This window comes from Arabidopsis lyrata (genome assembly GCF_000004255.2).
Source record: "Arabidopsis lyrata subsp. lyrata unplaced genomic scaffold ARALYscaffold_2, whole genome shotgun sequence".
Taxonomy (NCBI): Eukaryota; Viridiplantae; Streptophyta; class Magnoliopsida; order Brassicales; family Brassicaceae; genus Arabidopsis; species Arabidopsis lyrata.
Window position 1 is genome coordinate 7,871,851 of NW_003302554.1, and position 137,875 is coordinate 8,009,725.

General features: G+C 34.9%; 9 protein-coding genes, 3 long non-coding RNA genes and 1 pseudogene across 15 annotated transcripts; 6 read left to right on the forward strand and 7 right to left on the reverse strand.

The window, feature by feature from the left end:
• Positions 1-19,833: 19,833 nt before the first annotated feature.
• On the forward strand, positions 19,834-22,807 carry LOC110230931. Its single transcript, XM_021035245.1, has 5 exons — positions 19,834-20,873; positions 21,434-21,566; positions 21,652-21,939; positions 22,019-22,237; positions 22,327-22,807. Exons 1-5 carry the CDS (start codon positions 20,203-20,205, stop codon positions 22,648-22,650), a joined length of 1,635 nt encoding a protein of 544 aa, XP_020890904.1. The 5' UTR covers positions 19,834-20,202; the 3' UTR covers positions 22,651-22,807.
• Positions 22,808-38,217: 15,410 nt separating this feature from the next.
• Positions 38,218-45,199, reverse strand: LOC9322854 (GPCR-type G protein 1). 2 transcript variants are annotated; one of them, XM_021035254.1, is made up of 14 exons: positions 45,008-45,199; positions 44,597-44,899; positions 44,014-44,114; positions 43,362-43,469; positions 42,746-42,866; positions 42,154-42,283; positions 41,572-41,650; positions 40,881-40,969; positions 40,593-40,685; positions 39,909-39,935; positions 39,718-39,804; positions 39,334-39,405; positions 38,833-38,963; positions 38,218-38,635 (listed from the first exon to the last, which is right to left on the reverse strand). In XM_021035254.1, the coding sequence occupies exons 2-14, from the start codon at positions 44,809-44,811 to the stop codon at positions 38,482-38,484; spliced, it is 1,407 nt and encodes a 468-aa protein (XP_020890913.1). In that variant the 5' UTR covers positions 44,812-44,899; positions 45,008-45,199; the 3' UTR covers positions 38,218-38,481. The 2 variants fall into 2 exon arrangements, with proteins under 2 accessions (XP_020890913.1, XP_020890911.1); XM_021035252.1 differs by lacking the exon at positions 45,008-45,199 and having other exon boundaries at positions 44,597-44,971.
• Positions 45,200-47,001: 1,802 nt separating this feature from the next.
• Positions 47,002-49,195, forward strand: LOC9324364. Its single transcript, XR_002334061.1, has 3 exons — positions 47,002-47,396; positions 47,495-48,498; positions 48,588-49,195. It is a non-coding gene; the product is annotated as an uncharacterized LOC9324364 (long non-coding RNA).
• A 9,393-nt stretch (positions 49,196-58,588) lies between these two features.
• Positions 58,589-59,063, forward strand: LOC110230961. Its single transcript, XR_002334055.1, has 3 exons — positions 58,589-58,755; positions 58,836-58,920; positions 59,007-59,063. It is a non-coding gene; the product is annotated as an uncharacterized LOC110230961 (long non-coding RNA).
• A 1,951-nt stretch (positions 59,064-61,014) lies between these two features.
• On the forward strand, positions 61,015-62,495 carry LOC9322856. Its single transcript, XM_002886744.2, has 2 exons — positions 61,015-61,255; positions 62,200-62,495. The coding sequence occupies exons 1-2, from the start codon at positions 61,125-61,127 to the stop codon at positions 62,318-62,320; spliced, it is 252 nt and encodes an 83-aa protein (XP_002886790.1). The 5' UTR covers positions 61,015-61,124; the 3' UTR covers positions 62,321-62,495.
• Positions 62,496-72,752: 10,257 nt separating this feature from the next.
• LOC110230927 (putative WEB family protein At1g65010, chloroplastic) lies at positions 72,753-77,845 on the forward strand. Its single transcript, XM_021035218.1, has 3 exons — positions 72,753-73,067; positions 73,424-73,619; positions 73,750-77,845. Exons 1-3 carry the CDS (start codon positions 73,051-73,053, stop codon positions 77,581-77,583), a joined length of 4,047 nt encoding a protein of 1,348 aa, XP_020890877.1. The 5' UTR covers positions 72,753-73,050; the 3' UTR covers positions 77,584-77,845.
• A 62-nt stretch (positions 77,846-77,907) lies between these two features.
• Positions 77,908-80,222, reverse strand: LOC9322857. Its single transcript, XM_002888255.2, has 6 exons — positions 80,005-80,222; positions 79,699-79,915; positions 79,006-79,121; positions 78,644-78,823; positions 78,370-78,512; positions 77,908-78,269 (listed from the first exon to the last, which is right to left on the reverse strand). Exons 1-6 carry the CDS (start codon positions 80,124-80,126, stop codon positions 78,088-78,090), a joined length of 960 nt encoding a protein of 319 aa, XP_002888301.1. The 5' UTR covers positions 80,127-80,222; the 3' UTR covers positions 77,908-78,087.
• An 11,979-nt stretch (positions 80,223-92,201) lies between these two features.
• LOC9322858 (p21-activated protein kinase-interacting protein 1-like) lies at positions 92,202-94,220 on the forward strand. Its single transcript, XM_002886746.2, has 3 exons — positions 92,202-92,992; positions 93,601-93,898; positions 93,999-94,220. Exons 1-3 carry the CDS (start codon positions 92,324-92,326, stop codon positions 94,067-94,069), a joined length of 1,038 nt encoding a protein of 345 aa, XP_002886792.1. The 5' UTR covers positions 92,202-92,323; the 3' UTR covers positions 94,070-94,220.
• A 54-nt stretch (positions 94,221-94,274) lies between these two features.
• LOC9322859 lies at positions 94,275-95,275 on the reverse strand. Its single transcript, XM_002888256.2, has 2 exons — positions 95,073-95,275; positions 94,275-94,798 (listed from the first exon to the last, which is right to left on the reverse strand). Exon 2 carries the CDS (start codon positions 94,759-94,761, stop codon positions 94,486-94,488), a length of 276 nt encoding a protein of 91 aa, XP_002888302.1. The 5' UTR covers positions 94,762-94,798; positions 95,073-95,275; the 3' UTR covers positions 94,275-94,485.
• A 613-nt stretch (positions 95,276-95,888) lies between these two features.
• LOC9324366 (ERAD-associated E3 ubiquitin-protein ligase HRD1B) lies at positions 95,889-99,602 on the reverse strand. 3 transcript variants are annotated; one of them, XM_021035257.1, is made up of 8 exons: positions 99,464-99,602; positions 98,786-99,328; positions 97,809-97,985; positions 97,302-97,451; positions 96,991-97,199; positions 96,654-96,813; positions 96,283-96,355; positions 95,889-96,201 (listed from the first exon to the last, which is right to left on the reverse strand). In XM_021035257.1, the coding sequence occupies exons 2-8, from the start codon at positions 99,316-99,318 to the stop codon at positions 96,118-96,120; spliced, it is 1,386 nt and encodes a 461-aa protein (XP_020890916.1). In that variant the 5' UTR covers positions 99,319-99,328; positions 99,464-99,602; the 3' UTR covers positions 95,889-96,117. The 3 variants fall into 3 exon arrangements, with proteins under 3 accessions (XP_020890916.1, XP_020890915.1, XP_020890914.1); XM_021035256.1 differs by having other exon boundaries at positions 98,786-99,336; XM_021035255.1 differs by having other exon boundaries at positions 98,786-99,331; positions 99,464-99,601.
• A 5,353-nt stretch (positions 99,603-104,955) lies between these two features.
• On the reverse strand, positions 104,956-109,411 carry LOC9324368 (4-coumarate--CoA ligase 3). Its single transcript, XM_021035243.1, has 7 exons — positions 108,312-109,411; positions 107,988-108,226; positions 106,439-106,637; positions 105,754-105,899; positions 105,516-105,583; positions 105,323-105,425; positions 104,956-105,232 (listed from the first exon to the last, which is right to left on the reverse strand). Exons 1-7 carry the CDS (start codon positions 109,144-109,146, stop codon positions 105,128-105,130), a joined length of 1,695 nt encoding a protein of 564 aa, XP_020890902.1. The 5' UTR covers positions 109,147-109,411; the 3' UTR covers positions 104,956-105,127.
• A 735-nt stretch (positions 109,412-110,146) lies between these two features.
• LOC110230912 lies at positions 110,147-110,946 on the reverse strand (annotated as a pseudogene).
• An 8,297-nt stretch (positions 110,947-119,243) lies between these two features.
• LOC110230957 lies at positions 119,244-120,130 on the reverse strand. The gene is made up of 2 exons (XR_002334050.1): positions 119,972-120,130; positions 119,244-119,608 (listed from the first exon to the last, which is right to left on the reverse strand). It is a non-coding gene; the product is annotated as an uncharacterized LOC110230957 (long non-coding RNA).
• Between the last annotated feature and the right edge of the window lie 17,745 nt (positions 120,131-137,875).

Here is a 137,875-nt window from a genome sequence, read left to right on the forward strand (position 1 = left end):
TTAAAGGGTCGAATCCACAGAGACCAATAAGTTACACTACGAATTATCGAGATTAAAGTAAAGCTAAGACAGAAATAATTAGGGATTGTGTAATCAAATCTAACAAAGCAAGCAAGCGAATTAAAACGTGTAAATCAAATAAATAACAAGAATTGGGCATAGGGTGTTCTTCCGGCATGCGAGATGACAATTCAGGAAAACAACAGGAATTACTAAGTACCGTTCTTAAACTCAAAGCACAAATATAAAGACAATTCGCTATCGCGTAAATATCTATCTAAGCAATGAATTTAATAAATCCTAAATTCTCGTTTGAACCTAGCAAATCAAGCAAGCTTTACAGAACAGGTTTGATATGTTCACATAGTGCCCCAACTTCAAATATCGTTGGCTGAGGATCACTTTGCTCATCTATGTTAATTCAGGCGACTAACAACACTTCTGATGCCAAGATAAATCAACCTAAGATCTAAGAACAAGGTAGCTAATCAAGTCCTAGCAATAAGAACAACAATAGATGAAGAACCAAATAGATAAATTCCCATGACTAACAACCTAACGAATCATTCTCAGCATCCCTTCAGAAACCCTAAACCCAATAGAGAAACTACTCAGACATGGAGATGGAGAACAAGCAATTCAAAGATGAAGAAGACATAATTGAATTGAAGAGATGACAAGGGTTTTGCACCCAAAAATTTACAATAGGTAAAACAAAGTAGAAAAGTGAATAGGAGGCGTCTCCCTGCTCTACAGGTCGAGCAAAGGGTTTATATAGCAAGAGGAATTAGGTTTAGGTCGAGTCTAGTCAATTTGTAAACTTTCCAAAACTTTATAAAGGGGGACCAATCGGTCCCAACATTGGACCGGTCGATCCGAATCTCGTCCGCGTCAAACTGGTCGGCAGGATGACCAGTCTTCAGTAAATCGGCCATAACTCTTGATTTCACCGTTAGATTTCCTTCAAACTACTTGGAGATGAAAGCTAACTTCCGTAGCTATCTTGTTTCCAAATATCAAAGAGATCCAACGGTGGGAAGGTCTTAGTATGAGGCCATACTTCTGACGGGTCTTCACAACTCTGCTTCTTTAAATGTATTTTTGCATCCAAAACGATCCAAAACTATTCCTTTTCCTTTAATAACTCCTCAGACCTGTAAAACCACTAAGTAAAGCAAATAGTCCTAAAATCTATGTAATATAAGTTAGTTGACTCAAAATACAATCCTAAAACAAAGACTAAAAACGATAAAAATAGGACACATCAGGTTTTATCAGTGTTTTTATAAGGATTTCAAACCTGAGGAGTATTTTCGCGGTTGTTTTCAAGTATTTGGAGTTTCAGGTAGCTTTACGCATTTTAGGGCGAATGGGCCTAAAAGGAGCATAATGGACTTTCCGGACAGCTTTGGACTGTCAGAAGTATTGCACCCGTTGGAGATCTTCCCCTTAGCCAAATTTGGACTTCTTAGTTTCATTGGAAAGCTTAAAGAGTCAAGATTTACCTCGAAGTGGAATCAACCAATTTGGAGTTGCCAATCATAAGTTATGGTCGAATGAAGAGAGCTCTGTCCAGCCATGCAACCAGGCCATGGGCCTTCGGCCAAGAGCCTCTTCACCGCACAGCCAGACCACGATCATGCGGCCATCAAGCAAGGCCACCGCACACTGGGAGCCCGACCATGCGGCCATTGCAGTCCGAAGTCATTTATCCAAAAAGCCGAGTTTTGTCGGAGGAAGCCCTAACCCTAATTTGTGACGCCCCAAGACCCTATAAATACTACATCTTCGCCTCCTTTCATAAGAGAGGCCAGAGAGGATGCAAAATAGGGAGAGAGCAAACCCTAGACGTCTCGAGAGAGATCAAGAGCCGCCGCCCTCTTCCCTTTGAAGATCTTCTCTTGTTTCACCCTTCTTTCCCTTTTCTCGTACTAGTAGTTTGTTGGGGAGACGTGATACCTTCTGTATTCATTAGAGAACTTTTCTCTGAACCCCCTTTGATATTTCGATTTCTTTTTAATAGATCTACTTATGATTGCTTTGATGGTTTCGTTTAATGTGTGAGTAGTTCGTTTGTTGGGTTTGATAGAGTGATTCGAAGGGGTTCTCATGGTTTCATCGTTTGCTTAGGTTATTAGATCATTAGGGTTTGTTACATGATTCTACCTTCCAGTTCATTATCACCGCGTATAGGTAACGGCTATTTGACAAAAACCTTTAGGAGTTATTGGACCTAGGTGAGGAGACTGACCGACCTTAATCTTTGTATGTACTAAGGTACAGAGGTTTTGGGTAGACGTCTTGGACATATCGAACTTAATCATAACGCAAACTCCATGCCTTCAAAGGAGAGTGACTAGGACAATGTCGAGTCTATGGATGTTTAGGAGCTAGTAAGCGAATGTGGATAGCTTAATTTAGTGTTCGAGTTAGTGAGTCATAAACCAAGTTTTAGATTAATTCCTAGCAAACCCTGAGAACATGAGACCCTGGAGATGTTCCCTTGACCGCCCAACACTTTTTAATTTTGATAGTAAACCCTTAGCCATTAGCGTAGCATCCCTAGCATTCTTTAGTAGTCATAGTTTAGTTATAGCATCCTTAGTTAGCATTCGTTAGTCGTAAGCGCATTAGTTAGTAGTTTTAGTTAGTTCTCATTTAGTTTAGAACTAGTTTAGAAGTAGAAACCCCCTTTCCATTTAGTCTTTGCCGGATCTTTAGTTTAGAGTTTAAACCTGTCACAACTTCCTCGGGTGAATCGATACCCTAAGTACTGCAATCAATTGGTTGTGCACTTGCGACCTTTTTATTTGTTTTGCTGAAGGTTAAAAACCTAATTCATTTTCGGTGAAACCCAGTGAGCGACTCATCAGACACCCATCAAGTTTTTCGCGCCGTTGCCGCCGGGGACAGATTGTGCCTTTGAATTCTACTCGAGATCCCGTCTTTGCCACCTGTTATTTTCATTTTTGCATTTTACAAAAGTTCTCTCTAAGTTTGTGTTTTCATCTTGCAGTGTATGACTAGGATCCAAAACTCCGAAACCATTTCTCCACCTGAAGACATCAACAAGCTTATACGTGAACTCAAGAGATCGCTAAGACAACGAAACATGGCCGACGATAGAGACCATCAAGGGGCTCTAAACTTCGACCAACAAGAACGTGACGATAGGGACGAACAAAGAAACCCTCTCCATCAAGGAGACGGTGGTCAGAACTTCGGACCGATCGGTCACCAAGTCGACGATCAACAACAACAACAACAACAAGAGCAACATGATGCTTTGGGCGGTGGAGACAACCGTAACTTGCCTCTACCTCAGCCCGCAAATGTCGTCAACCAGCAGCAGCCTTGCTATGCAGGTGGACAACAACCGTACGTGATGTGTCTATAATTTGCATGTTTTCTGCATTCATTCTCATTGTTTTGAGTTTACTTTTATAACATTCATCACTGTTTTATATCATTCTTCATCATTCTTGCATACTTTGCATGATTAGGATAGGTTTGCATACATTTTGTATTTCTGAGTTGTTTTCAGGTGATTTGAAGCTGTTGGCGATCAAATTGGAAGAAACGAGCCGGAATCAGAAGAATATACTCGACTACAAGGTAGAGTGCCTTCTAAAGCACTTACTCGACCATGTAGTCGAGTGAAAGAAGCCACCATCTTCTTGGTCTACTCGACCACACCACTCGACCTTGTGGTCGAGTGACAGCAGCTGCCATCCTCCTCATTCACTCGACCAGGTCACTCGATCACAGCACTCGACCCCGTGGTTGAGTGACGCAGCACCAGGACTCCTGAAGCACTCGACCACGTCACTCTACCATTCACTCGATCACGTCTTCAGAGTCTTCTCAAATCCGCACTCAACCAGACAAGCTGAGCATAAGAAAGAGAAGAGGAGAAGAAGAAGTGTTTGGAAGCGGTTTAGAGTTTCACTCGATCACAAGGCCCAGCTTTGGCCCGTTATTGCTTTATGGCCGATCGAGTGGATTCGCAACCCATCTCTTATCTTTACTTTGTATAAATAAGTCTTCGAGGGTTTTGTCCCAAGACATCTAGTTTTTGCTTCGAGGTTTCGTTTCTGTTTAACCTAGTTACTCTATCACTTCGCCGCTTTGTTCCTCCGACTTTGTTTTCACTTTCAAGTATTTGTTATTCGAGTTTTTCGTTTGATCCCTTATCATTTCTGTCATATGATGTTTTCAATTGTTTCGTTGTTATTGTCTTTGATTATGTCTGTGTAGTGAACTGTATTTCTGGGGATGGGATAGAGTAGTCGTGGTTGTCTAGATCGTTTTTAGATGGTTGAGTTTAGATTGTGTGAATCCCTTCAGGATTAGTTGCGCTTATTGCTTGTTCCTTTTTGATCAACTGGAATATGAATCCAGACATTCCCGCACCCAAAAGGTGTTTGATGGAATGTCTGATCTACTAATTCCTGAGATACTCGTCTTTATCCCAAGGGATTGGCCGTTTAGAGCGAGTATTGGCTTTAACAAGTTGATTCGATATAGCCTGCATAGTTAGAGATCGCTAATGGTGATTAGGTCTATGTCTAGCTCTGCTTGAGGATTTGTTGTCTAGGGATAGCTTCTTTGAAGTTTTGTCAACCATTTAAAGAGATTAAGGAGATCACGCTATTCGATTACCCCATCCTTAGGAATCTCTTATCTAATTGATTTCTATGTTTTCATTGCTATTGATTTATTGTTATCCTTGCCTGTTTTCGCATTTCTCACCTGTTATCACCATTTCACTCGACCACATCCAGTGTCTGGCAATAGACTGTGTGGTAGAGTGCTTTTGTTGCAGTTTCTTCCTATTACTCGACTTGTAACTCGATCACATCTTGCTCCTGGCATCAGCCAGTTGTGGTCGAGTGATTTTTGTAATTCTGCATTTTTTCCTGTTTTCTGCATGATCACTTAGGATTGTTAGAAACACCAAAACCTGCAATTGCTTGGGTTGACTTAGTGACTTCTGATCACATCTCATCTGTTTGCATCACACCTGATTTGAGTGACAACCTTCAGTACTACAACGACATGATAGTGCTTTAGGATTAATTGATCTTAAAAGTCTATTATCAATTTGGCGCCGTTGCCATTTGGGTGTTTGTTTGCTATATTTGAGGTTTTAGAATATTTAAAAATAAAGTTCTTTTTCGTTTTTATTCAAGCTACTAACTCTGTGTTTTTTTTTTCTGTTGTCTGTTTTGATCCAGGTACTGACAATCACCAGCTTCACTGGTTGATAGTCGTTGTATGCAAACTCGATCAAAAGGACATCAGAACCTTCTTTTCAACGAGAACATCGATCATATTGCTCGTGAGTTAAGAGAGCAGTTAAATACAGACACTATGGCTGACGATAAGAACCCAGAATTGCCAAACAACATTGGTGCAGGCGATGCTCCACGCAATCACAATCAGCGCAATCGTATTGTGCCTCCACCAATGCAGAACAATAACTTCGAGATCAAGAGTGGTCTCATTGCCATGGTTCAGGGTAACAAATTTCACGGCCTCCCCATGGAGGATCCACTCGATCATCTGGACGAGTTTGATAGGCTCTGCAGCCTAACTAAGATCAATGGAGTCAGTGAGGATGGCTTCAAGTTGCGTTTGTTTCCATTTTCTCTTGGAGACAAAGCCCACCAGTGAGAAAAATCACTTCCTCAAGGCTCCATCACCTCCTGGAATGATTGTAAAAAATCCCTTCCTCAAGGCTAAATTCTTCTCCAACTCCAGGACTGCAAGACTCCGGAATGAGATTTCTGGCTTCACTCAGAAGAATGCTGAGACTTTCTGTGAAGCATGGGAGCGTTTCAAAGGATATCAGAATCAATGTCCTCACCACGGTTTCTCCAAAGCCTCACTCCTGAGCACTCTCTACGGAGGAGTTCTCCCTAAGAGCCAGATGCTCCTGGATACAGCATCCAACGGAAATTTCCAGAACAAGGAAGTTGAAGAAGGATGGGAGCTGGTAGAGAATTTAGCTCAGTCTGATGGCAATTACAATGAAGACTATGACAGAGCCATCAGAGGAAGTTCAGACTTAGAAGAGAAGCAACGCAAGGACATATTCGCCATGAATGACAAGCTGGACAAGCTACTCCTTGTGCAACAGAAGCAGGTCCATTTTCTCTGTGAAGATGAGACGTTCCAAGTCCAGGATGGGGAGACTCTCCAGTCATAAGAAGTTAGCTATGTGCAAAACCAGGGAGGCTACAATAAAGGTTTCAACAACTTCAAGCAGAACAACCCCAATCTGTCATACAGAAGCACTAATGTTGCAACCCCGCAGGACCAAGTTTACCCTCCACAGCAGCAGAATCAACCAAAACCCTTTGTACCATACAACCAGGGTCAAGGGTTTGTTCCTAAGCAGCAGTATCAGGGAAGCTACCAACCGCAGCATGCACCACCTGGGTTTGCACAGCAGCAACAGCAAGCTTCCACAACTCCAGACTCAGACTTGAAGAACATGCTCCAGCAGATTCTCCAGGGACAAGCAGTAGGAGCAATGGACTTAGCCAAGAAGATGGCAGAAATCCACAACAAGGTTGACTACACCATCAATGATCTCAACATCAAGATTGAAGCTCTAACGTCTAAGGTCAGATACATGGAAGGGCAGACTGGGTCGACCTCTGCTCCCAAAGTTACAGGACTTCAAGGGAAGTCAATTCAGAACCCAAAAGAGTATACCACCGCTCATGCCATCACTATCTGCCATGATCGAGAGCTGCCAACTCGTCATGCCCCTAAAATACTCACTAGGGACAATGATATTCAGGAAGGGGAGGCTTCTAAGCGGATTTAAGTCTCATTTATTGAACTAAGCTCAGCCGGATCCCGCCATCAAATTCAGCCCACCGTGGAAGATAGAGTAGCCATGATTAAGAGAATGGTAAAATGGTTTAAGCCAATTCCATTACCTCCACTTGTTCTTCCAGAGAAGTTTAGAGAAGTTTGGAAAGAGAAGTATGAATCTCTTGTTGAGAAACAACTTGATGGGATAGAGGTAGTTATGCCGTTAACAGAAGTTCTCAAGCTGATTCCAAACCCTCACAAAGACGTGAGAAAATTTATTCTGGAAAGAGGTACAATGCTACTCCGTTTCAAGAGGTATCGCGAATCAAGATGATGAATACAATGCTACTCCATTTCAAGCTGCTGGTGAAAAGATTGTTCAGGAAAAGTTGGAAGATCCTGGATCTTTCACTCTGCCTTGCTCCATTAGGTATTTGGCTTTCAGCAATTGCCTATGTGATCTGGGAGCTTCAGTTAGCTTGATGCCGCTTTCTGTGGCAAGGAAGCTAGGATTTGTTTAGTACAAGCCCTGTGACCTGACCTTGATTCTTGCTGACAGGAGTTCAAGAAGACCTTTTGGCCTATTAGCGGATCTGCCTGTGATGATAAATGAAGTAGAAGTACCTACCGACTTCGTGGTGCTAGAGATGGATGAAGAATCCAAGGATCCTCTGATTCTAGGAAGACCTTTCTTGGCTTCAGTAGGAGCGATGATAGATGTCAGAAATGGGAAAATTGATCTCAACCTTGGAAGGTATATCAAGCTGCAATTTGACATCAACAACACTCCCAGAAAATCAACAATTGAGGGAAAGACTTTTGAAATTCGGAGAGCAGTTCCAAGAGAGAAGGAACCTGATTGGTTAGAGCTCAGAAGGAAATCCGACCTCCAAGAGAGAACCATACAGAAGCTAGCCTGCACTGTCGAAGAGCTTATAAGCACTCTAAGTCGAATTCAAGGAGGAGTTCAACCTCAGCTCAACATTGACATTACTTCAAGGGAGGATGCTGAGTATGATGATAAGCTCAGTGAGGAAAAAGACTTCCTAAGTCATCTCAGCCTCATTTTCCCTGCTTAATAGGTGTGAGGAGCCAAGCTAGAGACTTAAAACAAGCTCACTTTGGAGGAAGTCCCATGTCTATCCTGTACATATCTTTTATTTTTCCTTGTTATTTTTAATGCATTTTGTTAGTATTTTCAGGAGATAAGTGTAAAGAGCTAAGTGAAGTGGATTCTGGCGCTAAGTGTGCAATTCACTCGACCACATTCTGCAAGAATGACAAGAAGTTGTGATCGAGTATAATCGGGGTTTCAGTCTCAAAATTTCTGAAGTTTCAACATTTCACTCTATCACACAAGGTCTCATGCAGGTGAAGAGATGTGGTCGAGGATAGGAGTCGATGAGCCCAAAACTTTCAAAAAAAAACTCTATACTCGACCTATAGAAGCTACAGAGACTTACAGAGGCTTGGATGAGCTTACAGAGGGTTGTAGGAGATTCTGGGATTTTTCCAGGAAAAAGTGCTTATAGACAAAGAAACAGACGCGTGGCCCACCACCACATCCTTTGTCTCCCACCCACGGTTTGAAGAGATAAGGGAAATCTCTTTGTTTCACTCTCCACCACTCCTTCCCCATCCCACTCTCACTCTCACCTCTCATCTCTCTCGTCTCACACACTCGACCATCACCTACCAAAAGAACAACAAGCATCACTCGACCACAACTCTGCCTTCATCATTCTCGCAACCTCGCATACCTTGTCGTCGTTCACTCGTTTCGCCACCACTACTTCCACGAATTCACTCGACCACTTGAAGTCGCCTAAACTCAATCTCATCGCCACCGCCACTAAAGCTCATTCTCGCAGCCCACCACTCGATCTCATTCTTCCACGAACTCACCGTTATACTCGACCGCACCTTGTACCACCAGTGGAGAAAAGATACTCGACGGGGCCACCATCTCGCCACAACTGGACTACACCGGAGAAGAAAAGCACTCGATCGCTGCCTTGTTCAAATCAGGGAAAGTGGTACTCGAACTCTCAGACTTGTCCACCCTCGACCTTTTTTCAACCACTCGACCTCACCGATTCGTTTCACCGAAGATGAAGAAACACTCGACCGCATAGCCAAGTGTTCACTCGACCACACAATCTTCGTGAGACTCGACCACAAGCCTAACTCAATTTCACAGCCTTCAGTTCACTCGACCGTAGCTTGTTCCACCAGTGGAGAATCAATACTCGACCATACCAAACCGGTTTAGTTAATTTCAAACCAAAACTGGTTATCTCTTGAAAGTGATTGCATTTCTGAATTGGTATTTGCTTCGTTGGAACTAACGTACTAACGTTTAGCTTTGAGTTTTGTCTCTTTTCAGGGTCATTATGAGCGACGCCACTGGAGGACGGTCTATGTCTATAGATGAGGACTACGACGTCAATGAAGCTGAATCCTGGTCCACTAGACCACAGAGGGAAAAACAAGCTTACGGGAGTTTCAGAGCTGAAATGGAAAGCTCATCGGCTAAACAGAATCAGAGAATAGCTGAGATCGCTAGAGGAAAAAGAGCGATGACTGGTAGATATGAGTTGGTTGACGAGGACTCTGAGGGAGAATATGTGCCAGAGCAGTAGTACAGAGAGACAAAGCTACTGAACAAGCCTGATGAGTTCACAGTAGAGGAGTATATCAGACTCTTCAAGCTGAACGACTTCATGGGGACGAGATATCCCTGTTCTGAGACATTAGCCAAACTAGGGCTACTTGAGGACGTTCAGTACCTGTTTGAGAAGTGTCACCTGGAGACTCTCATGTCGTACCCGTATGTTGCTTTCAAGAAGGAAACGATTCACTTTCTCTCCACACTGCAAGTGGAGCTGTATCAGGGCATAACAGAGGATGAGCTGGAGAGAGAGGGATTGGAGTTCATCACGTTTTTAGTGGAAGAGCAGAGCTACCAGTTTTCGATCCAGCGTTTGGAGGGATTGCTTGGTTTCCCTAGTGGAAAGGGAACCAAATTGAAGTTTGAGAGGCAGGAGTTGAAGGATTTGTGGCTTACCATCGGGAACGATATACTGCTAAACTCTGCGCGGTCCAAAAACAACCAAATCCGAAGCCCTGTAATTCGCTACTCCCAGCGTTTTGTAGCGAATGCTCTTTATTCGAGAGAGATTGCAGGCACGGTGCCTAACATAGACATGGAGATGATAGATTTGGCGCTCACAGGCATCCTCCGTCAAACAAAGAGTGGGACAATTCTGAAAGGTGACCTCAATGACGCACCTCCAGTGATGTTTCTCTTGATCCACTTGTGTGGATACAAGCAGTGGGCAGTGAACAACAACACAAAGAGAGTGCGAGGAGCACTGTGTGTAGGAGGTGTTGTGACACCAATTCTTATAGCTTGTAGAATGCCCATCACGTCTGCAGGGTAATGGATTTTGAGCATCTGCGCCGCATTGAGTTTCTAGAGCATGGCATGGTTGGTGAGTTCTATCGCTACAGGTTCGAGCATCCATCGAGCAAAACCGCCAACATTCTTCTTCCTTGCCCTGAAGCTACGAGTATACTCGCGGGAGAAAACAACGACTACGAGCCTGCGCTCGAAGATCTTTATATTGAGATCACTCAACCGATGGAAGAAGATGTTCCTTCACCAGATGTTGTAGAAGATGAGATTGATGACATGGATGTGGACAGGGATGAAGAGTATGATATGAGCATGTATCACTTTGGCGAGCATGTAGCGCCATCTAGAGAGAGCAAGAGCCTGAGTGAAGCTCACAGAAACAACAGCCTGTTGCAGAAGTGGTGCAAGAAACAAGGTAAGTTCATCGCCAAATGCCTGAAGAGTATCAAGTCTCTAAAGGCTATGGTAAGCTGCTCCTCCTCCTCCACAGCTATACCGCAGGGACAACCTCCTCAGGATATGCCATCGAGGAGATATGATGAGCCTGAGCCAAGTCGGCACGGACCTGAGCCAAGTCGGCACGGACCTGAGCCTAGTGAGCATGGAGTCTCACATGTCCCTGCGAGACATTCATCACACGAGCCTCGGAAACACAAGAGGAGAAAGAAGGCTGCACTTGCTCGCTCCAACAGCACAGCGCGACTTATCCGCTCCAGGAGATCACTCGACCGCGGCGCTGGCCGTAGCAGGAGAAATGTGGTAGAGTACCCACGCGGAGCTGAAGCCAAAACTGAGCAGGGAGATCCTTCAATGGCCTGGCAGGAATCACAGTTGATGATCACCTCCACTCCTTCCAATGAGGTAAGTACCTCACTTCACCATTGTTCAATACCATCTCCTGCTTTTGTTTTTGATTTTGTGATGTGTTTTGTCCTGAGTACTCTCTTCCAAATTTGGTCACACAGAGGGCTGTGTGATTTAAGTTTGGGGGAGGGCTCAGGAAGTATGTGAACTGATGAGTCTTTTCTTTTCTTATTTTCAAATTTTTGCATTGTACATAACCTTGAGTCTGCATTCATATATGTCATTGAAAAAGCCTAAAAATTTTGAAAAATTTCTGAAAATGTATTCCACAAAAACAGAGTGTTCATGTAGTTGCATTACATTTAGGATCGAGTCTAGAGCGTTTCATTTTGGATTGTTGCATATGCATAGGGGACAATGAGGATATAGCTTTGTAAGCATGTTGATTTACTAGAAAAACTCAATGCCCTCGTTATTAGTTGTCTGATGCATATGATTGACTTTGAAGTAAGACCGCACCATGCTCTATTAGAACCACTCGATCGCATGTCATGATACCATTCCCTATCAACTTGAACTTGAATCTGACTTATAATTATCATGTTTGCATCGGTTTTGAACTCATGGATAGAATACATACTTGGATTTTCTTTCACCTATTCACCACTCTTGTTAATCCAAGTAGCTGCTTCCTTCATTGGAGTAGTTCCCATACCTATAACCAACCCTTCTTTCAAGCCTTGTTATTTCTTGTGTGCATGTGAGGCCTATTTCAAGATTGAGCTTGGTAGAACGTGTTAGGTTTGAGCCGACAAGAGTAGTATCTCATGGAGTTCCATGCCACGTTTTTGGACTTGGTAGGACTAGGTGGGAACTTATATGGGGATTGCTATTGAGTGTGAAAAGAGAAAAGAAAATAAACGGGTTAGATTCTTTAGGAGAAGGAAGCTGAAATTCATATTGATCTAGTGAATTGTTTGGGAAGCATAGAATTGTTAAGTTATGCTCTAAAAAATTGGCAACGAAAACATAAAAGAAAAAAATGATAAGAGCCATAGAGTTTAAGAAAAACCCACTTCACTAGATTAAACTCACAGAGTTTATGAAAAACTTCTCCTTAAAAACAGAGCCAAAAGAAAAGATGAGTTGATCCGAGAAATAATCGAGATGCGCCTTTAGTGCAAAAGGGTAGACTTAGGATCATCAATGGGTTTAGAGATAGGACCATCTACTTGTTATTCACCGTTTATGTCATTGGGTAGATGGGATGCTATTCTTGTATGCATAGGTTGGCGCTTACCTTTAGAATTCTTCTAAAGCTCATTCCCTTTTCATTGAGAGCCCCCTGATATTGAAAACTTAACCACCTCAAAGGGACCATCTTTGTCTCATAACCCGTCCTTAGCCAAATGAGTTCCCTAACGATGCATTGCTTGATTCATGTTTTTGAACTTAAATGAATGTTAAAGGGATTGGTTGATCTTGACACTTATTGCAATCAAGTATATGTTTACATCATAACAGAGCATGGCTAAAGTTTTTGAGTCGAAGTGAATCGCATCGCATCTTAGAACTATTAACTTGGACATTGAGCTTATTTACTTTATCTTCTGCTTTGGTTCTGAGTCCATAACTTCAAACCTCTCCTTCCTACTATGTCTTCCTGTTTGCTTGAGGGCAAGCAAAGACTAAGTTTGGGGGAGTTGATGTGTCTATAATTTGCATGTTTTCTGTATTCATTCATCATTGTTTTGAGTCTAGTTTCATAACATTCATCACTGTTTTATATCATTCTTCATCATTCTTGCATACTTTGCATGATTAGGATAGGTTTGCATACATTTTGCATTTCTGAGTTGTTTTCAGGTGATTTGAAGCTGTTGGCGATCAAATTGGAAGAAACGACCCGGAATCAGAAGAGTATAGTCGACCACAAGGTCGAGTGCCTTCTGGATCACTTACTCGACCATGTGGTGATTGAAAGAAGCCACCATCTTCTTGGTCTACTCGACCACCCCACTCGACCTTGTGGTCGAGTGACAGCAGCTGTCAACCTCCTCATTCACTCAACCAGGTCAATCGATCACAGCACTCGACCCCGTGGTCGAGTGACGCAGCACCAGGACTCCTGAAGCACTCGACCACGTCACTATACCATTCACTCGATCACATCTTCAGAGTCTTCTCAAATCCGCACTCAACCAGACAAGCTGAGCATAAGGAAGAGAAGAGGAGAAGAAGAAGTGTTTGGAAGCGGTTTTAGAGTTTCACTTGATCACAAGGCCCAGCTTTGGCCTGTTATCGCTTTATGGGCCGATCGAGTGGATTCGTGACCCATCTCTTATCTTTACTTTGTATAAATAAGTCTTCGAGGGTTTTGTCCCGAGACATCTAGTTTTTGCTTCGAGTTTTCGTTTCTGTTTAACCTAGTTACTCTATCACTTCGCCGCTTTGTTCCTGCGACTTTGTTTTCACTTTCAAGTATTTGTTATTCGAGTTTTTCGTTTGATCCCTTATCATTTCTGTCATATGATGTTTTTAATTGTTTCGTTATTGTTGTCTTTGATTAAGTCTGAGTGTGAACTGTATTTCTGGGGATGGGATAGAGTAGTCGTGGTTGCCTAGGTCGTTTTTAGATGGTTGAGTTTAGATTGTGTGAATCCCTTCAGGATTAGTTGCGCTTATTGCTTGTTCCTTTTTGATCAACTGGAATATGAATCCAGACATTCCCGCACCCAAAAGGTGTTTGATGGAATGTCTGATCTACTAATTCCTGAGATACTCGTCTTTATCCCAAGGGATTGGCCGTTTAGAGCGAGTATTGGCTTTAACAAGTTGATTCGATATTGCCTGCATAGTTAGAGATCGCTAATGGTGATTAGGTCTATGTTTAGCTCTGCTTGAGGATTTGTTGCACGGTAGTGAATAAATCTTCTTTCGAACTTGTTGTCTAGGGATAGCTTCTTTGAAGTTTTGTCAACCATTTAAAGAGATTAAGGAGACCACGCTATTCAATTACCCAATCCTTAGGAATCTCTTATCTAATTGATTTCTCTGTTTTCATTGCTATTGATTTATTGTTATTCTTGCCTGTTTTCGCAGTTCTCACCTGTTATCACCATTTCACTCGACCACATTCAGTGTCTGGCAACAGACTGTGTGGTAGAGTGCTTTTGTTGCAGTTTCTGCCTGTTACTGGACTTGTCACTCGATCACATCCTGCTCCTGGAATCAGCCAGTTGTGGTCGAGTGATTTCTATAATTCTGCATTTTTTCCTGTTTTTTGCATGATCACACCTGATTGGATTGACAACCTTTAGTACTACCACGACATGATAGTGCTTTAGGATTAATTGATCTTAAAAGTCTATTATCAGTACGTTCCGCCGATTAGACGTGGCCGTACCATCGCCGATTTTGATGCACCAACTCGTTATGCACCGGATCGAGCAGCTATCCGACTTCAGCATCCACAAAGGAGAGACTTTGAGATTAAACCTCAAATTATCTCCCTAGTAAAGCAGAATCAATTCCATGGATTATCTACGGAGCATCCTATGGAGCATATTGATAGAAGAGATATGCAGTACGACATGAACTAATGGAGTTACTGATGATTTCTTGAAGCTGAAACTTTTTCCGTTTTCTCTAGCCGATAAGGCTAATAAATGGCTTAAGTCGATGCCTCCTGGATCGATGACTTCATGGGAAGGATGCAAGGACGCGTTCTTGACAAAATTCTACACGAAGGGACGATTAAATCAGGTAAGGAACAAGAAGAAAAGTTTCCAACAAGGACATGTCAAATCATTCTTTGACGTGTGGGAGCGGTTTAAGGACTACGAACGTGATTGTCCTCACCATGGCTTCCCTGATGGTAATCTTCTTACGACTTTCTATAGAGGAATACATTCGAAGTACCAACTTTCGCTCGACATGGCCAGCAATGGAGACTTTACGACAAAGACCGTCGAAGAAGGACGCGCTTTGATAGAGAACCTTGCCATTTCCAATGACAATAACTCTACTGATTTTGATAGGACCACACGTCCTAATAACAATTCTGAGTCCAAGCAAATCGCCGAGCTTAGGAGAATGATGGATAATCTTCTCCGCAACCAGCAATGTGATGTGCACGCTTGTAACACCACACAAGGAAACAATGAAGCTTTTTAAGATTATGACCAGTCAAACGGTCAAGAAAAGGAAGTTAACTATATCGGTAACCAAGGTTTCTACCAGAACCGCGGATACAATGGTGGCTTCAACAATAATTTTAGAAACGCTTCTAACCTTTCTTACAGGAACCCTAATGTGGAGAATCCTCAAGATCAGTTTTATCCTCTGGTAAACAAGCCATTTCAAAACCGAGGTTTTCAAAATGCCAATTTTGGTGGCAATAACTTCCAATCGAGACCCCAGTTCAGCAACACGAGACCTCCTTTCCCAGCCGGACCAGCCATAATGCCGGCACCTCAAGAAAGTAAGATCGAAATGATGTTGCAACAATTAATGAACTCGCATGATAAACTCGCTAAGGATATCAACTCTAAAGTTGATTTCGGACACCGAGATCTAAACGTGAAGATAGAAGGCATAGCTAGTCACGTGAAGAAACTCGAGGTCCAAGTCGCCCAAACCGCATAAGCAGTTAGGAGACAACAAGGCGTTTTACCAGGAAGAGCCGAAGATAATCTGAAAGGATACTGCAACGCTATTACAGCAAACAACCCTAACGTGAAGAGCAAGCCAATGGATATCTTGCCCTTGTTTGACTCTCACGAAGATGGGGTTCGCAGAACTCATGATGTCGCGGAAGATCAGCCCAGTCGTCCTCTTTTAAGAAGACTTCCTAAAGCTGAAGACCCGGGCCGTTTTGTGTTCCCCTGCTCAATAACAGGCATCGAATTCCCAGACTCTCTTTGTGATTCTGGTGCTAATGTTAATGTTATGTCTAGGAGTGTTGCAGAGAAGCTAGGATTGAGAAACCTTTCTCATTCCAACATGAGTCTAGTCTTTGGAGATTCATCTCTGAAAATTCCCGATGGAATGGTTCAAAACTTACAACTCGTTGTAGGGGACTGCATTGTTCCTACGGATTTTCATGTCTTGAAAATGGATGAAAGGGCAGAGAGACCTTTAATTCTAGGAAGACCTTTTCTCGGTACCGTTGGTGCCGTGCTAGACCATGCAGACAGAGGAGTAAACTTCAAGCACATTGATTAGAGGACTCAATACTCGCAGAAGCTTAAGGAGAAGTCGATGCAGAAGAATCAATTCTCGAACCAAGAAATTGATAAAGGGAAAGCGTTCGCTAACCCAAACGAAGACAAGAAGTCTAAGGCCCAGCCACAGCCTCCAAAATTCAAACTTTGGAAGGGCAGGATCATTGTTCCCCCTGATCTTGAAGGGAAAACAGAACAAGTCCGAGAAATGGTGAATCATACGAAACGAGTCCTTCTCCAGACCAAGCTGCTTGGAAACAATAAGGAGAAGAAGCTAGTGTCAGAGGAGCCAAAGGTGCTGCAAGCCAAGGAAGCTACAGGAAGTCCACGTCCCGGAGCAACTTCTTCTAAAGATTAAACAAAAGGGACCTAAGTCGAGCTAACCGACTTAAAACAAAAGCGCTTGATATGTCTATAAGTTGCATGTTTTATACATCCATTTATCACCATTTTGAATCTAGTTTCATTCATCTTTCATAGCATTCATCATCATTTTGCACATTTTACATGTTTAAGTGTGTCTAGCATTAGTCTTGCATGCATTTTGCATTCTGGAGTTGTTTCAGGTGCTTCAGGGCTATTGGTGTTCAGAAAAAGGAAAAACAGAGCTGAAAGTCACATTTGGACCATTCTACTCGATCACCAGTAGCAGAGAGGGAAGCAGTCAGCTCAGCAGACCATCAGGACTCTTCTACTCGATCACCAGTAGCAGAGAGGGAAGCAGTCAGCTCAGCAGGCCATCCAGTCTACCCTTATACTCGATCACAGGGCAGTCCATCCTAACAGACTACCCTTATACTCGATCACAGGGAAGAGAAGGCAGTCCATCCTGACAGACTACCCTTATACTCGATCACAGAGGAGGAGAAGCAGTCCATCCAGACTGTTATACTCGATCACAGAGAAGAGAAGAGGAGAGAAGGAACCACTTGATCACGCCATCAACCATTCTACTCGATCACCACCTCGACCCTCTGATCAATCCGCACTCAACCAGACAACCTGAGCATAAGAAAGAGAAGAGGAGAGAAGGAACCACTTGATCGCAGCTTCGATTAATGCTCGACCATGAAGCCCACTTTGAGCCCATATACTCGACCTCCACGTTCCAATGGGCCTGTTAAGCGGACTCGAAGCCCACTTACTTATCCTTGTCGTTTTTGCTATAAATAAGTCTCTAAGGGTTTCCCCTGAGACATTCATTTTTTTCATTCACTTTTCATTCACGTTTGGGGACTTAGAAACCTAGTATTGTTTTAGTAGCCGCTTTTGCTTCTGCAACTTTGTATTTTTCGTTTCTTCTAAGTTATTGAGATTTTGCTTTCATTTCCTTGTTCATTTCCTTTAATCTTTAAAGTTATGCAATCATCAATCGTTTCTGTGTCTTTGAGCTTGTTGTCTGAGTAGTGACTAGGATTTCTGAGGATGGGATAGAGTAGATGTCAGACTCTTAGTCGATTCTGATGGTTAAGTGTAGTTTTATTGAATCCCTTCTGGATTAGTTGTGTTTACTGCTTATTCCTTTCTGATCAACTGGAATTCGATCAAAAGCATTCCCGCACCCAAAAGGTGTTCGATGGAATGCTTGATCTACTAATTCCAGTGATAATCGTCTCTATCCCAAGGGATTGGCCGTTTAGAGCGGTTATTGACTTTAACAGTCGGTTATTATTGCCTGCATAGTTAGATTCCGTTAATGGGTATTAGTCTGGGCTAGCTTTGCTTGAGGATTCGTTGCACGGGAGTGAATAAGTCTGTTATTGAACCTGTTGTCTAGGGATAGCTTCATTGAGAATTGTTAACCATCTGAATTGATTATGGAGTCCACACTATTCGATTACCCCATCCTTAGGAGTTTCTTATCCAATTGATTTATCTGTCTACTTAATTGCTTCTGCTTGTTACCTGCTGTTTAAGTTTTTTTAACAATTTTACTTTGTGACCACTGGTTTACTCGATCACAGCCTCCCTTCTGGCAGTGAGCCTTGTGATCGAGTATATCAGTTCATTTCTGCAAATTTAGTGTTTTCTGCATCAATAAGAACAACACCACACAACCACAGTTGACTTCTTCCTCACGTCAACAGTATCTCAAAATCACCCTAGTAGCCAACCACAACAATCAAAACATTAATAAAAAACAACTGTTAAATTCTAGAAAAATCACAGAATTGTCAGTCTGAAAGATATAACCGTCCACTTTCAAATCCCACCGTTGAAAACATTTCTCTACGAGTCCTGAAGCTACCAACAAAATATCGTGACGATCAGACCAAGGGTTCGCTCACAATCTCTCTTTGAACACACACTGGTCCAAATCGCGTCTGAAACAGAAGAGCTCACGAAAACAGGGATAACTCTTAGAATATTGACTCGAATCTATAACTAGATATAAGTCTTACCTACAATCCCTTAAAATTTCTTTACCTTTGGAAACGAATTGATATGTCGAAACTCTGTTCTACCAAAACGTGTCTGGTCTGGCTCTCTCTCCTTTCACCAAAGTTTCAGCCTGCCTCTCTCCCTCTTTCCCTCTCTTTCTCACGCCAAACTCCTCTCTCTCTTTTCTCTAAGTGCAGGCAACGACAATCAAAAAGAGGAGGAGAATGAGATTAGGCGTGAACCTATGAGAAAATATTACGGCTTTTGGTTTAATAAAATTTAACCATAAATTAATTAAATCCCTCTTTGGTTTAATCAATCACTCCACTACCATAGTAAACCATTTAGGATTGAACCGATTCCACTCCAATTTCCGATATAAACACAACTATTTCATTCTTTTTAGAACACCGATTCCACCACTTTGCGTCCTCGAATCTTAGGTCAGTGTCTATTCTGTAATAATTCTAACTATCACCGTCGCAACGAATTACTTGTCGGTCAACATAATCCGATCACAAGGTCAAAAACTAACGACCTCCGAGGTTTCCATTAAATCACTATGCTTTAGACTCCCATCATAGATTTATTGCTCACAACTCACCTCATACCCCTCCACTCACTACAAGAAAACAGCTGATTGCCGACTATGCATAACGACTATAGAAGTAGTCGCTTAATTTTGTGACTGTATAGCCACTATTTGGCGACTATTATACGACTATTTGTGATTAGTCGTTCATGAGTCGCCATTTAGCGACTATATAACCGAGTCGCTATCTCAATCGCCTTTTAGTCGGAAATCAGTAGCTATTTAAGTAACCTAAATCTATATACATAGATACCAAATTAAGATTTTGAAACTTATATCCTAACCCTAAATATAGACCCTAACCCTTAAATAAACCCCAATAACTAAATCAAACACTAGTTATAATTTTTTAAAACTTAATATCCCTATAATTAAAACTTATAATATATAACATTATCTATATATATACCTCCAAAAGTTAAATCACATAAACTACAAATATGAAATTTTTTATTCTGTATCTTAGAATTAATTAAGAAAGCATAAAAACTAATAATTAACCATTATATATTTTTACAAATAAAAACCATTTACTTATAAATTAAAGTTTCTAAACCATCAATACAATTATTATAAACTATAAAAATTAAACTTTATACTCTTAAAAATTAAAATTAAAATTAAAATTAAAATAGCGACTATTTGGCGACAAATTAGCGACTATAGTGAAAATTTTGGGTTTAATAAAAACCGCGAAACCAAACCCAAATTTTAAGCCCAATTCGGCATGCCCACTCGTTTTCCCTCTGAAGAAAACGCACAAAGGGAATCAGAAACCCTAATTTCATTCTCACTCTCTTCTCCTTCCTCAATCTCTTCCTCAATCTCTTCCTTAGTCTCAAATCGAATCTCTAATCAAATCCCTCATCGAAACCCTGATTTCGTTCTACAAATCGAATCTCTTCGTCAATCTCTTCCTCAAATCTCTTGCTCATTCTCAAATCGATCTAGCCATGCCTCTAGCTAACAACAAACGTCGAGGCCGCAAGAGATTATCCATTCCAAATGTGTCTCAGAGGCCAGTCGGTTCCAAACCCAACACATCGAAAAGAAAAAACCCTTTACCTCCTCAATACGAGTTCACGCCGGCGCCAGAGGAGCAGATTCCTCAGCCTGAGTCGCCCCTTGAGCAAGTCCAGCCAGTCCGCGTTTCCCCTCAACTGTCTACGTCAAGAGCTTCTCATTTCCGGGACTATCCACCGCCACAAAGGCTTTTCCAGAGCTCGGTGAATCAACCACGTGAAGACCATGGGTTGTCTGAACAAGAAGTCCAGCAGGAACAACCTCGACAGCAGGCACAGCCTCGACAGCAACCTTCTCGACAACAACCTTCTCGGGATCCTAGACAGCAACCTTCTCGACAACAGGAACCTCGACAACAACCTTCTCGGGATCCTAGACAGCAACCTCCTGAACAAGTGGATCCTCCAGGATCTCCACTTCATCACTCTCAGGCTCAGTCTCATCCATCATCTCAAGGGAATAATTTCCAGGATACTTTAGAACCAATGTTGCCGGAGCTACAGGAGGACACAATGAGGGATCTAAATGCCTTGCTTCTGGTGCCAAACCGCGAGAAGTTTACCACCGTCCTCTCTCCAACACCGCTGCCAAACACAACTTGGTATATGTCTCTTGATCCATTGATGTGTGAGTGTGAGTGTTATAAGATATGTTTGATGTCTCTTAGGTATCTTAGTTTGATGTTTTAGGTTGATAGTTTTGATGTGTTAGTGTATTCACACATGATTCTTGTCTTTGATGGTTAGTAGTTGGTCTCTCGTTTGACACATGCATCTGGTCTCTTTATTTTTAAACTCTTGTAGTAATTGCTGAGTCTGAGTTAGATTTATAATCTTAGGTTGATACTTGATTTGATACTTGTTTGATAGTTGATTTTACTTGTTTCATACTAGTAATGACTTGTTTGATACTTGTTATGAATTGTTTGACTTGTTTGATATTTGTTTTGACTTCTTTGCTTGTTTTGATTTGTTTGATACTATTAACTTCTTCACTTGTTTACAAATGCTGCAGGTTCAATCTACTTGTTTCATACTAGTAATGACTTGTTTGATACTTGTTATGAATTGTTTTGACTTGTTTGATATTTGTTTTTACTTGTTTACTTGTTTTGATTTGTTTGATACTATTAACTTCTTCACTTGTTTACAAATGCTGCAGGTTTGAGCGCGATGAAAAATCAAGACTTGTTAGGAAGATTACTAAAATCTTTACTAACAAATTTGATGGTCCTTATTATAGTTGGACTTGTGTGCCTCGTGCGAGACAAGAAAGATACTTCCTCGAGTTTGCGGTAAAGTCTTATGTCCTATAGCCTTCAAATCTGGTTGCATTTTTGTTCTTCCACTAACTCTGGTCTTGATGTCTTTGTGTTGTAGAAAACCCACACCTGGGATCCCTTGATAACAGGGACAGTTCAATGGTGGTTCGAGGAAATCTGTGGACGCCGGATGAAGGACATGGTAAGCAACGCAAGGACGAGTCGTGAAAAACCCGACTGGATCTATGAAGATACCTGGAAAATAATGGTTGCGTATTGGGATACTGAAGAAGCACAGAAGAGGAGTCAGATTTATTCAAAGGCTCGTATGTCTGACCGTAATGGTCTCGGTCCTCACATCCACTTGTCAGGGCCAAAGTCATATCAGCAAATCCAATACGAATTGGTTAGTATATCTGTCTTTTTCTATCACTCTTTTGTTCTATGATTTTGTGCTAATCATTACATATTTTGAAACATCGCAGGAAGAACTATTGGGAAGACCAGTGAGTCTTGGTGAGGTCTTCATTAAGACTCATACAAGGGCTGATGGTTCTTTTGTGGATCGGAAGGCAGAGAAAATAGCTAAGGTTTATGAGAAGAATGTGCAACAGAAGTTGTCTGAGCTGGAGGTATATGATTCGGACGGCGCTTCACGACCTCGAGAGCTAACAACAGATGAATATACAGCCATATTTCTTCACGTTAAGTACAATTTATCACAATCCACATATATTGTTTTTTGACTTTTATAGAGTTCTAATCTACATTCTTTTTCTCTTGTCATTCACAGTCCACTGAGAAGGATTCAAGAGGAACTCTCTATGGAGTTGGCAGCCTCAAGGGAATTCTTAAAAATGGCAAGCGCAAGCAACCCGGAGACTCTGCATCTTTTGTGGCAATCCAAGAGCAACTGAAGGAAGCTCAAAAAAAAATCGAAGAGCAGGCTGCTGAAAATACAAGGCGTGAAAAAGAGCAAAAGGAGAAGCTCGAGCACTTGTCCTTGGTGGAGAAGTACCTCCGACAAACTGATCCAGCCTTTTTGGACTTCATGAAGACTCATTCGGCTGCAGAAACCACAGAGCCTCTCTCAACCGGTCTTCCCCCAACTTCTTGAACTCCTATCTATCAGCTTCTTGTTTAGGTTCCTTTTAAATCTTTCCCCAAGTACATAAACTAAGTTCTTCTCTCAGTTGTTTTAAAGACTTGTTTTTGTTTGGTATGACTCAACTTTGTTTCTTTTAAATGAAGTGAATCTATGTTTTTAGCTTATTTACTTTTCAATTTAGTATTTCAATTTAGCATTTTAGGTCAATGCAAAATAGAAAATCGAACATGCCATTTTTCTTCTAAATACAGTCGCCAAACAGTCGTAAATCAGTTGGAAAATAGTCACTATAATCTTTACGACTACACTACAATATATGCAGATTAGTCGTAACATAGTCGTAACATAGTCGTTAAATTTAACGACTATGTTACGACTACTGTTACGACTGCACCCTATAGTCGTAACGTAGTCGGTAAATAACGACTGAAATTACGACTATAACATTTAGCGACTCTCGATTTACGACTACCGCTTATAGTCGTAACTTAGTCGTAACTTGTCTTTTAACGACTACATTACGACTAATATTGCAGTCGTAAATCAGCTGTTTTCTTGTAGTGACTCTCAGACGCAAAGTCTTCGAGTTCTGGGTACCCCATACCACTCCCATTCTCAGGCTACAAAGTCCTTCGAGCTATCGGTATCACACTCATACCACTCTCACTCAGGACCATACGACCTTACGAGCTCTGGGTATCATACTCATATCACTCACACTCAGGATCGTATAATCTTACGAGCTCTGGGTATCATACTCATACCACTCACACTCTGGGTCGTAACGCCCCGACCGCCACCTCTTTTAATGGGCCCCACGTCCTCTTTCGGCTCGTGGGCCCACCCATGTCTGACGGTCGGTCTGTTACGTCTGGGAGCCTTTAATGACTTGTTTGCCGAGCCTACATATCACCACATGATCTTTTCCTTTGTTTTGTCCTCACTCACATAGTTCCGACAATCAGTTTCCGGAAGGTCAACCATCCTGAAACTACTCCAGCCCAAGCACGCTTAACTGTAGAGCTCTCTCAGGATGGTTGACCGAAAAGATAAGTGCACTTTGGTGACATAGGTGGCCAAATCAATTCTTTTAAACCTCTCTGCATGCACCACCATATTCTTGAAACTGGGGGATTACAATTTACCCCTATTAACAGATCGCAACGTCCTCGTTGCGTACCAAGACCGTCACCCCCAACGGTGTGAGCCCATTTTGACTCCACACACGTCTGGGTTCGGCTCAGATACCAACTGAACCAACCCGACCCGTTTTTTTTTTAAATTAATTAACTAATATCCCCGTAAATATTAATAAATTTTCCCTAATTAAAAATCATTCCAAAACCAACACAATTCAAAACAAAAATCCAAATTCAACTTATTATAACTTAACCAACATAAACCAACAAATTATCTAACAATTCTAACAACTTATCATCCAAAAATCCATCATACTAAAAATAATAAACTAACACCAATGACACCCTAGATCATCCTCCTCTCCTCGTCATGATTCCACGATCACACTTTATCTTTACATGCACCAAGAAAAGCGATGCATAGGTATTTAAATAAATACTTAGTGAGGCGATCCTCTCATCTACGAGCTATACACATAAGCAACTAAGACCACATATCAACATATAATTCATGAAAACAAACCAAGCCAATGACAATCATCTCATAACACAACCATCACATGGATTTAAATTCTTGATCCATCAAAAATCCCACCTACACATCATAACAACAATCACATAATCCCAATCGCTTAGATAAGCTCATGGTCACGCACTCACCTCAGCTTAGGGATGATTTTTGAACAAGAACAACACCACACAACCACAGTTGACTTCTTTCTCACGTCAACAGTATCTCAAAATCACCCTAATAGCGAACCACAACAATCAAAACATTAATAAAAACCAACTGTTAAATTCTGGAAAAAATCACAGAATTGTCAGCCTGAAAGATATAACTGTCCACTTTCAAATCCCACCGTTAAAAAGCTTTCTCTACTTGTCCTGAAGCTACCAACAAAATATCATGACGATCAGACCAAGGGTTCGCTCGCAATCTCTCTTTTAACACACACTAGTCCAAATCGCGTCTAAAACAGAAGAGCTCACAAAAATAGGGATAACTCTTAGAATTTTGACTCGAATATATAACTAGATATAAGTCTTACCTACAATCCTAGAAAATTTCGTTACTTTTGGAAACGAATTGATATGTCGAAACTCTCTTCTACCTAAACGTGTCTGGTCTGGCTCTCTCTCCTTTCACCAAAGTTTCAGCCTGCCTCTCTCCCTCTTTCCCTCTCTTCCTCACGCCAAAATCCTCTCTCTCTTTTCTCTAAGTGCAGGCAACGACAGTCAAAAAGAGGAGGAGGATGAGATTAGGTATGAACCTATGAAAAAATATTAGGGCTTTTGGTTTAATTAAATTTAACCATAAATTAATTAAATCCCTCTTTGGTTTAATCAATCACTCCACTACCTTAGTAAACCATTTAGAATTGAACCGATACCACTCCAATTTCCGATATAAACACAACTATTTCATTCTTTTTGGAACACGGGTGTTATAATTCTCCCCCACTTACAGAGATTCGTCCTCGAATCTTAGGACATTGTCTATTCTGTAATAATTCCAACTATCATCGTCGCAACGACTTACTCGTCCCTTGACCCATCCGGCCAACACAATCTGATCACAAGGTCAAAAAGTAACACTATCATTGTTAAATCACTATGCTTTAGACTCCCATCATAGACCTATTGCTCACAACTCACCTCATACCCCTCCACTCTCAGACACAAAGTCTTCGAGTTCTGGATACCCCATACCACTCCCACTCTCGGGCCAAAAAGTCCTTCGAGCTGTCTGTATCACACTCATACCACTCTCACTCAGGACCATACGACCTTACGAGCTCTGGGTATCATACTCATATCACTCACACTCAGGATCGTATAATCTTACGAGCTCTGGGTATCATACTCATACCACTCACACTCTGGGTCGTAACGCCCCGACCGCCACCTCTTTTAATGGGCCCCACGTCCTCTTTCGGCCCGTGGGCCCACCCATGTCTGACGGTCGGTCTGTTACGTCTGGGAGCCTTTAATGACTTGTTTGCCGAGCCTACATATCACCACATGATCTTTTCCTTTGTTTTGTCCTCACTCACATAGTTCCGACAATCAGTTTCCGGAAGGTCAACCATCCTGAAACTACTCCAGCCCAAGCACGCTTAACTGTAGAGCTCTCTCAGGATGGTTGACCGAAAAGATAAGTGCACTTTGGTGACATAGGTGGCCAAATCAATTCTTTTAAACCTCTCTGCATGCACCACCATATTCTTGAAACTGGGGGATTACAATTTACCCCTATTAACAGATCGCAACGTCCTCGTTGCGTACCAAGACCGTCACCCCCAACGGTGTGAGCCCATTTTGACTCCACACACGTCTGGGTTCGGCTCAGATACCAACTGAACCAACCCGACCCGTTTTTTTTTTAAATTAATTAACTAATATCCCCGTAAATATTAATAAATTTTCCCTAATTAAAAATCATTCCAAAACCAACACAATTCAAAACAAAAATCCAAATTCAACTTATTATAACTTAACCAACATAAACCAACAAATTATCTAACAATTCTAACAACTTATCATCCAAAAATCCATCATACTAAAAATAATAAACTAACACCAACGACACCCTAGATCATCCTCCTCTCCTCGTCATGATTCCACGATCACTCTTTATCTTTACCTGCACCAAGAAAAGCGATGCATAAGTATTTAAATAAATACTTAGTGAGGCGATCCTCTCATCTACGAGCTATACACATAAGCAACTAAGACCACATATCAACATATAATTCATGAAAACAAACCAAGCCAATGACAATCATCTCATAACACAACCATCACATGGATTTAAATTCTTGATCCATCAAAAATCCCACCTACACATCATAACAACAATCACATAATCCCAATCGCTTAGATAAGCTCATGGTCACGCACTCACCTCAGCTTAGGGATGATTTTTGAACAAGAACAACACCACACAACCACAGTTGACTTCTTTCTCACGTCAACAGTATCTCAAAATCACCCTAATAGCGAACCACAACAATCAAAACATTAATAAAAACCAACTGTTAAATTCTGGAAAAATCACAGAATTGTCAGCCTGAAAGATATAACCGTCCACTTTTAAATCCCACCGTTGAAAAGCTTTCTCTACTTGTCCTGAAGCTACCAACAAAATATCATGACGATCAGACCAAGGGTTCGCTCGCAATCTCTCTTTTAACACACACTGGTCCAAATCGCGTCTAAAACAGAAGAGCTCACAAAAATAGGGATAACTCTTAGAATATTGACTCGAATATATAACTAGATATAAGTCTTACCTACAATCCTAGTAAATTTCGTTACTTTTGGAAACGAATTGATATGTCGAAACTCTCTTCTACCTAAACGTGTCTGGTCTGGCTCTCTCTCCTTTCACCAAAGTTTCAGCCTGCCTCTCTCCCTCTTTCCCTCTCTTCCTCACGCCAAAATCCTCTCTCTCTTTTCTCTAAGTGCAGGCAACGACAATCAAAAAGAGGAGGAGGATGAGATTAGGTGTGAACCTATGAAAAAATATTAGGGCTTTTGGTTTAATTAAATTTAACCATAAATTAATTAAATCCCTCTTTGGTTTAATCAATCACTCCACTACCTTAGTAAACCATTTAGAATTGAACCGATACCACTCCAATTTCCGATATAAACACAACTATTTCATTCTTTTTGGAACACGGGTGTTATAATTCTCCCCCACTTACAGAGATTCGTCCTCGAATCTTAGGACATTGTCTATTCTGTAATAATTCCAACTATCATCGTCGCAACGACTTACTCGTCCCTTGACCCATCCGGCCAACACAATCTGATCACAAGGTCAAAAAGTAACACTATCATTGTTAAATCACTATGCTTTAGACTCCCATCATAGACCTATTGCTCACAACTCACCTCATACCCCTCCACTCTCAGACACAAAGTCTTCGAGTTCTGGATACCCCATACCACTCCCACTCTCGGGCCAAAAAGTCCTTCGAGCTGTCTGTATCACACTCATACCACTCTCACTCTGGACCATACGATCTTACGAGCTCTGGGTATCATACTTATACCACTTACACTCTGGATCGTATAATCTTACGAACATTGGGTATCATACTCATACCACTCACACTCTGGGTCGTAACGCCCCGACCGCCACCACTCTTAATGGGCCCCACGTCCTCTCTTGGCCCATGGGCCCACCCATGTTTGACGGCCTGTTCATTACGTCTGGGAGAATTTAATTACTTGTTTACCGATGCTACAAATCACCACATGATCTTTCCTTGTATTTTGTCCTCACTCACACAGTTCCGACAATCACTTTCCAGAAGGTCACTCATCTTGAAACTACTCCATTCCAAGCACGCTTAACAGTGGAGTTCTCTCAAGACAGTTGACTGAAAAGATAAGTGCACTTTAGTAACATAGGTGGCCAAATCAATTCTTTTAAACCTCTCCGCATGCACCACCATATTTCTGAAACCGGGGTGTTACAATTCACCCCCACTAACAAATCGCAACGTCTTCGTTGCGCATCAAGACCGTCACCCCCAGCGGTGTGAGCCATCTTGACTCCACACTCGCTTGGGGTCGGCTCTGATACCACCTGTAACGTCCCGACCACTATTCTTCATGGGCCCACGTCCATGGATAAAAAGGGTCAAAAAAAAATTTATGAGCAAAACGAATTCATAGAATTTTATTTTTCTATAGACACAACATAATATTTATATTTTAAAAAATTAACCCTCTAATTTTTAAGTCGTAATATAATTTATGTGCCACGTGTCAGCTTGTAGTAGTTTGTGTTTAGAAGAAACCTTACTTTATTATATAAGTTGTTTATAAATGTGGGTACTCTTAATATGTTTATTTATTTATTTTTTTTTAATTCTTTTTTTTTGTTGAAATGTGTAATTTATTCATCTTTGGGTTAAAAAAAATAGGTACAAAAAGTGGGTAGCTATAGTTTTGAAATAAACCCAAACTCAACAACTTGAGCCGTGCAAAGAATTATTTCTCTTAACCTGAGCTATTGTTTTGATTTTAAATTATCTCATCATGGTCATTTAACTTTTACCAAAACGAATCGAATTTTATATTTTCATTCTGTAGTGAAAAAAAATAATATAACTAATCTTTTTATTGTAGATGTCAAATAGTTTAATAGGGAGAGTGAAAAACTAGTTTTTTATATGTATGATTTATTCTAAAATTATTAGTTTTAACTGAGACCAAAAATTAAAAAAAATCATATCGCTAAAACATTTAAATTATGTTTACACAAAATATTTTATGTTAATTTTTGTATGAATTGATTTGTTTTTTTTTTTGAAAAACTAAATGTAAAATAAGAAGAAAACCTTACTTTATTTTATAATATGCCACATGTCAGCTTGTGGTAGTTTGTGTTTAGAGAAAACCTTACTTTATTTTATAAGATAGATAACTAATCATTTTATTGTAGATGTCAAAGAGTTCAATAGGGTGAGAGTAAAACACTATTTTTTATATGTGTGATTTATTCTAAAATTATAAGTGTTAATTGAGAAAAAAGTTTGAAAAAATCATATCGCTTAAACATTTAAATTATGTTGGAACAAAATATTTTATGTTAATTTTGTATGAATTGATCTGTTTTTTAAAAAACTAAATATAAAATAAGAAGAAAAATAACATGTGTCGAGTTCTTAGATGCCACTTGCCAGCTTGTGGTAGTTTGTGTCTAGAGGAAACCTTACCTTATTATATAAGATAGATTCTCTTTCAGACCATCTCTTTCATACTCTTTAGTAGCTCGAGTGCTAAGATGTAGATATTTCAGGAATGTTCATCTTTTAAATGCTAAAAAGCCAAACTCTCCATCATTTGGATGGAATAGTATTTTTTCGACTAAAAGACTTGTTGAAATGGGTGCAAGATGGTTCCTAGGGTCGGGTTTTATCATATCAGTATGGCGAGATCTTTAGATTCCCGATGTTAATCCACGCCCCGCAAATGAAAGAGGGAATTTGTTACTTCCAAGCCTAATGGTTAACCATTTAATTAATCCGGTTTCTAAAGAATGGCGCCTTCCCATTTTACAAGAATTTTTGGATCCGGCGGATATTCAAATTATTAGTGGACTAACTATTAGTCAAGTTTATAAACCAGATAGGCTTATTTGGCATTATACAAAATCAAAAAATTATACAGTAAAGTCAGGATATCCACTTGCTCGGAGGTTAACAAAAACGATCGAATGGGACCCAAATTATAGAAAATTACAAGCACAAGCTTGAAAAGTCAAAGCTCCACCAAAAACAAAACATTTCTTATGGAAAATTGCATCGGGATCCTTGGCGATTACCTCCAAATTAGCACATTGAGGGATTCGTTGTGATATTATCTATAAAATGTGAGAGATGGCAGAGAAACAATAAATCATTCTCTATTTGAATGTTCTCATTCTAAAAAAATATGGGAATTATTCACAAAACCTTCAGGTACTTTTCCTTTAAGCTCGGAATTTTCAAATCTAGATTATCTTTATTGGAGGATGCCACCTCCTCTAGATTGGAGAGAAATAACCAACTGTTTTGCTTGGATTTTGTGGTTCATATGGAAAGATAGGAATAAAAAAGTTTTCAAAGGAATACTCTGAACCCACAGATATTTTAAATCACGATTTGAGTGAGAAATTAATGTGGGAAGATGCTCAGTTGGAACTAATCGAAACGAGAATTATTACGAAAAATTTGGAAAGCCTAATCCAATCTTTAAGATGTCGGATTGATGGCTCTTGGAAATCTTCGGATCCAACTATTTGTATAGGATGGTGGTGTTTTCAAGGAAATGATCAAACGATACTGCTTGGTGCACATAATCCCAATCGCTTAGAAAAGCTCATGGTCACGCGCTCACCTCAGCTTAGGGATGTTTTTTGAACAAAGAACAACACCACACAACCACAATTGACTCTTGTTCACGTCAACAGTAGCTCAAATCACCCTTAGCCAACCACAACAATCAAAACATCAATTAAAACAAAGTGTAAAATTCTAGAAAAATCACAGAATTATCAGCCTGAAAGATGGGTTCACGAGGCTTGATTCTGCTTAGATATGACACACCAAGAGCAGTCTCAAGATGAGATCGTGATATTACACACACAAACTCAAGATGAAACAAATTCAGATAGAGATTTTGATAAGAAAATGTTTGATGATCGTTTACAATGGAGGAGAACCGAATATAAAGAAGAAGAAGAGAGTATAGGAAGTTGTAGAGTCAACCTAGGGAAAGAAAACGAAATTAAACGCACAAAGACTGAATTCAAACGAAATGGGCTTTTCCCTGGCAACGGGCTGCGATACAACAATGGGCTGTGGTAGATAGAGTGTGGGCTTGCTTCGTTAAAAACCTCTCTTGGAAAACCCAAAAGACAAAATCAAGAGGAGGGAAAAAGAGTGCAAGTCACATACCTCCGTTGTTGTCGGTTAAACGGCTTGAATCACAACCAATGTGGTTGGACAAACTTCTTGTTTAAGATTACCCTCAATAGGTGGTAGAAGTGTTGTGTAGCTTGATTTAGTAGTTTCATCTTTGATCTTGTCATTGGTCCACTAAGAACATGCAATGCTTCATCCTCTTTAGCTTCAAGCTCTCCATCTTCATGCTGCTTAGCCTTGTACTCGATCGAGTAGTTTGTTTTCCGGTCGAGTATGTCCTTCTGCTCCTGCTTGATCATGTACTCGATTGGTTGGTCGAGCATGTCCTTCTTCCCCTGCTCGATCATGTACTCGATCGGTTGGTCGAGTATGACCTTAGGTACAAGCTTCTTCTTAGGTCCATGATTCAAGCTTCCCATTATCATATCAATTAAGAATCCATCGTTGAGGACAATTCAACTTGTAGACAGTCTATCTTTGCAACTTGTAACCTGAAACAATCACATGTTCTTGCACTATGGAGTTTATTGTTTGGTCGTTTCCACATCGACTTTGATGCAAGAATTGGAGCTAATCCAACTTTAGATCACTTGATGATCAAGAGTTCCAAGCTTGCCACACGGAAGGTGGGATGATGAAGGTGGTGATCTGACACGCTGGCAATCGCTTCTCTTGTGTGGGATCGATTCAAGGGGAATTAATGGATAGAAGGGTGATTGACTCGCTCAATCAGTGGGGTAATCGACTCACTCGATCAATGAACGAATGAAGGATGTTGAATCACTCAACAAACTTAATCCGCAGAATCCTGAAGTATCTTGTGACTCACTCACAAAGAACTACAGAACAATGACAAAGACTCAAACTTTGACAAGTAGAAAACGTTTCTATTACTTTAAAATGATCAAGGGTGATTTACAATGAGACTAATGATCAGCTTATATAGGGCTGATTACAACGTTCTAAGACTTCAAAGAAAGAAACAAAACATTAATGAAAATATTGGACATTAAATGTAAAATCGGTCCAAGTAAGGCAAGTAAGGTGTGGCTTGTATCTTGTCAACTTGGGGAGGAAGTAGTGACGTCTTGGAAGCTTCTGGAGGGTCTCAAGATTCTCACACAAGCGCACAAATAAAGAAGGAAAGATTCGTTGCAAGTTGATCTCCTTCGGCTCCATATATGGCAAGTAATAACTCTGCGGGTTCTTGTGTGGTAAGGTGTACCAAAGTTTGTGTGGTACATCTATTGTGTAGCCTAGATGTTCTCCTGGTTTCCATGTGTAGCTTTGAGGTGCGTCCAAGTGTAGTATAAGGAAGATTTCTTTGTTTGGCTTCATTTGACGCAGTACTTCAGAAAGTAGTTCAGCGAGTAGTTCAGCAAGTAGTGCAGCCGGTCTGTCAGCAAGTACATCAGTTATATGTACTTGTAACATCTTCGAATCAATTGCTTGGTAAATGATTCCTTGATGACTTGATGTTGCCTCGTTAAAAACCTTTCTAGGTAAACCCATTGGGACAAACCCTAGATAAGGGAAAAAGAGTGCAACGGTCAAATTTCCATAACATGGTGATTCGGCTCGCTGGTCTTTGATTCCTCTTGAACCATCATTAGTCTTCTTAGGGTTAATTTGCTGGTGAATAATTAACCCTAGGCCTTGTGCTTGATTATGACTCCATTTGGGCAAGAATCCTCCAAAATGCTCCATATCAACCGGTTTGATACATGTACCGATTGGTTTGGTATACTCTCGGTTTGGTTTGCTTTGGATGTCCGCATCATACCCTCTCCCTTGAAAAAGTTTCGACCTCGAAACTATACAATCTGCACCAAGAGAAAGCAAGTTAGCTTTCATTCGATTTTGGGAGGCTAGGGTCTTACCTTGGTAGGGTGGCGGTTTGATGATGCATGGTGCATCAGGTGGCTCTCCTTTGAGCAAGAAAGATAGGATCACTCCTCTGTTTTGATCCGGTGCTTTGAGTTGTCGTGTTGCTTGCTTAACTCCTTCTCGGGTTTGGGCTTGAGCTTTAAAATCCGGCGGTTCCTCTTTGATTAAGCAAGAGTTTGAAACTCTTCTAGTCTCCATGATAGAGGGTGTTAGCATCAATGGTGCTGGTTCACTTTGGTTTTGAATTTGGTCGTTGACTTTATCACTTCCGGTGAATCACCTTTATGTTCCATGTGTTCTTTGTTGGTACCTGCAAGTTCATCAACACTTTGGGCAAGAAACAAGTGCATTAAAACAGTCATGGGATCAATATAAACAAGTAAACCAATTTCGGATTGAACCATTTCTTTTCCACAAAGTGATTCAGAAAGTATGTCACAAAGTACATCAGCTACTTGATATGTCCTAAGACAAGAAATTAGTTCCATAGATTTATTTAAAAGATCTACTATTTTCTCACACTCTTTAAGGATTAACAAGTTTATCATCACATCATTCGAATCGCTAGAAACAATTAGAAGTAATAGTTTACTTACCTGACTTAGATACTCGGTGAGTGTATCTTTCGAAATCAACTTGGTTTGTTGATTTGATGGCTGGTCCGGTGGTTCTTCTTGCAGCAGGATGTTGTTGGTAACAATTTCATTCTCTTTAGTGACAGATTTGCATATCAAAAGATCTTGATATTGCTGTACAACATCATTCGTTGTTGATCCCTCTTTTGGATCCACATGTGTCTCCTTATTACCTACATGTGTCTCAATACTTTTGGCACAAGACAAGTGTATTAAGGCAGTCAAGGGACGTTCATAAACATAATGAAATAAGTTACTTTGAACCTTTTCATGTGTTAGACCAGAATCAACTTCTTGTTTGCTTTGATCCAAGAGTAACCGTAACATTGTTGTGGCTTCTCTTTGATCTTCGCAAATCTTCATGGTACCTGTACTTTCACTGGCACTCAAAGACAAGATCAAGTGCATTATACTGGAAATTGAAATGATATGGATAGGGTTCTTGAAACTCATTTCGAATATAAGATAATGCCAATATCGAACAAGATAGTAAGTTTCGCTTACTTGTGTACCATGTAAGGTGTTCGGTATCAATTCAGCCTTGATGTAGATGATCTTAGAAGCAAGATCAGCTGGTGTTGAGCAGGGATGTATCATCACACGTCCTTTGAGGGCTGCTTGATCATAAGTCTTATTTCGGCAAACTTGTGATAATGTTGTTGTTTCCGAAAGTTGTTCCTCAAAACTTATGTCATCCTCAACTTCCTTTAGAGTTGCTTCCTTGTGGTCTACTTCTTTAGATGTTTCATCCATGCTAGGACACAGACCTGCATCAATAACCTTTGGCAAAGACAAGTGCATTAATCTAGAATTGGGAATTTCTAAACTTGAATTCACTAGACAATCATTGAAGTTAGATGCATTCAATTTCAGCTCTAGTGATGTACATCTTCTACTTGTCTTTTAGTGCAAGTTGCAGCAAAATGTCCCCTCTTATGACATCTATAACATGTCGGTTCATTTGATTTTAAAGAATTAGAGGACTTACCTTGCTTTAGTTCAGCGTGTGGTTCAGCATGTGGTTCAGCGTGTGGTTCAACGTGTGGTTCAAGCAACGAAATTGTACTCAACTTCTTTTTCTTTACTTGAGATGTTGACTTAGACTCAGTCTTCTCCTTTAGAGCAGGTGTGGGCTCTTTCTTTGGCTTAGGGATGAAAGCTCTCTTAGGTGTAGCCTTCGGTTTTGCTAGAATCCATCTTCTTGGCTCGGGATTGGTGTAGACTCGTAGATTGTATTGACGCATGTCGCCAGTATCTTCCACGAATTCTTCATACAAAAGTTGCTTCATTTCTTCCCAAGAAGCGTCTGGTTCGTCATATTCAAGACGGATGTATGCATCTTGTTCCCAACGCCTAAAGGCATCCTCAGTTAAGGTATCCTCCGCATAAATCGTCTTTTCTTTCTCCGGATGTTGGTTAGATTATAACCAATCTTCTATCTCTTGTTCCCAACGCAAATAAGCTTTTGGCCCTTGGTGATGGCCTGCAAAGTTTATGTAACGGACTTCATCTCTTCCTACCACACTTACGTCTTCATCCGCTTCGGTGTATTCTTCACCGGAATCATCTCTTCCAGCCTCACTTTTGGCTTCGTTCTCCTGAGCAAAATCTTCTTTAGATTCTGGTTCGTCACCATTGCTTGCTTGAGACTCGTCTAAACTGATTTGGAAATCAGTTTCTTCACACCATGGTTTAACTCCATCGTTTGATGTGTCGTCATAATCATCCTCGGGTATCTCGCACCATGGTCTGTCCTCTTCTTGGTGCTCTTCCTCATGGTCAGAGTAAGGTATCTCGCACCATGGCCTATTTTCTTGGTGTGGCTCCTCTTCTTCGGACTCACACCATGACTTTTCTCCATAGGGCTCGTCGGCATTGCTCTCTTGGTCAGTCTCTCCTCTGTACCAACCTTGGTGGCTCGTGGTGTCTTGGGATGGGTCTGGTGGTTTGGGTTCACGTTCTTCTCCATCTGGTTCATATCCAAATTCTGAACTAGAGTAATCCTCACACCATGATCGTCCTTCATAGCCATCATCTTCTCCGGTTAAGCTTTGGCTTTTATCTTCCTCACCTTGCCAATCAGCCTCGCAGGTGTAATTCTCGTCCTCTGACTCCATTATCACTTCTAAATTTTAGGGGGCGTACCTCACAAACACAAAGAAGGAAAAGTGTGTCAAAGAGTAGTTCAACAAATATGGCAAGAACAATAAGAGCATCTCCAACAGAGAGAAACCATCAAAGTTTCTCAAACATAGTAATTTAATGTTTTTGTAATAAATAAATTATTTATTTAAATTTTAATTACTTAAAAAAAATTTTAACCAATCAAATTACTTAAATATTTTATTTTGCTTTTCTTTTCTTTTTTTGAATCAAAATCGAAAATATAAAGGAAAAACAATTTTTATTTCTCTTTTCTGATTTTATAAAAAATAAAATTCCGAAAACTAATAAAAAATATGATTTTTATGGATTTTTCTTATAATAATTATAAAATAAATAATAAACTGAAGCAAATAATTTTTTTTTTTTAATGAAAGTACTGAAGCAAATAAACAATAACAAAGCAAGAAACAAAATTTTTATTTGGTTTTCAAATTTATAAAAAAAAATTAAATAAAAAATCTTAAAATAGAAAAAGATATAGGTTGAAGAGATACAACCTTGGGGATATGAGCTTTTGGCTCTGATACCAGATGATGCAAGAATTGGAGCTAATCCAACTTTAGATCACTTGATGATCAAGAGTTCCAAGCTTGCCACGCGGAAGGTGGGATGATGAAGGTGGTGATCTGACACGCTGGCGATCGCTTCTCTCGTGTGGGATCGATTCAAGGGGAATTAATGGATAGAAGGGTGATTGACTCGCTCAATCAGTGGAGTAATCGACTCACTCCATCAATGAACGAATGAAGGATGTTGAATCACTCAACAAACTTAATCCGCAGAATCCTGAAGTACTTGGTGACTCACTCACAAAGAACTACAGAACAATGACAAAGACTCAAACTTTGACAAGTAGAAAACGTTTCTATTACTTTAAAATGATCAAGGGTGATTTACAATGAGACTAATGATCAGCTTATATAGGGCTGATTACAACGTTCTAAGACTTCAAAGAAAGAAACAAAACATTAATGAAAATATTGGACATTAAATGTAAAATCGGTCCAAGTAAGACAAGTAAGGTGTGCCTTGTATCTTGTCAACTTGGGGAGGAAGTAGTGACGTCTTGGAAGCTTCTGGAGGGTCTCAAGATTCTCACACAAGCGCACAAACAAAGAAGGAAAGAGTCGTTGCAAGTTGATCTCCTTCGGCTCCATATATGGCAAGTAATAACTCTGCGGGTTCTTGTGTGGTAAGGTGTACCAAAGTTTGTGTGGTACATGTCTTGTGTAGCCTAGATGTTCTCCTGGTTTCCATGTGTAGCTTTGAGGTGCGTCCAAGTGTAGTATAAGGAAGATTTCCTTGTTTGGCTTCATTTGACGCAGTACTTCAGAAAGTAGTTCAGCGAGTAGTTCAGCAAGTAGTGCAGCCGGTCTGTCAGCAAGTACATCAGCTATATGTACTTGTAACATCTTCGAATCAATTGCTTGGTAAATGATTCCTTGATGACTTGATGTTGCCTCGTTAAAAACCTTTCTAGGTAAACCCATTGGGACAAACCCTAGATAAGGGAAAAAGAGTGCAACGGTCAAATTTCCATAACATGGTGATTCGGCTCGCTGGTCTTTGATTCCTCTTGAACCATCATTAGTCTTCTTAGGGTTAATTTGCTGGTGAATAATTAACTCTAGGCCTTGTGCTTGATTATGACTCCATTTGGGCAAGAATCCTCCAAAATGCTCCATATCAACCGGTTTGATACATGTACCGGTTGGTTTGGTATACTCCCGATTTGGTTTGCTTTGGATGTCCGCATCAGACTTGTAATATGGACTGATTTACTGAATCATACCACCGTACCCTACTCTATAGGTTAATGATTCATTCGAAATTTTATTACATTTGGTGGGGTTGAGATATTCTCTAATCTTAGCTCCCAGTCTTGCAGTTTTAATCCGACCAAATCGACCAAATCATTAGACTTTACTGCTAGATCCACTCAAAATTGTTTTACCAGCATCCACACTACGAGGTTTTTTCTATCCCATTCTAATTGTATGGTTACTCTGAACTCGGATTTTTATCATTTTTCTATTCCATAACTTTAAGTGTTATTACTTATTGCTAAGCTTACTCACGCAACGTATTTTATGTTACAATTTGTATATGTTTGTAAATAAGAATGAAAATAACATGTCTGTAAATAACAAATGGAGAAAGCTGGATCCTGTGGAATAATCAACAAGGTCATCTTAAATTATTGCAAGATACTGTAAAAAAAATTATTCCATGATCATGGTAGAGACTTTTTTTGAAGTTAAAAGTCCCAATTTATATACATATATTCACTAGTTGTCCATGCACTGGCGAAACCGAACATCCAAATATCGAAAATCTTCTTGACTTAATCGTATCATCACTTCCTCAGTAGGAGCAATGTATAAATAAACATAATTCAACGTTAATGGTACAAGAAAGTATGAAATTTTGAACTGATCAGTTTAATCTTTCACATAAGCGTCAAAAATAAACAAATAGCCAATCGTAAGCTATACACTAAGCCCCCATTACTAGTAGTAAATTGATTTTAGTTTGTGTAAGGCCAAATAATAATAGGACTCTCTCAGGCACCAGAATTGAATAAGAAACTTACTCGATGGCGTGCTTATCAGATTGACGAGACGTGTAATGTGCGGAAAGCAAAAGGAGAGAAAGAAAAGCGCTTGCCACAAAAATTGCATCAAACCATCGATGATAGAAATCAAATTGAATATCTCCACCCAACACATCTGTTATGATTCCCCTGCCAAATAAAACCACTAAAGCTTCAGATTCCAGTCTCAGGTCTTTCATACACAGCAAAAATATGGACCAAGAGTAGATTACTAGACTCGGAACATAGAAGCAACGACACTAAAGCTCTAATCAAGACAAGCCAGTAAGCCTTTGTTTAAGAATATAAGGTATTATTATCTTCTTCATGATCAGAATTATGCGTACCTGTACTCATTTCTCAAGCTTTTTCTGATAAGAAGAATTGAAGACAAAAAGTACATTCCCATGATTTCAGATAGGAAAAGCACAACATTGCTTGAAGACCCACTTCCCACTCTCGAGACTGCAAAGAAAAACTGCACCACCCACAAACTCCAACTTATTAACTAAAACTACAGCATTCAAATTAACCAAAAATTCAGCGTGCAGTTTGTTATGTTCCCACTACAATCACAAATACTCATATGTGACTAGTACACGGTAACAATTATCGCAGCTTAAATAGTGAAAAGATTCTACTATATAAAACATGATTGCCCCTAAGAAGTAGCTTGATTAAAATTAAATAGTGGGGAGACAAGATTGAAACTAAATCAAGGTCTGTATGAGCAATCATGTGAATGTGTTTTTGCATAAATTCAAAGGATCCATAAGAGGCTTGGTTGCATAGATGACAGTATAGAGGCACACCAATGAAAAAATCGAAAAACAAGAATCATAATTCACCTTCATCAGGTTCGTCAAGAATCCCCTCACAGAAATCACAATCAACATCCCAATGAACAACAGGGATATATACTGCGAACAAGAAAGAAAGAAACAGAACTAGAGATAAGTCTCACAATTTAGCAAAAAACACGCATATATTTACTTTATAATGATTAACAGTCAGGAATATAACTAGGCCCTAAGCTAGCTCTGATCTCTTTAACCATCTACCTTTCCATCCCATCAAAGGTTCAGAGAAAGTGACTTAATAATGAAGAAATAAATGCTTTAGGCTTTCAATTTTAAAATGGAAAACATTTTATAGACGAAAAAACGTCCAGATTGGATTTCTTTAGCTTAATTACTCTGTTATTAGAGATAGCAAGGTAAGGTAAGGCAAACCTGTGAGAGGAGTGCGGCATCTACTCCTATATCAAACAACCGCAAGAATATGCTGATCATCGTCGTGACAGGGTCTTTTGTACCGGCCTGTAAACAAGCTTATTACTAGCAATTTTAAGCAGTAAGAGGTGCACATAATGACTCATTGGTGCTACATAACTTAACAAAATAAAACTAGCGCATGTGGGTACCTCTTTGAAGACAACACTTTGTAGCGACTGCAAAAATAGAGCACAAAAAAGAGTTACACATGTTCACAATGACAATAATGAGAAGACTTTTACTAAGGGACACGAGAACAATGTATCTTGCATAGGAATAACTGTCTAAACCGAACTAGCTAGATGAACAATCAGGAAAGAACTTAACAAATCTACTCATCAACTGATCTCCCAAAAACCTAAGGCTTTGAATGGTAACTTGGAGAGGAATAAGAGGAACCATTCAAAAGGTTGGATGAAACATTTTAGTCGTATAAATACATTCTGTATCTAGGAATTTTCTTAATTTATAAAGAGAGGTGTTCTTATTTAGTTACCAAAACAAGGGAGATGATTAGAAAAGGAAAATTTGTTCTATTAAAACAATCATTCCAACCGAAAGGAAAAATTTGTAGTATCATTAAGGAATGATTCAGTTATCTACTTTTCAATCTTCTAAAAGTATTACCATTCAAACCTAAAAGTTACCCATATGGAAACTTAAACACTCTTTTTAAGAAGGGTAAAGAACTCAAAAAAAAATTAGAAACCTTCTTGAATTTGATCTATGTCTCAAATATTTAACAAAACCAGCATTGATTAGCAAGAGCTGTTTCACATGCATACAAAACAGTTTAAAAGCTAGATCATCATTAGAAGGATAAAGAAACTTACCTTCAACATTTTATACACACAATAAATGGAGCATGCATAACCAAGTAAGTTCTGCACATGACCCTTCCAAGTTCTAGAATAAGCAGCAGCATCCTGCAAATGGGATGAAGTCAGAGCAAATGCTTTTAAAATATTACAACCAAAGAAGACAGTCAAAGTAAGAATTCTTTAGGGAATCAAAAACCAACCAAAGAAGACAACCAAAGAAGCACTAATCTCAACAATAGAAAATTCAGCCAAAGTAAGAATTCTCTAGGGAATCAAAACCCAAAGCAGCTAAAAGCTAACCTTTGCTTGACGCAGCTCATATACTTCCAAAAATAACTGTTTTGACAGCTCTTCTAAGGCTTCCACCTCCGCTTCCAATATTTTTATGTCTTCCCAAGGAAAAATTATCAATTAATTGGAGGGACATCACCAGACGATCTATTCATAAAATAGACTAATCTCTCACCATGTACACTTGAAAACATTTAACAAATTGAATCATCTAATGCTAAAGTTCAATTTCGCAAGAAGTGCTCAGGCGTTTACTACTCAACAAAAAAATACTAATTCTAACAAACAAGGAAAAAATTGATTTCAAGTTGGTCTACGTGAAGAAATATCTTCTGTACAAGATTCATTGTCAACTCAACATATTTATGGACAAAAATAGACGTAAGTCTTCCCCTGTAGTAAGCATCAACATTACTTTTTCCTTTAGACTGTTTTGGAGAAAAAAAGGACAGTAATTGTCCCTTCTGTTGTTGTAGTTGATCTAGTTACTAACAGCACCATTAAGACACAGAAAACATGCACAAATAAAGCATATTAACAAAAGTTCTTGTTCAACTAAGATAATCCCTCTGACCAGGCTCATTCTCGTCGAGCCAAAGCCACTTATGAATTATGATTAATGAGTATACTCATTTCAGTTTTACACAAAAAAAAAATTGTGGAGCACAACTACAAATAAAACAAGAGCACATAAACTGACCTTGTTCCTTTTGGTCATCTTGAACCGACCGCACAACAGTCCCAACAATTCTTCTGAAGAAAGAGCTACGTTTCTGATTCTGGGAGAAAAAAGCATCAGATGATTAGCTCCCAAAATCATCACTGAAAATAAAGGCATATTGTTTAATTAAAAAAATATTAGACAGAAGTTTGAGATAATAGCAATGAAACTAGTTAATAAGAACTCAGGTACCCACCCACAATAGGACGTGCAGCTGAGCAAGAAACCAAGACCATGGATTGTTTACTCGAGACCGAATATAATCTCTCCCGTCTTAAATAAATTATCCATAGTTTTGGTTCCATTTAAGCAGCATTAACTTATCAGTCTAATGCAAATATAAAAAAAAAATCCTTTTTTCTGGTCGCTTAGGGCCTAATGCCAAGAAAAATGTCAGGATACAATCAGTTCAGAGACTTCAGAGTACAATGAGCAGTTTGACACATAAGTATGAAATAGTCTTTGTTCATAAGCTTTTATAAGAACTATGATACAAGAACAGAAACGTAAAGAATATGAGATTAGACAATACAATCATATGCGGATAAAACAAAAACAAACCTCTTCTGATCCTTGATTTCGTTCCACCTCCAACTGACACAAAATAATTTTCTTCTTCTTTGCTATGCACGTCTCAGTTGACTGCATCAGTTGCCTTTCCAAAGATAATATATCTGCTTCTTCAATCTCCCTATATGAGAGAGGAATAAAAGTGCTGTTAGAAAGAAATGTCTTTTATACAATCCTGCCAATCCAGTCAAAAGCCTATAAGTTTAGACAAGCTTCTGGAAATAGCTTATAAAAATATCCCAACTGAACATTCAGCACCATTTGTTTCATTCAAGATCAAATTGTGGAATATAAGTTCCAATTTTGTGCAGTTTCTTAGCATATTTGTTGCATCAATTCTGCATTTTTTTTCTCCTACGCTTTTCTTCTATCATTCTACATTTTTATGTTTTCTCCTCGAAGTACATGCAGGTGGCACTATAAATATGCAGTGCTAATTATGTATGATTATCATGTAGCCCCATTGAATGGTGCCCCTATAGGGAAACACTCTTCTTGTTGGTTAAATATAAACTAGAAAAACGAAATCATGAATAGAACAGTATATATAGTAGCTTTCGGAAATAGAGGTTAATATTAGTACCTTATGAAGAGGGATATATAGCTGTAGGGCAAATTTACAGCTCCAAATCCTGATAAAACAGCCATTAAGGTCACACCAATGACCCCAATTCTACTGACCAGCTGAGGCATGGTAAAAAAACCTTCAAAGAAATAGGATCTTCAAGTCAACAACATCAACAGACAACAAAACAACTTAAGTATCCAAAACAGAAATGAGAATGTTTGGATGCAGACGCTTGTGCCGATCAGAAGTAGACAAGAAAAGTATAAAGAGTTATTCATTTTGAGCGTTTTTCTTTGAAGATATTTTTCAGTAAGGTAATGCTATACAATCTTATCTAGCTCCCACTATCGTTTCGTTGCAAACAAGATACCCTCTAATCTAGATATTCAGTAGTCAGTATTATCTATATATTGGTGCATATAACAATGGATAAATATGCCATATTCATCAATACACAAATTAAATTAGGTGTAACACTGGTACCAAGCTTAGTTCTTAAAGTTTATAATAATCACTAGGTAAGGATTCAGAAATTCACCGCAAGGGATAAATGAACTTAGTAGAGAAAAATGAGTAGCAACATTGCGATGCTGGAACGAGAGGAATGGTTACAGTAGTTTCAAATAAATACCTTTATCTGCTGAAGGCATAGGGAAATGAACTCCCATACGCCAGAATGCGTAAAGGAATGCTGACAAGAATAAGAAAGCCCCAACAGAGGCACGCTCCCTTCTTAAACCTGAAATGTTATTTTAACTTGAAAAAATTACAGACAGTCCACACAAAATGCTGTAACATGCGGCAGTGAACTGGTAGTCTAAGATTTAATCAGGAAAAGAACAAAGAATACAACAGTTGATAAGGCAATAAAGTGATGCTTTCTCAAATTCATTTATTTCCAACTAGTTGAACTCACGAGTGTTTGTGTTTTCTCAAATTCACTTATCTCCATCTAGTTGAACTCACAAGTGTATGTAAGAGAAGCAACAAAGCCAAAGATAAGGATCACGATTATTCTAGCACTAAGATAAAACTGATGCAGCCTAGACTGTTTATACAGCTGCACACGAGTGTTCTCTATAGAAATCCCAGTTAACTAGCATTTATACAACAAAAACGCTTTCAGGAACTCCTAAGAAACTTACAATGATAACCAATTATAACGATTACCTTCTAAATAAGAAATATGAGCAGCGAACAAACAAATAAAACCCATTAACTTCTAAACAATAAATATGAGATAATAGAACACAAATCGCATCTACAGATGAGATGAGGCTTACCACTATTACGAAGCATCAAATAGCAGTGGTAATATGGCAACAAGAAAACCAGAAGAAGTATTAAACAAAAAAGATCCACCTTCCAGTTTATCATCCTTGCCCTGCAAAATAATGGAAAGATTGATCCAAGGTTTAACTAAACGATTGCTACAAGTGTCCCTCCAAAATCAGTATTAAGTTCAATGACAAAGACTTCAAAAGCACAATTGATCTATTTATGCTGCTTTAGCAACAGACATATCGTGCAACGTATGTGTCACACCTAGTATCAAGTTTCCACATGATATAGAAAAATGAACAAGATGAGCTACCATATAGTTTATATAGTAGATTACCCTACACATACACCAGAAAACTCCAATTTCTTAAGACAATCACTCCGAAACCGATCAATCTACACTCTTCGGTAAAAAGCACAAAGAAGCTACAGAATCAAGCAATTGCAAACAAAAGAGGACAAACTAAGTAACACAATCCAGAAGACAACAAATAAGCAAAGTTTTCGACAATCTCCAAAACCAGAAGACACCAAACTAGCTAAATTTCAAAAACTACACAGTGGATTCCTCGAGAAGAGACTTACTCTCTAGAGAGAACAGGTATGATCTCGAACAAAACAAGCTGCAATAGATTACAAGAGAAAGCGAAGACGACACTGAAAATGATTTGAACCAAAGCTCGTTTCTCTTCGTACTCTTTGTATAGTCTCCGATTAAGAAACCATAAACCAGCCCAGCCTAAAAGACACAGTGAAGCCATAACCACCGTGCCTTCGTATATCGCCCATCCGTAACTCATCGTCGCCAAATCCAGATCTCGTCTTCCTTCTCGAGCAGAAAAATTCAGATCTCTCTCTCTCTCTATTGCTCTCAATGTCTCTCTAAATCTGCAACAACGCCATTGGCGATTCAACACCAGAGCTTCTGTTGTTCGACAATTTGAATTTGATCATTTATGAATCAATTTAAGGAAAAAAAAAAGTATTTAATAATACCTTATATGTTTTGATTAGGGTTTAATTAGTTTAAGCTCTAATCAGCGACATTATTATCAATCATCATCATCATCAATATCACTACCACCACCACCACCATAATATGACTCTACTCGAACTCGCAGAGAGGCAGGCGTTGTTAAACGCCAACCAACCGTTGAGCTATAGAGTAGTGTCACACATACCAATCAACCAAAAACTTTCTTATACGTATTCTTTCTATTTTTTTAAAACTTTTTTTTTCCTTTTTTTCTCTTTGTTTTTAGGTTTTGACTCTAGCGAAGTAGGATGATGGTAACTTAAATTCATTTTACAAAATGTTTTTTAATTTGTTTTTATTTTCTTTTTTTTTTACTTTTAGATAGGCAAAACTGATCAACTAAAACAAATAAAATTTTAACTAAAAAACATAGAGTATTTGCATTGTGTATCCTAATAAATATTTAAGTCAAACGAACTCATGACAATCGCCAACGCACTCTAATTGCGGAGACACCCATCTTACTCTACAACCACTTCATTGAACGAACTTATAAATACATATTCATCATAGTTGTGGAATTTGAGGTATCATATGAATTGACAATTTAGACTGAAATGGAAAGAATGCATGAGTCTCTATCCATTTTATTGGATATATTTTCAAGAGTTTAATATAGCGGAACAATAATTTTATTTGACTATCTTTCTTTTTTGCTTAAAGTAAATTATTATTTTTATACTAGGTATATCTTTTTTACTAGGAAATATTTATTTATAAAATATTAAATATACTTTTATAAACACATTTAACTGATATTTCGAGGTTTTGAATCTATACTATTAATTGGGAAGGATTACATGAAAAATAACCTTACCAAGTGTAAATAATTACAAGAGAATGCCATTACAATTAAAATTTCAAAGACAAAATAAAAATTTGCGTGGAGGGGTAAAATTGTAAAATTCCCGCACGCGAGACGCGGATCCCGGATCCTACACTCGGATCTTTTGCGTCTGTGAATCTGACCCGATGAGATTCTATATTTCCTATTGGGCTTAGATATTTCCTACAGGCCCATCGTTAATCCCTTTTACTTCAAATTTCCGAATCTGTATAGATAATACGAAATAAAAACATTAGCAACACAAATCAAACAATACCATAACTATTTTTCCGGATCAATCAACTACTCTGTATATTGCTTTAACAAACAAATCTCATAATTTACACTTCCTAAAATAAAACGTATTTATTTCTATTCCATATAATAACAAATCAAGCATATTCTTTACTTATTCTAAATCGGGAATAAGTTAGCAATTAATTTTTTGATTAATTACACTCAAATCTCGCAAAAATCTTACCATATCACCGGAAACAGTTCATTCCAATGTAAAAATATATATTTAGACGGCAAATTAAATGCAAAACTTATTAATTCCTATTACCCTATATTAATAGGAAAGATACAATATTGTAACCTATTCGATAATTATCGCCCAAATCTCGCAAAGATCTTTCCATATCAACACAAACTATCAATGCCAATTTTAAAAAATTTCTTTACATGCAAAACTCAATCATTCAAATTTCTCTATATTGAAAGATATAGAATTCTAACTTATTATATTTCCCTTAGTAGTTGGTATTCAAACTCACACAATCTCTACAATATCCATATTCAGTTCGATATTGATATACCAAACAAATAAATCTCCCTAAATCAAGCATATATCTTTAAGATCCTAATCCCAAAATATATTATACGGCCTATATTCTCTAAAACCTAATAAAACTAAATGCTCCATACGATTACTATAAATATAGGGACCTGCATTAGAAAGAACTCACCTTTCAAAGCTTTACCATTACCACTTCACTATTTCTCTAATAAAATGGCAGCTATTCAAGCATTCACCCCTCTTGCTGACATTAAGCCCTTCAAAACACATTGGAAAATTCAAGTTAAGATTGTGCATTCGTGGACACAATACACTCAATTCACCGGGGAGACAGTTGAAATGGTTCTTGCTGATACAGCTGTAAGTATAAGAACTATCATTTTGAAACATATTAAACATTTATCAATCATCAATATCACTGGATGATTAACATGAGTTCTTTTTATCTGTTGCCAGGGTACTTTGATTCATGCTACTGTTAAGAAGCCACAAGTGAGCAAACTGCAAAGGTTCATAGTTTCTGGAGAATGGCGTATTATCGAGCATTTTACGCTAACCAAATCAACAGGAAAGTATCGAGCCACAAAACATGGTTTCAAAATGTCCATGATGGAAAAAACTGTGATAAGTCGCACTCCTTCTGTTTCTGATGACATTTATGTGGATCTGGCAAACTTTCCAGATATTTTGAATGAAGCAGGATTGAGTGAAAACATCTTAATTGGTACTATATCTATCTTACTTTCCATTGTATATTTTCTTTTTCTATTATAATAGGAACTTCTTCATGAAAATATAATATATTACTCTCTTATTTTGCAGATGTACTTGGACAGGTAGTTAGTTTCAATGAAATGAAAATTCATGATGTTAATAACAAGATCACAAAGAGACTTGAGTGTGAACTCAGAGACACAAAGTAAGTTTTATCATGAATCTACCTTTTTTATTTAATCTTACATACATCTAAACTTAAAACTTTCTCAATATTTTTGTTGTATTGTAGTGATGAAAGGCTGAAATGCACTCTTTGGGGGAGATTTGCTGAGGCAATGTATAATGCATGTCAAAATGCAGGGACTGAGAGAGTGATATGCTTACTTCGGCTTGCAAAGATCAACTCATTTAAAGGTATAGAATGTTGTTACTGGGAATAATGGATGATTTTGAAATCGAAATGAAATCAGAACATATGTGAAAATACTAATATCATGCTGTTTGTAGGTGAAAGAGCTGTTTTAAATTCATTTGATATGTCTCTATTGGAAATCAATGCTACCTACCCTGCTGTTCTTGATTTTGTGGCCAAGTAAGATATGTTTAAACATCACATTTCTTTTACTAATATAGATAACTGTTAATCCTTTTTATAATATCTAAAGTTGATTTCGTGTTCTTTTATTTGTTAAAAATAGTTTACCACCGGATGTTATTCCACTGACTATCGAAGACTCGAAGGCAAAACAAGTGAATGCAGAACAGAGAAAAAAGGATTACTATGATCGTTTTCCAAGGAAAACCATCTCTGCACTCTTTTGTTTTGCTGAGGTATTTGTATTGGATAATATTATTTTTTCTAGAAACTATTAAATTCTCTGTCTATACTACTAATTATCTATTTTTTTGTAATAGACTGGAAAGTGCAACATAATTTGTACCATAATGAATATCGACACAGACTATTCTTGGTATTTCTTTAGTTGCCTCAAGTGTAGCAAAACTGCCTATAAGATTCCAAAGGTTGAAAATGAGATTGTCAAGAAAGGCAAGAAAGAAATGTTTTGGTGTCCAACATGTAAGGAAGACACTCCTAAGGTGATACCAAGGTAAGACTTTGAGATTTGCTAATATATATCTACATTTGTCAGATAATAACTAGGTACATAATCTACTTTCCTGTTCCTTTGATATGTAGGTATCTTTTAAACGTTGGAGTGATGGATAGCACTGGAGACACTAAATGTCTTATCTTTGATAAAAGTGCACAAGAGATAATCGGTGTGTCTGCAGAGGATTTGCTGGAAGGGAAGTGGGATGAGGTAAACAAATTTATTGTTAATATGTATATAGACCATATTATTCAAATATCTTATATACTTTTTTCAATCTATCATAACAGATTCAGGATCCTACAAACGTGCCTCAGCCAATCAGAGATTTGGTTGGAAAGACTTTCCAGTTTCTGGTGACTGTTGGAAAGGAAAACATCAATGAAACTGATGATACCTACAAGGTTTCAACCGTTTGGCTGGGTAATGAATCTGACAATCTAGATACTATTGAAGATTCTGACCAGCAGACTGACCAACGTAATGACCTCTCTATTGATCAGGTAATGTTAGTAGGTGCAACCAAAATCAATCTATCAAAAAGTTATTCAAGTTTATCACTAAAGGGCTGGATCGTGTTTCAATTAAATAGTGAGTACCATCAGTTATACTCAAGTCAGGGAATAAATTATGGATACTCATAACTATATAATTTAATGACTTTGTTATATGAAAGATTATCTATTATATATTGACTCTCCTGATTTTCTTACTTACAAGAAGGACTTGCTCTGACCAATAGTGGTGAAACCACTGACCCTTTAGATCCTACATCATCCACTCCTTCATCTAAGCGTAGTATGGATGCAGTTTCTGAGGACATTGAAGGTCAGGGTTCTACTACTAAAAAGGCATGTGTCTCTTCCCTTCTTGGTGACATTGAGAAGGAAGAGATTGAAGGTGGCAAGAATTAAGTTGTGCTGGCTGGGAATAATGTAGGGAGCTTGGCTGTAGCAATTAGTTTTCTATTTTTTCTTTTGTTCAAGTTTCAAAACTTATTTAGTTTTTTCCTTCAGCTATGTGCTATTTAATTCTCAGTTATTTTGAATTCAAGCAATAAACTCTAAGCTTCTCCTTAAACGAAACTCTTTGCAAAATATAAACTAACTTATGCTTAAACTAAAGATCACAAAACAGAAAGAGAAAATATACTAACCTGTGCTTTGTACTGATGAATTTTCATATATAAGCCCCATTACTGTAGCTAACACTGCAGATAAAAGAAAACACATATTAGTAACAAACATTGAGAGACTGCGATGAATCTATACTAATCTGACGATATCTATACTATAAATGGCTAACTTAATTAATATGTGAGATATATAAGTACATATATTTTAAAGGGCATATGTGCAAATATTTTAAAGATCGTAAGCTATTAAAATCTATCTCCTATTCTAAATCGTTAACTAATTGGAATAGTATAGCAGTATAGATAAATCAGTTTTAAAAGGGTTCATTGTTGCAGTATAACAACTGTTTTCACGACCAATTTAATATTTAACCTATTAATATACAAGATTCTATGCTAAAAATAAGAATCAATCAATTAGATTTTATTATGAATATGGAAAAGAAAATATATTCTGTAATCTTTTCAGTTTAATGCTATCACACTAAATCAGGCCGAGACGATTTCTTTACAATCATTACATAACCATTTTACACCTTCAATCCTAATCTACAGCGACTCGCCTCATTAGCAAAGAAACAACTATAAGGTCAGTCTTTTAATATCTTTCAACATATAACATGTTCATTGACAAATGACATAATTGGAATTATTTTTCTAACAAATCTATTTTGTTTTTCAGAATGAAGAGAAGAAAAAATGAAACAGTAAAAGAAAATAACAATGTAATGCAGACACCTAACACAAAGCGTTCTAGGTCTCAGCTATATGATGAAAACATAAATCCAAATCTACAGAACCAACAAGATAGGAGTGATGTTCAAGTAAAAGGGATTTTTAATCGATTGAGATCTGGAATAGGTAACATACCAGCCCAGCAGTGTGATTCTGAAGCCTTACAGACAGTAACTGGTCCTTCTTCTTCTGCAGCCATACAAAAGGAAACACAAGGTATGTAAACATTTATATTCCAACAATATAGCATCTACATATGATACAACTAATAAATAATCATAATGTATAGGATTTGCATCTACAGTTACTTATAATACGAGTGTAAGATCAGCCAAAAAAACAGCAAGGACACAGAGAAGACCTTTTCAAGATGTGCAGAACATTATTAATACATCACAGCTTCACAGCGAGGTTCACCAAACTCCACTTAATCCACATAAGCCACCAGAAAAAAAGGGGAAAAAGTGGAGTCCACCATCTGTTAATAGCAAACAAGGTATACATGCCTCTCAATAATATGAAACTATTACATAAAAAATAGACCTGATAGATCAACACTGATGGAGTAATGTTTATTTCATGAAGCTGCTAAGGGTATTATACTTACCAATTCAAGAATCAATCTGAGGTTCCCAAAGTCTTTGGCAAAGGAGAAGAAAACATCTGACAAGAGTTATGATACAACAATCGAAGAAGACTCTGATGAGATCCTGAATTCAAAGGAAGAAACATATATTAATATGAGTAAGTAAAAATCATTATGATATATTTTCTAAACTTAATAAAGCATCCACTAATCAGGGGAAAAAACTATGATAGGTGATTTGGAGGAAACACGTGAACAGGTTTACGAGTGTAGTAGTCCAGATGAAAATGATTCAGAAATATCTGAAGATTATGAAACCATAGACGATATCCCAATCGAAGTCAAACAAAGATATGAGTTTTTATCAATGTTAGATGAAAGTTTGACCAAAGCTTTTGGAGAAATAAAAACTCCTAATGTTTCTAGCAGAAAGAACAAAAACACAAGTACTACATCATTGGTTTATTTCTAATTCTTTTCTTACACAAACTTTACTTATGCTAAACTTATTCCCGTTATTGTAGAGTATCTAGATCATGGAGATCCTGTCTACTCATGTTCCTACTGCGGTGCTATTATGTGGTATGGCGAACGCATCAACAGACATAAGAAAGTTCGTAAACCAATTTTTACTCAATGTTGTCTGCAAGGATCTGTGAAACTGCCTTTCCTCCATAATCAACCAGAACTGTTATTTGCTTTTCTAAGCAATGATGATGACATGAGTAGACACTTTAGAGAGAACATCCGAGCATATAACATGATTTTTTCATTTACTTCTCTTGGGGGTAAGTGTGATAATTCTGTTACAGCGGGAAGGGGTCCTAATATGTTTCAGATACAAGGAGAGAATTACCACCAGATGGGAAGTTTGAAACCTGGAGAAGGTGAATTTCCTAAGTTTAGTCAGCTATATATAGTTGACACAGAGAATGAAGTTGAAAACAGAGCAGGAATTTTAAGGTACATTTTCTAACTCAAAACAAGCCATCACAGTATCCAGACTTTGTGTTTTTTTCTGTAAGTATTAGTGTCGTTGCTAACTAAATTAATATTTCAGCAAAGGAAAATCTGCTGGGAAATATAAGAAGAAGTCAGAGTTGAGAAAAGAAATAATTGAGGCGATAATAAAGCTGCTAAATGAAGTTAATCCATACGTTGCTCATTTTAGACAAGCTCGTGATAGGTTTAATACCAATCCTGAACAGAGCTTTCATATGAAAATAGTGAGTGACCGTGTCAAAGATGGAAGAACATATGCAGTGCCAACAGCTTCGGAGGTCGCAGCGCTGATTCCAGGTGATTTTCACATTGGTATGCCAAGTCGTGACATTATTATTGAAGAAAAATCTGGGTATTTACAAAGAATCAGTGAAATAGAACCATGTTATCTTGCTCTACAATACCCTCTATTGTTTCCAAAGGGTGAAGATGGTTATAGGACAGGTATTCAGAAAGGGAATAACCATGGTAAAAAGAAAAACAAGCCCGAAGGAACTGAGGAGAATGATTGCATAAGTTTGCGTCAATGGTATGCGTATCGTATACAAGAGAGAAAGAATGAACAAAGTATCCTGCTAAGGTCAAAACGGTTGTACCAGCAGTTCTTGGTTGATGCTTATACCACCATTGAAGCTAATAGGCTCAAATATATTAAACTGAATCAGTCAAGTTTACGAGCTACTAACTATGATTCAGTTAAAGAGGCGGCAACAGCAGGAAAGACAGATATGAATGAAGAAGGAAAAGCATTTTATCTACCAGCTACTTTTGTTGGTGGGCCAAGATACATGAAGAACATGTACATGGATGCAATGTCTACATGTAATCATTATGGATTTCCTGACCTATTCATTACGTTCACATGCAATCCAAAATGGCCTGAGCTGGTAAGCTTTTGTACTGAGAGAAATTGTAATTCCGATGATAGGCCAGAGATCATAAGCAGAATGTTCAAAATGAAGCTGAATTCTCTAATGGATGATTTAACGAAGAAACATATATTGGGGAAGACTGTTTCATGTAAGTGATTTATTTTAATAGTTGCGTTAACAGTCTATAATTTAATTATCTGTCTCTGCTATTTTTCTAAATGTCGTTTAACTAATATTATTATCTCATGTTGTTCTCGCAGCAATGTATACAATTGAGTTCCAGAAAAGAGGTCTTCCTCATGCACATATATTGATATGGATGCATCCAAGTTCTAAGTTTCCAAAACCAGAAGACATTGATAAAATCATTTCTGCGGAAATTCCTGACAAGACTAAAGAACCAGAACTTTATGAGGTCGTAAAAGACATGATGATTCATGGACCATGTGGCGTCGTCAACCAGAATTCACCATGTATGCTTGAAGGGAAATGTTCTAAGTTTTTCCCAAAAAAACTTAGAGAACATACTAAAGTTGATAAAGAAGGTTTCCCTTTGTACAGAAGAAGAAAGACAAAGCTGTTTGTGGAGAAGTGTGGATTTAGGTGTGACAACGGATATGTTATACCCTATAACAAGAAGTTGCTGCTTCGCTACAGAGCTCATATTAATGTTGAGTGGTGTAACCAAACTGGCTCTATCAAGTATTTATTCAAGTATATCACTAAAGGGATGGACAGAGTTTCAGTAGTTGTTGAGCCTAATGAAAAGTCTACAAAGACTACAACTACTACAGAGAAGTCTGATAGTTCAAACAGTGGGGGCACAAGTAAAAATGAAATACAAGACTTCTTTAATTGCAGGTATAAAATCTACTTGGATTTAGGTAAATAGTTTAGATGCTTAACTCATTTCTAACTAATACATGTTTTATGATATTGTATCAGATATGTATCAGCATGTGAAGCTGGATGGAGAATCTTGAAAAATCCTATACATTATAGGTCAACGTCTGTTCAAAGATTATCCTTCCATCTACCAGGCAAACAACTATTATATTTTAAAGGTGATGATGAGGTGAAAACAGTTTTGAAAAAATCAGAATTACAGAATTCGATGTTTCTTGCTTGGTTTGAATTGAACAAGCGGTGTCCTAAAGCCAAAGATCTAACATATACTCAGATTCCGGAATATTATACTTGGGATGGTAAAACAAGAACTTTCAATATGAGGAAACGACCAGGGAAAACAATCGGAAGGATTAATTATGTCCCACTTATTTATGAGGAAGGTTATTATTTAAGAGTGCTTCTAAATCATCAAACTGGACCTGAAAGTTTCGAAGACATCAAAACAGTGAATGGCGTGGTGTACAAATCGTTCAAGGAGGCATGTTATGCTCTGGGTTTGCTTGACGATGACCAGGAGTATATTGATACAATAAAGACAACCAGTTTTTGGGCTACTGGAAACTACTTGCGTTGTATGTTTGTTGTAATGCTCCAGTCTACCAGCTTATCTCAACCAGAAGTTGTTTGGGAAAAAACATGGGAACTTCTATCAGAAGACATCGAAAGAAAAAGGAGAGAGTACTTTAAAAGACCAGGTAATTTTTGATCAAATAATTTAGTCTCTTTGGTTGGTTTAAAGAGTTGTTACTTTACAATTTTAAGTAGTTTTTGTCATGATTATTCTGTCTTACAAATAACACTGTTTTTTTACATATTTTTGGGACACAGAACTAACACTTACGGACGAGCAAAAACAGATGTTGGCTTTAAAAGAAATCAACAGCATCTTACGAAGCAATGGAACATCTCTAACAGCTTTCAGAACAATGCCACAGTTACCTGATGAGGAAATTGATGATAGTAATGTCTTGATACTTGATGAAAAAAGCTACGATAGCAATGAACAGAAGGAAAAACTTGAAGAATCGTTGCAGAAAATGACAGATGAGCAGAAGAGTGTTTATTTAGAGATCATCGATGCTGTTGATAATGACAAGGGAGGTGTCTTCTTTGTCTATGGCTTTGGTGGAACTGGTAAAACTTTTATATATACGACACTCTCAGCTTCTGTAAGATCTAGAGGTTCTATTGTGCTAAATGTGGCTTCCAGCGGCATTGCTTCTCTATTGTTACCTGGTGGGAGAACAGCGCACTCTCGGTTTGGTATTCCAATAAATCCAGACGACTTCACTGTATGTAATATTGAGAAAGGTTCAAATCAGGCAGAATTAATAGAAGAAGCGTCTTTGATAATTTGGGATGAAGCTCCAATGATGAGTAAGCATTGTTTTGAATCTATGGATAGGAGTTTCAAAGACATTATTAAAGGTGGTGGAAACAAACCGTTTGGTGGCAAAGTAGTTGTTTTTGGTGGAGATTTCAGACAAGTACTACCTGTGATACATGGTGCTTCGAGAGCAGAAATTTGTATGGCTGCACTTAATGCTTCTTATCTTTGGAATCATTGCAAAGTTCTGAAACTCACGAAAAAGAAGCGTCTTTGATAATTTGGGATGAAGCTCCAATGATGAGTAAGCATTGTTTTGAATCTATGGATAGGAGTTTCAAAGACATTATTAAAGGTGGTGGAAACAAACCGTTTGGTGGCAAAGTAGTTGTTTTTGGTGGAGATTTCAGACAAGTACTACCTGTGATACATGGTGCTTCGAGAGCAGAAATTTGTATGGCTGCACTTAATGCTTCTTATCTTTGGAATCATTGCAAAGTTCTGAAACTCACGAAAAATATGAGGCTACTTTCAAAGGATTTGAGTCCAAGTGAGGCTAAGGATATAAAAGAATTTTCAGAGTGGATTCTAGCAGTTGGTGATGGTAAGATAGCACAGCCTAATGATGGAGAAGTGATGATAGAAATTCCAAAAGAGTTTTTGATCACAAACGCTGATAATCCAATTGAGGCAATAAGCAGGGAAGTTTATGGAGATCCTAAGTTATTGAAGGATGAAACCGATCCTGTATTTTTCCAACAAAGGGCTATTTTATGTCCTACCAATGAAGATGTGGGTATTGTCAACGATTATATGCTTGATCAACTCGAAGGTTAGTCTCCACTACTCTTAATATTTTAGGCATTTCATTGAGATATGATGTATTATAAAGACATTTTAAATTATTTGTAGGTGATGAACAACTATACCTAAGTTCAGATTCTGTTGATCCTTCTGATATTGGAGGTACAAATAATCCCGTGTTGACATCAGAGTTTTTGAACGGTCTAAAGATATCTGGATTGCCAAATCATGGTATAAGGTTGAAAGTTGGTTGTCCTGTGATGTTACTACGAAATTTAGATCCAAGAGGAGGGCTAATGAATGGCACTAGACTGCAAATAACACAAATGGGTGATAAAGTCATTGAGGCTGTCATTATTACAGGTGATAGAGTCGGAGATAAAGTCCTCCTTCCCAGGATATTGATATCTCCATCTGATACTAAACTTCCTTTTAAAATGCGTCGAAGACAACTTCCAATAGCAGTTGCTTTTGCTATGACCATTAATAAAAGCCAGGGACAATCGTTGAATAAGGTTGGCATCTATCTACCAAGGCCATGCTTTTCTCATGGCCAACTCTATGTAGCTATCTCAAGGGTAACTTCAAAAAAAGGACTGAAGATACTCATAGTGGACAAAGAAGGAAAGCCGCACAAGGAAACGTTGAATGTGGTGTTTAAGGAAGTCTTTCAGAACCTATAAGGTTACACATTGCAAAAGACATTTGGTTTAAGAGGTAACAATCAATAAAAACTGATTATTATTTTCACCTGTTACACTTTACTAATTTCTTATTGGTTGTCTGAACAGGTAGAAGCTGGTATGGAAATGGAAATTTGGTAGTAATCTCTTCAATCTACGACTTCCATTGAAGAGATTATTTTACCAAACTTGGTCTGTTATTCTCTCAATTCTCTTTTAATAATATAGATTCAGAAATTTTGATTATTAATATCAGCATAACTTTGTTTTAAATAATTTTTCATTTACATTTAAATCATATTAAGTACAAAAAGGTAAACTATTAAAAGTTTACTAATTCAAAAAACATATACAGAATCTAAATATTCTGTTAATTCATATAAACAAGTAGTATTACTTTAATATCTTATCAACCAATTGCAGAATTTAACATACATGTCAACAGAGAATATAGTAAAATCATTTTCGAAAAACAATTAACACATCACGACAACTTCATATTTAATTGTGGATCTAAATACTTCTTGAATCATTTAGACCTCACTAACCTTTATCAGTGCTTTCAGAAGCTGGACTGGCTTTATCATTGCTTTCACATTTGCCTTCTTTAAAGATGTTGCCTGGTCTGTAAACATAGAATTATCTAGCATCAGTACCATTATAATTGTAACTAACAAATAGCAAAAACTAGATCCTGTTACAAAAAATCGATACTATTATTTAAGTACATATTTACTTATATATTTTACTTATATATAATCTATTATATAAAAAATCTATCATGAATAACAAAAACTAAAGAAACTTCCATATTTGACGGTTTATACAATCTAGGCAAATCTAGATCCTGTTACAAAAAATCGATACTATTATTTAAGTACATATTTACTTATATATTTTACTTATATATAATCTATTATATAAAAAATCTATCATGAATAACAAAAACTAAAGAAACTTCCATATTTGACGGTTTATACAATCTAGGCAAATCTAAATCGTTGGGTGTATCTTGAAAAATGTAAACTGTATCCTTTTGTAATAATTAGCAATGATTTGCATCAGTCTTTTCAAATTTTTATATTTTATATATTCTATTAACGATTCAGTTTCCTTTTCTTTTTATTTTAATCCTTTGCGTCTCTTAACCAATATATCTATATCTATATATATGCGTTGAGAGATTTTAGATTTACAGAGATATCTTCCCAGTTGAAAGCAAAACAAAATCTTTTAGAAACTATGGAGAAAATGCACCTTCTCTCTGATTTGCGAAGACATTCCACAAAGTGGAGGGTTTGTGTTAAGATAATGAGTATCTGGCATCATAATCCTCCTTTCAATGGTGATCTAACTACAATGATTCTCGCAGATGAGAAGGTTTGTTTCTAATTCTATTGTTCTGTTTTACACCTTTTTAAAATCATGTTCTAGGGTTGAAAAACTACTTATCTAATTTGTTTCTTTCCTTTGTATAGGGGAATTTAATGGACGCAACAATTCCACAAGGTTACTACCTCTGGAACTTTCAGCGAGGACTCAAACAAGACGTTTGGTACTACATGACTGACTTTCAAGTCATCATACCTAAAAACCAAGTCAGATATTCAACTATGCCACTTCAGGTTAAGTTTTTGAGTGGAACTACCATGTGGCCTGTTAGATCTAAGTCTTGGAACAATTACTGGAACTTTGTTTGGCCTGATACTGTCATAAATGCTCATGAAGATGATAAAAACTCTGTCTTTGGTAATAATTTGTGAAATTAAATGTTTTATACCAAGATTTATTATATATGAAGACTTATATGACCATTTTCCTTTAATTTTTACTTAGATGCTATGGGAGTTATCTCTGCTGTTTCCACCATAGGAAGGTTTCCATATGTGTGTCGCAGAGGAGAAACAGACTATGAATCTCGCTATGTCTGCTTCAAAATTAAAAATAATGTGTAAGTTTAGTTTACCCTCTATAACAGAATTTCAATGGTTGTTCTTAAATTACTTTAAGAAATTGGATTGACTGTTCTTTTGTTTGGAAATTAAACTTTTAATCTAGGGGGGAGACAATAAAATGCGTAGCTGTGGGAAAGTGGTGTGAGTTCTTTGTGAACACTTGGTCTCAGAAAATAAGCGGAATAAACTACAACTATGATAAGATTGTTGCAGTCTTGCGTTTCTGGAGAATAACTTCTTACTGTGGTTGGTTCTTATTATAGTTTTATGAACTGACTTTACAATTTTATTAGTTACATTGACTGAATCTTTTTTTTTTCCTATAGGAAACAATGTTTTAATGAGTGAATATGGCTGTTCACGTCTATACATTGATCCAATCTTTTATGAACTTGACATTCCAAGTTATCTGTAAGTTAAAAATTCTCTTATAATTGGCTTATATTTTGGTTGAGATTCATAGCCTAGGTAAACATAAAGCATATGTTTTTTTGCAGGCGATCATTCGACGATGGATCAAGTGACGAAGAGGATGTGATGATGGAGATGGTTGATGAGAACTAACATGTGAAGGAAGGAGGGATTGGATTTGCAAGGTTACTTCAGTTTCTCTTAGTTTATGTTGTTTCTTTTTACATTTTTAGAGGAGATGAACTCTGTCTTTTTAAAAACTTCCTTGGAGGTATGGAAAACTCCTTTTGTAATCGACTTAAACCTACCCTATTTGTTTCTTTTGTATTTAATCTCTATTTTACTCTGTTTTCCATAAAAAGTTTAATTAGTATATTCCCTAAATTTAAGTAAGTTTTCTAAAAACTATATTGTACTCATAATTGTTAAGCTACGCAATATCAATATTTAAAAGTATAGATTGACAACTATATGTTTTATATAACAACTCTACAATTTCAGAAAGAGATTACATAATCTAACCTTTAAAATAGCTTCCAGATTCCGTTATGGCTACTAAAGGACATCAAATTTGTCTTCTCAGATTGAAATCAACTCGAATATTTTGCTTTCTCTGTAAACATTGTATTTGGTAAAATCAGAACCATATATATTAAGACATTGTTTTGTTATGTAAGAGCTGTAATAGAAAGCTTAACTTTGTAAATCGTCTTCCTCAGACAAAATCATCATCCAATCATTATCTAAAATCAATTTAGGAACAAATTAAATATTAGGAAACAAAATCTATTGCCTAAATCTATACAAAATCAAATTATAGCCTCTTTTCACTCCAACGCATAGAAGATTTTGATAATAGATAGAGTTACCCGAATAAACACAAAAATTATAGACATGCAATTACGGATCTAAACAACAAATATAATTGAAAATACTTACTCATGCAAGTTCGTATACCCACAGTAATAGCCCAAGATCTCTGTTGAAACACAGAATTACAAAGATTGTAAATGAATCAACAGATTATAAAAATAGATTGATTGAAGAAGAATCTCTAAAAACCTTACCTCTTTGGAGAAATTCCGAATCTGATATGGAAATTATATGTACAGAGACTCGATTGATGATCGAAACTTTTGACATTGATTGAGAAATCGGAAAAGCTTCTGATTTTTAGGGATTCATTCTTTGAAGACCATAAGACAAAGAATCGTGCTATAATCACTTCTGTCCAAAAGAAAAAAAAAACATTTGATTCTGTATTAAAAAACAAAAACGAAACCATGGATCTCTAAATGGGTCTATCAAAAATCCAGCCCAATCCTAATTAAAAGGGGAATCATTAACGGGCCTTTATCTGAATTATAATCATTTATATTTATGAAATATGCATCAAATTACAAACAATAATTTTATTTCACCAAACAAATCATTTTTTAGTTTAAGAAATAAAAATATACAATAAAACTCAGAATAATAATTTCGTTTCACAAATATTACAACCAATTTTGCAACTTTCTCAATAATTCAACAAAACCAAACCAAGATATCCAATCATTCACCAATCAAAATTACTAAATTCTTACTAATTATTCTTTCCAATATTTTTAACCAATCAAACAAAAAACCCCATACATACGTTTTCCAACACTAAATGTTAGACCCGTTTTCACTATACGTTATACAAAAAATATTCAACCCGCATCTTTCAAAATATAAAACCCCGCACGTATGTGCGGGTCCGGACCTAGTAATAAATATGGAAGGATGCACGAATTTTTTTTTGTTCAAACAACTAATTTCATTAAACTAGATTATGTATAGTATACTATTTTTCATTATGTGATTCTATTATTTTTACCATTCACAATATTTATCAAACATTTATATTTCATGTGTATGTTATATTTGATGCATGTGTTAAAAATATTCAAAAATCATTAAGCTACGGAACGTTTTTCTTGTAATAACACAATTTATTTAACAAAAAGTTTGAGCTCTTTTGTTTAAAAATAAACTAAACCCAATAAGCCCATTAAGGCCCATAAGTCAATCACAACAAAAACAGCTCATCATCGGCTAAAACGTAGATTACTGATTTACCGGTAAAAAAAAAAAAGCCAAAACGAAACTTCCGGTTAACCGGAATTCGATCCATTTGAGCTGCCACAGAAATTAGAATTTGATTTCAGTGTTCATCAACAATGGAGACGAAGGAAATGGAGAAGTTGTGCCAAAGGTGCAAAAAAAGCTACACAGATTCTTCAAACGACACTTCCTCTTGCCGTTTTCATCCTTCCTTCTTTGTTTGTCGTCGTCACGATGACCAGAAAAGGTTACGTCTCCTAAAAACCCTAATTCTGTTCACTAATGAAGAAATTCACATCCCAAACAGTTTGATTCCCTAATTTTTGATGGCAAAGCACATATTTTGGTAATGGGTTTTGAAAGCAATCCACTTTATTGTATCAAGGTTCTGGATCTATAGCCAATTTAGTTAGATACAGTAGATTCTGGTAATTATCTGTACCCGATAGTGGTGAAGTGATAGCTGATCATCAAACTTCAATGGCTATTTGTTCCATCATCAGGGTCAAAGGTCATGTTTTGTTGATTTGAAACTACCTCTTAGCCTTCTTTGCAGATTTAACAAGCTACTGTTTATATTTGCCTTGTCCATTTCAAACTCTTTACATCAAGTTTGTTTACCAAATCCTGGTTTGTTGTAATATTAATTCGAAGTTAAAATGAGATAGTTGAGCTTTAGGCATAATCATGAAGCTGTATAATGATTGTCATCACTCTTAAACTTCGAGACTAAGGATAAGAAATGATCTCGACAAGTTTTCAAGCTGTCTATTGGCCTACACTTTAGCCGACGGTTAATTGCATAAATAAAGAGTGGAGAAGAATACAGCTTAGAGATTTATCATCTGATTCTATGTTCCTTGTTTTATTATATTAAGAAACTTTGGACTAGGAAGGATTGTATGAGTCTGTTCCATTATGGCTCCTTCTTTATTTACTTACTTCCTCTGTTTGTGGTTCTCTCTGTTCCACACATTGTAGTACCAACATAGCAAGCACTAAGTATCCTTTGATGAGCTCTTATTGTTACGTGCAACGAATGAGTATATTTCTGGTGTTCATGGTTCTTGGTTCTTGAGATTTGTTATTTCATGTCTGTTTTATGTGTTCCAAACTGAATATATATTCATTCCAAATCATGGCTTCTACTTGTACTATCAACTAAAACTTGTTTTTCATCAATGAATGAAGGTACTATGAATTGAAACCAGAGGATCCACCGTATGCAGCCAAGTTCTACGATTGTTGCGGCGCAGAAGATCCTAATGCACCAGGTTGTGTCACCAACCCTCACATTTCATATGATGACTGATGTATGAGTGAGCTCTCATAAGCCTTTTTCCATAAAAACATCATGTAAATAATCTTACATTATCTTAGCCTTTCTATGAAATAAAAGACTTAGCTTGTGATCTTTCTTCTGGGTACTGTCTTGAACCACTTCTTGCATTGAACATAGCTACAGAGTGAACTGTTGTGTTACAGCTTCTGTGGGTTTTGTGAATAAGAGTGCCAGAATCATTTGACGTGAGAAAATTCCGCAAACGACTGATCTTCACAGACGATTATATGTCTATTTGTTAGGAATGATCTTGTTTCAATGGTTGCTTTAAAAGGAGTGAAAATATGAATTGGTCTGATGTTGAGTGAGAATAGATGCAATTGCCTCAATAGGTATATAAGTGAAATGAGAGAATTATAAGTAACCAGCAGTTGACTTGTGATTTACATTTAAGTGTTTAGGAATTTTTTAGTTTGGTCATGAAAATTCGGAAAACGGTCTATTTCCCCACGAGAACTATCGCATCACGATAGATAGAGCCCAAAGTATGACTCCGATCTATATATCTCCGAAACAAAAGTTATATATCTATTTCTCCCCGAAGCAAAAGTTCTGTATCTAAATCTCTCTGAATTAATAGTTTTAGATCTATTAATCCACATTCCTGGGTTTCATCGGTTTACTATTTACTTAACCGATTATTAAAAAACAAAACCAATTAAACCAGAAAAAACCAGATTTCTCTAATAATTATCTCTTTCATCTCTCTCAGACTCTCACGCCTTTTTCTCTAGCTCTCTCTCTCTCTTTTGCTTCATCTTTCATCTAAAATTGTGAGAATCATAAAACCCATTACGTATTCAGGCAACAAGTACAAATGTGGGTAAGAACTTGTCGTCAGTTTGATTGTTCCTCATTGGTTCCACATTTTTCTAAAGTTAGGTTTCTTTGGTAAATAATATATCTTGTTATTGCTACAATGCTACTCACAATCTTATGGTTACAATCAAAGATGGTGAACCGCAAGAGTCAAACACTACTTTCTTTTTTATGAACACCAACAATAAAAATCTAAATCAGACATATTGGGTATTTAGTTTAAGTAAATGTGAAGTTTACAAAAAACAAAATCAGAACTTAATCTAGAAGTCTTGGCTAAAGCGATGAGACATTAATCATGAGAAATAACCTTGCACTATCACTCTTTTTTTCTAACACCAAGACTTTTTTTTTTTTACACCAAGACTTCTCATAGCAGATAACATACAAACAACTTTGTTGAATCATTACAGATTTACAGAGTTTCAAATATTGAATATACATACTATGGATTTTCCATTTTTAGACTTTATGCTATTGAATCTTAACCCGTTCATGACGTAAAATAAATATAAATATAACCAATTGATGAATATTTCTGCGATGATGGAATCTAAATATAATGCCTCAAACTAGGATATGACCCGCGGTTCACCGCGGGTTAAATATTTTTATTATTTGTTATTTATAGGAAAATAATAATTGGTTGTATATAATTTTGATTGTTGTTTGTGGTAATATATATATATTTATGTATGATGGTTGGGATTTTGATTGCGTTATAAGTTTCCGATATTAACCATTATATCATGTTTTAATCGGGTCATATGTGTTACATAAAAATTATTTCCATTTATATTAATCGTCTAATTGATACTACATATCTAAAAATTATTTAATTTTTAAAAGTTCAATAATGTGTAAACATATAGCTGGTTTCTATAGTAAGATGGATATTTGGAATAGGTGAACTTGGCTTTTATATGTTAAATGTCAATTTGTTTACATTGGTAATATAATTCTCAGATTTTAATTATCTTGTATTATATGACTTATATAGATGTAAAGGATAACATTAATTTTAATCAATATAAATTGTATGATAGTTTGATTTTATTAAGGAGAAATTAAATTTTGATCTGTATGACGGTACACCGTGGGTTAATTATTTGATTTTTTTTAATCTTTTTTTTTATAAACTGATGAATTTATTGTGTATAGTATTTTTTGTCGTATATCGCGGGTCACATGTGTTGTAACTAAAAATTAAAAAAATTAAGTTGTATTTGTCTTGTTTAGTGTTACAGATTGTATAATCGTATTTTGATTTGTTAATTCTAGGATTTCACATGTGGTATACTGTCACATATTAATATCAATCCAAACCCGTCCCACCATATTATCTTCTCGTCCAAATTGATTAAAGTTTTTCTTAAAGAAAAAGACATGGAATAGACTAAAAAAAAAGATAAACGTTTACCTGAGAAAAAAAACGGAAAAACGAAGAAAAAAAAATCGCCGACTGCCGACTGGTACAACAGATCGAGGAAATTGTCGATTTCTCTCCGAGCTAATTCAAGATGGATTCAGTTGATCAATTTTGATTCTATTTTCCGATCATGTAATCGAATCTACAAGATGGCCGGTGAACATGCTCCGATTTGAAACATGTTTCTTCTAAATCCCTAGGTAAGATCTTCTCCTTTGTTTCTTATCTCTTGTAGATATAGATTTCTTCGATTTGAAATCAAAATTAATTGTATCTAGAGCTAGATTGATTTAGGCAATCAAGAAAGAACATGTTGCATCTCTTAATAATACACATACGGTAGTATACAAATATAAGAGTTCATTATCATCTTGGATACATAATTCATATGGTCAGACTTGAATATAAAACTAACAATTGTTTTGCATTATAGGTGATTACTGCCATGGATATACAATTAACTCACGTACCGGCACTAATGGCTTATCTCCCGAGAGCAGACAATTAATGTTAGTACTTTAACATTAACATTCTAGATAAAATCAGATTTTTTTCGATGATTGTTTGCAGCTGTAATATGATTTAACATTGTTGTCTGGATCTTATATGAGAGCATAATGAAAATAGAATTCTAAAAAGAGAAAATGAAAAAAACATGAAAGTATTATAGTGTCAACAATTGGAAAAATTATCATTTAGATGGTAATCCACAGTATCACTTCTAATCCTTGGAGTCGTTGTACCATCAACGATCTTGTTAACAATTTGAAAAAGTAAAAGTGATTATATATATATATAGATATATATATATATATTAGCCGTTTTAAAATAGTAGAGAATATCAAAAAGAAAGGGAAAATGAATCGGTATACTAATATATTCTTAGTGTAGATTATGATAATGATTGCTTATGGAGTGAATTATGTATTATTTAAGTTGAAAAATCCTAGATTCTGGTGTGATGTCTGCAAGATAATCAAAGAAAATGAAACAAAACAATAAAATTGCAAACTTCAACTCCAAAACATAACACCAAAATTAATTCACTCCTCAATCTTGACCTTAAGACCAAGCAGCTTCTTTGAGTCTACCATCTTCTCCGTAATGTTCACATCTTCCTTCTGCTCACCATCATTTTGTATTGTTTTCATGTATGCAGGATCCTCAATTGAAACACGCTATGCAAACTTGTACGGTAAAACATCTCTAGAGGTATGCAAAATAAATATCTTGCTAGATAGATAAGAATTCAGAGGGATCGTTTAGAATGAGAAAAATTGTGGTTGTGGTAATTGTTGGGTAGAGATTGTTATTTATAGAGGAGATTCTTAGTCTAAGGTTTTGGTAGCGTCGGTTTCAGGATATCTTGGAGAGCAAGCTGAAAAATCATAGATACGAATCAAAAATTAGAATGATCCACGCATGTTTAAGGGAAGATTGCAAAATCATTATATAACAAAAAAAATAATCTTGTTAATAGAATGTTCTAAATGTTTTGGTTTAGGCAATATTCGAATATTTGAATATCTTGAGAATATGCTTGTTGTTAGTTTACAAATCTAAACAAAATCAAAACGCAATTGTTAATGTGGTTTCCATTTTTGTAGGAAAATCTTGCCAAAAGATATACTAACAGCGTTTTTGCCCAAAAAAAAAAAAAAAAAAAAAAAAAAAAAATATACTAACAGCGATTGACGAAAATTAAGGAAATTCCGAACTCAAGATTTGCGGTCAACCACAGAGATTGTTTTTAGGAAAGTCTCAAATAATTTGGATCGCGAATATATGGAAGTTATAACTACTTATATTTACTAATAAATACGAAATCAATCAGTTTAATTCGGGTCAGATTTGTTTGGAAAGTATCATTTAATGTGGATCCGAAAGCTTTTTTTCGGGTCAAATTTGCGGGTCGAAATAAATGATTTCCGGGTCAAAATTATGACCCGATTAGGAACCCCAAAAAGTGTTGCAAAAATGTATAGCAGATACTTAAATTCATTGCGCATATTTAAGAATAAAACATTACGGTATAGCTACGGTATTGTATGACTTAGTACCGTTTACCGGTTACTAATACCGTGAAAGTCAATATAAAAATCGGCTAACGATTATATGGTTCAGGAAGATAATTTAAACAATTTATTATTTCAGGTTCATAAAAAATGCATGGTGCCAAAATGTTTATTTATATTGTGTGCACCACTTAACACTACTTGTAAATATGAAATTTTATGATTTATTTTATAAAAATAATTTACAAGTGAATAAGATGGAGTAACTGAAAATCAATCTATATTTTAGATTTATTGTTAAAATTCTCTACATTGTTATTGTAGTTTAACAGATTGACATGAGGTTGACAATTGCATTAAATGTGGTGTAGAGGAATAAAAGAAAATTCGGTAGACGTACAAATCATTCGTTTTGGGATTTTGATATTTTAAAGTTTAAAAAAGATTTAGAACTTAACTTTAAAAAATTACAGTTTGATATCAAACTATAGAACGAATTATTTAGGGTCCATCTCGCTAATTGTTGTAATTGTACCCTTCACCTCCAAAAATTCATATTAATCTTATGAAGTAAAAAATAATATACAATATAGCCTTTATAAGTATATTATAAACATTTTTACGGTCACATATATTAGATTTTTAAAATTTTAAAGGTAGAGTTTTACTCTTCATCGCGAGGGCTTCAATTATACAAACTTTGACAGTAGCGAAAAAAGGTTTGATTGTGTATTATTTTTAAGAGAAATTGTTAAAAATGCCCCTTTTGGTGTGCCCTTTTTCAAAAATGTCCTTTTTAGATGTACATTTTCAAAAATGTCCTTTTTTAAATATGAAAAATTTATAAAATTTTATTAGGTTTATAAGGTACTTATGGATGGTAACTATTACTTGAAGACTCGATGCAAGTATTTATAAGATTTTATAAGGTGTTTTTAAAGGTTTTACAAGATATTTTAAAGGTTTTTAAAGGTTTTTCAAAGGTTTTACAAGATATTTTAAAGTATTTATAAGATTTTAGATACTTATTTGTATATGTTTTAATAATGTTACATACATATTTGGGTAAATCTTATATTTTAGGAGCATTTTTTATAAGGTTTTAAAAAAGGAGCATTTTTGAAAAGTGGTATTAAAAAAGAGGCATTTTTGCAAAAGCCCCTATTTTTAATGACTAATTTGCATTTTGTTGAAGTGAAAGTAAAGTTGCAAAAATAGATAAGTTGAAAGGTTTTTTTGCATAAAATAGAAACAATGTTCCTTAATTTATAATATAAAACTAAATGTAAAATACACACAAATTATAACATTAAAAATTGATCACAATTATAAGTCTTCACGTTTTTTATTTCAAGGAACCTTTGAATTCCAACATATTAATGTTAGATATATAATATATAACATGACAAATATTTGTATTTTTTGACAATTTATATATTATTAGAAAGACTCAAAAAAGTCAAACCGTAGTAACATTGTTTACATTATGAAATAAGATACGGGAAAACATAGACGTTTTGTGATAACTTATCTGATTTGACAGTGGCACTACGAAAAACTAAAGTTAAAGAAAAAAAATGAAAACGTTTCCTTACTCTTCTATACTTAGATTAGATAGGTTGCAAAAGTTTGTCATTATGTTGGTGTAGACACCATCATCACCAATTTAAAGCAGTCTGTGATGAAAATAACGTCGATCAGGGCATCTCATCGCCCACATCACTGCTGCCCGTCGCAATGTAGTGGGGTAATACTGATATAAGATTGGAATCCACCAAACTTATTGTTAGACTATAGGAATATATAATATTTCTTATCCACCAAATTAGATAAGTTATCACAAAACGTCTATGTTCTATTAGTGAGGCAACCCTTATATAGTTTCAAGAGGAGTAGCCTCCAAGGCTATAGTTTACATATTTGACATTATCGACATAAATGAAATATTCTATATTCCTATAGTCTAACACTTATGATCAAATGACGATCAAGGCATACGGCTTGAACGGAGGGGATGAATGTAGAATTGGACTCTATTAGATGGTGATTATGTTGCCATTATGTTGACTTTCTAGGAGAATTCCCGCACAAGCAGAACAAAACAAAAAGACACATTTTTGTACGAAAACTCAAAGTTTATTATAAAAAAAAAAGGATTGGTGAGGTTTACAATAGTAGTAGTGAGCTTATATAGAGCCTATATAGACTTTTACAAAAGGAATTAACAAAAAGAATATATCAATCAAAGTTTTGATTGATATTGCATTTATTTTTTGATTTTGGATCAAATGAAGAAAACATGAAAGTTCCTTGTATCTAAATAGCTTGGACATGAAATTGTGAACTCTTGAACCTTCTCGAAGGTGTAGAGAGTCTCCATTTCGTACCCAACAAGTTTGGGTAAAAGCCAAAGGAGATTTAAGGCATTTGGTTCCAAATAAGGCAATTCATATCATTAATGAATTTGCTTGATTATGTCTGGTTTGGTGCATCCATGGATATGTGTAAGAGTCTCTTGATGAAATTGATGAATTTGAAATTGATGAATTTGAATTTGATTACATGCCCAAAAACAAATTCCTAGTTTTGACATTCGGCACTTCGACATTTATTTTGTAATAACACTATCCTAGTTTTGAAATAAGATTTTGCCCAAAAACAAATTCCTGAAAAAGATGTTGTTTTCTCTATGAACCGTCTATAAAACATCAAAATTTTGTGAACCTAATCACCTCCATCCCGGATGTAACCATCGAAATCTTGACAAATATTTGTATTGTGTAACAGAATTCAGACTAAATTTATTTTCATTTGAACTCAATAGAAAAACGTTGCCAGATTTTTTTTTGGCATGTAATATTTCACTCACCACTTTGATGAATACCCCACTACCTTATTCACTCATAACCGATTAACTAATACATGCCGAAATCCTATTACTTATAAATTTTCATGTGTCGACTTTTGGTGAAACACATTCAAGGCTATATATTAAGGCATATATATTCATCATGAAATTTGAAAGTTATTAGAAATAAATATAAATCGTCAAAGTCTTTTTCATAATGTTATTATTTAAAAAAATGTTGATTTTATTAAATTTAAGTTTTTAACTTTTATGATTTGAACAATTTGTTTGTGTTATGCACTTGTAGGATTTTGTTAATTGTCATAATTTTGAGTTATAATATTTTTTAGATTGATTATCCGATGCCAAAGAAAAAGAAGAAAAGGTTGTCTTGTTATAGAGAAATGGTTTTAGATATATGTGCTAAATATGACGACAAAACGAATGCATGTATTTCATATATATATATATATGATGTCATTATAATTTCTTCTATTTTAATGCCACAATTTTTACTCTTTAGATAACATTGCTCACACACAAATTTGCTATAGACATTCTATAATTCATGCACTTTCTCCAGCGGAGTTATATAGAGAATACATTTTTATTTTGCATTTTTGTTGAATATGCCGGAATAACTAATTATTATTAGAAAAAGTGTACAAAATATGTTGGTCAATCAAGTGTTGAACAAAAAGACATGGTGAGTTATACATGGAATTCCGGGGGTGAGTTTATAGGATTATAATGTTAAGAAAATTTTCTTACATAGCCAAATGTCATGAAAACATATCTCTAACTCCAAAATTTACAAAAAAAATCATAGATCTTAAATTTTTTTACAGTACCAACAAAAATAAATATAATAATTTTGATGTGGTTTATTTTTTTCCTACTTATCATGAGGTTTTAGGTGGCTTTTTCTATTTATTTTGAAAATTGGACATGTATATAATCAAAGGTTTTTACTATTTCGCAGTCCAAAACAGATTAGAATAAATATGGTTATTTTTTTTACAGTTTCTAGTGACCGACTTGTAGAAATTTAATATAACATATCAAAAAGGTTTAATGATTACCAATTTTTTTTTTTGATATTTTCGCAACTAAATACTTGTATAACGTAGATCATTGATGTCTCCTTGTAGACAATGGAGTGATGTGGTTAATCACAAAAGCATCACATCAACCTACAATCAGAAAGACCACACAATTCAAATTTCTTATGCGGCAGACTCTCTTTTTCTCCTTTTTTTACGTCATTCGTTTAGGTCTGTTTCTTCATAGATTTGCTTCATTGCTCGCGTTTAGCGTTTTGTGTAGTGTTTTGCTTGCTTTGGATCTGTTTTATTTGATTTGATTCGCGGAATATGTATCTCTTTGATTTGTACTATCATAGGCTACGATTCGTAGCTTTGATTCGCGGAATTTGTATCTTTTACTATGATTTTACTATGATTCTAGAGATAGTAAAATGCATGGTACCAAAATGTTTATAAAAAACTATTTATCTATATTGTGTGTACCACTTAACACTACATGTAAATATGAAATTTTATGATTTATTTTATAAAATAATCTACAAGTGAATAAAATGGAGTAACTGAATATCAATCATTATTTATTTAGGGAAATTGTTAAAAATACCCCTTTTTGGTGTGCCACTTTTCAAAAATGCCCATTTTAGATGTCCATTTTAAAAAATGCCCCTTTTTAAATATGAAAAATTTATAAAATTTTATTAGGTTTATAAGGTACTTATGGATGGTAACTATTACTTGAAAACTCGATCCAAGTATTTATAAGATTTTATAAGGTATTTTTAAAGGTTTTACAAGATATTTTAAAGGTTTTTAAAGATTTTTCAAAAGTTTTACAAGATATTTTAAAGGTTTTACAAGATATTTTAAAGGTTTTTAAAGGTTTTGAAAAAGGTTTTTACAAGATATTTTAAAGTATTTATAAGATTTTAGATACTTATTTGTGTATGTTTTAATAATGTTATTTTTTAGGAGCATTTTTTATAAGGTTTTAAAAAAGAAACATTTTGTAAAAGTGGCATTGAAAAAGAGGTATTTTTGCAAAAGCCCCATTTATTTATTGTTAAAATTCTCTACATTGTAGTTTAACAGATTGACATGAGGTTGACAATTGCATTAAATGTGGTGCAGAGGAATAAAAGAAAACTCGGTAGACGTACAAATCATTCGTTTTGGTATTTTGATATTTTCAAGTTTAAAAAATATTTAGAACTTAACTTTAGAAAAATACAGTTTGATATCAAAACTATATAACAAATTATTTAGATCTTAAATTCTTTTTACCCTACCAATAAAAATAAAAAATAATAATTTTGATGTGGTTTAATTTTTTTCTACTTATCATGAGGTTTTAAGTGGTTTTTTTCTACTTATTTTGAAAATTGGACATACATATAATCAAAATCGTTCCTACTATTTTGGGGTCCAAAACCGATATAAAAGAAATATGATCAGTTTTTTTTACAGTTTTTAATGTTTTGTAACAGACAAGTAGAAATTTAATTTAACATACCAAAAAAGATTTAATAATTACTAGAAAATTCTTTCAATTTCTTTTGATATTTTCGCAACTATAAACCGGGTTATCGAAAATCACTGATGTCTGCTTGTAAACAATGGGGTGGTGTCGTTTATCACGGAAGCATTACATCAACTTATAATCAGAAAGACCAAATTGTTTTTTAGGCTATTCAGTGTGACTTTATATGTGAATTTGCCTCATAATATTTCATTTTTACGAAATTGTCGTTGCCTCGTTGGTAGACTTATCTCGTTTTGAGAAACTCACACTGTGCATGTGAAAGGACTTGATTGGTGCTATTGGCTGCATTTGCTTCTGTATAAATCTCTAAACACATTGTTGATTAAACCAATTATTTTCTCCTATATTTTCTTATTTTCTAAAATTAGATACTCAAACAGAAATAGATAAAACTTTTGAAATCATGTGGATTAATTGTAATTATGTTAATAAATTAACTGAATTAAAAGTTTAAACTAAAGTTTTATCAGATCTCATTAACAGAGAAACAAAAATCAACATGATTGATTAGAGCACATGAAGTCCACATGACACAACTCCAAGATCTCAAACTCTCTTGTCTTAAATCAGATCGTTAGAGAGATTGATTCTCACCTCCATTATTAAATAAAGCCAACTTGTTTTGGTCCACTTCACTCACAGCTTTTATTATTCTTCTTTTTTTTCTTTTGTCATCATAATATATTAGTGTAGAAAAAAAAAAAAAAGTAAAAGCGGTGAGAAAAAGAAAGGAGAGAGAGGGTGACCACTATGGAGACAGCGCAACCCATTACTCATTATTAGTCTCTCCTACCATTCTTTTGCTAAAGTTGAAGACTTTGCGTTCTTGTAAGAAGACCCTGAATCGAAAGTTGAAGACTTTGTGTTTTTCCTAGTCCTGAAGAAGAAGTAGACCCTGAAATCGATCTGACTTCTCGCAGCAATGCTGAGAATTTAGCTGCATTTATTATTCTTTTTTTGTCAATTCAATTTCTCTTTTCTTTGAAGCTCTTTTCTTGCAACAATGGCATCTAGAACCAAGTGAGTACTTTTACTCTTTCTTCTACTTTTATTACAATTGGATCTGAGATGATTCTTGATTTGACAATTGGATCTGTTTCTTGTGATGAATTGTTGAGTTGATCATTTTAATTCTAATTTACTTGGAATGTAGTTGATTTAGTCTAGTAAATGTTGTGATTTTGGGAACTTAATTGATTTAGTCTGGTAAATGTTGTGATTTTTGGGTACTTAGTTGATTTAGTCTGGTAAAAGTTGTGATTTTTAGGAACTTTATTACTCTTGTTTAGGTAAAAATGTAAGATCCATAAATTTAAAAGCTTTTCATTGATGTTAATGTAACATTGTATTGATCTTATAAGTTCTGTTTACTGTAGAACTGGTTTGATGGAGACTCCTCGTAGTAAACCATCACCACCACCTCCTCGACTGAGTAAACTCTCTGCTTCTAAATCTGATGGCAATTCGGCTTCCCCGGTGCCAACTACTCGTCTTTCGCTTGATCGTTCTCCTCCAACAGTTAACTCAAAGCCTACTCCTGACCGGCGGCCTTCTCGGATTCCTACACCTGAGGCAAGTTACTGACAACTCTCTAACTGATTCATGAATCTTTCTTTTATGGTTTTTATTAGCTATGAAAGATATTGATGATTACCATATTCTTCACCTCTTAATTGATTGTTAAACTTGTTGGCATTTTCAGAAAGTGCATTCACGGTTGGTAAAAGGAACGGAGCTGCAGACTCAGTTGAATCAAATTCAGGAGGATTTAAAGAAAGCTGACGAGCAAATAGAATTGCTCAAGAAAGATAAAGCTAAAGCTATAGATGATCTTAAAGAATCCGAAAAACTTGTAGAAGAAGCCAATGAGAAACTCAGAGAAGCATTGGCAGCTCAGAAACGAGCTGAGGAGAGTTTCGAGGTTGAGAAATTCCGAGCTGTTGAACTGGAACAGGCTGGACTTGAAGCTTTTCAGAACAAGGACGTAACTTCGAGAAACGAGCTAGAGTCTATTAGAAGCCAGCATGCGTTGGACATCTCAGCTCTCCTCTCTACCACAGAAGAACTCCAGAGGGTAAAACATGAATTGTCAATGACCGCTGATGCTAAAAACAAGGCGCTAAGCCATGCTGAGGAAGCGACGAAGATTGCTGAAATCCATGCTGAGAAGGCTGAGATTCTTTCTTCTGAATTAGGCCGGTTAAAGGCATTGCTCGGTTCAAAGGAAGAAAAAGAAGCTATTGAAGGTAATGAGATAGTGTCTAAGCTGAAGTCTGAGATTGAAATGTTGAGAGGGGAGCTTGACAAAGTTAGTATCCTTGAGGGTAGTGTGAAAGAGAAAGAAGGATTAATTGAACAGCTTAACGTTGATCTTGAAGCTGCTAAAATGGCTGAATCTTGTACTAATAGCTTAGCAGAAGAATGGAAGAACAAGGTTCACGAACTAGAAAAACAAGTTGAAGAATCAAATAGATCGAAGACATCTGCTTCAGAGTCTATGGAGTCGGTTATGAAGCAGCTGGATGAATTGAATCATGTGCTGCATGAGACGAAGTCAGATAATGCTGCACAAAAAGAAAAGGTTGAGTTGCTAGAGAAAACAATTGAAGCGCAGAGAACAGATCTTGAGGAATCTGGACGCCAGGTTTGCATCGCAAAAGAAGAAGCATCTACGATGGAAAAACTTCTTGAATCAATAAAAGCTGAGCTTGAGACCTCCCAAGAGGAAAAAACTAAGGCCTTGGACAATGAAAAGGCTGCAGCATCAAATATTCAGACTCTATTGAATGAAAAGACAGAACTTTCAATAGAATTGGAACGCTGTAAGATGGAAGAAGAGAAGAGCAAGAAAGAAATGAAGAGCTTGACATTGGCTTTGCAGGAAGCATCTACTGAAGCAAGTGAAGCGAAAGCGAAGTTCTTGGCATGTCAAGAGGAGCTCAAGAACTTTGAATCCCAGGTTGACAGTTTGAAGGTGGCTTCAAAAGAGACAAATGAAAAGTATGAGAAAATGCTTGAGGATGCTAGAAATGAAATTGATAGTCTGAAAAGTACTGTAGATAGCATCCAGAACGAGTTCAAGAACTCTAAGGCTGGGTGGGAACAGAAAGAACTTGATCTGATGGGTTGTGTGAGGAAATCAGAAGAAGAAAATTCGTCTTCTCGGGTAGAAGTAAGCAGGCTGATGAATTTGCTCAAAGAGAGCGAAGAAGATGCACGTGCTAGGAAGGAGGAAGAAGCCAATCTTAAAAATAATCTCAAAGAAGCTGAGGGGGAGATAAAGTATCTACAGGAAACACTTGGAGAAGCAAAAGCTGAAAGCATGAAACTGAAAGAGAGCTTGTTGGACAAAGAAGAAGAGCTAAAGAATATCATTGGTGAAAACAGCAGCCTTAGAGAATGGGAAGGTTCTGTACTTGAGAAAATTGAAGAGTTGTCAAAGGTAAAGGAAAGCTTGGTTGATAAAGAAACCAAGCTGCAGAGCATTACTCAAGAAGCTGAGGAGCTGAAAGGAAGGGAGGCTGTTCATAAGAAGCAGATTGAGGAGTTGTCAATGGCGAATGGAAGCTTGGTTGATGAAGCAACCAAATTGCAGAGCATTATTCAAGAAAGTGAGGATCTCAAAGAAAAGGAAGCGGGTTATCTTAAGAAGATTGAGGAGTTATCAGTAGCAAATGAGAGCCTGGTTGATAACGTAACAGATCTACAAAGCATTGTTCAAGAAAGTAAGCATCTCAAAGAAAGGGAGGTTGCTTATCTTAAGAAGATTGAGGAGTTGTCAGTTGCAAATGAGAGCTTGATTGATAAAGAGACCAAACTGCAGCACATTGATCAAGAGGCTGAGGAGCTCCGAGGAAGGGAGGCTGCTCATTTGAAGAAGATTGAGGAGTTGTCAAAGGAAAATGAGAACTTGGTTGATAATGTATCCAATATGCAAAACATTGCTCAAGAAAGTAAGGATCTCAAAGAAAGGGAGGCTGCTTACCTTAAGAAGATTGAGGAGTTGTCAACAGCGAATGGGAGCTTGGCTGATAACGTAACCAATCTGCAGAAAATATCTGAAGAAAGTAAGGAGCTCAGAGAAAGAGAGGCTACATTACTTAGGAAGACAGAGGAGTTGTCAGAATTGAATGAAGGCTTAGTTGATAAAGCGTGCAAATTGCAAACAGTTGTTCAGGAAAATGAAGAATTGAAAGAAAGAGAGACTGCTTATCTTAAAAAGATTGAGGAGTTGTCAAAGTTGCACGAAATCTTATCTGATCAAGAAACCAAACTCCAGAGTTCTATTGATGAAAAAGAGGAGCTCAAAGAAAGGGAGGCTGCTTATCTTAAGAAGATTGAGGAGTTGTCAAAGGTGCAAGAGGATCTTCTTAATAAAGAAAATGAGTTGCATGGTATGGTCGTGGAGATTGAGGACCTTAGATCCAAGGACTCTGTTGCCCAAAAGAAGATAGAAGAGTTATCAAATTTTAATGCAAGTTTGCTCGTTAAAGAGAATGAGTTGCAGGCTGTCGTCTGCGAGAATGAGGAACTGAAGTCCAAGCAGGTTTCATCACTAAAGACGATAGACGAGCTGTCAGATCTGAAACAAAGTTTGATTCACAAGGAAAAGGAGCTGCAGGCTGCAAATGTTGAAAATGAGAAGCTCAAGGCTGAAGCAGCCTTGTCCCTCCAGAGGATTGAAGAGTTGACAAATCTTAAACAGAGTTTGATCGATAAGCAGAACGAACTGCAGGGTGTCTTTCATGAAAACGAGGAGCTTAAGGCCAAGGAGGCTTCGTCTTTGAAAAAGATTGATGAGTTGTTACATCTTGAGCAAAGTTGGCTTGAAAAGGAAAGTGAGTTTCAAAGAGTTACTCAAGAAAACCAAGAGCTTAAAACGCAGGATGCTTTAGCAGCAAAGAAAATAGAGGAGTTGTCGAAGCTGAAAGAGAGTTTACTTGAAAAAGAAACTGAGCTAAAAGGCAGGGAAGCTGCCGCCCTTGAGAAAATGGAAGAATCATCAAAGCTTGGAAACGGTGAGCACACCAGCATCGGAAAAGATTATGACTTAGTTCAGTTTTCGGAAGTAAATGGGCCTAGTATTGGAGAGGAAAAGGCAAAGACTGATCCTTTTCAACACAGAAGCAGAGAGCATATGATACAAGAAAGTCCAATGGAAGCAATTGATAAACATTTGATGGGTGAAAGAGCAGCAACTCATAGGGTAGCTCACGGAACTGAAGGAGAAGGGAATGTAGAGAAAGACCGTGTGGAGTCTGAATTCAAGATGTGGGATAGCTACAAGATAGAAAAAAGTGAAGTATCTCCAGAGAGAGAGACCGAACTCGACTCTGTGGAAGAGGAAGTTGAGTCGAAAGCAGAAGGCAGTGAGAACATGGATCAGTACAGCAATGGCTTTTATTCAACAGACCACACTGAAGATTCCGGAAATCTGCTCTTAAAGGAACAACATATGAAGAAGAAGAAACCTTTGCTCCGGAAATTCGGAAACCTGCTTAAAAAGAAGAGTACAAGCAGCAGCAGTCAAAAGTAGAGGAAGATGATCTCTTTGCAACTGGGCTTTTCTTGGTTTATATTCATCTTCTTAAAATTTCTTACGAGCATAGCTCTATATATTTGATCTATGCTTCCACATGGCTACAAATCAAGATTTAGATTGTCTATGAATTGTCTATGACATTAGACACTGCCCTTTGATCTTTGTTCTCTTATTGTCGTTTTCTCTGTTTCTTGAAGTTGTTTTAGCGTACTGCAAATATTGAACATTTCATTCATTATCTGCAAGATTCTGTATAGAAGCAGAGTTGCTTATTAAGAAGATTTGTTGTTTTTTCTTGTTATTCTAAACACCACGAAGTTTCCAAATATGAAACGTTTTCATGTAAGGCTTTGTAGCATGTAATATAAGAAGAAAACATTTCCATAAGAAGGTTGGTACTCTTGTGAATAATAGTAAGCTCAGTCATAGACAATGTCATTCACATAGTAGACCATAAACAACTTCCCTCTGCTGCATACTAATAAGCTCACTTCACAGTTAGGCACTTAGTGAAATGGAGACGAGCGACGATAGCTTGAATTTCTTCATCTTTGTGGAGTCTCGTGGCTGAAACAAAACCTCAGTGCTTGACCGGACGGTCACTTCTTTCGACTCTGCCCCTGAACTGCCTTCACTTCTGTAGTCCCTATACGAATACAGAACCTGCAACCTCGAAGGAGCTGCAACCCAAATCATTTTTTAATTAATTACATAGCTCATTTGTCAATGTAAACACAATCGCGAACGTAAACAAATAATGAAGGTCTAAAGAGAAATTACCTAATCCAAACATGCTTGTTTTCTGAATAGAGACATGATCGACTTTTGATCTCTTGATATTTCTTAAAGCCAGGGTATCTTCCTGCTTTCCTTTAAACTCAAGGAATTCCCCTAACACAATTTTGCTACTTTTAAGCTCCACTCTGCAGCATAATCAACTTCAAATGAAAACTCTTTGAACACAACTACTTCATTGAGGGTTCAAGAGGACCCAAAACTCTTACCAACTCGGACAATATTTAAATTGAATGTCAATAAAGATGAAATGTATGACCTATCCCACGTTGGTGCTGTGCCAAGGATGAAATTAAGTTTTTGATGCGATGATTCCTGCATCTCTTTTCCTGTGCTGAATGCGCCTTTAACCCAACCAGAAATTTTACTTCTTGATGCTGGTTTCAGCTGTTGCCAATCTTCATAGGTAATTACCTCACTCGGGAATGCATGAATTGTACTGAAAGACAAAAAAAAAACATACGTTTATGCACGGCTAGGAAAATAAAGAATGTCTTCACAGACTAAGATAGCCACGCCCAGGCACGCACTATAAGATGCCTCTACTTAAAATTGATTGTTTTCTTGTCTAGCTCTTCCAAACATGAAGAAACCGACGGTAGCAAGGATAACGATACATACCGAAAACTTGGATTGGGAATGACAACTTTGCAAGATAGATTTCCTTCTAGTAAAGTAACTCCCCTCTGCTCAAGATATGATTCAAGAACTGAAGCTTGTTTCTTGACCTCCGCCAGCTGAGAAAACACACATCTATTAGTTAGAAACAAAATTGCATAGGTGCAAGATGCAAGTCAACTTTGCTAAGTCAAGAAAACTCAAGAAACTTGAAACGGAAAGTGTAAGAACGACTCAGGAGAAAAGAAAGGATAACCAAGCACATTCGTACAATTAACAAGAATCAACTGTTTCACCAGCAGTCATAAAATGTTTCATAATCTAATCAAGTGACAGCCATACTCTGTACTTTGCCAAAACACACACATTTACAGTTATGTTGTCCGAAGAAGACCTTACATGAAATGAACGTATCCATTTCGTAGTTCAAAGCTTTAATAACTTCCAATTCACTGTATCCAAAACATTAAACATAACAGCTCTACAAGCCTCCAAAAGGAATCAGTGATATTTCCTCACAGTGACATAATTATGCAACAAGAATAGTACTAGAGTTCCAATATAACTCGGATTTTTCATGAATCCTTATCAATCTAAAACATCAAATCATAGAGAATCACTCAGAAACACAACAACGACAATCTAATCACTAGAAGCATTGTGTAATCATTGCACAAAGAATCAAACAAAACTCACAGGATCAGGGAAAGACTCAGTGGTATGATGCTTGCCACCTTCACAAACCCAGCTACCATCACTAGTTACCGTAACAATCCCCGATAGATTCTTCACAGCAATCACTACAATTTCTCCTTTAGTAACAAGAACAACATCGATATCCTGTCTAGAAGCAGTGTCGGCATCTGGAATTCGAAGTCCTACATAAGCTTTTCCACCATAAAGTTTCTCAAGTCTGCGATTCAATGGAAATCAAAATCAAGTTCAGTGAAATCTCTATAGGTAAATCGAGAATCGAAGATGGAGGATGGGGAAATTGGGAACCTGTGAGCAACGGAGAAGAGAGCAGTGGAATCGGAAGTCTCGACGTCGGAGAATTCGTCGTCGTAGAAGAAACGACGGACGAGTTTGTAGATGACGAGACCGCAGATGATCTCAATCCACATCGTTGCTGCTTCTTCTTGTTGATATTTGGGAATTGGAGAAATAGAGAGAAGAGACGATTCTTGGAAATTAAGAAAAAAGAAAAACCCCAGCTGAAGTAAACAACAAATTCTATTTGTTTTTGTTTTTGTTTTTTTTTCCAGGGAAATTGGCATGAATTGGAAAATTTAATGAAAAAATATCATTTTAATCACATATTTTAATGAGACACATCATTAACTAGCCAAACGGAGCAATCAAACGTTGTTATGTGTCTGTTTAATATGTCCGTTAATTATTGAAACGACGTCGTTTTCAATCAAAGAAACCCCCAAATCGATTAATCGATTCCAATTCCCAGAAAATCCCCAAATCACAAACCCTAAATCTATTTCTCTCTTCCTTTGCGATTTTCTCTCTACTTCTTCGAATTTGAAGCTTTCTCTCGTATCTAGGTCGGCAGATGGCACCGAGGAAGAAGAGTAAGCATCGTCCCAAACGAAAGAGGGATGATGAATCGACTGCAACATTGACCTCATTAACCTCGGATTTGGCTTTCACAATCTCATTTGCCATGATTCCTAGTTTTGGCAATGCATCTTCTACCTCTTCATACACAACATCCTCGACCCACTTAAACAAGTGACCATTTTGTATATTCAAACAACATTAGCTACCAATACACACTTAAACAACATAAACCACCAATAGCTACTTACATCTCTCTTGCTTGATGCACCTCTTTTGCTTAGACAACGGAAGAACGGTCGGCTAGGATTCTCTTGAGTTTTCGATGTAAAGATCGTTACACCTAACCCAGACACACACTTTGACGGCACTCCACGGTCACCGAGTACTGTTGATGTCTCGGAGCTAGAACTCATCAGAATCGAAAGAACAAATCTTGAGGAATTAAGATGAGATCGGGATTTGAGAAGAAATCGAGAGGGTTAGAGAAGAAAACGAGAGAGAATTATTGATTTTGTATTTCTAATTTTGATATCGTATATCTAGGGTTCGAGTTTGAATTTGGGGATTTCTTTGATTGAAAACGACGTCGTTTCAATAATTAACATACATATTAAACAGACACATAACAACGTCTGATTGTTCCGTTTGGCCAGTTAACGATGTGCCTCAATTGGCTTTGTCAACGAAAATTAGAGATTAAATTGAAAGTCAACATACAACTGAGGATTTAAATCACTAGGTCCAGAGTTGATGCTTTAAACCAACAAAAATGGTAAACTGATGATTTAAATGACATTTTCCCCAATTTTTAATAGGAATCATATTTAATCAAATCCTATACTACTATTAATCGAGAAGTACTCATAAGTTTTTACACTTTCTTTTGTAAGAAATTACATTCAAATATCATTAGCCTTTAGACCAAATGAACATTTCTCATTAAGGATGAAAATGTAATTTAATTGCTACTATAGTTCAGATAAATCGCAGGTCGAAAAGAATAAGGGTGTGTTAATCGGGTTTACAACATCAAATCTTGATCGTTGATTTTATCATCGAAAATCTTAATTTTGTTAGAGTTATTACAAATTTTAATTGATAGAAATTAAATACATACGAAAATTAAATTTAGTTTTCGATTGTACTGGACTTGATTTCTTACTTTCACTCTTAGGTTGTGACTCTTAGGCATGAAGAAGAAAAATAACTTGAGAAAACTAGAATAATTATTATTTCTAATGTTTAGTAGAAGAAAGTTTTCTACTCTAAAATACAAAACATCTTTGTATTAGATATATTATTATCCCATATTGGAAAATATAAGGAATTTTGACTAGTATATAATATAAGATATATGGACTACTCCACTCATTGCCGATTGATTTTGAGTTGGAACCCCATATTCTAGTATTTTGATAACAAAAAATAAAAGGTGTAGACTCAACACTAAACTAATCATGAGATTACATTACGAGGATGTTTGCTTCAATGGAGATGCCCCAAAGAATGGAGGAACATGAATTCAATAAAATTTCATGGCTTCTACCCCCACACCTTACATTTATGATAAGAGATAAACTCATCACATCTTTACTAGTTCATATTTCTATTTACTGTTATTAATTATTTCTTTTATTCACACTTCACCGATATTCTCCAAATTAAATTGTTCTTATGTTGCACGAATGGAGTATGTTTTAAAATTGATTTGGCTATTAGTGCAATTCGGCCGGCATGAACCTTTTGGTTATGTATCATGTTTTCCAGATTGAAGATCTCTTTCACCTGCTATCACCATTTATTCCAACGAGGGAGGTCACCTTCATCTGAATCTGCAAGCAAGTGGACTTCGATCTTACGGCGGTGGTTGACGTTAGTGTCGTCCATGAAGGAGACAACGCCCAAAGATACCCTTCCGGTTTACTGGTGAAAAAATTGGAAGGAGTCAAGTCTCATGTGACATAGGTCGAAAGAACGGAGTACAACGACAACGCTATGGAGGAGAACTCAAATTTCTACGATTTTATGGGAGAAGGAAGTGGATTCAGTGCTTAGTGATTATATAGTGTTTCATGTCAATGTTGCAACAAGAGTACAAGTGTATCAATTATGGTAAGATGGCTGCCCAACCCCAAGGTAAGTATTGTTTCTTTTCCTTTTACATTTTCTTCTATTTCTCAAACTAACCATGAGAATAGGCATGTGCATTTGGGTACCCATTCGGGTTCAGTTCGGGTTTTTCAGGTTTTCGGGTGTAGAGGTAAGGACCCGTTCATATATTTATAGACTTCGAATCGGATTCGGATAAACACCCATCAGGTTCGGATCGGGTGTGGTTGTCATCCGAAACCCGAAATATGCTTTGAGTTCGGGTTCGGTTTTGCTCATATGTACCCAAAACATAAGAAATTAATTACCCGAAATCAATATGAAACTGTAAAAAAACCCGAACTCATACGAAGAAGTAGAAATTGTATAACCAATGAAATGAACTAAGGACAAAGCAAAAAACATTTAAAAGTCTTTGAACTAGTCTAAGAGAGAAAGTAGAAGTGTAAGACAGAACCAAATTCTGTATCCAACAAAACACCAAATGACCAAAATATTAAAGAGTTCAAAAACGGGAAAAATTTCGAAAAATGCGCGAACTTTCAAATTTGGGACGAAAAAAGCATAAACTTTCGAAATGTCATTTAAATCATAAAGTTTAGGTTGACTTTTTGACAAAATAGTGAAGTTTAGTTTGACTTGGCTATTTCGGGCATGCCGTTAAATTTCCGTTAACCAGACGATCATGGTGTTAAATTTCCGTTAGAACTCTCCGTCGAGTCTAAACGACGTCGTTTTGAAACTCTGAAACGACGTCGTTTCATTAGAAAATAAGATGGAAAAACTGCATCTATGGAGAAGGATTGTATAAATTTTATATTTATGTGAGAAGGATTGTATAAATTTTATGTCATATATTTAATTTACTATATTCTATAAGTTTCAGTTTTGTTTTTTTATAATTTAGGAAACAATTTTTTCCAAATATAGAAGCAAATTTTATATATAAAATTAAATATTTAAAATTTCAAAATATATATTTATGGTAAGTATATTTAATATTTGTATATATTTGGTTATTTTTTTTGTTTTGTTATTGTTAATTAATTGTATATAGTTTTAATTAATTGTACATAGTTATTTGTTAGTATATGTATATTTGGTTTGGTACAATACCAAAATGTTATAGTAGCGCAATGGTTGAGCACCTCTCATTAGTCCAGTAGGTTAGCTGTTCGATTCTCGATGGATGTTGTTTTTCCATCTTATTTTCAAATGAAACGGCGTCGTTTCAGAGTTCAAAACGACGTCGTTTTGATTCAACGGAGAGTTCTAACGAAAATTTAACACCGTCATCGTCTGGTTAACGGAAATTTAACGGCATGCCCGAAATGGCCAAGTCAAACTAAACTTCACTATTTTGTCAAAAAATCAACCTAAACTTTATGATTAAAATGACATTTTCAAAGTTCATGTTTTTTTCGTCCCAAATTTGAAAGTTCGCGCATTTTTCGACTATCCAAGCCATACTTTCAAGATAGTGGTAACTCTCATATCACAAACATCTCATTCACTGCTTCTCTGAAAACACTCTCATTAACTATTGCATTTTGAAGATTTCCTTCATTGTTGAAAACATGTTGACTCATCTTCGGATCTTGACCATCTTCCATGCTTTGTATTGCTTACATATGTCAAGATGATTCCACAAGTTTTTAGTCTCTGACTTTGTTGGGACATGATAACTCCTTCTTGCAATAGTGACAGTTACATTTGTCACGGATGGTCTCTTGTCTTGTGAAATGACTCCATACATCTGATCTTGGGGGAAGTATCTTTTTAGGCTTATTTTGTTCAGACGAAGCTCTAGTTTCAGATGTGCTTTCTTTTACCCCTTTGACCCGAATCAGGAGTCATAAACTCTTCTTCGTCATCAAAATCTCTGTTATCTTCAGTTGGTACCGGTGTTGAATCCATCTGCAAATAAGAAGCATATGATCAATTGATTATTATACTTGCTTTCTCTCGGATAACATTATAGAGTAGAAACTAGTGAGTAGAGATTCAAAGTATCAAACATACAAAGAAACATTACCGAGAAATTAAGAATAATGATCAGACAAACTATGTCTAATAAAGATAAACATTACAACGACAGAGAGGAAGCCATTAACATAGAAACTCGACATCTAGTAAACATAGAAACAAAAACATTACAAATATCAGACAAACATAGAAACTTTAAACTAGTTACTAAAGAGTAAAGAAGAAGCCATCAACTATTTTCAAGAAACACAACATCTAGCAACTAGCAACAAACTCCACATGAAGCCATAAACACTGTCATAATATAGTAGAGTAATAATCAGTCATCTAGCAAGCCATAAACAATGTCAAATTCACTTCTAAGGGATGCTTATAGATGTTCGGGTTTGCTTCGGATATCGGGTATTACCCGATCGGGTACGGGTAATCGAAGATGAAAAATATAAACCGATCGGGTATTTAAGAGAATCCGTACCCGGACCGAACTCCTTATTTTGAGTCGGGTTTGGGTTTAAGGTATGGGTAATGTGTCTAGGCCTACATGAGAATATTAATCTCTTTGTGCATTTCCTCCTATCATCTTGAGAATCGCTAGGAGGATGATGAAGGGGTTTAATTAGCAGGGTCATTTCTGGTTCTTATATTTCACGTGTGGAGTATGTCTGCAAACTCTTCTACAATATTGGAAGGCTCTCCATTTTATTAGGGTTAAGCTGGTTACGTATAAGCGAATATTTTGGTGATCGAGTCATTTTGAAATAAGGAAATGGAAGAGAGCAGTGGAATCGGAAGTCTCGACATCGGAGAATTTGTCGTCGTAGAAGAAACGACGGACGAGTTTGTAGATAACGAGACCGCATACGATCTCTACCTACATCTTTGCTTCTTCTTCTTGTTGAATGAAATTTGGGAATTAGAGAATTGAGAGAAGAGACGATTCTTGGCAGTAGTTGACAAAAAAAAATACAAATGTTACCCATAAAGTAAATTCATTTAGTTTTATAGGTTAAATCAGATAACAGTAGTTGACAAAAAAAAAAAATACAAATGGAAAATGAAAAAATATGTACCCATAAAGAATTTTCCTCCTGCACAATCATGTAGTGACTTTTTAATTAATGTGTGGTTGACAAAAATATATTTTTTATATATATTTTATCAGGTTACCATAATTTTTTAATTAATAAAAAATTAAATATTATTTTTTTAATTTTTTCAATTAGTAAATATTATTACATAAAATTAGGTTTTCAAATTTGCTATCTCACGTGATCGCGGAACTTGTCAAGTAAAACATAAGATGTCACGATGTGTCAAATCTAAATTTGTTAATATATTTAAATTTAAATTAAAAAAGTTTTAACCTTATTGGCAAAAATAAAATATATAAAATTAGTAAAAAAATAATTTTTTTATATATTCAGATTTTGTATATGTATATATATATATATATATATAGAAGATAATTAGATTTTCGATAAAAAAAATTAGGGCATTAAAACATGAACACCACAAAACAATTTGTAGAAAACTGAAAAACAAAATTTATGAAGTTATTCCAATTTTTTCTACAATCAATTAAATATTATTATAAGATTTTCGATAAAAATTTCATTTACTTTTCGTTTTTGATTTTCATATATTTATATTATTCGGTGTTCAATTAAAAAAATTTCACAAGTTTCTAAATTGAGTGTAATCCAATCTAATTTATTATCTTAATTAGTAGAATGTTAAATGAATTATAAATTGATTGGATTAACCCGTTAATCCATCATTTTTAATATATCGGATCAAACAGTAAATTCATTTAGTTTTATAGGTTAAATGGTTAAATATATCGACCTATCACTACGAAAAATGTTATAGTTTACACCATGCTTTTAAGCATTAGTTTTTTAAGTGATGATAGACTTTTAAGGTCGTTTTAAAAAACGACGCTAAAAACACTTTGCAACGCTTTCTTCAACAAAAATATAATCCATTTTTTGTATCGTTTATGTTCCTTAGAAATTTTTATATAAACGTCTTTACAAGTGACTTTAGTATCATTTCTTTATTATCGTTTAAAGAAATGATACTAAATTTGTATTTAGCAGCATATTTTTGGATTGATGTTAATTTGTAAGAACTTTAATATCAAATTTAGTAATAACTAATTAATTCTAAGCAATATAATAAATTGTGTAATCCCAAATGGACCATCAGGCTCTGTTGCAAAAGAATTCTCTCTAACCTTTTTTGTACACATTTGCTAGTATTACAGTTAGTGTACTAAGTTTGAGAACTGCTTCGTGTGCACTTGATGTCTTTGCTCCGAATACATCCAATAAGTTTCAATTAATCTGCATATAAAACAGTAGACTGATTAGCAATATGTAAAAAACAAATGGCAACAAAATCAAAATCAAGAAGTCAAAATACTTACAAAATCTACCAAAAGACCATCAATATCATACATCGTAACAGTCATTTCAGGAGTTAAAACCTTGCATCTACAAGTAATGTCTTTCTTATCAGCAGGTTTTAATTTCTCTTGAGTATGAGTTCTCTCTTGAAGCACCAGATTTCTCTTTCGAAGGGACAGCCATGACGGTAGCATTAAAATGAGTAGATTGCAACAACTACCTTCTAGCTTTATCTCAACTTCAACTCTAATGGGCAGAACCGGCTGAAAAAAGAAGGTATCCATGAAGGTCAAGATACATTATAAACTCTTTAAGTAAGAAGTCCAGTTTGATGCATATGCCCGTTCTACATAAATGTATACGATACAAGAAGGGTGAATTTGCTCAATAACCAAAATCCAATTCAAAATTAAGAATATAGTTCTCTATTCAAAAATATTAAGAAAGTAACAAAAGAAACTGTGGAAAAGACCAAATGGGACAGCAGTGAAGGACACGCGCAGGTGGGAAGAATGAAAACGTTGTTTATGTTTATATAGGTTAAGAAACAAAGAAGAGAGAGAATATGATGACATGGCAAAATTGATATTACTCCAAATGATTTTCAATGTTGAATTAGTCTCACAAAAATAACTGATTAAAAACTTGCAATAGTTTTAAAAAACCTTAGATTTTTTCTGCATATAACATGATTTAAATTTTTAAAATCGGATATGAATTATTTAAAATATTGAATAATGTTTATCTAAAACACACAAATAAAATAGTATAAAATGAAACTAAATAGTATAGAACAAAAATATTTTAACCAAATAAAGTAATGATGGTGGTAATAGTAGTGGTTACTATGATCGTGGTTGTTAGTGGTGGGATAGTAGGGTTGGTTGCGGTGGTGGTGATGGCGGTAAAAGTAACGATAACCGTAAGAGACAAAACATAAACGATACAAACGATCGAATTAAACGCACATAAAAGAAAAACACTAAACCTATGAGATACAACATTGGCAACCCAAGCAACCAAGGTTAACTGTGGCGGTGACGTTGACGGTGGTCGGTGGCAATAGTAGTGATGGTGATGGTAGCAGTGGTGATGCTGAGCATGATGGTAGTGGTGGCACTAACGGTGATGATAACGGTGGTGGTGGTGGCGGTAAAAGTAACAATAACTGTAAGATATATATAAAACATAGACGATTCAAACGACCGAATTAAACGCACGTAAAAGAAAAATACTAAACCCTATGAGATACAACATTGACAACCCAAGCAACCGAGGTTAACCGTGGCGGTGACGTTGACAGTGGTCGGTGGCAATAGTGGTGATGGTGATCATTATGGTTGTGGTGACACTAACGGTGACAATAATGGCGGTGGTGGCGGCATGGTCGTGGTGGTGACTGTGATAATAGTAACGTTTTTTTTGTTATCGTAGTTGAATAAAAAGATAACGCTGTCAAAAAAAAAAAAAAGAGGACAAGAGAAGTTTGGATGGATTAAAACAAAAAAAAAATTAAAAAAAAATAATTGTGTATCATGTAATATGGGCAAACATGTCATTATTATAGAATATACATAGAATATTATAGTTTTATGGTTAGAATAGCTAGTTAGTTAATTAAAGTTTTTTTTTTGGTTATACACTCAAATTTCCCATACAAGAATAAGGGTATTATTTCCTTTACAGTGACAAGAAAGAGATAATAGTAGTCAGATATATTTAATTAGATAAAAGGAATAGGGTTACCATGTCAAACAAAGAGAAATCTAAGCAATCTGATCGAATTTGAAAATCCACTCGAAACTAGAAACAATTCTACATTATGTTTTTGTCATTAGTTCCCTTTCAATGGAAATGCCCCAAAGAATTGAGAAACATGAAGTCAACAAAATCTCATGGCCTCTACCCCATGACCTTATTAGTTATTACATCCATGGTAAGAGATCAACTCCTCTCATCCTTACTAATTCATATCTATGTTTAATGTCACTAATTGTTTCTTTTATCTATATATACATTTTTGGAACACTTTTAGCAAATAAATCCTGAGGTTGGGCAGTATTTACAAAGAATGCCATTGGCATTTATTATTACTTTTACAAAATTTAAATAAAAGATATTAACCAAACAATATCTTGCCTAATTTGTTTCTAAAAATCTCTACACAATCTTTCCATATATCTTCAAAAAAATTTATAGCAAATATTTATATTAACATTTTGCATAGCAATAAAAATACTAATTTATAATAATCAAAATATTCACATAGAAAAATCAAATACACATACAGGAAAAAGAACAATATCTATCATCATTTAACCCGTTGCTTTATTTAAATTAAAAAAAATAAACACAAAAACTTGAAATCATATACTTTATATGATAAATTTAAAATATATATTAGTAGTATAAATTTAAAACCGTTCAAAGAACGGTATACTACGGGTGAGATCCTAAAATTATTAGATTTTATAACAATAATAATTATTTTCTTGGATTTTAGAATACTAATAATTTAGCTAACGAGATAATATAGACGGGTTTATATGGGATGACGGGTTTGAGTCGATATTAATAAATAACGGTATATCACGGATGAAATCCTAAAATTTACAATCAAAATATAATTATACAATCTTAAACACAAAATAAAAGAAACAATATTAACAAAACAAATCCAACTTAAATTTAATATTTTTAGTTATAAAAAAACCGACCCACGGTATACTACAGAGTAAAATATTCAAAATTTTAAAATCTACCATATATCGTTACTTAAAAAAATGTATGTTTTCGTATCTATACTTCAAAATTGATAGATAGATATCTACATTTAAAAATACAAATTAATATGATATATCTTCAGTTAATCTTTTAAAAAATAATATTATATTTTTCTTAAAAATATAGTCCCGCGGTATACCGCGGGTTAAATTCTAGTTTATAGACATTCTCTAATTAATTGTTCTAATGTTGCACGTGTGGAGCAAATCATTGTATAAACACTCTTATGATTTTTGATTATGCTTGAAACCAATTAGTAAAAATGGTGAGTTTCGAAATTATAACTTTAAATCATATAAATGACTAGATTATAAAAGAGAAATTGTTAAAAATACCCCTTTTTCAATACCCCTTTTCAAAAATGCCCCCTTTGAGAGTCCATTTTTAAGTTTGCCCTCTTTTAATTTTTAATGACCATTTTACCCTTATTTGAAACAAAATTAGGTCCACAAAATATAAAATATTTTTTGGCGGGAAAAGTGATCCCGCAATTTTCCCGCCAAAACACTTGTAAAAACCTTTAAAAAACCTTGTAAAATTTTCCCATAAAAATTTTCCCGCCAAAAAATTTTCCCGCCAAAAAAATTTTTTTGCGGGAAAAGTGATTCCGCAATTTTTTTTGCGAAATTTTTTTGGCGGGAAAATTTTTGGCGGGAAAAATTTACAAGGTATTTTAAAGGTTTTTTACAAGGTATTTACAAGTGTTTTGTAAGGTTTTATAATGTATTTTAAAAGGTTTTACAAGGTACTTTTAAGGTTTTATAAGGTATTTATAACTTGTAAAACCTTATAAAAAACTTGTAAAACCTTATAACTTGTAAAAACCTTATAAAAAAGCTTGTAAAATCTTATAATATCTTATAAATACCTTGTAAATACGTTGTAAAACCTTTTAAAATACATTGTAAAACCTTATAAATACCTTGTAAAAAACCTTTAAAACACCTTGTAAATTTTTGGCGGGAAAAATTTTCCCGCCAAAAATTTAACGCCAAAAAAATTGCGGAATTACTTTTCCCGCAAAAAAAATTTTTTGGCGGGAAAATTTTTTGGCGGGAAAAAATTTTACGGGAAAATTTTACAAGGTATTTTAAAGGTTTTACAAATTTTTACAAGTGTTTTGGCGGGAAAAATTGGGGGATCACTTTTCCCGCCAAAAAAATATTTTGTATTTTGTGGACCTAATTTTGTTATATTTCCTTATATATTTATAATATCTTTTATTAAAAGAAGGGTAATTTAGTCATTTTGTACATAAAAGGGGTATTTTTAAAAATGGACATCCAAAAGGGGCATTTTTGAAAAGGGGTATTGAAAAAGGGGCATTTTTGTGAGTCTCCCATTATAAAATATGCTATACATTGATTTTTTAGTCTGATTGATAAAATTTAGATTTTAAAGTTAAACTAGGCATGGGCAAAAAAACCGGACCCGATACTCGGACCGATATCCGGACCGAAAAAACCGGTTTGGGGCGGGTAAGGGTAAGAAGAAATTACCTCATTGGGTACAGTTTTGGTAAACCCGTAAGTCCCAAATCGGTTCGGGGATTACTCATTACCCAAACTGGATACCCATAAACCCGATGAAAGCCATATATGTATATACGTATATACACATATAGATATAGATTTATAGTTTTATACTAGGTTACCTATGTAACTGAGGTTGTCATTTGTTTGTTTTATCTTTTCAGGAGACAAAGATACAAAACAAAGTCATCACTCATCATCAATCAACTCGTTCTAGTTCTATGTTTTTCATATTCGGATTTTTTTTTTTGAGGTTTGCCAATTAGGTACTCTTGTTTAAGGAGTTCAAGAATTTCTATTTGTCATTTTTTCTACTCTTAACTCTAAGTATTAATCTTTGTGACTTTGCCTTGGATTTGGATGTTAAGTTTGAAGTTCTATTTTCTTTTTTCGTGTGTTTTGTGCATGTACAAGTGTTTGAAAGTTCGGATATTCTTGTGATATTTTGGGTTTATGGGTAATTTTTACCATTCAGACCCGAAGCGAAAGAAACCCAAATTTTTCGAGCATTTATCGGTTCTTAAAATTATTACCCAGACCGACCCCAACCCAAGTGTACTCGAACCGGACCGGAACCGAATGTTTATAATTACCCCATTGGATAATAAATCCATTACCTATTTAATCCGAACCCTAAAGGATTCTAGCCGAACCCTAACAGGTTACCTATATGTCCAAGCCTAGTTTAAACCAATCACCTGGATAAACCATGTTCACTGGGTTGCATAAGTCAGCCAAGTAAAATGATGATGCTAAAAAGAAAAAAAGTCGGTTCAATGGAGCCAACAAGTTTGAGCCATAAACCACAAAACTAGCCGGTTTAGTATCCGGTTTAATTTACAAAACATTGCCTTCCTCTTCAATAAAAACCAAAAACCCTAATTATTTTCAATCAGACTTTCACTTTCGAAACCTCTCATCGAAGCTACAATGAGTATCATCGCAGGCTCCTACGAGAGATTCATTTGGGGTTTCAGGCTTAAACCCACAAAGCACGACGCCGATAACCAAACCCTAACTCTCTCCCCTCTCTTCTCCTACCCATCCCACATCTCCCCAATCACCACCGTCGCTTGTTCCGGTCCTGCCGCAGCTTCCGGCGGCTCCGACGATACAATCCACCTCTACGACCTCCCCTCCGCTTCTTCCCTTGGCTCTCTGCTTGACCACAATCACGCAGCTTCTATCACTGCTCTCTCCTTCTACACTCCTTCGTCCCTCTCCTTCCCTCGCAATCTAATCTCCGCCGCCGCAGATGGCTCCGTCGCGATATTCGATACCGATCCTTTTGTTTTGCTTAAGTCGTTTCGTCCTCATAAGAAAGCGGTTAATGATTTAGCGATTCATCCTTCAGGGAAGCTTGCTTTAGCTGTTTATCGTGATGAGTTCTTTGCGATGTTGAATTTGGTTAGAGGAAAGAGGAGTTTTTGTTGTAGGTTAGGTCTTGAAGCTAGTCTTGTGAAATTTGATCCTAGTGGTGAAAGGTTTTTCATGGTTGTGAGTAATAAAGTTGGAGTTCATCAGTCTGAAGATGCTAAGCTTCTTCTCGAGCTCGAGAATCCGAGCCGCAAGCGTATACTCTGCGCTGCTCCCGGAGAGGTGGTGTTTCTTACTCTTTCGAAGTTTTGATTTCTCTATCGTTCCCACAATTGCAACTCTAGTCTCTTAATTGGAACATTTGATGTTTAAAAGTATTCTGTGTGAGCAACTTTGAGATTCTTAGCTTGTTGTTTGTTGGTTTACTTTGATTGCTGTCTAAATTGAACTAGAGCTGTGTGATTCGGTTTTTGTTTCATTTCATGCTTAGTCCTATGTTGCCCAAGTGTGTAAGTTGCAGAATAGTCCACCTTGGAACCTGAAAGGAGGTTAATTTAAGGCTATAATAGTATCCATTCCTAGACTATAATAACTCTTTTGGGAAAAGGTTTATGGTATCTATATGTCCGTTTATAGTGTAACAGATAAATTCTTTCAACGAAATTTTGCTTCTTTGGTTCAATCGTGTGATCGGTTCAAGTTTTTGGTTGTTGTAGTGTAGATACCTGAAGTTGCCATGTTGTTAAAGCCTCCGAAAACAAGTTATTTGGCTAAACAGAGTTCTTCCAGTTTCTTATTGTTATGTGTTTATGTTTTATATTTGGGAATGGTTATAATTTTGATTCCGAGACTTTATTTCTTAACTCAAAGGTTTGCTTAATTTGCAACAGAGTGGAACTCTGTTTACAGGTGGTGAGGATCGGGCTATAACAGCTTGGGACACAAATAGCGGGAAGCTTGCTTATTCCATAGAAGATGCTCACCCAGCTCGAATCAAAGGTATTGTTGTGCTCACCAGGAATGATAGTGACGGCTCCTTGGAAGATCCATACTTGATAGGTTCTGCATCATCTGATGGCGGAATCAGAGTTTGGGACGTGCGAATGGCGGCTAAAGAGAATACAAAACCATTAGCCGAGACAAATACTAAATCAAGGCTTACTTGTCTTGCCGGGTCAGCTCTTAAATGTGAGTTTATTTTTCATGATATGCTTTTCGGTAATAAAACATATAGCAAACTCGTACAAGTTGTGACATTATGGTTCTTCATCTTTCTCTGTTTATTCAGCGATGAGACGGCCACAGATTGGAAAGCAGCAAGCTCAGAAGTTAGACGAAGGAGACGAGAACTCAGAATGAGAGCTGATTAGTTTCGAGGGTTTATTGAAAAGATTGTGAGCTGACATTTTTTTTGATGCAAGTTTTGGTAGAATCCAGTAGATTCTTGTCGAATTATAGTTATAAACCGTTGATTTGTGCGATTTGTGAAAGAAAAACAATCATTCTACTATTATCATTTTACACGAGTTATCATCTATTTGGACAATCTCATCTATACATTGTGTTATTCTCAAACTTTTAATTAATGATTATTGGGATATACTGAGCATTATGCAAAAACATACATCATGTTTGCTAAACCAACATCATGTAATACTAAGAACATGCAACATAGTCACATACATGAAAGGGACCAAGATTGAAAAGAGCAGCAAGCTAAGCCATATATATCCATGAACGTGTGTGATAATGAGAGTGAGAGTGACAATGATGACTCAATACTGAGTGGTGTTGTTGGGGATTTTGCCTTGTTTCAACTGAGAAAGAGCATATTCAGCGGTACGGATGAGATCAGCGACATTGTGTTTCGAAATCTCCTCGGAGCCAAACAAGAAGATGGTCTTAACCTCAGCTTTCTTTGCAAGTCTTGCAGCATAACTAAGCTGCAATTTCGGCGAGTTGATGCTCCGAAGTAATTGTCGATACAAAGAAAGAACTTTTCCTCTGTTCTTTGCAGCCTCTTCTGCTGTTAACCATATCAGACTCTTCATGGCTTCGTCCTTATAACCAAATTGTAACAAGAATGTCCTGCAACAAAGGAAGAAATGCTGGTTGAGTAATTTTGTCAAACACTTGGTGCGCAATAACCAAAACACCAATGAAAAATCAGATAACCAACGATACATAACGTAAGCAATTCGATTCAATAGCTACAAGAATCAGAATTAAGGAAATGTACAAATGGTAATCTCATAACACAAAAAGGCGAACCAACAAAAGCAATTTCAAATTGGAGAATTCAGTTGTAGGAAAATTTCATAACCAAAAGCATAAATAAGAAAGAAAAGACTCGATGATTTGCCTTCAACTGTGAGAGATTTTCACCGGAAGGTGAGGATCCAGCGAGCGAGAGTTGTGGAAGCGGGAGGTTGAAGGATTAAAGAGTAAAACCAACCCACGTTGGTCCAGTTGGTAAAGGGCTCACGGCGGTGAGTTCCCCCTCTTGGGTTCGATTCGGATTGGCCACCTAGCCGCTCCCTTAACGATGAGATAAAGCGTACCCGGACGCAAGACCTCGTGGATTAGTCTTTGGGCATAGAAAGCCTTTGGGATGACCACGGTTATCAAAAAAAAAAAAAAAAAAAAAAAAAAAAAAAAGGATTAAAGAGTAAATAAGTTCTTAATTAGAAAAGCAAAATTTTGCAAATTCTTTTTTTCTTTGGTCTATAAAAATTGCAAAAAACCTTTCAACAAACCTCAAACTTCATTTTTGACCAAAGGAAAAAAGTAAAAAACTCTCAAACTTAAATTTCAATTTTAACACTCAAAATATACTCCATCTGTTTCACAAAAAATGTCATTCCATATTTTTCACACAAATTAAGAAAATTATTAAAATTTCTACTATACCCTTTATTAATACACTAAACAAAATTATCTCTCTTATTAATACATTAAAAAAAATAAGGTTAAAAATGGATTTTTTTATTTAATATTTTGCATTAGAAATACAAAACGACACTCTGTGAAACAAAAATAAAACCTTAAAACAACACTCTTTGTAAAAACGGATAGAGTATTAAACTACGTTGTTACTTGTTGGCTGTTGCAATTGTTGTTTTCTTTTTCCTAGACTTTTGGTTTTGTTGTGAACAAACTTCTATAGATAGAGAGACAATTGTGGTAAAGAGTAAACAAAAGACCAGTTTGCCACTTCTGTTCCAAGCTTCTATGAGACACCCAACATTTACATTCTTTAATCCTCTCTGTAGCAAAACCATTCACACATTCTGAGATTTAGTTTTACTTCTCACTTTACTCCAAAATCCTAAACTCCTATCCACTCGTCTTTACCACATTTATGCAAATGACCTCTAATAAGACCACCACATTTGCTTTAATATGATTCACTCAGCAGTTTCCGCAACTGACTTTCCTTTCGTATCTACAGTTGCCGGCTTCTCCAGAAGCCGAAGTTGGTTTTGTAACACCTACCGAGAAAACAATTTGATTGAAATTATGAGCTGCTAATAGAGAAAAGGGTAGTTTTTGTACAAATTAGATCAACATACCTCGATTTGGGACTCAAGAAATCTTCTTTGAGCTTCTAACTCCGTCTGAGGAAGCAATGAACAACCTTGAGACCTTCATATGTCCAATCTTAGTGTTAGTTTTTTCTCTACCATCATATATAGTGGATGATAACAAAAGTCAAAGGGAAGAAAAACTATACAAGCCAAGTCTCAGGCTAACATGACATATACAGGACATCACATGGAAATGTTCAGGTGGAATAAAAAGACATGTGAGAGAAACTAGCACCATAATAGCTTCTTTAAGCTACAACACTCAATAGACACTAGCTAAGATCATGTCTGAATATATTTGTTATACATGCTATGTGAGTATGTGTTATTTCTTTGGATATAGCTTTCACACATACCATACTAGTGTGTTTGCAGAAGATGGATAAACAACGGATCTGCCATATATAGAGGCTGCAGAAGCAGCAGCTTGAAACCTAGCCTCGTGCCTGCTCATATTCTCACTGGCAGCAGCAGAAACAGAAGAACCCTGACCATCAGAACTTGAAGTACCGATTCCTGTATGAAGCGTGGAGCATCATTAGTCTCATGTTAAAAACACTTTAAACGATTCATCTTCTGGACAATCTGAAGCACATATGTCATTCTCCATACCAAGAACCTTAAGAGACAAATAAGATTGGGAGCACAGAGTTCAATATAACCAAAAATATGTATGAATAGCAAGACCTATACCTTGCTGCAGGGATTCTTGGTGTGGTCCACGGTTTCCAGAAGCTGTTGATGTAGCATTCTCAGCTGGGACAACCAGTGCTCTGCAGGTGGGACATGTGTTCTGTCGTTCCAACCATGACCGCAAACAATGCACATGAAATAGATGGCCACATACTAATTTCTTCGCTGAGGTCATTTCTTCACGACATATGATACAAGTGGCATCATTTCTGCAAACCCCAAATAAAGAAATGTGATTAATCTAGCTATATAAGCATAATGAAGTTAAGAAATTTGGAAACATAAATCTTGTGGGAATATCTGGAACTTACACACTAAGTTCTTCAGGAGTTGCATCAGGAAACCGTTCATTCATATTGGAAGTGATTTTACGATATCTGAGGTAATCAGTCACACGAATCTTGAAGTTTCTGAACGTTTCGTAGAGCTCCCGTATTAGATGCAAGGGAAGGCCATAGTTCCTACGCAATAAAAAAAGTGATACTCGAATTAGGAAACAAATTCCAATACTAAAATGCCATAAATTACACAAAGACTGTCGCAGTAGATCTATTGTTTCTCATTTATGACTTTCAACAAAATATATGAAAGCACTAATGTAACCAAGAGAAGACTCATAATTGGACATAAGTGTAATGATAGAGTTATGCAAGTAACTCTTAAACAAGTATCCAGCAACAAAAACTGTAAAACGATAAGGTAACAGTGAGTTTGACATACTAATTTCAGCATATTAATTATTAAGGATTCAGGTTTCTTTTGGTGGTATAACATCTAAGTTTGGACTAATGAAAAACGTGAATGAACTAAAAACTTACATGAATATCATAAGGAAGAAGCAAAGATACATGGACAAGTGAAGCAAGTCACGAACAAGCTCCAGATAGAAAGTGTATACTGGTTTCCCTTCCCATTGACCTTCCTTGAGTATATCAGTGACATAGAAGGCATACTTCACAATAATAGAAACAGTTGTTGTTGCCAGAATCATATACCTGCAACATAAAAATCAAAACTAAGTCTAAAGCTAGGCTGTATGATGCAAAATTCAGTAAGACTTATTGTAAGAACAAACAGCTAAACAGAGGGAAATATCACATGGTATATCCAAAGACGGATACATAACTAAACAATATGCAACATACCCAAAACTAATATCATGAATAAAAATCCTGAACTCTTGATCACCTACGCCCTTCCCCCATATACTCAGCAATTTTCGATAAATGTTTCATGTATCTTTTGTGTTTGAAAGCTGGCATAAGCTTTTAACTAGGGGGTTGATTAAATAAGGATCCTAGTAACTAAAACAGTATCTAAGAGGCCTTCAAGTAAGGTTCATAGAAAAACATATTCACGATAGTAATAGTGTCTCATATGGTTCTTCTCTGACACCTGAAGAGCTCAAACAAACATCAGAGTTATTCCTGTGATACCCCAAATATTTACTTGTATATAGAGATTTAAAACATACTAGCTATCCAAATATAGGGTTACAATGACATCTACATCGAAAGGTAAGTTATCCTAGACTAAACAAAATCTTGGCAGATAATTTATTAGAAATTCTTCTCATATGCAACTCAGCTATGTCAAATTCACAGGTTTTGGCAGGTGCAAAAACTTTCAAACATTTTCAAAATTAAGCTCAATTTCTTTGCAGCAAAAAGAACCTAACATTCCTGAAAACATGTATATGCGTATATCCTTCATAACTCGAAAAACAACTCTTCCTCAACGAATCTCTAACTCTACAGGATTCCATGACAATAAGTAAGAAGCAAAAGACGCTTACTCAAACGTGAAGAAGACTGACATAGAAGCCTTCCGGGACTGAATCAATTGCCGTATAGAACTATATGTAAGAAGACCATCTAAGAGCAAAAGAAACACCATAAACGAAACAATACGAACATGAGAGAGCAAAGTCACAGAAGGAGTAGTCTCAATATACTCCACTCTCTTCTGAGCCATCCAATGCAAACCCTTAATCAACAAAAGAGTCACAACCAAAGAGATAAAACCAACAGAGAAGTCCTGTCTAAAAATAGTAATAGCAAAGAGAATCTCCATGAGTTCTCTCCAAGCTTGCTCATTCAAACGCTCAACTTCAGCTTCTCTAAGAGAACCCAAAAACACAATTTTGACAAGATTCCATAAACTGAGCATTAAGACCAAACCCATGTTCAAAAGAACCACCAAATTGATCTTGGACGTTGATAGATACACAGTCGCTGGGTAAAATTGACCTCTGCTACTAAAAGCATGATAAATCACAACCAATGCCGCAAGAGTACTTAGACCAGCGTAAACCCTTAGCTGAATCATTGTCCTCAAGCTCCTTCACAATAGGATCATAAAGAGGAAAGAACAAAAAAAAATCCAAACTTTAATCCCATTGATCAATGTAAAGTACAAAATCCAAAACCCAGAAATTGTTTCAAAAAATTGAGAATTCGATCAAATAACTTACAGGAAAGAAGAAATCAGGAGAAGCTGATAATTCAGAGTCGTGTATAGGTTGAAGAAGAGATATAATCAAAGCCTTAAGCTTTCCATTAAGGAAATGAGAAATCACGAACGAAGAGGGAGGAGGAGGAAGAAGAACTCTCTTAGAAATTCGTCTGCGTATGCGTAACCAATAAAATCATGACACGTGTACAAGAGTTAGACATATCAATCACGAGTTAATTGGGCCCAATTAGATTTAAAATCTGTAAAGCCCAACTATTTCTTGGTTCTTCACCATCGACGAAAATGCTTTGGCCTCTAAAAAACATCGACCCGAAGCTCATATTTAAATATAGGCCTGGACAAATAAACCGAACCGAATGTACCGAACCGAAACCGAAGCAAAAAAACCGAACCGAACCGAACCGAAATTTTGAAAATAACCGAATGGATAGTAAATTTAATAACCGAAATAACCGTAACCGAATCGGTACCGAACCGAAATATTTTGGGTAACCGAATATCCGAAATACAGTTATATTTTTAAAATAATTAGTTATTTATAGACCAAATAATCAAAAATACTTGAAAAATATGTAAGAATAGTTAAAATACTCGAAAATAACCGAAATATATCCAAAAATATCCGAAAATACTTAAAAATAACCGAAATATCCTAAGCAAAATAACCGAATGGATACTAAATTTTAAAACCGAAAGAACCGGAACCGAACCAAAATTTTAAAATATCCGAATGGATACTAAATTTTGAAACCGAAAGAACCGAAACCGAATGGACCCAACCGATAACCGAAAGCCCAGGCCTATCTAAATACTCGAAATAGAAGGGAAAAATGGGTAAAAAAAACTTACCTTTCCTAAAAACATTTAAAAAACTTTTAACTTTTTTTTGTGGGATTTTAAACCCTCACATTTTCATAAGTGGTAAAATAAACTCTAATATTAGTAAACTCAATTTAATTTTCTTTTATCGTTATATTAAAATTAAGAAACAAAAAAAATAATATCAAATTCGTTTGCAATTTGTTTTTCTATATTTAAGGTTTTTGCGCTATAAAAATTCATTCACAATTTAGTTAAGATTACAAAAATAACTTTTGTTACCATTAGACAAATAGCACATTTGATTTTTTTTTTTTTTCGAATTTTCAGTTTTTGGATAAAATATAGTTAAATAGCGATTAACTAAATGTAATTTATATTATAATTTTAGTATATCGTGATATATAAATATATATATATATATATATATATATATTAGTAAATCTTATTTTGTTCGTCCAACGAAAATATTTTGATGTGCAAATACATGTACTTTTTGTAGTATTATAAAATTTGGTTTGGTCTCACATTAGTATATTTGTGTGATCGAACTGAATACACCTTTATTAACATAAACTCATATTCTGTTCGGTATAAGAATTTCTATACATAATTTTTCGTAACACAACCGAATACAACTTCATTAATTAACTTTTCTGCATCATACTTAAAAAAATTCAATTTAGGAAAAGATTGTAAACAAGAATTTTAGAAGAAATTCCTAAATCAAATTTTTCATATTTATTTATGTTTTAATGTAACTATTTTTTTGAATTTAAATTGAGTTTATTAATAATAGGGTTTATTTTACCATTTATGAAAAGGTGAAGGTTTAAAAACCCACAAAAAAAAGTTGAGGGTTTTTAATACGTTTTTAAGAAAAGTGAGGGTTTTTTAACCCATGTTATATACCACAAAGTATTATATATTAGCTAAGGCCAAATTAACTAATATTGATAAGGCCAAATTACATAATATTAGGCCAAATTACATAGTATTAGGCCAAATTACATAGTAATGCCAACATAAATAGGTGGTGTGAGAAATAAATAGTAGTTTTTTTTTATAATATTTGAATTTTAATAATAATATATTTTTATCTAAATTTCAATCTTACACATTCTATTTTTCAATACAATTTAAGTATATATTTTATGAAAATAAAGTGGATTATAATTCTACACCTTCCATCTTAATAGGAAATAAAACAATTCTTTGGTTCACCCCTAGGGTGAACTAATTTATTTAGCCCTTTTTTTTTTAAACAATCAGAATCTGCCACTTAATTAAAAATAAAATGAAACGCTTTTATTGTAAAATCAAATCTAATAACTCGTTTATAAAACCGAAACAATCATTTGACCTCATTTAACTATAAAATCTAAATTCTAAATACTCTTTTATAAACCCAAACCGACATATTATCTCATTTAATTGTAAAAATCAAAACCCTAATCCTCTTTTATAAATCCAAACCGACATATTACCTCGTTTAGTTGTAAAATATAAATCCTAACCATCTCTTATAAACTCAAACCGACATATAACCACCTCGTTTAACTGTAAACTCAAACCGATAATTAACCTCGTTTAATTATAAAATCTAAGCCCTAACTCTCTCTTATAAACACAAACTGATATATAACTTATTAACTTTATTTATTTATTTATTAGGTTGTAGATTTTGATTTTTTAGAAAAAAGTGGGGTGAATAGAAGGGTTCACCCCTAGGAGTGAACCCCAATATTTTTTCCTAGGGGTGAACCCTTTATTAACATTTTTGAAGTACATGCTCATCCAATCGGGTCGGTTTTTTCTGATTTTGACCCGGAATAGTTTTTTTTATTTTCATCCGGAAATGATAGGATCTTTCATTATTTGAGACTTTCCAAAAAAAATCCAAACAAAATTAAATGATTGATTTAGTAGTTATAATAAACATATATTTCTGGTGCAAATCCTTTCCTAATTAGGTATTATTGAGTTTAGTGCAAATGACATTTCGTTCCTAAATAAAATAAAGTTTATAAATTCGATATTTAATCCAACTGAAAGATTTGGAAGTGTCTAATAATAAACGATTTCTAACGATTTTATCCTCAATTGGTTAAGAATATATGTAGCAAATTCTCTTAATGTGACGATTTAAAGATTTTCAAAGATGTCAAAAACTTATCAAGATTTTGAATATTCTCTTTTTCGTGGATTAGCATCTCGAGGTTCTTTGATGGGCATAAAGAAATCGTCTTGGTTAATCCAATACCCTACTAACCTATCAAAACTCTATAAATAATCGTTCAATTCTCTTTAACTCTAAACCCTCAAAACACCAATAACATTTCGATATCTAGCTTAAGCTCAAAAAACCTTACCAATACTAATGGTTGCATCCTTTGCTTTCTTGAGGGACATTAGGCCGTACAAAACCGCTTGGCGTGGCAAATGAAGGGGCTTCACTCGTGGTGCCAATATATCAACTCAACTGGTGAAACACTAGAGTTAGTCTTGGCCGATGAGCAGGTAATGATTTATTAAAATCTGTTTTTGTTATAAATTATTTTCGTTTTTGATTTTGCGATAAAGTCTTCTCCCATACATGAGCCTTATCTCCCAAAGAGAATGAGAACAGTCTTACCTTGAAGCCATCTTCATGTAGCCGATCTAAAAACCAACCGTGTGAGAAATGAAGTATATGTTTCAGAAAAATACCTGCAAGCCTCCTTTAGCCAGGTGTATTCCACAAAATTTCGGGTGTCCTTCCCTTTAGCCTTTCTGAATAATTGAAGCTTCTTTGCTTGAGACTTGTTCATAAACTTATCTTTACTTTTGGCACTCTTCCCTTTAGTAATGATTTGTGAGCCTTGGCACTCTTCCCTTTAGTAATGATTTGTGAGCCGGAAAAGATTTAACAAAGATATTTATGAGAGAAATAAGTTAGAGAGATATTTTTTTGTTGATAAAAGGACATATTTTTCGGGGACAAATGATCATTTAGTGTAACAATATATCCTAGATTTAAGTTATTAATTGAGTGAAATACATATATCCATATTCTCAAAAGTAAAGACGATACACAATTGAAAAGTGCACAAAAGCAAAGACGATACACAAGTGCGTGGAAAGTGCAAAATTTACAGGAATGAGCTTCAACTTAAAGCAGGGAATTTGGGGAATTTGTCATGGAGCTGAGAAAATCTTGAGAAAACCCCAAATTGTGTCTGCAAACATTCATAAATCAACATAGAGGAAACAAAAAGCTTCAAGCCAGACTTAGGAAATGATAAAAGTAAGAAAAATGGGACAGATGTCTTTACCTTGTCACTCCATACTTGAGTCTTTAGGCTGTGGAGCAATTGCTATAGAAAAATCATGAAAGTGAGTTTGAATATATACCAAAAGACGTTTTCAGATTAATTCACATATCAAACAAAACCTATGATGATTGATGATTAAGAAGAGTCATTTAGTAACCAATCAAGAATGAAAAAATAATCAAAGTACTAGCTAGAATGATTCATACTAAGGAAATGATAAAAGTAAGAAAATTTGTACATATTTCTTTACCTTGTCCTTCCATGCTTGAGTTTTTAGGTTGTGGAGCAATTCCTGTAGAAAAATCATGAATACCAAAAAACGTTTTCAGATTAAGAGGAAGCATTTATGGGAAGAAGCGTAGGTGCATGGAGGAGATAAAAGAGCCTATTAGATTCGTTCAAAGAAGTTAACAGAAAGAAAAGCCAACGTAGTAAATGTAGATGATGACCAGAATCTTTATAATGATTTATAATGCAATGTATAAATCTTGATAGCTTCATTCCAACATATTGTTGCTTCTTCTCGTATATATAACAAGATGAGGTTCTCTAACCAAATCTAATTGATCTGTAGTTTTATATTTCTTTTAAATTTATTTAAACTTGACAAATAACCAGCGAATTTTATGAAAAAATCATATGATAAAAAAAATAGCGATATATAGAAGAAAAAAATTAAAAAGCAAAACATAAAATAAATAGCTATTGCGCCAACAAATGGTTGAAGTCTCTTCCACTTTCCTCAATCATGACATGGAAAGAATGCATATCAGCTTTCCATAACCACCTCTATACCAAGTCCCACTCGAACTACTTGGATGTGAAAAGGTGATTCTTCTACCTTTCCAATGACACCAAAAACGTCAAATTTGGTGGTTGGTAATATAATTCCTTCAAATTCTGTGGTCAGTAATTCCATTAACCTTCTTCAAAGATTTCAGTGGTTTAAGTTTAATGTGTCGATATGATGCCTCGAGCAAACTCTCTAGCTCAAGTGAGATTGCAGCCATGCGACAAAATTGGGGATCTGTAAATAAAATGTTTATGCTAATTTACACTTTTTCTTATATAGTTATAATAATCATTATGTCAATTTTATCACTGAAAAAGATTGAGATGGCTGCATTACCACTCCACAAATTTAAAAGAAGACTTTATATATCTCTCCACAATTTTGAAAAACTAGGATATCACCATCGCTAATCGCTATTGTCGTAGAGAAACAAGTACTCCATCGATCCTTGAATAAATATAAAAGTACTCTACTTCTTTACGTTTCTTATTTCTGTTGTTATATATATAATGTTATAGATGATTTGTTATTATTATTATTTTTTAATCATTTTCTAATGTTCAGTGATAAAATAAAAATCATTGAAATAAACTGATCCAAAATAATTCAGTTTCTTAAGTACACTCTTAGTGTCCAACATCTATTACATCAAAGGATCTAAAAAAAGACACGAGTATTGTGGATACAAATGAACGTTTAAATCATCAATGAAATATATTTTAGAAAAAAATTACATTCAACAAAGTTTAGCTTTGAGGTCCTTTCTCAGAATTTTTCCAGAAGGAGATTTAGGAATGGAAGCAACAAAGAAAACCTTGTGCAATCTCTTATAGAACACCACCTAACAAAGCAAGTAAACAAGCACATACTCACTCAATAATTAATAAACCAACTGGTATTTAACCAAAAAAAAAGAAAGAAAGATTTGTACCTGTTTGGCAACATATTCTTTAATATCTTCTTCAGTGATATCATTTCCATTTGATCGCACCACGAAAGCCACTGGAACTTCCCCAGCGACTTCATCGTTTTGCCTGAACATGCAGAAGAAGAGTTTAAGAAAACGGTGCCGTTTTTTACACTACCTTACCACTCAATATGCTGCATGTTAGTGTGAAACTTACGGAACAACAGCAGCATCCGCAATTGAATGATGATTGATTAGCAAACTCTCTAGCTCAGCCGGAGGGACCTGTTCTTTCACATTTCATCATCATCATACCGCGATTTCGAGATGATCTTATCTTTTGAACTAAGTAATAGTGTTATATATCATAAATTATTTTATATCATTTTCTAAATTTTTCTTAGATGTGTAAATTAACACTAAATAAAGAACTCAATTTATATGAATGGACTTGCCTGAAAGCCTTTGAACTTGATGACTTCTTTAAGTCGATCAACAATGAAGATCTCATCATCTTCATCAACATACCCAATGTCTCCTGTGTGAAGCCAACCTTCTTCGTCTATTGTTGCTGAAGTGGCTTCTGGGTCGTTCAAGTACTCTGCTAGCCAAATGTTATTAGTTGAAAAATTTACTAACACTTTTTTAATAGTCAAAAATTAATTATTAATTAGTGGAAATTGCCCTACTATGTACACTTAATCTTTGTATATATATATATTTTTTTTGTAAACTCCCCAAGATTTGTTTACTAGGAATTATGAAGAAGACATGTCACGTGTATCAAAACGTAAATGACGTCGTGAAGATATATGTACTTTAGAAATAATATGCATGTAGTACAAATGTACATGTGATGCAAACTTAATAAAATTCTGTATAATTGAAAAAGAAAAAACCACATTGTAAGATTTGTTAATTTGCGATAAATTTATTTTTTCTATTAAACTTTTTTTTTTTTTGCTAGGAATTAAATATGTTTTCTCTTCTGCTTGCGAATTGCAAATTAAATAATTAATATCAATATATATATATATATATATATATGTTTTCCGAAACCATCATAATTTTCATTGAGTATTAAAGCTTTCATTGTCACAACTTAAATGTCCTCAAAAGAGATAAAATCAATAAACGAACCTTTCATGATTTGTTGACCGCGGATACAAATCTCACCAGGTTGGTTGTAACCAAGAGAGAGACGTGTCTCAAGGTGAACCACTTTAAGCTCTGCGTTTCGGACCACAGTCCCACATGAACCTGATTTTGTCGGCATCGGTTCTTTAGCGAACCCAAGGCTCATTGACAACACTGGTCCTGCTTCCGTCATACCATATCCCTGTTCTTCATAAAATCCACTCGTTACTAATTACACTTTTGACATGTACTAATTAGCAAAGATTAGATTATTCGCCTATACGAGGTTGCTCCAATAAATATAAATATATATATATATATATATGGATTCCATATATAAAGATAAGTTATTGAAATACTATAGGTTACATAAACGTTATGAAAACTTATATTTAAATTTAATTCTAGGTTACATAGACTTTGACTTTGTGGTGTAGAAATCTTTTCTTGTATATAATAACTCTTGATGATCCATTTGATGTGTGTGTGTGTTTTTTAAGAAAAGGATGTGTTTGGCTTTGGCTAGATGCACCCAATAATGATTCCATCTCACAATATCTAAGTTTCAAACCTAGTAATCTCCTTGTATTAGGAGTTAATTGGGCTTATGTCCGAAGTTATCAAAATAAAATAAATGGAAAAAGGAAACAAGAAAATTAAAAACGAAAACGAGAACGATGTGTGTTAGTGTGTGTGAACGCATACGTGACCACGTCACATACAGTGTTTTTCTTTCTCCTCTCCTAGTTTTTGGTTTGGCAACACAAAGAGTTTTCATATCTCGAGACCCGCATCTACTTTTTTTCTCTATTTAATAAAGCAGTTAGCAAAAAACTAATTAATGAATAATAAAATTCTCGTCTAAGATTTTCAATGCTTCTGATAATAATATACTATAAATGTCGTAAAATGTAAATGGTACTCTTATTTAACCTGGAAGTAGTAGAACTTATCTTAATAATTATCTTTGAGAAAAATAAAGCTCTCGAAATTCAATTTTTTTTAAAAAAATCATGTGAAAAAATATTATCAGAAAAAAAGGAGTGAAAATTGATGTGAAATAAAGTCAAATGAATTAGATGCAGTATCCTTTGTAGCTGCTACCTAAATCATATCCGTTTTAAATTTAGTTTTTGGTCCAAAGTCAAAACCTAAACTACAACAACTGTTTCATTAATTAAAAATACATTAAAAAAAATAATAAGATTAGAAAACAAAATGAAAATGCAATGCGAAATTAACTTGAGAAAAAATAGTTGGACCGTACGTAACCAGAATTATGCCGAATAGATAGACGTAACTCACTCTTCACTCTCTTCCCGTGCATTCTACTCCCATTTTTATTTTTTTAGCAAAATTATTCAAATCTTTAATTTATTCATTTTCATCAAAAATATTATAGAATCAAAATTTAGTAGTGAAAATAATAAAATTGAGTTAAAACGTTGTTGGATTTTTAAAATGGTTAGTTCCCGCTAAATTAGTAGTGTAAATTCAAAGAAGAAAGGGTCTCAAAACAGAGTTAAAATAAGCAGAGACAGAGATATAAGACCTGGCCAAGGATTGCTTGAGGAAGACGGCGACGGAGATTATCTTGAAGTTCTTTACCTAAAGGAGCTGCACCGGAGAGAACCAATCTAACGGAGGAGAGATCATAAGAGTTAACAGTCGGGTTTTTAGCTAGAGCGATCACTAGCGGCGGTACAAGCGCCGCTATTGTCACTCTATGTCTTTGAATAAGATCCAATAGAGCACCGATCTCAAACTTATGCATTAAAAGAACCGTCGCGCCTATTAAAGGAATGGTTTAAAAGTTAGGTAATAGTAACAAGACATTAAAGATTATGTAATGAAGAATACGACGTCGTTTAGTTACCGGATCGGAGTGAATTGAGGAGGACGCTATTGAGAGAGTAGATATGGAAAAGTGGTAAAACGCAGAGTAGGACGTCGTTTGATTTGAGGTAAAGATTTGGGTTATCTCCATCTACTTGTTGTGCAACGCTTGTGATTAAGCTTTTGTGTGTCAAAACAACTCCTTTTGGTAACCCTGTTGTTCCCGATGAGAATGGAAGCGCCGCCGCATCGTCACCGCCGATACCTACGGTTTCTTGAAATGGGTTTGTCTTGTCGTCGGTGATGAGTGTTGAGAATGGTAGACAATTCTCCGGTGTTGGTTCATCGGTGGTGATCACCGTTAGGTTTTCTCCGAGGTTTTTTAGTTTATCGACGTATTGAGAGTGAGTGATTATGAGTTTAGCTCCGGAAGATTTAAGCTGTTTATAAATTTCTTGACAAGTGTAGAAAGGGTTTGCGGTGGTTGAGACGGCTCCGATCATGGAAGCACCCATGAAGGAGAAGACGAACTCGGCTGAGTTTTGGAGAAGGATCATGATGACGTCACCTTTTCTGATACCTAACTTGTATAACCCGGAAGCTACTCTCCGGCAGATTAGGTGTGTTTCGCCGTAGGTGTAGCTTTTTCCGGTGGAGCCAACAATGAGACAAGGCTTGTCGGAAACAGATGAGAGTTTTTCGAAGCAGTAAGTGTGGAGAGGTAGGTGGTTAGGGATATCAATGTCCGGAAGCTTTGACCGGAAAATGCGAGGCATAGGAGGTGGAGGAGGAGGAGGAGGAAGCACATCGCCGGAGACGACGGATGTATCGGTTGGTTTGTGAATCTGAGGTTCGTGTAGAGCTGCAGTTATCATTTTGATGTATTTGTTTTTTTTGAGAAGAAGAGGAATGTGAATGTGTTTGTTTGATTAGTCTCTCTTTGATTTTTGGAAATGAATTTATGTAAATAATATATAGAAATGTGCGTGTGTAGGTGGTGATGAAAGAAGAGTTTTGTATAATATAAAATAAAAATATGAGAAAAGTGAAGAAATAAATATGTGTAGGGGAGAGGGAGATCAAGGAGAAGAAATTGGGGTAGGTAGAGGGAATGGCTGTTAGAAGAGGAATGGAGGGTCGTTTTGGTTTGGTAGGTTTCATATTTTCCTTTATACTCTTGCATGTCTATTTTTTATTTTTTTTATTTAATTTCTTAAAACTGAAATTCTGTTGCATATAGTATTGCGTATATAAATATTCTAGCTACCAAATTTCTTTTGTGAATAAATTAATATTATATAAAATCGACAACACTAGTAGTACACATCACTAAGTTGAATGTTATGATTTTAGTATTTTGTTTTATATGAATAAAAATAACTAGTGTATCAAATAGTTTTTATAATTTCTTTGGTTGGGATTAGCCTATTAGATTATGTTGCTTAGTTCAGTTACATAGCTTTAACGTTCCTTTCGTTTAAACATTCATTAATTTTTTTTTTATTTTTCTTCTCAAAACTATTTGTTCACTTTCCAAAAACTATTTAAGCTTTCTTATTTTAAGTTCATAGAAAGCAAATTGGTATGCAACTAGATTGTCAACCATGTTTAGCACTAGTTTCTTTTAGTTATCCTTTTGTATTTAATTATCTAGCTAGTCGTGTGTTTTAAATTTTTACTTGAGCGTTAAAGATTCATCGAAGAGATAACTTTATATTTTGTCGAGTTCGAGACCATATCTTAGTCAATGTTAGTTTTGTTCTCTAAAGATTGAACCAACTGTTTATAATAATTCCCTATTGTTGAAATGTCACCGTTGCACTATTTTCCCCTTATTTATGAGTTTTGTCACAAGGTTTTTCTATATACAACGATTCAAAACAATCTGCATTTGAAATATTTGAAACTCGGAAAAGTTGTGGAGTCCATCGTGGCGATAATTACTTTCTTCTGCACTTCCAAACAATATCTAGGATTATCTTTAAGAATCATCCACTTCTTTTTCTATACTCCAAAAGTCCGTTTTATAATGGAACGTAAAGATGCATGAGACTTATTAAATAGCTCTTTTTTATTTGTTGGGGGAGGACCATTGTTGAACTGTGACAAGTGGTATCTCACAACTCGATTCCGTGTTGACCTGTAAGGAGTTAGGAAGCCTTGCTTATTTGGATACCCCAAATCTACCACATAATATTTATATCCAAGAGGAAATGAAAATTCAGGATCACCATCTTGAGCAAATGAGAGCACTCTTGTATCGTGAGATGAAACTGGTGCTCCATTTCAAACATATGTGAATAACATATTCATATCACATATTGCCATTACGTTGAAGCTTGTTCTATCATGTCGACTCCAATACATGGCTTGCAATCCCGACTTAACTTTAACACTCACATGAGTGCCATCCATTGCTCCAACAAATCCACTAAAAAATGCCAGTATCGTCGATCCACTTGAAGATGTTGTGGAATCCTACTTAGCTCTTGTACCGTAGCTCTACCGTTATACCAGTCTTACCTTGTAAAAGGACTTATGCATTTTAAACATGCTCTCATTTAAATAACACGAAAAATAATAAATAAAAGACAAGACAAATTTATGATATCTACCACAAAATATATATGCAACACAATTATTTATTCAGATGATCATTTATAAGATTAACTAGAGTTATGTGTATATTTTATTCAAACAATACATATGTTATTTTTCAAGTATATAATTAAATAAAACTTGAATAATTAAAATTTAGAATAATAATAAGAATTTAAACTAAAACTCAAATCATCAAAAGATATCTGTCTACGTATTGGATCAATATCGTCCGTGTTTTTATTCTGCCTTGGTGCGGGAGGATCCATGTTTTCATTCCTTGTTCGACCTCGTGATGACATATCTATAATTACAAAAAAATAAGTTAGCTAATAAATATGATGATCACATATATGTAATCAATTCCATCACTCCAAACTAGAGAATTATACAACAAAATTTTAAATATATAGACCTTTTCAAACTTCATAGTTCAAAAGAAATCCCACTAATTCTCAATATCTACTATAAACTAAAGAATTATACAATAAAGATCTAACAATATCCTTTCAAACTTCACTAATAATTCCCAAATATCTACTATAAACTAAAGATTTATACAACAAAAAAAATCGAAAAATACCTTTTCAAATTTCTCTACTAGATCTAAAAATCTTTTCAAACTTCACAACTTTAACAAAATATCCCACTAATTCTAAAATATCCCACTAATTCTCAAATATCTATTATAAACTAAACTAAAAAGAATATGAGATGAGGAATTGAACTTACTTAAGAATTTGAGATGAAACAATAATGGTTGATTCAAAGCAAAAAAAGAAGTCACTATCTAAGATCTAAGAGAGTCCTCTTCTCTCTCCCTCTCTTTTTTTTTTGGGAATAAATGATTGTTTTGTGAGTTTTTACAATTGCGAATGATCATATATATAAATATTTTTGAAAAGTACAAAGAAATACAAGTTTAACCAATGAGAAGAAATTACTCGGATCCAAGTAGTTAAAGAAGCATCTTTGGTCTCATTTTTACTATTGGTATGGAGTTGGAATGAAGTTTGTAAGGAGTAAAATGAAAAAGTAATAGAATTGACAAGGTATGGAGTTTTTTTTCAAGTGCATACTAGTATGGAGTTTATTAGTCCGGAGTGTTTGAATGGTAAATTTAGTGCGGACTAGTCTTCATAGTACTAAAGTTTTCAAATCAAAAAGAAAAATACCTAATAAAAGGAAGTTAACAAAAAAGGGTATACTAGTTTAATAATAACATTTTATTTCACATGCATGTAGTTTCCATGCATTGATTGAAAGATATGGCAGCCTCATTTCAAACTTGTTATCTTGTTACTAAAAACTAAAAAGAAATACTCTTATTTGCTCATCCATTCCACTTCCACCTAACTCTTATTACACCTACTATCAAGGTAAAATCATTATTCACTTTTATTTTTAGAAAATTAATTAAAATCGACAACTCTTTATAGTGTAAAATATTCGTGATAATAAATTTCTTACATTTAAACAAAAAACAAAAATACAAATAATAAAAGGATAGTTATCAAAAAGAAAAGTTTACCAATTTGATGATGATATTTGACTTCACATGTATGTAGTAATTTTGAAGTGATTGAGAGATATGTAAGCCTCATTTCAAATTTATAACTAGGTAAGAACCCGTGCTATGCACAGATAAATTTAACATATTTTAATTTGATGAATTTTCACTATGTTTAAAGAATGATCATGTAATGGTTGTATTTTGCTTTATATTGTGTTATAAACACATCTTGAAATTCTAACTGATTTATATATTTGAGTCACCAAATCAATATTAATAAAAATGGACCAATGATAAATTGTAAAATTCTAATCATGAAAGAATTAGTAAAAAGAACTTACTATTTAGAGTAAAAAACTTTTTTAATTCTTAGTCATATAATTGTTTTTTTATATGTAAATTAAATATGCATGGAAAAAAGAATCATTTAGTAAGAGAAATTTCAGAATGATTAATATAGTAAATATCTAAATATAAAATTATCTATATTTGGTAACTATACATATTAGAAAAAATTTAGGTGTTTTTGGTTAATTGTTTAAAGAAAATGGTAATAAGAAACAATGTGTTTGGCAATGTGATTGTAAAAATCTTTTAAAAAATCAAGAAAATCTAAGAAATTAAAAATATGAGCATGCACATTAGCATCAAAAACTCTCTTTTAATATATAGAATATATGGTCTCTTTTGTAAACTCTTTTCCTCCAGATTGGGTAACCAATCATGGAGTTATATTTTAATTAATGTGTGGTCGATAAAAAAATAAAATATATATATATATGTATGTGTTTATATATCTAGAGAGAGAGAGAGAGAGAGAGAGAGAGAGAGAGAGAGAGAGAGAGAGAGAGAGAGAAAGAATATGTGATATGTGATGTGAGGTATATTGAGATTTTATGTGATATGTGATGTGAGGTATATTAAGATTTTTTTTTCTGCAGTGAGGCATATTGAGAGATAGAGGTATTTTTGTGTGTATATATGATAGAAGATAAATATTTACTATTTATGATAAAAAAGTATAAAATAGGGTTTACATGATATTGGGCCATACATTTAATGTTTTTAAATTAAATTCTAAAAATATATTTAAAACAATTAAAGACCCATGTATTAGGCAAATTAAATTTACATTTCTTAACAAAGAATTAACATTAGTAACGTTTTTATTAGGACAAAGGTAAAATTGGGGTAACTAATTAGGTAAGAAACAAACAATTTCTATGTTCAGGAAGAGCGAAATAAACATTCAACAATGGCACTTGGAGTTCGACTATAGTACAAAATTTTTATACAAAATATCGAGCGTTATTCAACATTTTTATAAATGTAAACACATTTATATATATCCTACAAACGTATGTTTATATCTCCATCTTGTTCAACAACATATCTCTATAACAAGCTGCTATTCCATTAATTATGTGTTCACCAAAGAACATTTATGTTGATACCAGATCCCGCACATCGGATCATTTTACTATTTTGGATGCCCATCGATTTGCAAGCCCAAAAAGATCTATATTGCACAAAGAAAGTGGTCAAATCTTGACATTAGTTTGTAATTTAATTTATAAATTAATGGTCATGGTCAAAAGAGTAAACTTGTCATTCAAGTTTATGAATTGATTATAGGAGTTATTTTGTTATTATTGCAACTATATTAAATGAACTAAAAAATTATATTTTTGCACGTTTTCTATTTTTCTCCTACAAATATTTTACTAACATTAGAGAAGTCGGAGCTAATTAAAATTGGGTTTTCACGATTTTTATTAAATTATTGCTAAAAATACACAAAGAGATGGTTATAGATAAATTTGAAACCATAGTTGTATTCATTAGAATCGCATATTACTTACGTCGATTTTCTTGGTTGATCATTTTTCTTATCAGCCCACTTCGTTACAGCAATTAAGATCTTTGTTTATAATGTATGCTGGGATATCCTATATGTAAAGACATAATAAATATTTATATGTATATTAAATAAATTCAGTTTACCCTAAAATTTAAGAAATAAAAAGTAAATCAAATAAAATTAATAACAATAAATGTCAATGCAAATTCATATAAAATAAAATCATATATAAGAAGGGCGTGATTGATTGTGGCTGTAACTTTAGGATTTTGGCTGTAGAATATAATTTTGTCTGTTGTAGTTGTAGAATTTAAGCTATAGAATTTTAGCTGTACAGCTAAATGAAAGCATGATTGGTAAATACAGTTGTGACTTTTATAAACTAAAAAAATAAGGTAAATATTAGATGTATATTTTAGATTATTAATTTTGTCTATATTATAAAAAATTAAAATAGATAAAAACATCTAAAACTTAAATAAAATTAATAAATGTGTATAAAAATCATTTTTGAAAAAACTTATTAGCTTATGAGTTTTTGAATAATAATAAAACAATGCTCACATCTACCTACTAGTATTCCATAAACTCATTGCAATCTCATCGCGAAATTCCTCCATATATTGCCTCGAACCAGTCACGTCTTGTTCCATTATTTCATCTTCATCATCTAAAATAGGGTGCAGATCACCATCTTGCATCCAATCAACATCAAAGTCGGGATCTGGTATGCTTGATTTCCGTACAAAGTTATTTAGCACCATTGTTGCTACCACGAGCTTTCTTGTTGTTACAATGTCGTACCTTGCCCGGTCTTGCATGATCCTCCATTTTCCTTTCTACACTCCAAATGTTCTTTCAATAACACAACGAAGTGAAGAATGACGCCGATTAAATTTTTCTTTATAGTTACTGGGTAGTGCTTGAGTTTGAAACTGATTTTGATAGTACCGAGTTTGCCTATATGGTCCCAAATACCCACGACGTAACGCATATCCTGAATCAACAAGATAATATTTACCTGTAGGTGGATGAGAAAAATTAGGAGCACATTCCATAGCTAAAGAAAGCACTTTTGCGTCATGAGCAGAACTAGGGACACCAACATATATGTAAGTAAACAACATGTCGAAGTTACTCACTGCATGAATGTTTATGCTGCATACGCTTTTTCTATTCCAATATCGTTGTTGATCTCGTTCTGAGACCATAGCAGGCACATGTGTCCCATCCATTCAACCAACAAATCCTTTGAAGTACGGCCAATATCGCCTATCAGACTGCAACTTAGGATGAACTTGAGTGAGATTCGTAGGATCCGGCTTAAACATATCTATTGCCATAAGCTCCATTACATTAAGCACATCATGAAATTTTCTGCATATGGTCTCTTGCGAGTGTCCAAACATTCTTATGATGCTTCGTTGAGTGGCATTGTGACCACAAATGTAGAGAAATATAGCTACACTCTCTCTCATATACACATTTTGAGAAGAGCTCATATTGTATTTTTTTTGCTATGGTCTCACATAGGTCAAGAAATATTCTGAATGCATTCTCAGAAGAAAGTGGTATTGGTCTAGATGACCATGTATGAGCTCTTCTACAAATTGACGACCAAGGTTGGGATGTGCACACAATGGTTACTTAACCATATTTGTTATTCTATACTCATCTATTAATTTAGAGTCATCTTCATCGCTATCCTCCACCATTTGCCAAAACAATTGTATTATATGTATATATGTATACTAATATGTTATACCTATTATTAATATAAAAAGATAATTAGTATAATATATATGTATCGCGTAGCGTGGATATTCACCTAGTATTAATATAAAAGGATGATTAACTGTACGATATCACTCGTCTGACTTCATCTACTATAGCATCATGAAGATAGCGATTAATAAAATATATCTAAACAATTAATTTTTCATTTTTTTTTTGCAAAAGAATTATCATCGTTGCAAATTAACAGCCAAATACCCTAATAATTTTTGGAGGTTTTAATTCTTTTTTGATTTTTTACTGTCTCCATCACTATAAGAGTATTCATCATCTTACATCCTATTATATATTGGAAAACGAATATGTTATTAGTGTCTGGTAATTAATTATTGAATTACCTCAATATTATTGTAGTCATAAGCAGTAATCTAAATGGGTCTCAAGATTATTAAGTTATAAATATAGTCTATATACTAATTAAAGCCATAAGATTAGAGAGAACAATACTATATATAAATACTTGATAGTTTCTGAAAATGCAAGAAAGAAGAAGTAAAGGAATTATAAACCGTTAAAATATCGTTATCAGAGAAAAAATGAAAAAATAACACAATCACAAAAATATAGATAATGTATAAAAAAACACAATCACAAATATACACAGAAAAGGTATCCCAACAAATAATGAAAATTCCATTTTTTTATCAAATGGTGATTAATCTTCAGTATTTACGCTAGAATAATCAATTGAAACTAAAATCTTCAGTTAAACTCATTAATCGATCTGATAAATTAAATTATTCTCTACGTCTAATATAGACTTAAAAAGATGAGTTAACAATCTTATTTGAATGAAAATTCAATGTAATCTAGATGTGTTTAAATTTAAACACACGAAATAGAGCTTTTTTTGTTGTTAAAGTGAAAAAAATTCGGATTTTTGTTTTGTTGGTCAAAATAAATCGGATTCTAATAAAAAATGTATTTTCTGTTAAAATTCAATTATCCACATCTTGTGATAATTATTCAATTATCCACATCTTGTGATTATCCTTTTACTTACTTTTCCGCCAAGTAACTTGTATTTATCCTAATGCTATCTTATCTTAAATTCCACTATATATATGGGTGTAATCGGAGAAGGTGAGTAGAAGAAGAATGAGTGGAGAGAGAAGTTAATAATAGTAAAAGAGAGTGTTGTTGTTTTCTTGTTTCCAAAACTCTCCATCTCTCTCTTTCTTTATAACAATATACTAGATTTTAACCCGCGGTACACCGCGGGATGATTTAATTTTAAAGTTAGTATAAAAATATTTTGTAAATTGTATCTCTTTATAACATATTTATTTATATTATAGTTTACAATTGTTTAAGTAACGGTATACCACGAGTCCATGAGACAATTATTAATAAACTGAGGATTTAACCCGTATTAAAGCGGTATATAAATATTGATTCAAATTCGTCCGCCATATAAATCCTTTCCGAAATATAACCCGTTCCGTAATTTTTAAACCGTTCCGTGATTTTTTTTATTTTAAAATTTAATGATTATTTATTATATATAAAAGTTTACAAATCATGTCATTCTCTAAGAGATTTATATTTTAATAAACTAAAGATTTAGTATGTATTAAAACGGCATGTTAATGATATTTTAAAATTTTATAAATATTGTTATTAAGTAACATTATACCACGGGAGAATTTTTGGTTTATACAATATTTTCTAAATGCGACTGATTTAATATGTTTAATATTTGTGGTACTAAAAAAAATAAGGATTTAATCTGTATTGAAGCGGCAGATTAATGATATTTTAATTTTTTATTATTGTTGATTCAAAAACCCGTCCCGCCAAACCCGTCCGGCCAAAAAAACTCATTTATTTTATTAATGTTCTTATTTATGATATGATTCTGAATCATTATCTAAATATTTTTAAGGAGACTCACAAAAATGCCCCTTTTTCAATACCCCTTTTCAAAAATACCCCCTCCCTAATAGCTTTCCTGAAATTGACCATTTTACCCTTAATGAGGCTTTGAATCAGGTTATAACCTAATTAAAAAAAAAAAAATCTGGGCACGCCGTCACCCATATCCACACCCACAGGTTCTTAATCGAAATTTCAATTGCTGATCAAATCTTCATCATTCATCCGTTGAGAGTCAAATTGAGAGTTAAATCGACCTTCTTCTTCTATCAATATGATGAATCTCTCCGATCTGGATTCAACTCTTTGTAATCACACAAAAATCCTCTTTAATCTCTTCTTCTTCGGCGTAATTTTGATTTCACAGTTTCAATTTCGATTTCAAAATCAATTGTTGTTTCTGTTTGTGGAGTGATGAATCATTGGACTAGATTGTTGTTTATGTGCAGTGGATTACATCTTTTGTTTCCTGGAGAAGAAAGGCTCGTCAACTTACTTTTGCTTTACCACTTTTTCTTTCTAGCACAGGAGTAAAGTACATTAATAACACTTTCTTTTGTCCATTATTAAACAATTTGATTCTTGCATAATGGCCTAATGAGTACATGTGTTAATTTATAAGACTGGAAAGACCTTAAGATTTGATATTATATTGTTTAGTTTGAGTTTTATGTGGTTTTGGTGTTTCTGATTTGTGTTCATAAGATTTTCAGAGAAATGATTGTGATTTGTGTTGTGGATGTGATCTAAAATATATTGTAAACTCTTTTAAATACACGTTGTAAAACTTTTAAAATATCTTGTAAAACATTTTAAAATTTTTAAAATAACTTTTAAAATACTTTGTAAAACATTTTAAAACCTTTAAAATACCTTGTAAAACCTTTAACCTTGTAAAACCTTTAAAATACCTTGTAAAATCTTTAAATTTTAAAAATCTTATAAAACCCTTTATAAAATATTTTCAGTTTTATAAATCATCTTATACCTTATAAATACTTTGTAAAACCATTGTAAAACATTTTAAAACCTTTAAAATACCTTGTAAAACCTTTAACCTTGTAAAACCTTTAAAATACCTTGTAAAATCTTTAAATTTTAAAAATCTTATAAAACCCTTTATAAAATATTTTCAGTTTTATAAATCATCTTATACCTTATAAATACTTTGTAAAACCATTAAAAAACCATGTAAAATCTTTAAAATATCTTGTAAACTCTTTTAAAACATGTTGTAAAACCTTTAAAATACATTGTAAAACCTTTAAAATACCTTGTAAATCATTTAAAATACCTTATAAAACTAACATCACTATTTCATCAAACACATGTATTGAGTCACTTGTTGTATAATAATAGCAATCACTTTAACAATTAAAGCACCAAATATAACTATCAATAGTGTTACATGGAATTTTCTTATGTTACAAACTTAGAAAATATGCATACAAGTTGAGTAAGTACTTTGTGGTACGTACAACATGGAACAAAATCATCATCAAATTTCTACTTTTCCAACGAATGCAATCGTATCAGAAGACGAGTTAGGAGGGTTTGGACATGTTTGATTCATCTTGTCAAGCTTCTTAGCAATGCCCAAAACTGCAGAACCTCTAGGTGAGGTGATTTGGTTCAATCTGCAGGTTATTTGAAAATATATGCACATGATGCTTGTCTTGAGGTGCTTTGCTTCAACCTGCAAGGATCTATACTAGCTGAGAGTGTTTTCGTGTGAACCTTTTATCATGGAACCAAACATTTGAAGTGGAATAAATCAAAGATGATATACACAAAGTTTAAGCACTATATAAAATCATTAACAGTAAAAAAACAAACCTTTAAAAAAGCATGTAAAACCTTTAAAATACGTTGTAAAATCCAGAACTGGAATAAATCAGAGATGATAAACACAAAGTTAAAGCAATAAAATCATTAACAGTAAAAAAACAAACCTTTGAAAAGCATGTAAAATACGTTGTAAAATCCAGAAGTGAAAATAATCAGAGATGATATACAGATTTTGCTTGAATAAAGCTTCTAAAAAACAAAGATCAGTTACCTGAAATTGACAGAGCCGGACACAGAGAGAGATACAGATCTCGCTTAAAAAATCGAATCCAGCAGATCTCGCTTAGAACGATAGAAAATCGTTACAGGTTGAAAATCAAACACATCACAAGGGAGAGAACAGATCTAAGAATAGAGAAACAGATTTAGGAATAGATAGAGAGAGAGAGAGAGAGAGAGAGAGAGAGAGAGAGAGAGAGAGAGAGAGAGAGAGAGAGAGAGAGAGAGAGAGAGAGAGAGAGAGAGAGAGAGAGATAGCCGCTCGATGGAAGAGAAAGAGAGAGAAAGACAAAAAAAAATCTGATTCTAGGGTTGAAAAGGGGAAGGGTATTTTGGTCAATTTAGACATTTTTTAGGGGCATTTTTAAAAATCACCAGCTGAAAGGGGTATTATTAAAAAAGGGCATATGAAAGGGGGCATTATTAATAATTTCCCATATTTTAATCGATGTAGAACGTTGAACACACATTTTTGTCAATTGGATAATATATGTCCGTTTTTAAAATTTAGAATCATATGCAGAATAAAAATTGATTTTTTTACTTTTTGTATTATATGATGATTCAAAACATTTAAAAACAAATCAAACAAATATGATAGGAGAATCATAATTATAAATCTTAATTAAATCTTCTAAATATCTAAATTATTAAATATGGAATATCCGGTGTATGAGTTGGGTTAAATATAACCCGACCCAACAATTTTTTTGTGAATGAATTTAAGAAACGGGTCGGATATCCGATTAGCCCAAAAGCATTTTTACCTACCCGTCACCAAAGTGTTGCGAAAATACTAGTATAGATATGAGTATACATATATATATATATAAATATATATAAATACTATTATATATATGTTATGAGTAATAATTTATAAAATTTTCCAAATAAATAAATATAATTAACAAAGAAGGAGCTTATAACGTTTTGGGGAAGAGAATGAAGGATCACTTAACTGATATTATCTCATTTTGATACCAACGTAGTTAGAGCTTTATTAAATTATAAATTAAATAGTAGGTTGTCTCACTACAAAAAAAGGTTAAATTAAATCACTTAAATTGTATCACAAAACTAAGTGATACTATTTTGAATCACTTATATATAAATGAGACAAATATAGATAATTTAGCATCAATTATAATATATGATGTTTTTATTAATTAATTTAGCATCAAATTAAAAATTGATACAAATCTATATTGGTTTCCATTATTTTAAAATAGTGATACAAATCTATATATTTACATCAATAAATAAGCGTTGTATTTACTAATTTGTTATTAACCTCACTTATAAATGATATAAAATAAACCATCAATTAAATAAAAGATACAAAATTAGTATCAATAATAAAATGATCATAATTAACTCTTATCGATTAAAGAAAAAACACGAAGTCCATTTGTATTGGTTGCATTAATTTGATCCCACTCAATCTTAATCTATGTGAATTGTTTTTAAACGTTTATATATTTTAATAGCATTTTTAAAAACTACACAAATATTTCAAAAATACTTTAACAATATATCACGAATCTTATTAATAAATAATTTATCATTTTTGTGTTTATTATATTCAAAAACGTAGATATATTTATTGGGAATTAAGATTGTGTTCTATATTTTAAATGTAAAAAAACTGTTTTTCGTATTCCTTAAGTAGTCCTCATCTTTTATTGTTTCTTTCAATTATGTATAAAAAATTATTTTAGTTAAAAATCAAAAATCCATTTCCACTACTCCAACTAACCCACTATCTCTCCGTAATTACTCAAATAAAATTGTTTTATATAAATACAGAGAAATCCTTTTTAGTATAAATCTTTTCTCCAAATTTTGCATAACACAAACAAAATTTTTGGAAATGATCACACGAAATAAAACTCTTCCCTAAGACTTCTCCATAAACAACAATTTTCGCAGAAGTTTTTCTTTGAAGGATGCTAACCGTACAAATCCGGGTGAATCAAGTTATACGTGTACATCTCCAACACTAAATCATATTGATCAGTTCATCTCCTAAACCATTCCAAGACGACAAAGAATTTGTTCCTTCTTCTTATTTTTATCACTTTGTGTTTCTGATTTTCTCAAGTATGGCTCTGATTTTATAATTTCTTTGGTTTCCATACTAAGAAAATCTTCACGATGAAGGAACAATATCACCAAGACAATGAAAAGGAAAAAGCATGGACAAAACAAGATGTGTGTTCATATAACACTTGAAGAAATCATAGTTAGATCTTGAACTAATTAAGTTCATATCACCTTTATTTTTATTTTATTTTTTTTAGGTGTGTGCGTGTAAAATCTCTAATGAATTATATTAGTTGAGTTAAATTTATATTATTTTTTTCATATGTAACAAACGTTCTGGTATAACAATTATTTGTAAAAAATTTGTTAAAGATTTAGTGGATATTGAAAAAGATTTTTGCTATATAAGACTAATTAATAGAGATACGAAAATATTTTGTTCAAGAAAAAAAAAATACGAAAATACTAAAAAAATATTATTATCATAGTTTATTGAAAAAAACTTAAAAAAAATTTTAAACATCAGTTATTAATAAGTAATGTAAATAATTGAAATCAATTCTTTTAATCGACACTAATACTAACATCACTTAAATAAATTGATGTTAAACTTAGCATCATTTTGTGCAATTGACATATATTCATATCAATTACAATAATAGATGTAAATATTTTGTATATTGACATCGATTATTAATAAATTGATGTAAATTATTTGCATCAACACTTTCAGAGTCATTTATTTAAGTGATGCAAAATTTTTTACATCAGTTATAAATAATGCAAATATTAAAAATAAATGACTCTGAAATATTTTCAATCCTTTTGCGTATATGAAAATGAGCGAATGAATCATCAATCATATGTATAAGAAGAAACGAATAAAAACCAAAATCAGAAAATTACCTTCAACTGAAGTAGAAATTTGTGGAGTGGATGTTAGAATTAGTTGAATATATGGAGATTGGGGGAAATATTGGCAAAGACTTAGAGAAATTAATTTTATAGTAGTTGGCTTTGAAATGAATATAGCTGCAAATACTAAATAGTAATAAAGATTATTTTCTAGTGTTTCTCTTGGTAAACAATAAAACGAAATATCAAAGAATTAATGATCAAATTAAATAGAAATGTATGTACGTATGGGGAAACAGAGCCAAGATTCATGCTTCTCAAAAAAATAAATATTTTGAGTTTCGCAAATCAGCTACCACAAAGAGAACGTGTGTTTATCTAGACTTTTATTTTCACTCATGCTTTTGGCCAGTTCAAAACAACTTACTATGTTTACAAATTTCGTTTAACAGACAAAATTTTTTTACAAAGAAATGAAGTTAGATCTAATTATGACTTTCTATCGTTGGTTAAATTTCCATATATCATAATTAAGAATCTTATGCAGTACCATTTGAGTGGTAATTAATTTAGCTATCATTAATTTTTACTTAGTTTTTGATTATTTTTTGTTATGTATATAGCTTAATTTTCATCTTGTTGATGTTATTGAAAAAATTGTTAATATTGGTGAATATGAAAGCTAACAACCAACTAATTAAGAGGCTCAATTTTATTTTTATCAAAGATGCATGAAACACACCAATTTGGAATTAATAGAAAACATCAAATAACATGTGTCATATAGAACATGTCCTATCGAACCTATATTAACTCGTTAATTGATCGGATTTATAGGTTCGCTAGTTATGTATAAATATGCATACACACTCTTCACACTAATTCAATAATATCTCTCTTCACTCTTCTCGATAAATTGAAAAAACTATAAAAAGAAAAATATCTAAAAAATAATAAAATGCCTAAAAAAATAAAAAATAAGTTTTGTAAAAAGTAAACTCATAATCATGGTGGCGGCTGCAACATGTGTTGTTGTACCACGAAAATGGTTGATAAAGTTCCGATTCCAACAGCTCAGACCTTAGTTCAATACTTGTTCCATCTCCCGTAGTGGTGGCCGATCAAACCCACCCAAACTAGTCGCTCTATGCGGGATATTTGTTTCCAGAAGTGACTATAGTGCATCTATTCGATTTATTCAAGCATGTTGTTAATGTGTTTTCAGTAAGAGTTTAGTGTGATCAGAATCATCGATCTTCGGGATATGTCTGTATCAATTTCAGCGACCCTAATGATGATAAATACAATTGTATATGGCTTATATTACAAGTTTGGGTTCATGTCTTGCGAAAAAAAAATATTATCGTGAATTGCATTACAATAAGAGAAGTACTATGATTTGTTTGTTTCAATTCTTTTTTTTTAATTAGACTTGGTAATTAATTATGATTAGTATCATATTTCTGTATCATCTTTTTAGATGCTATTTATCTAGAAGTTAACATATAATCAAATATTATATACTATAGTTTATCTCTATTATATCTACAATGATATATATAAGTACTAGAGAAAGTCTCACACGTTGCTTGAATTTGAATTAAATTAATATAATAAATTATGCAATGCTATGTAACTAAATATATTAAACAAGTTTCTGTTATTTTTTTTATTAAAATAAGTCATGTTACTCATATTATTATTCACTTATTTTATAATGGTAGATTCTAATCCTCTACATTTGTTTCAAATTTTAAAAGTCAGCTCTTTTGAAGCATTTATTGTAAAACAAATTTTTATTTGAATATAATTTTACTTTTTTTCAAAATAAAACATATATTCTAATATTTTTTTGTAATTTGGTGATTCTTTCTAATTCTAATCTCTAAATATTTTACAAAGTAATTACAACTTAATATACCTATATAATTATAACTAATTAACATTTGAATATTTTCACATAGTAAGACTTTGAAAAAATTTTGTCAGAAAGAAATTAAATAAATCATGTTCAACAGCCCTAAAATACATAGACCAAACTTTTATATATAATATATTTATATTGTTTCAAAAATAATATTAATTTTTAAAATATTACAAAAAACCACAAAGAATTATTTTTAAATTTTCAAAACTCTTAGAAATATTTTTTATAATTGATTTATGTGGTCCTTTGGATAATAAAACTTTTAAAATGCATTAAACAAACACAAAATCCTAAACAAAATTATCCTTCAAAGAAAGATTTGGATTCAAAATTACAAAATAAAAATTATTGTTAATTTTGGAATAAAACTTACATGAATTCATTCCAAATATGGAAATAAAAATGAACCAAAATTTTTTTTACTATTCATTATGGCTTAGTTCAAAAAAATGCAATCACTTTTCCTGATCATCATACATTTGCTTCTTTTGACATTCGATTCCAAATAAAAATGTAATTGATAAATTTTTATGATGAAAACAAATTTCAAATAAATAAAATGTTACTCTAAATTTGGGTTGAATATAAAAAATATAATCGTTTTACTCCATCATCTTATATTTCTCCTTAAGACACTCGAATCCGGAAAAAAAAATATTTCAACTAAATTTTGTTGATGAAGATTGTTTATGCATAGAAAAATAAAAATTATACCTTACCATGATATAAAAATACACCACAACCATCAAAAGGTTAACAAGATAGTATTTTGTTTTCTCAATATATAATAGTAAAATGTAAGAAAGAAGCTAAGGCTATGGAGGAGGTTGGTTCTGGTTTAGAAGAAGCTAAGGTTGTGGAAGAAGCTAAAGCTGTGGAGGAGGTTGCTCATGGTTTGAAAAAAGTTGTGTGAGGTTCTAAGATACGTGAGAGTATGATAGACACACTCTTACCAATGATCGAGGAAAGAAGGACCCACTTCTTACCAATGAAATAATAAAATGGCTTTGTTTACCATGCTCTGTACAAGATAAACGTGGACGCGAACTATGACCTTGGTAAGCAATCCGTGGAAGGTTCAGAAGATAAGGAGACATGGTACCTCTTCCCCCTATGATGAGAAAAAAAGAAGTGCAAATATTGTTTTTTATCAGAAAAATATGAGAAAACAAATGTATCAAATTTAATTTAGGCCCACATGAGGGGAGACACATGTCATAAGTACAGACGCCACGTGTCAGCTTATGATAGTTTATGTTTAGAGGTAACTTTACTTTATTAGATTAGATTAGATTCGTCTGAATATTTATTGGGTTATTCTAGGAGGATCGTTGAAGAAATATTTATGTTGTTTGGGCTTAGAGATGGTTTGTAAGAAAACTAATTTGGGTTGAAATTAAAGTTTTATTTTACACCTAATTTGCTCTTTATTTATTAGGTAGATAATGATTGTCGATTAATGTCAAAACTAGCGTTTTCTTGAATTAATAGATTAATTTTCTATGATCAAGGGATTCATGTCAAAAGCCATTACACATTTATTTCTTTTGTTTTTGACTAATAATCTCCTGAAAGAGACATATTTTGTTTTGATATTAATTTGAGTTGGAAACATATTTTATTAATTTCAAAAGGGTTGTCGTAGATTTCATATAAAATTTTTGAATTTCGAAATTCAAATCTAAATAATTATTTAAAGATTTTTTTGTGCACCTAATTATTTAAAAATTTTATATAATAAAATTGGCCGATAATAAAAATGATAGGAGGTGAAAAATGTATCTATTTTTTTGAGATTTTTTTTTAGATATTAAGAAAAAGAAAGGGAGGTTTAGGGTTCAGAGACATCAGACGGTTTAATCAGGCCCTGGTTGAAAACAAGCTTGGCGCTTCTTGGATGTGCCTAAGTCTCTGCTCGCTAGAGTCTATAAAGTTTAGTATTTTGACCAGAAATCCTTCTTAGAGGCAAAAGTTCTCTATAGAGACCTTCATTTGCATAGAGGACCATTCTTTTTGGAAAAAAATTATTAGAGCGCAGACTTATGAAAACGATTGGGATGGTCAGAACACAAGTATTTGAGCTGACAAATGGATTTTCGATGGAGCTCAGAGACGACAAATCAATAAAGCTTTGCTGATTGATTTAAATCTTAAAGTGAGTTCTCTGATGACAACACAAAGGTGAGTAGAACATTCAACTCTTAAATGAGTTTTTCCACGATGTGATGTCACACAAGTCAGATCATTCCCTTCGGAGCCAAGCTTAGCTTGTAGATTTGTATGGCCGGCCTATCCACGACATGTCCGTGGCTAAATATAAGTAGCCACGAAAAACCACGAAATAGCCACAAATTACTTTTAAAAACTTATGTGGTTAATTCGTGGCAAATCTGTGGCATAATGCCACGAAAAAGCCACACATATAATTGTGGCAATATAGCTACGGATTTAGCCACAGAATATCCGTGGTAAATAGCCACGACGGAAATACGTGGTAACTTCGTGGCTATGTTTCCTACAAACATGTCTGTAGCAAAACTGTGGCAAATTTTGAATATATTCGTTTCCAAAAACTTACAATAATGTGATGTGAATTTTGACATAAAGCTGAACTAATATCAATCAATCTTATTTTGTTTGTCGAGTTTTGACAGAAAGATGAATGAATATAATCATTCCGTCAAAAACAATTATTGGTTGATATTATTTGACAATTAGCGACGGAGGATGGCTAGTACTTTGTTAAAAGCGGCAACTGACTATTAAATTGAGAAGATGCTTCAATGGAGCTAGTCCCAGAAGGAACCCAAGCCTGTAATAAGACCAAGATACGAATTTAGAGTATGTAGACAACTCCCAAAATACAAATGTTTTTTTGGAGAGCACTCTCTGGGGCCCTTGCAGTCTCCAACTGCTTGAGAAGTCACGACATAACAATTAACCCATTATGTCAAATTTGCCATGGTAAGGAAAAACAATCTCTCATGTGCTGTTTGGGTGTACTATGGCAAAAAAGGTGTGGTAGCTCACCTCCTTGCCATTACTAGCTCAAGGTTTCACGGACTCTATTTCGGAGAACATAACTTAAATCTTGAACTTAATGGAGAAAGTCGAGCTGCCTGAAAACACGCGTGCTGCAATCCCCTGGTTTCTTTGGGATTATGGAAAGCGAGAAACTCAAAGTTCTATGCAAATAAAGCTAACTGCCCCAATATTTTGGTTGACATGGCTGTGGAGGAGGCGGATGAGTGGATTCAAGAAAACTCTATGATTGCTCAAGAGAGTACGTTGATGAATTGACCGAAGACAAACATTGAGACAAGATGGCTCAAACCGCCGTGGGGATGCCTCAAATGTAATGTTCATGCGTCATGGATAAAAAAGTCATTCCATTGTGGAGGAGCTTGGATACTAAGGAATCATGTCGATGATTATGTACTACATGCCCGAGATACTTTTCTACCCATGGTTAACAGAACTACTATGGAATTACATTGTATATTGTGGTGCCTACAAAGCTTTCACAATGTGCGGATTGATTCGTGTGAGATTTGGTCAGATTGTAGTGCAGCGATATGGGCGTTTGAACAACCAGAAGATTGGCCAAAATACCGTTCTCTTCTCAGCAAAATTGATCAAGTAATACAAGTGACGCATGATGTGAATTTTAAAATCTCTTAACTGAAAGCCAATTCTTTGGCTAGGGATATTGCGTGTAGCATTACAAGAGAAGGAAGGTTCAATTCATATATCGCAATAGGTGGCCCATCTTGGTTACATGAACAGATTGAAGATGAATGTAGGATGCATAATTGATGCCTTGTCTCGACATCTTGTTTTTTCTCTAAGTATTGTCTTTATGATTTATTCTCTGTTTTGGTTCTCATCTCATCGTTGCTCGATTTTAGTTCTCATCTCTTCGTTGCTCGGTTTTGGTTCTCATTCATTGTTGCTTTGTTTTATTATTCCCACTCACACTATCTTTTTCTTCTATTAATGAAAGACATTAAGAAAAAAAAATGAGAAGAAGGGAGAAAAAAAAAATACATATGTCGAAATACTAGTGCCACTTGCCAGCTTCTTAAAATATGAATTTGAGGAAACTTTACTTTATTGTGGATAAGGCTGAAATTTTTTTTTAAAGGTTCCAATATGAAAGAAGAATAGTAATGAATTGTCTTTGAGATCATTGCTACAAAATATGCATATAATGTACCCAAGGTTTTTTTGATGAATAAATTTTACATTCATGCAAGAAAAAAGTCTTGTTAATCTTCTTCCTCTTTTTCTTCATTTTGTTTTTTTTTTTGAGGTTGTTTTGTTCTCATTGTTTTAACAAACATCAACTGTTTAGAAAAAAAAACAAAAAAAAACAAAAACTAGTTCACTCAAAGAAACTCTCTCACTACTTTAATACAACTTTTCTAACAAAAAAAAAATACAGAACAACCTCTCATTATTTTCACTAGGTGAATATCCACTCTACGTGTAAGCTGTGGTTTTGAAAATTGTTAAAAATAAATTTTTTTTTTTTGTTGAAATGTGTAATTTATAAAACAAAATAGGAAACTATGTACAAGAGTTTTGTAAGTAGCTAATAAAAGATTAAGCTAAAACAGAGCAATACATGAAACAGAGCTAAGGCCGGACCATGAGCCATCGTTGTAGTAGAAAGCGTAGCCGTGGTTTCTTCGGGTAATCAAGAGAGGAGATCCTATTACGGATTAGCTTCTCACCATTACGAATCAGCTGGGCTGTAGACATACCACCATTGTCATGGATTCTAGCGTTGCGATCACGCCATAGAATATAGACCGTCACTTGAAAGCACAATCGAACAAGAATATCTCGTAGATGGTCTCCCGAGTGGTTTTGAATCGCATTCATTGTGTCTGTCCAGTCTGGAGTCATGTGATGTCGAAGAAGCTTCCCCGCAAGCGATGACCAAACTGTGAAAGAATACGGACAAGCAAAAAATAAGTGATCCCGTGTTTCATCTCTTTCACGACAGAAAACGCAAGGTTGATTCTGTCCCCATAGCCGCATTCTTGCCCCCGTAGACAGCCTATTTCTGATTGCAAGCCAAGATATGAAATCACATAGTGGGATGCCTTGTCCAAACCAAATTAAATTTCGCCAAGGAACTTGAGGATGATGTTCACGAATCTGATTCCATGTCCTCTGCGAATGGAATAGGTCCGCAAAATCATCCGTCTCAATTCTCCACAGAAACTTATCCTTACCTCGTGAAACATGTGGCAAAGGAGTAGTTCTGATGGATTGCACAAGGGTGTAGAGCTGAGCTGAGCGAGTACGTCGAAGCTGCCAACCCGCAGGACCAGTGGCTTCTTGTACCGTTGCATATAGAGGAACGCCAAGGAGACGAGGTCCTGATGGTCCCGTGATGTCAATTAGACGACCATGCTGCAGCCAAGAATCAAACCAAAACAGAGCATTCTCTCCATCACCAATCTCTACACGGATGTAAGGCTGAACCTCTTCACGGAGTTTAAGAAGTTTTTTCCAAATCCATGAACCCAATGTTGATATAGGAGCTGCCCAAAAAGAATCTCCCTTCATTAGATTTTTCTTTGTCCATGCCACCCATAAAGATCCTGACACCGTGAATAAACGCCAAATTAGACGATAAGCAAAAGCCCGGGATACATCACGCAACCACCGAAGTCCCAGCCCGCCTTCGTCTTTTGGTTTACACACATCAGTCCAAGCGACCTTAGCACCTGAGGATAAATTAGGATTTCCCGACCATAGAAACGCACCACACATTCTTTCGATCTCATCAAAACAACGAGCCGGTAGGCAAAAAACAGAGCACCAAAAGTTAGAGATGCTAGATATGACTGAGGAAATCAACTGTAGTCTTCCCGCATAAGAGAGATGCTTACTAGTCCATGAGAGTAGTCGAGATCGAATCTTATCAATAAGAGGTGCATAGTCATGCGCCGTCATTGATTTAGTAGTAAGTGGCAAACCCAAGTAGCGGATTGGTAGAGATTCAATAAGAATACCATGAGTAGCGGCTGCCTCTAGGAGATCATGTTGAATCCTTCCACCAACATACATCGCTGATTTATTCGCATTAATATGTGAGCCTGACATTCGTGCAAAATTCTCAAAGACCCGAAACGTCTCTTGCAAAGAAGATGACTTCCTGTCTGTGAAAACCATAATGTCATCAGCGAAGCCTAAATGGGTAACATGGACATGATCACAACGAGGATGTCGTCCAATGGTGCCACTTGACGCTGCTCTATTGAGAAGACAAGAGAGAACGTTTTGGACCATCACAAATAGGTAAGGTGATAAAGAACATCCTTGGCGTATTCCTCTACTGCTAGGAAAAAAACCCTCAAGCTCTCCATTAACAACCACCGAGAATGAGGCAGTAGATATGCATGCATTAATCCACCGTATAAAAACTTCCAGGAACCCCATAGCTTGAAAAATAGACATAGTAAAAGACCATTGTACCGTATCAAAAGCCTTCGATATGTCAAACTTTATTGCACTTCTAGGAGCTATAGAGTCCTTGTGATAGTCTTTTACTAGTTCAGTAGCCAAGAGAACATTTTCCAACAGTAACCTCCCTTTCACAAACGCACTCTGATTCAGCTCAATAAAGTCTGGAAGGAGTAACTTTAGTCTATTAGCCAGGATCTTTGAAATCACTTTGTATAGCATATTGCAGCACGATATTGGCCTGTAGTCCTTTATCGTAGCAGAAGTAGCTTCCGGATTCTTAGGGATGAGAGCAAGCAAGGTAGCGTTCACCGACCGCGGCATTTGGCCAAAGAGAAAGAATGACTGAACTGCGACAACAAAATCATGCCCGATAATACTCCATGCTGCCACATAGAACTCCTTTGTGTAACCATCCGGACCACAAGCTTTACCCGAAGGGAGAGAAAATAAAGCTTTCTGAATGTCTTCATTTGTAAACGGCCGAACAAGCTCACAGCTTTGAGTCGATGAACATCTATAATTCAGTAAATCAGAGAGATAATCCTGAGAAACACCTTCATAGTCATCTACTTCTGCTTGGAGGAATTCTCGAAAATGTCGTGCAGCTTCAGCCTTTATTTCATTTGAATCAGTGAGAACAGCCCCTGTATCCAAAGTTAAACTACGCACAACATTGCGTGAGGCGTTTGCTTGTGCCACACGATGAAAGTACGTAGTATTCTGGTCCCCACATTTCATCCATTGGATACGTGACTTTTGATGAAAAAACTTCTCTTCCAACAATGCCAACCTCTGCCATGTTTCTGAAGTCTTAGAAAGGACTGCTAAAGTCGATGCTGTAGGGTCCAAGAGAGCTACGTTCTGAGCTGTGCAATAGGCATCATAAGCCTCCGTAGTTTTCCTTGGCAAATCACCAAACCTGGACTTATTAAGCATCCTGAGATGAGACTTTAGTAATTTGAGCTTTCGGTGAAACAGAGACAAAGCTACACGAGAATGGTAGAGTGGTGGAGTTTCCATCCAGACTTGAGCCACTGTTGGGAGAAACTGCTCGTGAGTAGTCAAGAAGTTAAAAAACTTGAATGGTTTGCGATGTTGAGAAGTGGAAGTAGAAAGATGAACCATGCACCGGGAATGATCAGAGATACCACCCGCTTCGAAAGCCGCATAGGAGTGTGGAAAAGATTGGAGCCAATCCGATGTAACAAGCGCCCTATCCAGCTTCTTACCAATATGGTTTGAATCCTGATTATTAATCCAAGTACACTTAGGGCCAGCAGAAGATAGATCCCCAAGCTCACAAAAAGAGGCCGTATTCTGAAAATCTCTCATCCCTGTTGTGTTGAAAGCATAATCCAGTGCTCTAGAGTGGTCCGTCATAGATAAAATTTCATTGAAATCTCCTAAGACAATCCATGGCAGGTTCGGTTGCAAAGACGTTGATTTTAAATGACACAAATCAGCCCATAAGGTTCTGCGATCCACCACAAAATTTGAGGCATAAACAAAGGAGCAGAGGAAGTGAATTCCGGAACTGACCACCGTAACAAGACATGAAATATGTTGAGCACTCTTGAGAATAGGAGTTATCGAAACATCAGAATTCCAGCAAACCCATATACGTCCCAACCTATGAAAATCATAATTTGTGATTGAAGACCAGCCTGGCAAAACTGAACTAATAATAGAGTCTGAGAAATTCTCTTGCACCCGAGTTTCCAAAAAACATCCAAAAGCCGGCCTTACTGCTTGAATCCAATTACGAACTACATCGTGTTTGCGAGGCATATTGAACCCCCGCATGTTCCATGAAAAAAATGACGTCATTACTTCCGTGAGGAAGTATTTTTATGTCCTTTAGCCCCTGGTGCTAGTCGATTTATAATGGCCTTAGGAGGTCCCCTGGAACGGCTACGGTTACGACTCGACTTTCCTTTGGCTTTCTTTGTTTTCTCAGTCTCAAAAGAAGTATTCACATCCTGTAGACCCTCCTCTTGATTCTCAGTTATAAATTATAATAAATTATAATGACTGTTCTTTGTTGCTAATTTATGTAGTTACAATTTTTATGGTTGGATTCATTTTTGATTCGAAATATAAATTATACATTGTTCATATATAAATTATCTATATACCAAAATTCTAGTTTTTTCACTATCATAAATACATATAACAACAATATATGATATATGTGATACAATAGTATGTAATTCTCCTCTATGTATTAAATATGTTTTTTGATGCCAATGTGTCAAGCCCACAATTATTCTCATCTTTTTATTTTTCATTTCTTTAATTCTACTATCCATCTTGCCAAACAATTTTAATTCCATATACTACTTACTCTTATTAACTAAACTCAAAAAAATTAAATATCTCGCACTTTCAAATAAGAAAACTTCTATATAAATTTTTATATATATTAAATGCATTTTTTTTAATTGAAAACATAAATAATGTATACACATATATATGCATTTTGTCACCAACAAATTCTTTTATATATTATTAAAAAAAATTTGAAACTGCGAATATATAAGTCTAAATTTATGAGTGACGTAAATGTAACTTTATTTGTATAATATTTATCATGAAAGTATTTAAAACTTAATTTGTAGTTTTATTTATCGACTAAAACTTTTGTTATTACATGGTATTTATATAACTTTTTTTAATTTAAAATCTTTAACGTATTTACAAAAGTTAGATTTGACATTTCAGGATTCAATATAAAACTTTAAGTTTTTTATTTTAATAGTTCTAGTATAAAATTAAATAACATAAGATTTACCTATACATGAAACCAGTGGCGGACCCATAGTTTTATTTTATTTAGCTCAAAACATAGCTTAAAAAAAATCATCTTTAATAATTAAAAAATCCAACAAAAGTTCAGGCAAAAAAAAAACACACCCTACAAAAATTTTATCCAAAAAAAAGAACAACTGTCTTCAAAAGCATCCTATGATCCTTCATCTCTTGAAATCTTTTCATCACAGTCTCATTTGTACTAGTCTCAAATACATCTTTCTCGACAAAACAACTAAACAATCATTCAAAAACTGATCTCCAATCCGATTGTGTCGATGTGTTCTCACGATCTTCATTGCTGAAAAACATCTCTCAATAGTTGCAGTAGCAACTGGCAAAATCAAAACCAACTTCAAAAGCCTATAAACCAAAGGACATGACAGATGCTTTCATGTTTCCACCAACATTTGAGCAAGGTCTCCCAGATTCTTCAAAGTAGAAAAGCTTTCATTATGTCGAACATTATCAATGTAAATATCCAATTCTTACTCAAGAGAAATGAACTCCCCTGAACTAAAGTCATCTGGCTAGGACTTAGATAACCTCAATAAATTTGAGTGATCAAACTCAGAAAATGCATCAATGGGAGATAAAGAAGCAGTACAAATAAGCAATTCAGTGTTCACCTCATAAAAGCGGTCGTTAAATTCCTGAAGTTACAAATCCAAGACATTATACAAGCTATTGATCTTGTAGTGATGCATATTTGATACTCTTGTTCTTTTTCTTGGTCTCTTTGAGTCAACATAATCTGCCTCCATCTCAATCTTTTCAATCCCATGTTTCTCTCAAAACAAAGAAACTTTCATCATGAGAGAATTCCACCCATCATCCCTAAAATTCTGAAGTTGTCTCTTAGTTAATTTCACTTCACCAATGACATTGACAAGCTCTCTGTGAGTCCTAAAAGGTGTATCATCATTTACAAATAAAACACAAAATCAAACCTATGAAAGTATTTAAGGAGATCATGTGCTTGACGTCTTTTCAAGTCATCTACACCTTTATTCTCAATGTACTCAAGAACCTTGACGATACAAGAAAACAACTCAATCATCCGCAATAGAGTGTTGTAGTGAGAATTCTAACGAGTAGTCCCTGGTCTCTGAAGAGAGATCTCTTGATTCAACCCAGTTCCAGTATTGATTCAACCCAGATCTGTAACTCTCTCGGATCATATCTTTCCTTTTGCAAGAACCTCCCACCACATTCATCAACAGAGAAATCATATCAAAAAAGTCTTCAACATTAAAATGTTTTTTTTGCAACTGCCACAACAACCAATTGAAGCTGATGAGCAAAGCAATGAACATAATATGCCGATGAGCTTTTCCTTAGAATTAATGATTTTATTCCAATGAACTCACCCTTCATGTTACTTGCTCCATCATACCCTTGTCCTCTCGTCTTTTTGATGCTCAATCCATATTTAGCAAACAAACAATCAATAGCAGATTTCAAAGATGATGCAGATGTCTCACTCACATGTGTAATACTCATGAATCTCTCTTTGACTATCCTACTTTTATCAACAAATCGAAACACTACCGCCATTTGTTCTTTATCGGAAACATCCGCAGATTCATCTACCAGCAGACCGAAAACATCATGATCTATCTCTTCAATAATAGATTTGACAACTTCTTCTCCAAAACAATGCACAATATCTTTTTGGATCTTAGGAGAAGTCATTTGATTATTTCCTGGAGCATTATCTAAAATAACCTTACTCACAACTTCGTTCTGATCAGCAGTATACTTTAAGATTTCCACAAAGTTACCTCTATTAGCAGAATTTTCAGACTCATCATCATGTCCGCGGAAAGGTAATCCTTGTCGCAGTAAGTATTTGGAAGCATCAACTGAAACATTCAACTGAATTTGATACTCAATTCTTGTAATATCATCTTATTTATGCAAAGCATGCTTAATAGACTGACCTTGTTTCATCAAATTTTCACACTTCATAACAACATTGTTGTGAAAACTATCAACACCTCCCACATGTTCTGAAAAACTCATAAACTTTTTCCACCTAGAGAACCCTTCTGTGATAAATGCATCACTTCTTACGCATTTACTAGCACTATCTCTGAACAAGTAACAACACATGCAAAAAGCTTTATTTTTTTTTCACACTATACTCTAACCAGCTTTTGTACCGATCAAACCAAACTGGATTAAACCGCCTTTTTGTCTTTCCTAGTAATGTTTGTTTGAAAATATGCCCACGAGGTTGACAAGGACCTCTAGTCAAGTATCTTCGAATTATCTCATTTCTTTGATTTGGATGATAATCTGCTATTTTTTTTCGATCTGCAGGATCCCAAATAAAACAATATCATCTGGTTCACTGCGAGGTGGAGATGGTTTTTTTGGGTTATAGACCTTTTCATCGCTTCGTTGAAAACAAATTACGGTTTAAAAAAATTCTACATTACATAAACATATGACAATGGTAATTGTCTACGCACTACAGGAAATGTGGGTATTAATAGCGGCCGAAAAACGCAATTATTCATCTACCATAGCGTTTCCTTAAGCGCTCTGACATCGCCCGTTATAGAAAGTCGGACACTTTTGATAGCGGTTTTTAGTTGTGCAATAGTTAAGTATACAACGATAGCGTTGTCTTTTGTGCAATTGTTAATGTTTATAATAGCGTGATAAAGATGTTATTAAAACTCGTTAATTAGATTTTACCTATAGCAAAGATAGCATCTGTTTTGTGTTATTAGTTTGTTTTTAAATTATTCAAAATAATAAATAATTACGAATTATATTTTAATTTAAATATAATATTTATGAAAAAAAATTAATTTCGAATATTTGTAAAAACAAAAATACCATTAAAATGTTTAATAACCCATTTCAATTTTCATTGTTTACAAAAACCACAAACATACCTATCAATCTACCACTAACAAACCTTCACAATCATCCCTAACATAAACACTATCATCATCAAAAGCTTCATCATCCAAATCATCGACTTCTTGTACAGGCAAAGGTGCACCACCTAAATCCTTTTCTGTTTCCAATTCATGATAGCCTCTAGGTGGTGCTCTCATAACAACATACCAATTTGAATTATCATCTTCCCTAGAATAGAAAACCTGTTTTGCTTGAGAAGGTAGAATGAATGGATCTTTCAAATAGGCTGTTTGGTTCATATGAAGGTTAACAAGAGTGAAACCATCTTCCTCCTTCACACCATTCCCTGTGTTGGCCCAATTGCATCTAAACAGCGGCACTTTGAACATGTCATAGTCCATAAGTAAAATCTCCTTTATCACTCCATAATATGTAAGCACATTAGCGACTTGTCTCATATCTCGAGCACTTGATCTACACATGCTAAATGCTTCATAAGTTATGCCACTGTTTTGTGTCTTCCGCTTAACCGCATCTGTATGAAACCGTTGCCCATTAACGATAAATCCTTTATGTGCTAAAGCAACATTTCTTGGTCCAAATGCCAACCACCTTATCTCCTTAGAATGACTATTTCTTGAGTCTGAATGAATCTGCAACAGCAAAACATGATCAGGAAGCTAACAATTAATCTGTGCCAAGAAAACCAGACATCAAGCTACAAGCTAAGCTAACCAGTCATTAAGCAAAACGTGATCATGAAGCTAACAATTCTGTGCCAAGAAAACCAGACATCAAGCTACAAGCTAAGCTAACCAGTCATTAAGCAAAACATGATCATGAAGCTAACAATTCTGTGCCAAGAAAACCAGACATCAAGCTACAAGCTAAGCTAACCAGTCA

What these genes read in the sequence shown, in the direction of transcription:
- LOC110230931 (XM_021035245.1), top strand. Translation starts at nt 20,203, where the DNA reads ATGCCTCTAGCTAACAACAAACGTCGAGGCCGCAAGAGATTATCCATT. An exon ending in GATACTTCCTCGAGTTTGCG is followed by an intron (nt 21,567 to 21,651) that starts GTAAAGTCTTAT and finishes TTTGTGTTGTAG; the next exon opens with AAAACCCACACCTGGGATCC. An exon ending in ATACAGCCATATTTCTTCAC is followed by an intron (nt 22,238 to 22,326) that starts GTTAAGTACAAT and finishes TGTCATTCACAG; the next exon opens with TCCACTGAGAAGGATTCAAG.
- LOC9322854 (XM_021035254.1), bottom strand. Translation starts at nt 44,811, where the DNA reads ATGAGTTACGGATGGGCGATATACGAAGGCACGGTGGTTATGGCTTCA. An exon ending in TATGCCTTCAGCAGATAAAG is followed by an intron (nt 42,867 to 43,361) that starts GTATTTATTTGA and finishes ATTTCTTTGAAG; the next exon opens with GTTTTTTTACCATGCCTCAG. An exon ending in TATATATCCCTCTTCATAAG is followed by an intron (nt 42,284 to 42,745) that starts GTACTAATATTA and finishes TCTCTCATATAG; the next exon opens with GGAGATTGAAGAAGCAGATA.
- LOC9322856 (XM_002886744.2), top strand. Translation starts at nt 61,125, where the DNA reads ATGGAGACGAAGGAAATGGAGAAGTTGTGCCAAAGGTGCAAAAAAAGC. An exon ending in CGTCACGATGACCAGAAAAG is followed by an intron (nt 61,256 to 62,199) that starts GTTACGTCTCCT and finishes CAATGAATGAAG; the next exon opens with GTACTATGAATTGAAACCAG.
- LOC110230927 (XM_021035218.1), top strand. An exon ending in CTCGGATTCCTACACCTGAG is followed by an intron (nt 73,620 to 73,749) that starts GCAAGTTACTGA and finishes TGGCATTTTCAG; the next exon opens with AAAGTGCATTCACGGTTGGT.
- LOC9322857 (XM_002888255.2), bottom strand. Translation starts at nt 80,126, where the DNA reads ATGTGGATTGAGATCATCTGCGGTCTCGTCATCTACAAACTCGTCCGT. An exon ending in ATTCCCAATCCAAGTTTTCG is followed by an intron (nt 78,824 to 79,005) that starts GTATGTATCGTT and finishes TTTGTCTTTCAG; the next exon opens with TACAATTCATGCATTCCCGA. An exon ending in AACAAGCATGTTTGGATTAG is followed by an intron (nt 78,270 to 78,369) that starts GTAATTTCTCTT and finishes TTTGGGTTGCAG; the next exon opens with CTCCTTCGAGGTTGCAGGTT.
- LOC9322858 (XM_002886746.2), top strand. Translation starts at nt 92,324, where the DNA reads ATGAGTATCATCGCAGGCTCCTACGAGAGATTCATTTGGGGTTTCAGG. An exon ending in TCTGCGCTGCTCCCGGAGAG is followed by an intron (nt 92,993 to 93,600) that starts GTGGTGTTTCTT and finishes AATTTGCAACAG; the next exon opens with AGTGGAACTCTGTTTACAGG. An exon ending in TGCCGGGTCAGCTCTTAAAT is followed by an intron (nt 93,899 to 93,998) that starts GTGAGTTTATTT and finishes CTGTTTATTCAG; the next exon opens with CGATGAGACGGCCACAGATT.
- LOC9322859 (XM_002888256.2), bottom strand. Translation starts at nt 94,761, where the DNA reads ATGAAGAGTCTGATATGGTTAACAGCAGAAGAGGCTGCAAAGAACAGA.
- LOC9324366 (XM_021035257.1), bottom strand. Translation starts at nt 99,318, where the DNA reads ATGATTCAGCTAAGGGTTTACGCTGGTCTAAGTACTCTTGCGGCATTG. An exon ending in ACTCCTGAAGAACTTAGTGT is followed by an intron (nt 97,200 to 97,301) that starts GTAAGTTCCAGA and finishes TGGGGTTTGCAG; the next exon opens with AAATGATGCCACTTGTATCA. An exon ending in TTCTTGAGTCCCAAATCGAG is followed by an intron (nt 96,202 to 96,282) that starts GTATGTTGATCT and finishes TTTTCTCGGTAG; the next exon opens with GTGTTACAAAACCAACTTCG.
- LOC9324368 (XM_021035243.1), bottom strand. Translation starts at nt 109,146, where the DNA reads ATGATAACTGCAGCTCTACACGAACCTCAGATTCACAAACCAACCGAT. An exon ending in CCTCAATTCACTCCGATCCG is followed by an intron (nt 108,227 to 108,311) that starts GTAACTAAACGA and finishes TTCCTTTAATAG; the next exon opens with GCGCGACGGTTCTTTTAATG. An exon ending in CGGTCAACAAATCATGAAAG is followed by an intron (nt 105,900 to 106,438) that starts GTTCGTTTATTG and finishes TTTGGCTAGCAG; the next exon opens with AGTACTTGAACGACCCAGAA.